This window comes from Eptesicus fuscus, chromosome 7, assembly GCF_027574615.1.
Source record: "Eptesicus fuscus isolate TK198812 chromosome 7, DD_ASM_mEF_20220401, whole genome shotgun sequence".
NCBI lineage: Eukaryota > Metazoa > Chordata > Mammalia > Chiroptera > Vespertilionidae > Eptesicus > Eptesicus fuscus.
In genome coordinates, this window is record NC_072479.1 from 19,391,956 (window position 1) to 19,536,134 (window position 144,179).

General features: G+C 44.5%; 1 pseudogene; it reads right to left on the bottom strand.

Moving 5' to 3' along the window:
- Positions 1 to 12,739: 12,739 nt before the first annotated feature.
- LOC114232305 (40S ribosomal protein S2-like) lies at positions 12,740 to 81,826 on the bottom strand (annotated as a pseudogene).
- Positions 81,827 to 144,179: the final 62,353 nt, after the last annotated feature.

Below are 144,179 nucleotides of genomic sequence, written 5' to 3' on the forward strand. Positions count from 1 at the left end.
GAACCCGCCTTTGTGAATCAGAACAGGCCGGGGGAGAAGAGCCCTTCTGCATTTTGAGCTAATTTGATTACCCACCCAATGGGAGACATGTTAGAGGGATTGGGTGCTTCTTTTTCACTGTAACTCACACCAAGCACTGGTGTTGTGAACGGAGAGCCCAGGGCCCTTGGGAGGGAGCAGGACATAGACAAGGTGGAGTCTGTCCGGCCCCCTTCCTGGGGGCACTTCTAAGTCGGGCACTTGGCAGCCCACACCCTACCCCAAGCCTTGGGTTCCAGGAATATTTCTTAAGTTTTGAATTCATTAAATTCACCCCTTTGAAATGTACGATTCAGTGGTGCTTAGTATATTCATAGAGCTATGTGACCATCATTACTATCTAATTCCGGAACATTTTCATCACTCCCCAAAGAGACCTCATGCCTATTAGCAGTTACTCCCGATTTCCTCTCTTCTTCTGCTCCCCAAGCCCTGGCAACCACTCGTCTACTTCCTGTCTCTCTAGATCGGCCCATTCTGGAAATTTCATATACCTGGACTCACACACATTTCTGTGACTGCCTTTTTCACCTGACATAAGTTTTTCAGGGTTTACCCATGTTGAAGGCTGAATCGGTACTTTATTTTTATGGCTGAATAATATGTCATTGTAAGGATATGGCACATTCTATTTATTTATCAGTTGATGCACTCAGGGAGGCTTTTGCTACTAATCTGAGCTGCACTTGAAAACTATAGACAATGAATAACGTTTGCCATTTCCTGATCAGATGGCTAATACGACAAAATTAGCATTTTAGGGAGATTGCTGTGCCGGGCCTGTGAGCATCAGCTGTGTAGTGAGACAGAGGCGGGGGCTGATGAATTGGAGCTTCCTCCTGCTAAAGAGGAGCGGAAGGTCAAGGGCACCTGGGGGATCTGTGCAAGGAGCAAGCCTGACTCTCTCTGTCCCAACTCCAACCAGAAAGCCAGAAAGCCACCGGCTTAAAAGAGCAGCTCCTTCTGGAGGGGAGAGACCCCTGGTGGTTTCAACCTGGTCTCGTATTTCTCCTGGAAACACCATTGAAAATCAGCCTCCTGCGCTCCTTCCCGGAATGGGCATAACTGATAATTGCCTCTTGCACAATTATCTGCCAAAAATGAAGGATTTAGTTATCCTTGTTAGTGACAGCCCCAACGTGCAAAGACCCATTACTGCATCGGCAAGGCTGGCGGGAGTGCCTGCCAAGGCTGTGAGTGATTCTTACAGTGAGCGCTCTCGGCTCAGCTGGGTGGGGAGGGGAAGGCTGCCCCAGGACAGTGGGGTACAGCCCATCCCCTGCACACACCCCATGGTGTGTCAGAGCTGGGAGGGTCTAGAGGCAATGCAAGTGGGAAATGAGGCCAGGCCTCAGTCAGACCTCAGCTCTCAGTTTGCCAGTCATTGCCATGTTTGGGAAAGCAGAGGCCCTCTCCTATTCCAATAAAACCTGTGTGAGAATCGGGGGCGGAGGAGATGGGGCCTTCTCTGGCTCAAATGGGGCCAGGGACCTGGCCATTTCCCGGGGCCTCTCCTTCCCACACAGAGATGGCTGAGCCCCTCTGCTCTGGGTCCCGAGGGTCTGAAAAGAAAACCCCTGGCCCCGCCTAGGTGAATGGCGGACAGCAGGGAGGAGGGGCAGGAGGGAGGAAGGCAGGCTGCCTTGCATTGCTATTTGCACAAAGCTACTGTGAGACCCAACAGGAAAATTATACAGGGTGGGGTAGAATTGGGTTTACAGTTGCTCATATAGAAAATAATCCAATAACTAATAAATAACAATATAAGAATTAACCCTGTGTTTTGCATACTCACAACTGTAGCCCCTACTTTTGCCCCTCCCTGCATTCCTTTTCTTGCTGGGGAAGCAACACTTTGATTCGTTTCCACCCCAATGAGACGAACCCTGGTACAGCCAGAGGCTGAAGGGACAGTCAGCGCTTGGGCTCTGGAGCCAGACTGCCCGGGATTGAAGCATGGCCCTGCTACTGAGGAACTGCGTGATGTTGGAAGGGTTACTTAACCTCTCTGTGCCTCGGTTTCCTCATCTGTAAAAGGGGGTGTTGACAGTACCCACCTCGTGGGGTTGTGGGGATTCCGTCTGTTAGAGGGTCCGTGGTTCGGCACGTGGTGCTGACGCGGCAAGGCCAGCTGTTGTTCTGTTATAGTATGTAGTACGTGTGCCATTCGGGCAGTGCCGGGTTCGCCCACGGGACTTCCAGCCTCGCCCTCAGGTCGGCATCCCGCCTCACCTCACAGGCCCAGAAGTGGCGTAGCTCTCGGCTGAGGGCAGCCAGGGCTCTGTGAACATGGCGGGTCACTGAGGAAGAGGTTAGGTTTTTATGCCTTTCCTTGTTTTGCTTGGGGCAGAAGGAACCGGTAGTGGCATCCCGTCGCCATCTCATTTTAGAGTTGCAGGACACTGAGAGACAAGCTTTGACCGCATCCCTATGATCCAAAACCCAAGGGGCATTTAACGAGGGGGAGCATCGCGGGTGATCAGCGGACTCCTCCCTCACAGCAGATATGAGGAAGAACACAAGGCTGTGGTGTGTCTTGCCTAAAATTCATTCTGTTCATCCCACCTGCTTCCCACGCTGGCCTCTCGAGGTCTCAGGACCCCTCAGGGGATTGGCCAAGGTGCTCCCATAACAAGTTAAGCCTCTCGGCAGGTCAGGGGCTGTGCTGTGCAGGCACGGGTGACAGCCAGCAGAGTGCCCGACACAACCTCTATCCCCAATCTTACTCCTTCCTGATGTCACCCAGGGCTCCAGCAGCCCGAGAAAGGCCCCCACGCGGGGTCATTTCCCACAGGCCTTTACCATGCACTCTGGACGACCAAGCGCACAGGCTGACCTCTGAGGTTCAGACGAGCCTGTGCATGTGGAGGGGAGGGAGGGCGAGTGGGAGACTCTGAGGAGGAGGGGGCTTGCATTAAACAAGGAAGGTGGAGGGTGGCAGAGGGAGTGTGGCCGCACCAGGAGGGTGGGCACACCAGACTGACGGCAGCCAACGTTTTGACTTGATTTCTAGGAAATGGCAGGTGATGGATGTGGGTGGCCACGGGGCTTGTTTTCTAGCCGGGACCCATCCAGGAAACTTTCCTGGATAGGCAAAGGGCAGGGGCCCCTGAGGGTCTGTGGCAGCTCCTGCAAGCGTAGGCGTGTGACCAGGTGTGTGTGGCCAGCGTGTCACTAAGCCACTTCCTCATGGCGGGATACGCTCACTCTTTCTAGTTCCTCAAGCCTCCCAGATCCCCTTGGCTGTGAGCACAGAGAACCCAGGGCGCGCACAGGCGTGGATTTTCACAGGCCTTCACAAGACCACCAGGTACTGTCTTGTCAGAGCGGAGACTGAGGCACTGCATTCCACAGAGCCGGTTCTGGAAGCTTCCCTGGGATCTCTGTGGAGTGAGCCTTGGGGTAGGGCTGCCGGGCCTTTCAGTCAGCGATCTGGCTTATAAACCTGGTTCTCTCCCTGTTTCACTAACGCGAGAAAGGGTGTGCCTGAGGTCACTTGGACAAACAGCCAGTGTCATTGCTTCTCGTTGGGCACAGGTGGATGGAGGCAGGTGGGATTCCCCCTCCCCGTGCTCTGTTGGTGAGCAGAGGGCTAGGGAGTGAGAGGACCCAGCAGGCTCCAAGGATATGCTTATCCTTAGCCATGTGGGGAGGGGCACAGAGGGAGGAAGACTTGAACCTGAGAGGAGAGCAGTGGCCTGCCCTGGTGGAGGCATGAGGTGTGGTGCCCCCAGGCATACCTGCTTCTCCGAGAGGGCCGCCTTTGCTGAGGATGACGAGTGGGGGGCACAGGTCAGAGGATGCTAAGGGGGGGGTGCAGTCTGCCTCCCTGTGGGCACTGACCATCCCTGACTTTCTACCCACACTCTCTGGAGCCGCCACCGTTATCCTTTGCCCTCTGCGTTTTCTCCACCCACCGGGGCTGCCTCTGTGCCCTCCCTCCCCGGGGCTGTGAGGTTGGCAGGGTGCCCGCAGCCGTGGATGGCAGCCCCAGGTCCAGGTTCCCAGTGTGTAAATGTGAGCATGTGTAAGTGTGTGTGCAGGGCTGGGGCTGGGGGTCATCCAAGGATCAGAGCACAGGAGTAGAAAGCTTTGAGAGGGCAGGGTCGCCTGGAGTCACCCAACACCCTGGAGCCCAGAGGACCTGGCGCTGGGATGCACCACCAGCCGCAACACACCCAGCAGCCAGAGCAGAAGGAGCGCCGGAGGAGCAGGGGGTAAGTTCCGCTCTGGGGGACTGGGTGTGGCGGGGCTCAGTGAGAGGTGGGGAAGCCAGGGCCCCAGAGAGCCAGGGAGAGGGAACCAGGAGCTCTGTGCTCCCTGCACGCCCCTCCCTGATGCACAATATCCACTGCCCTGGGCCCTGCATGGGGGGTGGAGGGGGGAGGGGCAATGAACAATATCCACATCCTGGGCCCTGCAATTGGGGGCACTGCAGAGGCTGGAGAGCCCACGTGGAACAGCAGCAGGAGTGAGGACGGAGCAGAGTCATGGCCAGTGGAGTCTCCCCAAAGGTGCCCAGCAGGCGGTCATCCAGGGTCCAAAGGCAGGGGCAGTGGGAGGCCCGAAGCGGGTGGTCATGGGCGGGGGGACTGGAGACCCTCAGCTGGCCAGGTTGGGAGACGGGAGAGAGTAGGCGGTTTGGGATGAGGCAGGAGCCCTGCTTTTACTTATGGTGCCCACAGGGCCAGTATCAACCTGGCAAAGCTCTGCAACGAGCACTCCTGGGCCTCAGAAAATGCGGGAGCTGTTGTGGTCTGACTGACGGGAGCTCTTGCTTGCCTATGTGGCCTCGTGGCCGTCATTCTGGGGAACAGAGCTGGAGCTGCCGGGGCGGGCTGGGGGCAGGGCATGGTGACCAGCCCCACTGACTGCTCTTGCCCTTTGCTCTTCTAGACCCGAGGACCGATTCCTGGTTCCTGGTACACTCGTCCCTCCCTGCCACCCTCCTCCTCGTCTTCCGTCTTCTCCTGATGGTGCAGGCCCTCACACCACGTCCCAGTGGGAGCCTCTGAGGCCGGCAGGATCCCTCGCCGCCTACGACCGCGGCCTGGTGGTTCTCTCAGGGGACATAGTCTATGAGGCAAGGCTGGTGGGCACCCTGCAGAGTTTGAGGGTCTCTTTCTTTTTGGGGTGCCCAAGGGATAAATAAAACTATGACCCTGCTCTGCAGAAAGCCTTGATGGGGACACATGCAGGAGCCCCGCTGTCTCCCGGCAGAGAATCCCTGTTACTAACTCCCACTTCCTTTTCTTTAAATGGAGAAGTGCAGGCCAGTGACCAGCAAGATCAGAATTCATCAGCCCCCTCACACCTAAAAGAAACGCCCCACCTCCTGTTTCTTCCGGGGCTCTGGTAACCTCTGTCCCGTAGCCAGTGTTCCCCCCACACGCCTTGCTCTCCGCAAATTGTCCTTGAGCACGTGAGCACGTGAGTGCGGGCAGCGCTTTGGAGGCGCAGAACCACCCACCGCTGGACAAGGCGCGCCTGCTCTCCGGGGGCCCGGGCCTAGGAGGGGAGGCAGGTGAGGGAACGGGCAATTACACGGCAGTGTGGGCAGGACGATGAAGTGTGCTCCAGGGACACGCAGGAGGGCAGCGTGCCAGGCTGCGGGCCCAGGATTGCAGTGCTGGTGCCGGGAAAAGCTTTTCAGAGAAAGTGCTCATCTCACGGACGTTTTGGAGTATATATATATATATTTTTTTTTTAATGGTGAGGCACTGCTCTCAGCTTGTTATGAGCATCTACTCCCCTAACCCTCACAGCAGCACTGTCAGGAGGCGCCGAGGGGGTAAGCAACTTAGCAGCTGGCCAGGTGCCCTGGGCTCGCACTCTTGCCTGCATTCCCTCCTGCCTCCGTGCCAGCAGGGAGGAGGCGAGGGGTCCGGCCTGACCATGCACGTCTTTCCTCTTCTCTCCCTCATGGGCTGGACTGCCTTCCTGCCTATAAGTCACCCTCAGTCCACCCTCCACAGCTGACAGACCCCTCCTCCCAAAAGCGATCGGCCTCTGCCTGTGGGCCCCCTGGCAGCTTCCTGGCCGGCAGGGGCTAAGGTGAGCGCCTCTGATGGGCCTGTGAGGCCTTCCGCAGTCCTTCTGGGCTCAGCTGTCTTTGCCAGCCTGGCCTCCCTCCACTCCCCAGCAGCCCTGCTCACCTGCCTCACAGCCGAGCTGCTCGGGCCCTGGGCCTTGGCAAATGACTATTTTCTGCCACACCTGCTCTTCTCCCCTGGTGCTCTGACAAATGCATGCAGACTCAGGCCTTCGTCGCCTCTCATGAAACTTCCCTGACTCTCAAGTCCAGGTTATTTCTTTCCTTCTTGGGTTTGTTTTTGCCTCTACTCTCCGGGGTGGACTGGGCGTGCTCCACCAACTGGTGAGCACTGACTGTATCTCCCAGCTCCATCTCCCAACTTCAGTAACTTCCCCTCAGTAGCTTGAAATCAGCCACAGAGGGAGGATTTGCACCATAGGAATTAGCAAACAATACAAATCGGCCCCTGTCCCACCCTGAGAGCCTGTTCAGCAACAACCAGCACTCCCCCTGTCTTATGATTTGCAGATTTGTCTGCCTGCCCCCCAAACTACAAGTGCTTCGAAGGCAGGGCCGTGTCTTACTTACATTTTTAAAGATAAGCCCAGCATATGTGTGGTACCATGTGGTAGGTACTTTTGAGACATGCCTTTAGAGTACTTGTCACTTAATTCTGGCGACAAACTGCTGCCACCATAATGCTCTGAAAATCTGCCTGTGCCTAGGTCAGCTTGCTCAGAAGTCCTTTGTAGCTCCCTTTGCCTACAGGACTGGGATGTAGAGTCCCTGGAGGTAAGGACTTTTGTCTGTTTTGCTTTATTGAGGTGGCTTGTGCTCAGAATAGCATCTAGCATGAGTGCTTAGTAACCCTTTGACTCATCATTGTCAAATGAATGAATAAGTGATAAAATTCAAGCTCCTTAAGATAGCCTTCAAGACCCCTTGTTACTGATTCTTCTCTCTCTTCTGTGGCTGCCCCTCCCCTAGGAGGAGGTCTGATTACAGGCCCACTGTTCCCTCGCTGGCCCCTGGTGAGTTGTGGGGGAGGGGGGAGGGCGGGGAGGTCCAGGCACTATGCACTCTTCTCCTGGCAGGAGGCTTCCTCCCCTCTCCTTCGTTTGCCCAAGGCCTCCTCATTCTCTAGTCCGATACCAACTTCTGGCACTCCTGTTTCCTACTGCTCTTCTAGCCCCAACCTTAAAGGGGAGGTATGTTTCCCACACCCTCAGTGAGGCTGTAAGCTCCCTGGGGGCAGGGCTGATGTGTGTACAGCTCTGTGTCCCCTCCAGTACTTCAACACCCAGCGTAGAGCCTTGCGCACAGCAGGTACCTAGTGTGAGTTTGCAGCCCAGATTATCCCACATTAAAAGAGAGTTGGAGCCCAGCAAGATGTATGCAAGTCCCAGCCTCTGATCTGGCTGCTCCATGGAGTTGATCTGATGAGCAATCACTCACCAAGTATCAGTGAGGCGGAGGAGGGATGGTGGTGTCCAGAACAGGAGTGGGGGAGGTACTAGCCCACCAGCCCTGACCATTCAGGTCTCACCGCACCGGGAGCAGGCTTATGACCTGGTCTTTTCCTTTCCTCTTCCTCCCAGTTTGTGGCCACCTTGCTCCTGGCTAACTAAAGCTGCTTCTGCCAGCCGGTGGGCTGCACTTGGCCTGAGAGTATGACTGCAAGTGGGAGTGAACCAACTGGGTCAGCGAAGGCTCAGAAGACCTCAGCTTGAATCTCAGCTCCACCAGTTACAGCTGTGTGACCATGAGTCGCCTATTTACATGTTATGGCCTCAGTGTTTTTACCTATAAAGTGGGGGATAATAATACCTACTTTGTAAAAGGAAATAATTGAAGGAAGATTGAATTAGATAATGTATGAGAGTGTTTAGTCCTGGGCCTGGCACACACTGAGTACTGGCTAAGCGGTAGATATTTCATTATTTTTAGCTGTTCTCTGTTTGAAATGGAAGTAGAACAAAACGTTTCCTGGAAGAAAAAAAAAAGAAGAAAAAAAAAAATCTAGCTGAGGCTTGAAAAGTTACCAGGTAGTGATTTGGAGGTTGAATCAGGGATGCTGAGCAATGAGCTAAAGTCTGGTCCACGGACCAGCAGCATCAGCATCACCTGGGGCTTGTTGAAATGCAGAATCTCATGTCCCAGCCCAGCACTCTGATTAAGAATGTGCTTTTCAACAAACAAAATCCCAGGTGATCCTTGTACTCCTTAGATGACACATTTGGAGAGGCCTTATGTTATCACTCCCAGTCCCATCTCCCTCTTTCCTGTGCTAACAGGTGTCTTCCTGCGGACAGGTGGGCACTGTGGGAGCAGGGAGCACAGAGGAACAGTGAGGATTGCGGCTGAAGCCAGGAGGAAGCTGTGCCCCCAGCTGGATAGAGGTCTGGCTGCACTTCCCACTTCTAACCAGCAGATGGCAAGCGTGTGCTGGTAGTGTTTCTTCTCAAAGGCCTTTGAATTGCTTGACATGGTAAGTGCCTGGTCCCTTAGGTGCTCGTGCTGAGTTATCTCTGTCGCTGGGTCGGGGGTGGTGTACATGGAGCATCCTGCGTGGACGCTGGAGGAAAGTGTTGGGTGGTCTCAGGGTTTGCTCAGGTGGCTGTCCTGAGGCTGATGTCAGAGCAAACTGTGGTCCCACTACTCCCTGGCAGAGGAAGGGCACTCACCGATGTGCCATCGCACCACCACAGGCTCCCACTGGGCCCACTCTTCATTCATGCACCTGCAGAAGTAGGCATTTGCCCCCATTAGCAACTGGGCCCCAGATTAAATGAAAATAAAAAAAATTTTAAAAAATTGGTATTATGTGGCAAGGATCATCAAACAGCAAAAGCCATCCTTAAGTGTTAAAGAGAAGAAGCCCTGCTTGTGAGTCCAGAAGGCTCACAGGATTGAGTGGTGTGGGGCGAGGCCGTGAGTAGTGAGGAAAGGAAGGGGGCTCTTATCAATCTCTCACGAAAATGGAATCTGAGCAGAGAAACTGGGAATTTGTCTTATGGCTGCCTGGGTATTCAACACCTAGTTCCCTAGTCACCTAGTTCCCCAGTCTCCCTAGTGTCTGGGACGTGGGATGGGATGTTGGAAAGATCCCAGTCTCTCAAGACAGACTGTGTTCAAATCCCAGCTTGGACAACTATTAGTTGTATAACTTTGGGCAAGTTACTTAATCACTCTCTGCCTCCGTTTTCTAATCTGTAAAATGGAGGTAAGTAGAGATAATATAGTAATATTATAAGTGTTTATATGATTTTTATGCACACATAGTACCTTGCACATAGTAGGTGCTGTGCAGATGTTTGGCTGGTGTTTCTTCCCTTGAGTCTTAGTCTCCCTTTCAATACAATAGGCAGAACCTTTGGTAGTTGAGGCCCCCAAGGAGAGTCAGGAGAGAAAAGGCTCCCACAGTTGACACCATCTTTTCTTCCTCTCCAGGTCTTCCTTCTTTTCCGAAAGAAGCCAGAACAGATCACCATCCTGCATGTCTACCACCACTGCGCCATGCTAATCAACTGGGGGGCTGGAGTCAAATACGTGCTAGGTGGTCAAGATACGTGATGCAGCTGAGGCAGCCCTGCCCAGGCCCTTGTGAGGCAGCCTCTCTCTGCTGGGCTGAGTCTCCCGTGTGGGAGGTGTGCATCCTCCAAGGTCCCCCTTTCCTGTGGCCATGAGCCCAGGCCTCTGCTCTCCTTTTATCCCTGTTGCTCCCCAAGCCTCCTGGCTACCCCTTCCTGGTGCAGAGGAGGAGGCTGTGGGAGGTGCTCAAAGCCATCAGGGAGTGCAGAGGGGTTACACGCACTCTCATGTAGCATCCTGTTAGCCCCCCCACCCAGGGTCATGACCTCAGACCACCCATGCCAGACCTCAGGATAGGCCTCCCCAAGGATTTTCTCTGCAGGACATGCAGAGGTGCTCTCTGCAGGGTGGAGGACTGAAATGTGAAAGAGAAAGCACAGCTACGCTCAGCTCCACTTACTCCCCCTGATCTCCTCACCCAACTCTGTGGCCACCTCTTGTCAGGTGCTGACTTCATTGGTCCATGCCTGCATGTGCCTGTACTATGGCCTGGCCGGTCAGGCCCAGCATGCAGCTCTACCTGTGGTGGAAGTGATGTCTCACCCTCCTACAGCTGCGGAGAAGACCCCTTTGGCTCCAGGCCTTTGGCTGAGCCCTGCTCCTACCCTTGGCCGCACCAGTAACTTGGTGTCAGACCATGAACTAGCCCTTCTCATCACTGGGTCTTAGCCTCCCAATTTGCAAGGGACTCAGTAAACATCTCATCAGATTCTAGAATCAACCCTAACTCCCCGACAGAATGTGGAACCTGGAGCAAATGCTTTCCATGCTTGAGACCTTAGTCTCATCATCCATAAAATGAGGGGCTGGGCTCGATGGCCTTGGAGCACTTCTATCCTGTGAGCCTGTGATCACTGATCCACCGTCCGGGTGCCTGGGTGCCTTGTGGTTTGGGGACCATCATAGCCAGATGGTAGTGACATCCGAGATGTCCCTCAGGGGCCTGGAATGGATTGAGACATCATCAATGTCAACATAACATGGCTGGATTAGGGGAATGGGGCCAGAACCAGGAGAGGGGGCAGGAGGACCTTGGCTTAGGGGAAAATGGGAGCAGGCTTCATCAAGCTTACTTTCTGAAGAGGAAGACTGAACTGTAGGAGGCCTGCCCCCTGTTGGTAGACAGAGGAGTGGCGACTGCTTCTCACCTCTCTCCCATCTCTGTCCTTATGCTTTCTCTTCCCCAGGGTCAGTTTGTGGCCATTGCTGCCCACTCCTCCTACCTCTTCACTGAGTGCTCCTTCCTGGATGGGTTCAGCATGGCCATGCTCCTGTTCCTCCTCAGCCTCACCACCCCCTTCCTCAACATCTACCACCAGACATACCTGAGGAGAAGCTGACTTAAAGGGCAGGATCCGAGGACTGAAACGAGTAGAGCCGTCCCCACAGAGACCGCGGGGCTCACCCCACCTGCGCTGAGCAGGTACCCGAGCCTGCACTGCGTCCTTGGATGGAAGGAGGAGAATGGCCCCCTTCCAGAGTTCAGGAGGACAAAAGCGGAGCCAGCTCCTGAACTCACTTCTGCAGCAGCACCTCTCACACGGATCCGTGACTGTGTGCATCTCCATCCACTACCAGATGTGAGCCTCTCCCGAGCGGGACTGTCTTATTCCCTGTGTCCCACACTTGGCACAGCGCCGCCGTCAATGTGCATTTGGAGTCTTGTATTCCACAGTCATGACCTCTGGTGAAGGTCGGGCTGAGGGCCTGGGAGAAGTCCAGGCTGGCTGGATATGTAACCTCGCCATGGGAAACGATGACAGAGTATCCACAAATGAGCATGGGTCTGTGTGACTCCTAGTGTGGCTGTGGAAATGGTTCCCCCATCTGTTCATGCATTTATATGGCTGTACAAGTCTGTGAATGTGAGTGGGGTGGCGGAGAGGGCTGTGTGTATAGGTCTACAGACTTGTTTTCCAGTCTGCATGCACATTTCCATTTGAGTCTCTTCTGTACGTCTCTGAGAGTGCCACAGTGCAAATAAAAGCCACTAGGATAACACTGCTCCTGTCCCAGACAGGAGACACTGATGCCCAGAGGGATCTCTGCAAACATGGTCCTGAGGGGCCTCCAACAGGGTGTGAGAAAGGAGACACGGGGTAGGACAAATGCAGCCATCCACTTCACAGACAGGGAAACTGAGGACCAGCAAAAGGGACTGTACAACCAGATCGTGTCCCTAGGCAGAAGCAAACATCTGCAGAGCCATTAGAGCCAGGACTGGATGGTCTCTGCAAAGCAGCTGCCTAGGGCTGTCTCCATTGCCTCCAGTGTTCTTATTCGTCTTTACTAGAAGCCTGGTGCACAAAATTCATGCACTTGGGGGGGTGTCCCTTAGCCTAGCCTGCACCCTCTCCAATCTGGGACCCCTCAGAGGATGTCAACTGCCAGTTTAAACCAGCAGTCAGACATCCCTCTCACAATCCAGGACTGCTGGCTCCTAACCACTTGCCTGCCTGGCTGCCTGATGGCCCCTAACCACTTTGCCTGCCAGCCTGATAGCCCCCTAACCACTCTCCTGCCAGCCTGATTGACACCTAACCGCTCCCCTGCCAGCATGATTGACACTTAACTGCTCCCCTTTTGGCCTGATAGCCCCCAACTGCCCTCCCCTGCCGGCCATCTTGTGACAACATGAGGCAGCCATCTTGTGACAACGTGGGGGTGGCCATCTTGTGATGTGAGGGTGTGAGGGTCAATTTGCATATTACCTCTTTATTATATAGGATAATCTCTCTCCGTTGCTGTTTCCTCCCCTCTGTAAGTTCTTATTTTGTGATGCCTCAACAGTCAAGATCATTACAGAACAGTTGAAGTTTATGAAGTGCTATTTGGGGACTATTTATCCATCAGGTGCCCTAGTTAATTAACTCCGGCAGGCGGGCTGCATCCTGTGGGCAATCCTCTGAGAAGTTATGCAGAATGTGAACGCATTTCACACACTTCTGCGTACTCGGCTGCTGCCTTCATAGGGTGGGGCATATTTTAAGGCAGACTTTTTTTAAAACACATAGGAGTGAAGTCTGTTCATTTGCTGAGCAGCCAGGATAAAGGAAAAGGGAGTCATTCCAGAGTTCAGAGCTCATATTGGTCCAGTTCTTTGTGGCTGTCTCTGTCCGATTCAGCATTGGGCGTGCCTGGGGGAAGGCAGTGTGGGAGGGAACTTGGGGGAAAATTCTCAATGAGCTGAAGGTGCACCTCCTTTCCACAACTGCCCTGCACCATGTTGTAATACCTCCTTCCGCCTGGTTCAGGAATGCTGTGCAGGTGTTGTTTCCTGTGAGTGTAGAAAGACTGTGTGAGTGTTAGTAACACAAAGTTATTCATACTTGTCAAAACATAGCCAAATTCCTATAATATTGTGGAAATTCCCGTCTATGAACTTTTTAAGATAATTATAAGCAAGAGTGATGGTTAGATTTTTAAGTATATAGCAGGGATGAACTGCTGCCCAGAGAGGGTCCATTTGCCAAGACAGGGAGGCCCAGAAGAACCCGTGGGAAGGCCCTATAGACAGAAGTGAGGGAACAGCCCCCTCACCCCCATCTCCCATGAGGGTCCAAGAGCTGATATTGTATCGTAAATCTGCGAGTGAGATACAAGACGCCTTAATGAGCCAATTAATTAGGAGTCGTTTATTGCACGCAGCCCAGAGGGAGGTGTCTCTTCCAAATCTCTGAGCACCACATACAGGAAGTTTTCCGTATTTATACTTTTTGAGCTTCTTTGTTTGCAGATATTACAAAGGGCTCTGTGTGAGTTATTGTTACAGACAGCTGTAACCTTGAATACATAATGAGTTAGTACTTGGCATAAGAATATGGGAATTATTATCAGTATTAGTCTATATGAGTCTGTTACATTGGATGGCTAGCTTGCAAGGTCAGACAGTTGTTTATCTTTTTTTATTATTTGAACAAAAACAAAGTCATTTTATAGAATAAGAGACTGTCTTAAAGTGACAGAGTTTACAATGACAGAGTTTACAGGACTAGGGACTATCTAACAATAGCAGAGAGTTTCAAACAGTAGTTGTTGTTTTTTAATACAAGATGGAGGTTACTATGCTTCACTGGAGGTCTGGGTTCCTGGCTATTGCCTCTTAAATCAGAGTATATCTAATTAAAGAATAAAAGGCATCTGAAATGGAATAGCTCTGTGGTCCTCCTGTAGCTCCGAATTCAGTGAAGACCCCTCCCTGCCCCATACACACTCCTCTGTCCACTCCGCTGACCATGCCCGGGGCTGCAGGAGCAGGCGCCTGAGCCAGGAATCAGAAGAAAAGGCCAGGTCCCTTCCCTCTCCCTTCCTCTCGCTCTTGCAGGTCTCTGTGTAAATGGAGGAACTCCTCCAAAAAAGACAGCCTCTGCCTTCTGACCTTTGTCCCTGGGCAGTCTCAGGGCAAGACGCCCTGTTGCAAAGGAGGACTTTAATTCAGGTTTTTTACATTCAAAGCCGCCCAATCCCTATCTAGATCTCAGGGATATGTGAGCTCCAGGGGGAGGCCGACGCCTCCGCAGGGATGAGTGGGCGGAGGAGGGAATCGACTACCAACAAACAAGACTGCAAGGGTCTGCATTTCGGTGCACGAGGGGCCACTAAAATGAGGAAGGATTGGTTTAAGCAGCCCGCACAGAGCATTAGGAAGGTGGAGCCCATGCCGGCCGCACTCACGGGGAGGCAGCCCTGGATTCTCAGAAGAGGCAGAGCCCGCCTGTGCCCTCCTGCTGTTGGGAGGACGTGGGCAGTTCTCCACGTCTCCTAGTGTCTCTTTCATGTATTGGTGCTTCCAGCTCTAAGAAATGCACTCTGGGAACATATCGTCATTACAAACTCTTCTTAAAACACAATTTAGCAATGCACTGTTACATATCAGAGAATCCCAATTCCGCTGAGTTACATATAAAATATAAACCCAAAAATGTGAAGAATAATCATCTCTAGATGGTGAGATTGTGGATGCTTTTCAAATCTTTGTATTATTTTCTGCAATGCCTATTCTTTTTAGTCATAAAAATGTATTATTATAATGTGATGAATTCAGGATATCTTGGCTGTTCTTTCTTCTGAGAATTATTAAAGCCTGTATTTGATCTGTTCATCAAGTGGTCATTACTGATACAGTTGGCACATTCCACCCCACTGTTGACCCCTCAGTCATTCAACACACAGACATTGAGGGCTCACTGCCTTCTAGGCACTGAGCTCGCTGTCAGGGATCCGACACAAAGCAGGCTTGTCTTGCACTCTGATGGCCATGAAAATGCTTAAGAAGCCGAACTGCAGCCACTTTTACTAGTTCAGGGAACATTAGGAAGAAAGCCATCTTGTCCCAGTGCCACAGTGAGAGAGGATTTTGATCAAACACTTACCCACAGTGGCAGATGTGAAAATGGGGCTGCCCACAGCTGCCCAAATCCAATCTTTCTGCGACTCCATTCCTTGCTTTGAAGTGAGCTCCCCACACATCAGAAGAGTGGCATCTAAGTGGAGGTTTAAGTCTAAAACCCCTTCTTAGAAACCAATACAATGGTGTAAGCTAGAAGAACTAACTTTTGCCCAGACCGTGGACCCATTCTGGGCTCCTAGGAAAGGTTCCTTGGAGGGAACATCTAAGGGGGAGACTTGATACAGTCTTCACTTCTACAACAGTCCATTGATAGTTATGAATGGTGGTGATCATTGAACTACATCTCTGTCAAGTTTCACGTATCTAAAAACTTTTACTTGAGAAGTGAAGGAAATGCCTTCCAGAGATAAAAAAAAAAAGGGAGGGGGGAAGGGGAGCCTTTCCCTGCCCTGGCTGGTGTGGCTCAGTTGTTTGGGCATCAACCCATGCACCAAAAGGTTTGATTCCCGTTCAGGGCACGTGCCCAGGTTTCGGGCTCAACCTGGGTAGGGGGCGTGCAGGAGGCAGCGAATGATTGTTTTGTTCTCACATCAGTGTTTTTTTTCTCTCACTCTCTCTCTCCCTTCCTCTCTAAAAAAAATTAATAAAAATATTAAAATTTTAAAAAGAGAGTGAGAGACTTTCCCTGAATCAATATACTGACAGAGTTAGCACTGGGACCTCAGCCTCTTGACGCTCTGCCGAGGACTCTGTGTCCTTTAGGACTGGGTCATGAAAGGAATTCATTTCCAAAAGTAGGGCAGTTTTGGTATCCCAGATCCTGGGACCTAGCTTGTAGCTCATCCTACTGGAAAACATGGGTGTGGAGCTTCTACATGCACTGTCTCCCACCAGCCCGTGTCGTCTTCCTTCTCCCCTTCTCTCACATACAGAGATCTGTGGTACTTAGATTCGCCTTTAGCTCACTGCTTACAAATATCAAGAAAGGATCCATATGAAACAGAGAAAAATGTTAAAAACAGCCTACTTTTTAGAAGAAAGGAAAAATGGTACCTGTCAGTCTTCGGATTCTCCAGGAGCAAAAAAGGGAAAGCCGGGTGTGACTATAGGAGCTCCAGCATCAGATCTAAAGACAACAGCCCTACGGAGACTGTCTAACCAGCCCCCACACTGTGGGATCCGGTCCCTGTGTCCAGGTCCTCATCACATATACATCCTAGCACCTCTGCCGCGGGGAGCAGTGGCTCTTAGCCCCAGTGGAGACACACACTTTCTACCAGTTCTCTCTCTCTCTCTCTCTCTCTCTCTCTCTCTCTCTCTCTCTCTCACTCACACACACACACACACACACAATCACGGTTGCACTTTAATTAAACACCTAAATGTGTGTGAGCAGTACCTCAGTATACACTTTTTTATACATTTATTTATAACAAAAATTAGGTTTTTAACATTTGAGTTTGTGAACCTTGTGGCTTATGAAAAGGTGCGTTCACTGTAAGGGGCTCGTCTGGCATTTCAAGCAACTGCTGTGGCAGCTTCTTGAAGCAGTCAGGCGGGCCAGGCTGAGCTGTTTCCGGGAACGCCCTCTCCTTCGTGTTTCAGGTCCGAGTGAGGAGAAGAGATGTTTTTGCATGAGATTTGAGGGGCAGGAGTGAAGCAGCAGCTGCATTGTTTTTTACTCTCAGAAGGTTGGGGCATGAGCTTTTGTAGCTCACACGTTATTACTCATCTGCCGAGTCCTCGGCGTGGGCAGCAGGTGGGTCTACAAGCGGTGCACCTTCCCCGGCCTTCCCCTCTCCGATTCCTGGGCCAGGTGTGTGTTTGGCACCAGGACGGAGGGCACCAGCTTCTCCTGCAGGACCAGCTGGAGGCGCTGAGAACTGATACGGGTTCCGGTCTGTCTGCAGGGTTGCAGCTGATTCTCCATCGTCCCTTCCTAGCTACCTGGGGGCTCAAGCTCCAGCATCAGACAGGATGACAGCAGCCTTGCGGGTTCACAGCTCCCACAGCTGCGTAGGAGTCCTGTAGATGAGACACTGAATGGACAAATGGACCTGCGGCTTCCCCACACCAGGAGCCTCCCATCAGGACACCCCGAAGCCCTCCCTTTTTCTACTGTCAGGTTTTCCAACCTCCATGTGCTTTTGAGTCTCCCAAAATACAAGTGACAGTGGTTGCCTCCGCTGAGTAAATAGCCTTTGTCCGCTCCCATCTGGCTGGGCTTCCTTGTTTCCACACGGAGGAGCCCTGCGCTAGCACGGTGCAGCCGCCTACGGTGCTGTGGCCGGTCCACACTGGGGGGCGCTGAGACAGCTTCTGGAGTTTCCCATGGCTTTACACCAGCCCAGGAATGTCAGAAAAACAATGAATCATTTTTAACATAAATATGACTCATACACTATTTGGGGTGTATTCACACTAAAAAATATTGTTTATCTGAAATTCAAATACAGGGGTGGGCAAAAGTGGGTTTGCAGTTGTGAGTACATGAAACACAGAGTTTATTTTTGTATTATTATTTACTAGTAGCCCGTTTGCACGAAGATTCGTGCAATAGACCTTCATTCACCTGGCTGCCTGCACCAGTTTTCTGCCGGCACCAGGGACCCAGGTCTTGGCTGTGGCCACCGCCTTCTGCCTTCTTTCAGGGTCAGGGCTTGGCCCCAGGCAGTGGCCTTGGGCTCGGCCGCACCCAACATCCCTGCTAAGGATCGCAGGAGCCGACCCCCAGTGGTTTCCTGCGATCTGTGCAGGCTCCCTGCTGGTGCCCAAGGCCGGGAAAGCCTCCGCCCGAGGCTTTCCCGGCCTTGGGCTCTGCCACACCCCAACGTCCCTGCAACGGTTTCCTGGTAGGCGTGGTTGGTGGGCGTGGCTTGGTTAGTGGGTGTGTCTTGGGCATAGCAAAGGTGTGGTCAATTTGCATATTTGTCTATTATAAGGTAAGATTAACTAGAGGCCCGGTGCATGAAAACTTGTGCAGTAGGGAGGGGTCCCTCAGTCTGGCCTGCCCTCTCGCCCAGTCCGGGAGCCCTAAGGGAATATCCTACTGATGGCTTACTGATGTCCTGCGGGAGGCGACCAGGTCGATCAGGGGAAGGCGCCACCCCCATCACCCCGTTGCTGCCCCTGCCAACTGCCACAGCTGCCGGCTTTCCTCAGCCCTCGCAGCCACTGCAGTTTTGTCCAGAAGGACATCCAGAAGACGTCCAGTCTATCTGGTCTAATTAGCATATTACCCTTTTATTAGTATAGATTATTGTTATTATTTTCCATATGAATAACTATAAACCTAGTTTTGCCCACCCCTCTATAATTGGGTGTTCTATATTTTTATTTGCTAAATCCGGTAATCCTATAAGTGGAACAGCTAAAAGTTTCCAGGCCCCACCCCCACAAGTGGAAACAGAAAGTTAAGAAAGAAAAGGAGAGCCCTGATTGGGCCACAAGGGATTTCAGAGCTAGGAGGAGGGGAAACACACCAGAGGTGATGTGGGTCACTTCTCAGGCACAGATGAGGATGCAACCACATCTCTATGGATGCTCAGGGTGGAGGGCACATGCCCAAGAACAAGGAGAGAAAGGACTGTTCGGGTGCAGGACTGTGAGAGCAAGACGCAGCTAGGTCTGGAAGTGGATGCCTACGTCTCATGAATGCTATAGCTACTTTTGTGTAAACACCCTACTCTCCCTCACCCCAAGCTTAACACCAACCCCAGGAAGAAGGAAAAAGGATGGGAGGAATTTCCTGAATATGACTGATATGAACCTAAAATGACCTTTTTAAAGGAACTTCCAGGGGAGCATGTCAACATTGCTAAATTTGACTGATTTAACCTTGGAGTGACTGGATTGATTTTAGAATGGAGCAGTTATCAGAGAATTTTAGGAAATCAATATTTTGCACGTATAAATTCATTGAGGCTTTCAAAAACTAATACTCACCACAAATATGATGTGGTCATGTTAAGCACCAGCTAGACATGACACCTTTTGAAAAATAAAATCTCCACATCCCATCCCCCGACCCCCATTCTTCACTCTGGCATTTTCCCTGGGAAACCATTCTCTCCAGAGAGACATGCTGAATCTCACTTTATTTGGTCTGGATTATGGAAAAAAGTAGTTTTATTTTTCATTTTCCAAATATTATTCTATTGATTGTACTTTTCAACCTTCATATTCACCTCCCTCCCCTTTAAATATTGACAGCTTCCTAGACACTCCACACTTAGAATTGATGACTTAAAGGCTACTTCATTTTCCTGATTGTACCTACATTTCAAATTTATGGTGATGATTATGATGATGATGATGATGATGATGATGATGATGATGATGGCCATGATGACATTAGAGCCACTGGCTGAGGAACTGTTGGATACTACTTTCCATATATCACTGATCCAGGTGATAAACCTCACACTCATTTTGTAAATGAGAGAAGTGAGGCTTAGAGAGGTTCAGTGCCTTGATCAAGGTACACACAGAGTAACTTTTGGAGTAGGATTTAAATCCAGAATTGTCTTATTCCAAAGCCTTTGATTTTCCCACAGTGCCTCACTGCCCAGCCACCACAGTTCCCTAATTGGCAGGAAATTCCTGATTCCTTTGGTAGGCTCTACCTATAGTCATCAAAAGATGAATGTGTTGGGTCCTCTTCCTGGCATTGACTGCACCTGATTGGGAATGCTGGACATATTTAAAATTTCATTTATTGCCCTGGCTGGTTTGGCTCAGTGGATAGAACATCAACCTATGTACCAAAGGATCCTGGATTCAGTTCTGGTCAAGGGCATGTACCTTGGTGGCAGACTCCCCCCGGCCCAGGCCCTGGTCAGGGTGCATGCAGGAGGCAACCAATCGATGTGTTTCTCTCATATTGGTGTTTCTCTCTGTCTTTCTCTCTCTCTTCCACTTTCCCTAAAAATCAATGGAAAAATATCCTCGGTGAGGATTAACAAAAAATTAAATTAAATTAACACTTATAGGATGCTTGCTGTGTGCCAGACACTGGTCTAAGCAGTTTACAAATAATAGCTCATTAATGGTTATAATTCCATGAGGTTAAGCACCATTATTATTATTATTACTCTCATCTTACAGACAAGGAAACTAAAGCACAGAGAAGTTAAGTGACTGACCCAAGATCACACAGCCAGTTAGTTTTGCAGAGCCAGGTTTCACATCTATTATCATGCAGTGTGGTCCCCCTTTCAACAGAGCTTTGCACATCTCATCCTAACCTATCTCCTAACTATTTTCTGTGGGTGCTGAGAGGAGATGGGGTCAAGGGCATGAAATTTCCCAAAAAGATCCAAATAAGCCAGAACCTTTAAAAATATCCATCATAAGGTGAAATCCAGCATGGCTCAGCTATAGTTCTTGGCAAAAACAGGCCCTTCTTTATATACAGTGTTTGCTAAGTGCTAATGGCCTCCAAGAAGTCACCTTTTTTTGAAACTGAAAAACAAATCTCTAGTCTTAGTGGTCTTAACTTTCCTCTTCATAGCTTCCTTCTCATCCTCCTTCCTTCTCATCCTCACTCCCTCTCATCCTCACTCCCTCTCATCCTCACTCCCTCTCACCTCACGGGTCTGCCTGGTGCAGGGGAAGGGAGGAGCCAACAAGGAGAGCTACCTCTTCTGAGTCAGCCATCAGGCTGCCCAAACCTGGGAATTCACACACCGGGTATAAAATCTCTGCCTTTATTAGTCACTTGATTTTGAACAATGTGCCAGATATCCCACATTTTAGAGATTCTTGTGCACAACCTGGGACTCTTCAGGGTATCAGTCATTCACAACTTTGTCACTGGCTTTTCCCCAAGGGGCATTAACAGGGACTTGATGTCCCCAAGAACATAATGGGAATCCTGTATAGTAAGTTAGGAAAAAAAAAACCAGTGGAAAACTCCCTGTACTCTGCACTTGTTCAGAGAAGATGCCTTCCTAGTGAACAATGACCAGCAGTTGCTAAGGACTCTACCATTCACTTCTCAATTAACCTTTGACGATTTGCTTAACTGCATTAATTCTCAGAGATCATGTCCAAAAACTAAAATTCATAATAGCTGCTACCTTTATGGCTGCTTTTGAGGACTAAATACCATGGTGTGTGTAAAAGACATAGTTAGAGGTTGGGCATATAATAAGAGCTCAAGAAATGTTAACTATTATGATTACACTAGTGGCCCAGTGCATGAAATTTGTGCACGGAGAGGGGGGGGTCCCTCAGCCCAGCCTGCACCCCTGTGGGATCGGGCCTAAACCAGCAGTCGGACATCCCCCTAGCAATCTGGGACCCCTGGCTCCTAACCGCTCACCTGCCTGCCTGCCTGATTGCCACTAACTGCCTCTGCCTACCTTCCTAATTTCTCCTAACCCCTCTGCCTGCTTGCCTGATGGCCCCTAACTTCTCTGCCTGCCTGCCTGATGGCCCCTAACCTCTCTGCCTGCCTGCCTGATCACCCCTAACTGCCTCTGCCCTCCTGCCTGATCACCCCTAACTGCCTCTGCCCTCCTGCCTGATCACCTCTAACTGCCCTCCCCTGCTGGCCTGATCTTTCCCCCAACTGCTCTCCCCTGCCAACCTGATCTCGCCCCCAACTGCCCTCCTCTGCTGGCCAATTTGGTTCTGATTGGTCAGTTTCTATGCCAGTCAGCATCAAAAGCTCTGCCTCCTAGGCAACCATTGGCTCCTCACACTTCACCCAGATTTGGTTCTGATTGGTCGGTTTCTATGCCAGTCAGCATCAAAAGCTCCACCTTTTAGGCAGCCATTGGCTCCTCACATTTGACCCAGATTTGGTTCTGATTGGTCAGTTTCTATGCCATTAAGTGTCAAAAGCTCCGCCTCCTAGGCAGCCATTGGCTCCTCACACTTCACCAAGATTTGGTTCTGATTGGTCGATTTCTATGCCAGTCAATGTCTCTGGGACTATCAACAGGGCCTGATCAGAAAGGTGGGGCTGATCAGCAGCCCTGGTGGAGGACTGGAGAGAAATGGAGGTGCAGCTGCAGGCCTAGCCTGGAGAGAGAGAGAGTCAAGTGCTGATCAACAGCTACCACACAGGTTACACGACCCTACTTCTCTCTTCAGGCCTCTCTCTGGGCCTGATTCTCAGCCCCCTCAGCAGTCAGTGCTGGGTCACCACAACAACCCAGTGCTGACTGCAGGACTGACTTTCGGTTGGTCGAGCCTCCGATCGTGATGGACCCAGGGTTTTTATATATTAGGATAACAGATGTCTGTTTAAATTAAGTTGTTATTTTATTTGAACCCCTTAACACCCATAAATTCAACGTTGTATTTCCCATTTTAATATAAAAAAATTAGAACAGCTAAATTATTCACCCAAGCCACATAGCTAATAGTTAAGAGGTGCAGCATGAGACTCAAAGCCTTGGTTTTCTGCCTTTGATTGTCATGCTCATTACATTGTCTAAAGACAATGTTTTCAGTCATCTTTTTCCACTGCCTTAGCCAAAACACACACACACACACACACACACACACACACACACACACACACACTGCAACTTTGCCTTGTTCCTGAGCTCTAGAAAAGCAGCCCTCATTACTTGGTAGCTGGTTTTCAATACCCTCCAGTCTAGTAGAATTCTATTAGGAGCTGAGAGTAGCAGGAGGCAGCTCACAAAGCCAGCTGTGGTGGTGTTTGCCAGTCATTTCTTTCTTGGCAGAGACAAAGGCTCTGCAGCTTAGTTTAAAAATCCCATGGGCAGTGCCTGGGCACCAGCTGAAAGAGTGAAAGTCCTTATTATGATCCCCAATAGCATATTTCTACTAGTGGCATCAGCCTGCTAAAAATAAGGAACTTATATTTCAAGATTAATAAGAAGTAAGGAAAAGGCTGGGAGAGTGGGGGTTTTATCATTGGAGTGAGAAAGGGAAAAAGAAGACAACATTAAAATAGCAGCAAATGAATACTGTGTAATTTCAAACAGTTGATAATGTCACCCTGCAGGTTGGTAGTTCTGCTGAGATAATTGCCTTTCCCCAGATCACTGTCTTCACCAAAGAAAGAAATGATTTCTGTGTGTGCAAAATCACGCTGCCTCTTGCTTCTGGAAAAATGGCAGTGATTGATAGAGACCAGGCTTTAGGTTCGCAAATATTTCATCCATGCACGGGGACTTTCAGGAGCAGAGAGACAGCACTTAGAGAAGAAGAAAACACAATAAACTCTTGTTCTACAGACAGACAGACTGAGATACTCATGAGATGACTCAGCCTTTAGAGTCAACCTTCATCTTCCAGTAAGTCCAGGTCTGAAAAACTATGATACAATTGACCACTTGTGGGCTTTTCCCTGCTTCAGAGATTATCTGCTGGTGAAACCACTGAACCAGGACTCTGCAGATCTGGGCCCCATTTCCAGGTATTCTGAGTCAGTAGGCCTAGGGAGAGGGTTGGGAATTTATCCTATACAAGAGGCCCAGTGCATGACATTTGTGCACTGGGGGGGGGGGGGGGGGCGTGGGGGAGGTGTGTGGAGAGTTCTTCAGCCCTACCTGCACCGTCTCGCAGTCCAGAACCCCTCAGGGGATGTCTGTGGGCCTAAGCTGGCACGTGGACATCTCCTGAGGGGTCCTTAGCGCTGCCGCGGAGGTGGGAGAGGCTCCCACCAACACCACTGCGCTCGCCAGCCATGAGCCCAGCTTCTAGCTGAGCAGCACTCACCCTGTGGGAGCACACTGACCACTAGGGGGCAGCTCCTGCATTGAGCGTCTGCCCCCTGGTGGTTAGTATGCACCATAGCTACTAGTCATTCCGCTGTTTGGTCAATTTGCATAATAGGGTTTTATTAATAAAAGCCTAATATGCAAATTGACTGAACTGCAGAACAACCAGTGGAACGACCTGTTGCTATGATGCACACTGGCCACCAGGGGGCAGATTCTCAATTCAGGAGCTGCCCCTAGCCTACAGGCCCCGACTGGCGGTGGCGGCAGAGGGCAGGGCCAGAGAGTGGCCAGTGCCAGGACAGCCAAGGAGGGTGCCAGCAGGGGCCCCTCAATCGCCCCAACAGTTGCCCCACAGATCAGCCCTGATCACCAGCCAGGCCTAGGGACCCTACCAGTGCATGAATTTCATGCACCGGGCCTCTAGTCTATATATATAAAAGCCAAGCAACCAGACGATGGAACAACCAGAACAACTGGAATGACCAGTCACTATGACGTGCACAGCAGCGGCCAATCAGCCCATTCATGGTCCCGATAGTCCCACCCCAACCGCCTTAGGCTCCTACCTACGGCCGGCCCCACCCCTGATTGGCCCCCCCAACTGGGGGCCAGCCAACGTCCTGCAGTCCTCCATCCAGCCGGCCCAGCCCCAGTCAGGTCCCAATCAAGGGTGGGACCAGCGGCCAACCTCCTGTGGCCCCTCTCTCCCAGCTGGCCTGGCCCCAATCAGCCCCCATCGAGGTAGTCAGCCAGACCCCACCGTGCACCAATTCGTGCACCAGGCCTCTAGTATTTCTAATAAGCTTCCACATGATCTTGACACTGCTGGCTCATGGACTGTGCTTTGAGTAGCATGCCTCTGGAAGCCATCCCATCTCAGCTCCTACCTCCAGGTCCCGTCACATTGATACTGGCTGAGCCCTAACCATGTTCCATGACTAAACAATATTTTTGTCAAATCAGAATAAGGATTTATTTCAATAGGGACATTGAGAAAAAGTGAGTACAAAGGCTAATATTATTCTCCTGGAATTGGATGTCATTTCAATGTTAATTAAATCAAAGTAAGGGAAGAGAGGGTTGGCCTTGGGGGTCCCGAGAGTTTCCTTGGTGCTCTAATTGATGCTGTGCTTTCTTATGTACTCACTTATGCATGCATGCATGCATTTCTTTCCTGGCCTCATTCCACAGAGGAGTTGTGGCTGCTTACAAGAATACCAACATTTCTAAAGAATAAAATGTAAGTAAAATTAAAGATTTACCGTGTGATGGGTATAATTTTTTAATTGAAAATAGTTCTGTTATATTTTTCTGACTATAAAAGCAATAAATAAACATTGCAGAAAACTTAGAAATAATAAACAAGAAAAAAAAGAAAAAAAGAATATGATCTCACACCCAGAGAAAAACAGTGGAAACACCTTAAAGTATATCTTCTCATTCATTTTGTACCAAAATGTACTGATTTTAATATTTTATAGAAGTGTGATTATAACCTTCATGTTGTTTTCTAACCTTCTTCTTTTACTCAACAATATATTGCGAACATCATACGAAGTTAATACATTCTCATCTACGGCACCATTTTAAATAAGTGAATAGAGTTATATTGTAGGAATATGTTATAATTTATTTAAACAAAATGATCTCATTCCAGGCAAGACTTTGAAATCTACTGCTATAATTTAGCATAGTTGTTGGAGAATTCCATTTCAGATAAATATATTGGCTTCCTCAGTCTCATGGGCCTCAGGCATGAATCAAGCCCAAGAGGAAAAGAAATTTTTATTGAAAAATCTTCATGCCACTGAATGCATTTTACTATTCTCTTATAAGCACAAAAGAATGGCTGTTCTCATTATTCTCTATCTTCTATGTTTCTAACTGGGCTACTCTGACATTATTAATTATATCTCTTTGCAACTTGGAAAATTCTTCAGTGAATGAATAGTGATTCATCTTTCTATAGCGTCCATGAACCAAAGTAGCATGCAGAATGTTAAGATGGTGCTGGGTTTTAGGAAGAAATGATCCTTGTAAGTAAATAAAGCAAGAACTTAGCAGAACATTAACTCACTCTTTGGGATGTGTCCCGAGAGTTCTTCCAAAATAATGAGTAAAGTATATGTATCAAGATTCATCTTCAAAAAAAAAAAAAAAATACCACACCTTCCTGATCCCACCAAAAAATAAATAAATTAAATTAAAAAAAAAAAAAAGATTCATCTTCAGAGATTATTCATTGAGCTCTTTCCCTGTGTCTCATTTCGTTTGGTGGAGCAGCTGCTAGCCTGCTGAGCAGGGCCACTATCGTTCCATGGGAGCCTTCTCTTCCAGTCACCACTTTTCTTTTTGTAAAGCAAAAGTCACTTCCAGGAGCCTTTCACTCTTTACCTTTATCTTTGATTTAGAATGTCTATTCCATTCATTCCACCTACTCCTGTTCATCTGATTGCAGGAGACCTGTCCAGCCTCTCTTCCCTGCCCTTCACAATATCAATATCTTATCTGCTCTAGGAAACCATCACTCCACCATTCTCAGCCATGCAGAATTTATGTAGCAACTCCATCACCACCTCCAACTAGAATCTGATTTTCCTCCTCCTGGACACAGTGACTGGTTCAGAGATCATCATGCCAACCAAGGGGAAGGGAACACGGGAGATTGGACAGCAGGGGGAGGTTGGCTGTGGGAGTGCACTGACCACCAGGGGGCAGCTCCTGTGTTGAGCATCTTCCCCCTGGTGGTCAGTGTGCATCATAGCAACTGGTCATTCTGGTTGTTCTGGTCACTTAGACTTTTATATATATATAGATTCTTCCTCCTCTGTAACCCACATCCTGCTCTTTAAGCCCACACATCTGCCTCTCTTCAATGCCTTCATGTGCCTTTCCTCTATTCCAATGTCCCAAGAACCCAAACTCCCTTTCTTTTCAAAGCTGCCATCCCTCCCTCCATTCTCTAGAGGTTTCCTATGTCCAAGCCAGCACTTGGGACCTTTCTGACTTCAGGAGTTTGCTGCTGACCACTATGAGGAAACATTCAGGGAAGCCAAATCACAAACATGGTGTTTGCACTGGTTGCAGAAATCACTTGCTAGTATTGTCGTTGGGCTGTAGGACATGGTTCCTGGCTGGTTCCAAGGGGTCTCTCTCATATGAAGAAAGTTGGCCTAAAGTGCTTAGCCCAGGAAAATTCAAGCTGGTACTTTTGCTGGGTCTGGGGACATTCTGAATTGCAACTTAAACTTGCATCCTCATTTTTATAGCAGATATTGATTCCTAGGTCTCTTTAGAAGAGGAAAGTACTTCCAAACTGTTCCTAAGAAATTATTTCCTTGGACTTTAAGCCACTCTGCACGTAGTTTATAGATATCTCATTTGCCTGTCTAGGAAGCTCTCTGAAATCCTATCCTAGTGTAAATACCACCTCTTGTTTATTTCTCAGCATTAAATCTCTTCCTTCGTGGTAAGAGCACCCTAGTTCCCTTAAGGGAGCCACCTCTCTCCTACTCTTAGTCATGTGGTTTAGGCAGGTGTGCCCTTAGCTCCTCCACAGTTGGGCTCTGATTAACTTAGAGCAGTGGTCGGCAAACTCATTAGTCAACAGAGCCAAATATCAACAGTACAACGATTGAAATTTCTTTTGAGAGCCAAATTTTTTAAACTTAAACTTCTTCTAACACCACTTCTTCAAAATAGACTCGCCCAGGCCATGCTATTTTGTGGAAGAGCCACACTCAAGGGACCAAAGAGCTACATGTGGCTCGCGAGCCGCAGTTTGCTGACCACGGACTTAAAGCAATCAGCAGAGCCCACATCCCACTATAGTGATTGGTTCAGGATGGGCACGTGACCCAATTACAGCCAAAGAGAGGTGAGGAGCTATTTGTTCAAGTTCTTCACCTACATTTCAGCCTGGCTAGTGTCAGGTCCTGCAACCCTCTGGATGCCTTGGCTTCAGCCCTGGAAGTCCTCCCTTCTTTTCTTGCCCAGATCTCTCTGCCCTCCCCCGTGTGCCCCTAGTGCTTTCTCCAGACAGATGTTAATGCAGATTCTATTCTAACTAATGTTTGGTTCCTTTACCTCTTTTTCTAAACCAGGGATAGCAAATAAGTTTTATCTTATAGGTCAACTCTGATCAGTAAGTGTTAGGTCTGAGATCTGTGCTGAGAGTGACTCTGAGGCTGCCTCTGGCTTCAGCAATAAAGTTGGTGGTGATTACTTAGTAATGTCTGTCTCGGGCATGGGAGGAAGAGTGACTGTCCACCTCATGTTTTATATCACCATTCTAAATCAAGGTCTGTACCTAGATTCCAGAGCAGTCACATGGCCTCCCAGATGTCTCCCTACAGCTCCTGGCTGAGTGTATCTTTTCCTGGTTCATGACTCTAATGGGTGCACCCAGTAGCGTCTGCTCCTTGTCTAATGAACACAGTGAGTTCACAGTCCTTTTGCACTCTGAAATTATTGACATACTCTAAGACAAATGACTTGCTTGGCACCCTTTCTGGCTTATGTTATTTCCTTCCTCCATAGGCTCAAGTTTCTGTGGTTCATTCAGGTGTCCCAGTAGGATTCCTCCCTCCTTCATCCAGCTACAGAAATCATTTTAGTATTATAGATTTAAGATATAAAAATAACAAACTTGAATAGACATGGTTACCACCAAGAGAACAGGTGGGCTGTTGATAACACACCAATCCCAATCCATAACTAATAAAGTTTCATCCTTTTACAGTCATGGAAGCCAAGCTTTATTCATGATTCTTTCCTTGAAACCACAGCAGTCATTGGTACTCTAGAATTTCTGATTCTTGAACAAAATGCATTTGTATTGACATCTGAGCCCTGCAAATGTCTTAGTGTATTTATCCTGTTTTTAACAGGAGAACTTTCTATTCTGCGGTTACAGACCATTCTTACATGGGCATCCAATGTAGTGTGCAACCAGTGCCAGCTTTCACTTAACAGCCCAGCTAAGAGGCACAGCTGCCTGAGGTCACTCACCTTTGTCAACAGGTTCTTGCCAGTGACTGTGGACTTCCTGTAGTATTGGCTGAGGGGTGTCTACTGTGAGCTCCTTCCCTCTTGGTCTGAGCTGTGGAAGTGCACTGGGGCCCAGAGCCTCCTATGAGGACTGGGGAATCTCCATCTCAAGAGACTTAATTTAACTACAGCTTCAGAGTCCCTTTCACCATGTAAGGGTCACAGGTTGTGGGGACTGAGGCAGAACAGCCTCAGGTGACCTTCATTCAGACTACCACGGACTTAGAGTTATAGGGGGACCTGCTGCTGCAGGAAAAAGTCTGCTCAAGAGGAACAAGCATGGCATTATGTCATCTGCTTGTACCATATTGTACCTGTTTTGAAAAACAGGGTGCAATCAACACAATTTAATGAAAATTTTGGAACATCAGTCATGACTATCCCACACAGGATCCATATTCCCCTCTCTATACAGCCAGACTGTCCGGGTTCACGTTTATCTCTGCCCCCTACTGGCTCGGTGACCTTGGGGTATTTACCTAGACTCTCCTTATCTTGGGTTCCTTACATCTCTTATATAGAAGACCCGTGGCCGTCACGCCATAGCTCATTCACAACCAAACAAGCAGCGGCTCTCACAGCAAGAGGGGCAGGGTGCGAGTTACTAGCAGCCGAGAGCTATGAGTGGTGGAGGGCGGGGCAGCGAGCTGAGGCAAGTGGAAACGAGCTACTCGTACACGATTTCGTGCGCACTGGGCCTCTAGTATAAAATAAAATGATAATTGTACTTCCAACCCACACTTGTGAAAAATGAGTTAATGGGTATAAAGTGTTTTGAACACTGCTTGGCACATAGTTTATGTATGAGCTATTATTACTCTGGGGAAACCACTCTTTCCTTCCTTCAGTACACATGTGTCAGAGAAAGCCGAGTCCACCATCACCTCTGCTTGCGGTCTGGGATGTGCTGGTCTGGTCCATCTAGAAAGGGAACTTCTTGGCCAGAGATGGGGAGTGGTTCTGGGGTAACAGCCAACTTGCCCCTGATTAACTCCCGCTATTTAGTAAATGAAAGCTCTTCATTCTATAACCTTAAGTGACCCATGTTATCAACGAAAATAACCCCACATACATAAATTCACAATTACTCTGTGGAAGCTATCTGTCTGCTCAGGCCTAAAAGTGAGCAGGGTAGAGGGAGTATTTCCGCTGCAGCTCTCTCTGTCCTGCTGAGTCCTACATCTCAGCTTCAAATATGTTGTTGAATATCTAGTCTGCTGTCATCTTCTCTCTCATTCTTTTTGTTCTTAAGGATTTGTACCTATTTTATTCCTTTACAGTTAGGTTATTGGGACTTCAGAAGGGAGAAGAGATAAAAACCTGTGTTCAACCCACTTTATGTAACTATCAAGTCTTTCCTTAATGTCTTTGAGGAATCAAAGGAGCTTTACTGGAAAATGGATGGGCAGCATGGCCCTGGGAAGCCCATCCTTTACAAGTCCCTGAACTCCACCAACTTAGGTAGACATTACATCTGCAAATCCCAAGAACTATTTTTGAGGAAATGTGAGCATTCAGAAACCCAATACACTTCAGGGTAAAATGCTTTCATTCTAAAATAATAATAATAACTTAAATAGAATTAATCCCTGCGCTTTGTTCAATGAGAAGAGTCCTAGCTCAGCAACCTATAGTCTCACAATGAAACCGGCTTGCTTTGGCTGACATAGCTTACACCCACATCCCTGCTTTGTCTGCTTCAGGGGTTATCCTTGGGGCTCCCAAATGAATACCACCTCTCTGTTTCCCGGTTTTTGTTTTGTTTGTTTGTTTGTTTGTTTTTATCCTTGTCTTTCTCTGCACTCTGCCATGTGAAAGGATATGGAGTCACAGCTAAACAGTCGTCTGCCCCTTGCTCAGTTCTTTCTCCTATTATCAGCTGCAACCATGACTACAGAACAAAAACAAGGAGAAATGAGGACATAATTCAGTCCATCTGAAAATGGCCTTCGGGAAGTGACAGTTGCTGACTCATTCACCTTGAAATAATACATCTTGACATCTTGGAGATCAGGATGAACTGCCCATTCAGACAATTTTCTATGCATTTCCCCAGACACAGCCCCCCAGCACCTCTCACTTCATCTCTCCAACACAAACAGCTCACATAATAGGTTATGATGCCACAGGAAGATCCAGGTTTTATGAAAACTAAAGCTTATTCAATTTGTGGGTAGATGGCCTCCTTCCTTAGGAAAAAGAATGTAAAATTATGAATATAAAGTTAATATGAAAATTTACTTAAAATGGGAAAAGAAATTACAGCAAATTACAAAATTTAAAAGGCTGACAAATACAACAAAAATCTACAAAAATAATATATTTACTTTTTTACTACTTGACACATCTCTTTAGTACTTTTATCTCTATATTTTTTGGGGCAACACCTCTATGTACTTCTATATATGATAACAATTTTATAATATTATTTATAAGATAATTCAGTCTTTCTTTCAGCATGGTTGAATAAATTATTTTTCTTTTAAATAAATATTTAAAATAAACAGATACAATCTAAAAAAGAAATGTGTTTATTATTGATAGACTAAAAAGGCTTTCCAACCTCAGAACTGGTTATTGGTAAGTCATATACACTTTTTAATTGTCAAAATTTCCTTCATATATGAGCTATAAGAGTGCATGCATATTTCAAGCTTTTTTGCACAGTTTTTCTTAAAAACTTTTTGAATTGATGACTTTCATTAACCAGTTTGTCCTTGGTAGCCCTGTTGTACTGGTGGATCATGATGTCAGCATTTCATGTTAGATCAAGAAGAACTAGATTATCAAACAATATAAAATCTTATTCTATTTAAAACTTATCTCTTTATAAATTACTACTTTAGGTATAATTTTTAAAAAAATTTTTTTGGCTTACAATTTGCTTCTCAATCTCAGAATAATTTCTATTTACTTAATTGCTTATTTATGATCTCATTCTCTTCCCATCTCTAGCTCCATTCCATACAGTGAGGGGCCTCTTACAAACATCCAGGCTGTATCTAACTTCCAACAATCAACCATGCCTTGGCCACCCCTTGGGCCTAGGGGTGTGCACTACAGCATGGTCCAGTCGGTAGGGTGGACTCAGGGAGAAGCCCATGTAGATGCTGGAAGCAAGTCCAGGGCCATTTGAGTAGGGAATTCTGTGTTCTTAGGAGTAAAGTAGGGCAAGAAGCAGAGAAGCCATAAATTCCAGGTGGGCATATCCCCTAGCCCCTTGTGTACTTGTCTTGAGGGGATGGGTGTAGTGGGAGGAGAGTCAGAGTGAGTTCTTCTTAAGCAGAAGCCCCGTTGCCCAGGTCCAAGGGCAGTGCTGATACCCCCCTCACCTTGCCTCTAACCAGATGTACGAAATACCCACACCCACTCCAATTTCACACAACATGAGGGGAAATGTGGTGCAAATTTAATAAAACGTGAGACTAAGTTGAACACATTACTAAGGCCCTTCCAGGATCTTGGAAGGGGCCCATGCAAGTGAGGGATTTCTTTAGTTTCTCAGTAGGTTGGCTCTGTATGGTATATAGCAATAGTCTGGTAATACGATATATTGAATGAGCACCAGTTTCAAAATTGGACCTCAGATTTAAATTTTTGTTTTCATTCAGAACCATTGTTTTAAGGGAACCCTGTGCTGATCCTGGGCCTACATTCTCAGGACCATTCCTTGCCTTTGCCTTGCTCTCCTCTGTGTGTCAGGAGGCCAACACCAGCCTGCAGGAGATGCAGAGGCAGTTGAGAAGCCAGTGTATTTCTTCCTTCCCCTCACTGCCTGAGGCCTCTTCTTCATGTGCTAAACTCTCACTGGACAGACCTCTCTGCTTCATGGTCCAAGCTCTTCCTGTGGGACACTGGGCTCTGATGCCATCTCCTCCTTTTGTCCCTCCAGCTCAGTGCTTCTCAACCTGGGACATTTCTCTCTACTGCCCGCCCCCACCCCACCCCCAACTCAAAATAATAACTCAAGGTATATTTAGCAATGTCTGGAAACATTTTTGCATGTTATAACTTGGGGGGAGGGTGCCACTGGCATCTGGTAAGTAAAAGCCAGAGATAAAGGCTAAACATCCTATGATTTACAAGAGAGTCCCCCACAACAAGGGATTATCTAACTGCAGATGCCATCAGTCTCCCATTGAGAAACTTGCCCTAGCCTCAGGCAGTAATGGTTCCTTTAGTTTTTAATCTCAGATTTGTCCTGTTTGATGCTTAGCACTTCCGTTATATGTAACCAATTCCCTGTATTAAATTCTCTCTGTTGAAACACTTAAAGTAGCTTCTGTTGTCTTGGTTAGACTGACGAATGCTTCCCCAAAGTATCAGCTTCTTTTCTTTTTTCTTCTCTATTCAAATCAGATAATTTCTTTGCCACCTCCCCATGGATTCTGGAAATTTTTATCTCCCTGTTTATACTACTCAGGGCTTTCCAGAGAAACAGAACTGATAGGTGATGATAGATAGATAGATAGATAGATAGATAGATAGATAGATGATATTTATTTTAGGTATTGGCTCAAGTGGTATGGAGGCGGAGAAGTTTCAGTCTGTCATCTGCAAACTGGAGAACCAGGAAAGCTGGTAGTGTAATTCAATCTAAGTCTGAAAGCTCAAGAACAAATGAATGAGGGCAAGAGAAGATGAATATCTCAGATCAAGCAAAGAGCAAATTTGTCCTTCTGCCTTTTTTGGATTATTCAGGTCCTCAATGGACTGTGTAATGCTCATCTGCATTAGTGAAGACCCCATGCTTTATTCAGCCTGCCCATTCAAATGCTAAGCTCTTCCAGAAGCACCCTCATACACCCAGAAATATGTTTTACCATCTATCCTTTAGCCCAGTCAAGTTGACACATAAAATCAAACATCACACCATCCCACTCTTTCAGTTTGGAACTTTATAGTTTTCATAGAGTACTTTTTAACTAATATACTATTTCATTTTATAATGAGGCTCATCCAGAGTTAAAAATAAAGAGAAGAAGCTACATAACTTTCTTAAAAATAGAGCACTCAAATTAATATAATTCAGTTTCCACCTTTTGGAATACAATATTATTATAAAAATGCATTTGGGTAATTTAATATCACTATAAATACAAAATGTAGATTAATTTAAACCTGATTAAAATGAGGTTTTGGGGGATTCTTCTTAATTCCCTGTTAGGCAAAATTTAAGAGAGTGCTATTGTTTTTTTTTTTTTTTCCCTGTATTTTTTCATTCTTCTGCATAATGAGTTGAATTAAATTTATGAGTGCCAAAGTGACAAAGCAAATACATTTTGAGCTTCTTATAGTACATGTAGGGGATGTATTGGTTTCCTAGGCAGCCATAACAAAAACTGGGTGGCTTAAAATGACAGAAATTTATTGTCTCAGTACTGGAAGCCAAATCTGCACAAGCAGAGCCATGTACCTTCTGAAGGTGCTAAGGAAGGAACCATTCTTAGCCTCTGTCCTAGCTTCTGGTAGCCTCACAGCATTCCTGGATTTGTAGACGCATCACTCCAATTATCTATCTCCACATGGAATTTTCCTTGTGTTTGCACATGGTTTTCCCTCTGTGCATATCTATTTGTATGTACAGATTTTTCCTTTTTATAAGGACACCAGCTGTATTGGAATAGGGCCTACCCTGTTCGCCTCATTTTAAACTGGTTATCCCTGTAAATATTTGATTTTTTGATTTTCAAATACATTCCTATTCAGTATTGAGAGTTAAGACTTCAACATATCTTATTGGGGAGGGGGGGAGACACACAATTCAACCCTAACAGGGAGTGTTAACATTTTTGTACACTCTAAGATGATTTTTTTGAGTGAGGAGAACTCATATGTATTTTCACAATCAAAAGATATATTTTAACTTTTAAGAATAGTTAGAACTATTTGAAATAATAGAATTCACAAAACTCTAGTAGGCATCCCTCCTACTAGGCATCTACTTATGGATTTGGTGTTGTGCTGGGGTTCACTAGAGATGCATCAAACACAGTCTCAACTATTAAGGAGTTCAGAGTCTAGTGGGTGAAATGAATAGAAAAACAACTTCAATACAACCTGAGAAGTGCTATGTCAGAGATCCACGAGGGGACTTGTGAGATGCTGGAGAATAGCTCAAACAACACTGTTTAGAAATGGAATCAGGGCTGGATGAGGGGTGTGATATCTACCAGGAGCAAGGGTAGTGCAGATGGAAGAAACTGCACAGACCTGGAGAGTGGGGTATCAAAGAGGCAGGACCATCTTCAGTTGCTACTCATAGGAAGCATGGGCAAAGGTGGGGGAGTGGAATGAGAGCAGACGAAGGCCAAACTGGGAAGAAGAGGGACACCAGGCCCTGCTAGTGAGCTGCTGAATTTTGTAATCAAGGAAGTAATGTTATCAGATTTGTTTTAGAAAGATTAGTCTGAGAGTATGCTGCAAAGAGTGGATTTTTCTTTCTAAATTTAAAGCTCATTTCTTATCCTCATTTTACTAATCTCTTAACAGCTTTCAAGCAGAATTGGCCACTTTCTTCTTTCTAAAATAGTTTTTTCTCTTGGTCTCTATCACCTCAATTCTTCTGGGTTCCCTGCTAGGTCATGGCTTCTCTTACTTGCTGACTCCTCCTCTATGGGTCTAAAGGCTCATGCAAAAGAGCCTCAAGGCTGGCCCCTTCTCCCTTCTTTTCTCTTATCTCCCCTCTTTCTTGAATGATTTCATCCAGTCCTATCACTTCCAATTTGTACTCCAGCCCTGGCCTCTCCCTTACGACCCAGACTTGTTCATCTAACTGCGTAATACATACTGCCACAGGGGTACCTATAGGCAACTCAAACTCAACATCTTATATCTGTTTCTTCCCAAGACTTTATCTCAGTAAGTGGCCCCACATTCACCCAAGTAGTTGCTCAAAACCCAGAGTTAAAATCTATCTTTAATTAATTCCTTTCCCTTTTCTCCCACATATAAATCCACCTACAATTAGGTTTCTGGTCCTACAACTAAAATATGTCTTTGATCCATCCATTTCTCTCCATCTCTACTACCACTGTTTATTACCTGGATGATTGCAATGGCCTCCTCACTAGCCTCCCCACACATGCCTTTATGTATTCTATTCCCCACCCAACAACTCTAATTATCTTACTAGATTTTAACAAGATTTATCATTCAATGTATAACTTGAACTTCTTACTCTGGCCTGGGAGGTCTTCTTGATCTGCTTCCTACCTACCTCTTTAATCTCACCATTCCAACCACTGGCTTTCCTTCTGTTCCTTGAACAGACCCATCCTTTTCCCACCTCAGGCTCTTTGCACCTGCTGTTTCCTCTGTCTAGAACTCTCTTCCTATACTCTATGAGTGGCAATCTCTTCCTTACCCTTCAGGACTCAGTTCACATATCACCTTCTCAGGGAGACCTTATTGGTCTGTTCTGTATAAAGGAGGCCTCCACCCTTATTACTCTATCAGATTTGTCTTTTGTTGTTGTTTTTTATTTATTTTTATCAGAGCACTTTACAGAATATGAATTTATGCTTATTTATTTGTTTCTATATTTTTTCTTCTTCTTGACTCCAGACACACTCCCTCCTTCCACCCCACAAATCAGAAGATTTTCAACAATGTTTATATAACATGGTACTTTAGAGAGGTTCCTAAATATCCACCATTCATCAAACACTGATGATTTTCCTTGCACTGTACTTTGTTTATGTTATTTCATTTTGTTTCTCCAACAATCCTGTGGTGATGAAATTATTATTCCCATGCTACAAGTGAAGGCACTGTCTTGGATGACTTGCCCAAGGCCACATGGCCACTAAGAAGTGAAGGAGGCAGGAATTGAGCCCATATCTACCTGATTCTGAAAGCCTTTCTACCATGCTGGCATGCCTCAGTCCCTGGCCCTTAGAGGAGCCAGAGGAACATAGATAAAGCATTGATACTTTATCAATGCTCTTTCTATGCTACTTCCTTGCTTCTTGTATTTGATTAACTTTAAATATCAACCCTGGGCACTTTGGTGGCCATTCATTGGCCCACCATCCTTTATTGGGGAAACTACTCTTACCTGCCCCATAGAAATTCTGCTTAGCCATAGGGCACTGGAGAGACTAACACTGCCTCACCCTACTCCATCCTGAGAGTGCACACATAACCTAGGCTGGCCAATCAGAGTAGTCCTTCCTCAAGTCTCCATGCCAGAACAGGAACCAGCATGTGATCTCAACCAGGCCAATCAGTATCTCCTCAGGGACTTTGCTGAAGCTCTAGGAACAATTGATGAACTGCTGGCTCATCATTCATTAGCACCATAGTACTCAGGAGCTGCAAGTGGCCATCCTAGTCACATAGAGAGAGGATGCTCGAAGAGAAAGCCAAATAGAAGACAATACAGCTAAGAGATGGATGGAGAAAAAGACAGAACCAGAGACCTAATAACATAATTTCAGCATTCAAACCTACCCATTTATTTATATGACTAGAGGCCCAGTGCATGAAATTTGTTAATGGCGGTGTGGGGGGGTGTCCCTCAGTCCAGCCTGCACCCTCTCCAATCTGGGACCCCTTGAAGAATGTCTGACCGCCCGTTTAGGCCTGATCCCACCAGGCTCAGGCCTAAACGGGCAGTTGGACATACCTCTCACAATCCAGGACTGCTGGCTCCTAACTGCTCGCCTGCCTCTGCCTGATTGCTCCAAACCACTTCTGCTGCCAGCCTGATCACCCCCTAACCACTCCTATGCCAGTTTGATTGACGCCTAACTGCCCCCTGGCCTGCCAGATTGCCCACTCAGTGTATGTCCTCCCCTGCTGGCCTGGTCACCCCTAACTGCCCACCCTGTTGGCCTGATCACCCACAACTGCCCTCCACTGCAGACCTGCTCTTCCCCAACTGCCCTCCTCTGCTGGCCTGGTCAACCCTAACTGTCCTCCCTGCTGGCCTGATCGCCTACAACTGCCCTTCCCTGCAGGCCTAGTTCCCCCCCCCCCCCGCAACTGTCCTCCCCGGCTGGCCTGGTCTCCCCCTCAACTGCCCTCCCCTGCAGGCCTGGGTCCCCCGAAATGTCTTCCCTGCAGGCCTGGTCCCCCCTAACCACCCTCCCCTGCAGGCCTAGTCCTCCCCAACTGTCTTCCCCTGCAAGCCTGCCCCCCTTCAACTGTTCTTCCCTGCAGGCCTGCCCCCACCAACTGCCCTCCCGTGCAGTCCTGGTGTCCCCCAACTGCCTTCCCCTGCTGACCTGGTCTCCCCCAACTGCCCTCCTCTGCCGGCCTGATCACTCCTAACTGCTCTCCCTTGCTGGCCTGGTCTCTCCCAACTGCACTCCCCTGCAGGCCTGGTCCCCCCCAACTGCCCTCTCCTGCAGGCCTGGGTCCCCCTCAACTGCTCTCCCTTGCTGGCCTGGTCTCTCCCAACTGCCCTCCTATGCTGGCCTGGTCACCCCCAACTGCCCACAACTGCCCTCCCCTGCAGGCCATCTTGTGGCGGCCCTCTTGTGTCCACATGGGGGCAGCCATCTTTGACCACATGGGGTGGCCATCTTGTGTCTTGGGAGTGATGGTCAATTTGCATATTATACTTTTATTAGATAGGATTATTTGGTTAACATATCTGCTCACTAAGCTAGTTCCACAGGAGTAAGAATTATGTCTTGTTTTTGCTCACCATTGTCTTCCCAGTATCCAAGGCAGTGCCTGTCAGGAGTAGGTGCTCCATATATATTTGAATGATTGTGTTTCTACCAGCAGTGCCTGAGCTCACAGCATAATGATAATATTCCAGAGAAATCCTTTCTATCTCCAGCTTTTAGAATGAGCTGCCTGGGTAAAGAGGCTTGATTAAAATTAGAAGAAACCTTAGCTAATCTTGGAGTTGTATTCAACTTATGATACTTAATGGGTCCTTTTATTAAAAATTCAGGTTGTAATGGGTGTGATTAAACTGGGCAGGGATGATGCATTCAGGCTCTGTTCTTTAGAAATGTATGTGATGTCTAAGACACCATAACTTAATTTAATTCTAATACGTCTTTAAGCACCCTGTCAGATTACAACCAGATTCATTAGTCACTCGGAGGCTAAAAATAGAGGATAATACAAGAGGCTAACATCACCTAGCAAGGAGCGTTTTCTCAAAGGGATGGACATAAATCATAGGAAGCACGTCACCTACTCCTATCTAAAGCCACAGGCTGGGTGCATCGGGTGCTTGGCAACTGTTTCAGGATGAAATGACTCTTGAGCTGAAACTGCCATCTTTCGAGGCAGTTTTAGAGGGTTTCAGAAGATGTGACGACTGAAAATCTGCCCCCAGCCAGGCCCTGCTAAGCATTCCTTGTGCACCACAGCGTGGTCCCTGATTGCCAGCTACTTTCATCTGGTTTCCAGGGCAGCAATTCAAACAGTGGGATGGGCTGTGGGAAAGGAAAAGAAAATGGAATTTTTCTTAATGTTTTCTGGGAAAACCATTGATTTTTGCATTGCGCCCCAGCTTCCATCTTGGTAAAATAAAAATGATTTATGTTTCCCCCCTGGAGCCTGCACAGTCTTAGAAATCCTCAGAGGAGGAGCAGCAGCAGCAGAAAAATAGAAGATACAATTTATAAGGGTGCTAGCAAAAGGAAGCAAGGGTGCTGAGTTCTGAAACCCAGCAATTTCTGCTTTCTTGGGGATAAGCAGAGTGCAGGACTCAGTGGAAACAAGCATCTATGGAACATGTACTGAACATGGTATTAGGTATTACCTTAGTAGGTATTTCCCATTAGGTGTTGCCTGCTTACCTAATAGGTATTGCATAGCATGTAGTGTTACCTAAATAAGTTGCTATGAACCTATTCTGTAGATGAGGATTGACTCTCAGGGGAGGTAAGTGATTCCTAAGCTAATAATTTAAAGAGGCAGCATTGATTTCCACAACTGGCTCCAAAGCCCTGTCTTTCCTCTTACCATTACACCATGCTGCCTGTATGCATTTGTGAGACATACATCTGTTTTGGCTTTTAATAGAGAGAGAACCACTTTCATTGCACAGGAATCATGCCATCTTGAGTTCCCCTGTTGCCATATTATTTACCCATTAATTTACTCAACAAATACTTATCAAATACATACAGGGTGTTAGACATTTTACTAGGCTGAATAAACGAACAGGGCAGTGATGAGAATGATTATAGCAGTGTGGAATTTTATTACTTGTTGTTTCACGAAGCAATATAGTGTAAGGGATTAATATGCAAGCTTTCAGGCCTGACAAAATTAATGTTAACACTGCCATTTCTAAATCATTTGACCTTGAACAAGTCACTTAAATCTCTCTGTGCCTCAGTTCCTGAACTAGAAAATGGAGATAACAGCACTGACCTTAAAGGATTATTGTGAAGATTAGATGATAAAATCCATGCAAAGTGTTTGGAACTCTGCCTGGCACGAGTAAGTACTATGGAGATGTAATAATTCCATATCTACTTGTGGACGAAAGGAGCCACATGCTAACCTGACAAGCTCAGGGGAGGCCAGTGTGGCAGTCTTGCTCTTTCCTTATTTATTGTGAGAATAAACAAATCATCTTTTCTGTCAAAGAATAGTTTAGACAGCCTCCATTTTGGACTGTGACTTGGCAGCCACCATGTTGGCCGCATGGCTTGCTGCTCCCCTTGAAAGAGCAAGGGCCAACCCCTCCCTTTGAATTAGTCAATCGGGAAAGACTGTGTGCCTGAGCTCCAATCAAGAGCAAGGACAGGTCACGTGCATTGTTAAGGCACTCTGCTTCAGAAAGAAACTTGCAAAGATTCTCAGAGCCAAGTTCAAACAGGAAACTTTAGGAGGGTAGCATGTGTCCAGTCAGGGACACTGGCAAGCCAAGAGTCATGATTCCCTGTGGGGGTGTCTGCCAGTGATACTCTGGGTATTTGCATTTCACATATTGGGAGTTTATGAATTATTTTCAATGCTCAATACACTGCTTGCAATAAGCCATGTGCCTCATTTTAAAATCTCACATATTATTCTTTTATTATTATTATTACTTTATTGATTAAGGTGTCACATATTTGTCCTCATTCCCCCATTCCCATCCCACCACCCCCCCACCCCCCTGTTGTCCTTAACCATTGGTTAGGCTCATATGCATGCACACAAGTCCTTTGGTTGATCTCTCCCCCCTCCCCTCACCCTCCCCTACCCTCCCTCTGAGGCCCGACAGTCCGATCGATGCCTCCTTGTTTCTGGGTCTGTTCTTGTTCATCAGTCTATGTTGTTCATCATTTCCCCTAGATGAGTGCGATCATGTGTCACTAGAAATATACTTATAAGAACCAAATGTGAGACGAGCAATAATAGTTATGCTGACAGGCAAATGAATCAGTCTGTAGTAAGTTTCTTTCTTGACCAACAGTTCTTTTGAGACCCAATTTCAATGTCCACCAGTTCCTTATGTGTACATGTTGGCACTGACTTTTCAGCTCTGGATGGTGGACAAGTGGTGGTAATGCAGGTCCGACTCCCTCTGGTTTGGTCTCGCCTGGACCCAGGGGCACGGCTTCACCCAGACTCAGGGGCGCGCGGCCTCACCCAGACCTGGGACCCAGCATCACCCGGGCCCTGGGGCACGTGGCCTCACCCGGACCCAGGTGCGTGCGGCCTCACCCGGTCCCGGGATCCAGCCTCACCCGGACCCAGGGGCGCGTGGCCTCACCCAGACCCAGGGGCGCATGGCCTCTCCTGGACCCAGGGGCGCGGCCTCACCCGGACCGGGACCCAGCCTCACCCGGATCCAGGGGCGCACGGCCTCACCCGGACCTGGGATCCAGCTTCACCAGGACCCAGGGGCGCGGCCTCACCCAGACCTGGGACCCAGCCTCACCCGGACCCAGGGGCGCATGGCCTCACCCGGACCCGGGATCCAGCTTCACCCAGACCCAGGGGCGCGCAGCCTCTCCTGGACCCAGGGGGACGTGGCCTCACCCGGACCCAGGGACCCGGCCTCACCCGGACCCAGGGGCATGGCCTCACCCGGACCCGGGACCATATTATTCTTTATATGTTGAAATTATAATTGAATCTAAAGGTATACAAATTTTATATTGTTCTTTATGTCATTTTACAGAGATTATTACTTACCAAGAAGTTGTTGTCTTGGAATGTTATATTTTATAGAAAAGCAAAGTTTTTTTAATCAAATCTATAACCATGCCACTTTTAAATTTTTGTCATTTGTGAACAGCTTTATTCTGATGCATTGTAGGTATATTATATGACTAGAAAAAAAACATGAAAAGGACTCAGACTTATTCTAACTTGCAGGCTTCTAAGCAGGTCATATTTTGAACTGGATGAAGATTTATAGAACTTCAAGGAATAAATAAACAAAAACAACTATGGAACTAAATGAATTGAGGATAATTATTCTTATGATTCTATTTAAAATATTGTTGACTTTTAAATCTTTTGTTTCCCGAATATAGGGAAAAGTAAAGAGCAGACATTCTGCACTGTAGAAATTAACAAATTGGTAACAGATTCATTTCACAGTGCGCTCCTGGGAGACGAAGGATTCAAAGATCATGGCTTACAACCAGGAGATTTGGTGTCTTGGAAAAGACACCAAATAAAAGACTCTCTCCAACCTCGTTGGAGGGGACCTTACCAGGTATTACTAACTAACCCATGTGCAGCTAAACTTAAAGGAGTTAGCTCATGGATTCACATTTCTCATTTAAAAAAGGGATCTGACTATGAATGGACGTCTACTCCCATCTCTGACACCATCTCTGTCTGCAGTGGAGATCACAGACTTTTCAAGGACGAGAAGTCGCTGACCACGGAGGCAGACAGCTATCCCAAGATGACGTCAACAAGGCCTGTATACTCACAAACGGATATTGCTTGTTTTATATCATCTCATTGATATTGATTGAATGTACATAAAATGATTTTCATATTATTATTATCCTTATGGTTCCCTAGTGGAAACAATATCTACCTCCCCAGACCTCTTCCTTTACTAGATATGAAAAATTTAACTTATATACCTGCTAATCTTTCCTACCTACTACACAATGATGTTCTGGTTATCAGGTATGACAGTGAAATTAATGCCTTGTTAGCCATACATTGGTCTTCTCCTACTATCAAGATAAGCTTTGGTTGTTGTTGTTTTCTGGCTCTATCTATTATAAAGGACCCACCTTAGGCAAATACCTCCAAGAATATCTCCCTGATAATTCCACTGGTAGAATTGTATATGGATGTAATCTGGATGAATATTGTATGGCTATAGAGATGGGTGATGAATAACTAAGAAAAACACCTGGATATGATAGCCAAAGGCTTGCAGCAGCCTGTCCTATCTGTCATAGCATATCATGTCCTCAGACTCACCAGCCATGCTCTTATGGCTGGATGTCTGTGAAACAAGAAAGAAATCAATGGGTCCCCATTTCAGAAATTATTGACATCACTTGGTGGGTAGATATGTTTATAATTACCCCACCGTCCTTGTGTCCTGGACTTTTGAGGAGCCCTATGAATACTCAAACTCTAGCTCATTTGGGAGTCCCCTTCACCCATTTATGGCATGGGAAACTCAACATTTTTGGCTCCACTCAGTATACCCTAACTGCTCCCAAGTCATAGCTACCCAATGGCAACAATATTTCTGGTGGATCCAACAACATTGGTCTCCCTAAAAGAAGCAAAAGAGGAATACTTGGAGGAGTAGGGTCTGGCCTTGGTATCCTGGGACAAGCTGAACTTGCAGCTAATGAAGAATGTCATTCATTAGAAAAAGATTTTTATCTCAAATAGGTCATATAGAGAGAATGTTGTTTCAGGAAGAAGGAAAAAGAGTGGGAAGCAGCATGGAAAGACAATAAAGCCTTAGTTTAATGGATAGAACAGGCTCGACAGACTATAAAAACTCATGCCCAACCCAACAATGGGAACGTGCCTGTGCCCTAACTCAACTGGGCCTGTTGTCTATGCTAATGCAAGGAATCTAAAGTGGCTATGAAACAAGGGCCAACTATAATGGCTGCAGAAGCCCAGGCCAGACACTTATGGGACTCATATGGTTCCCCAGGAATTTGGAAAATTTTAAATGGGAAATGTGATCTACGACATTGTGTTTTTAAAAGCCCAGGTGCCAGTTAAATCCTAAGCTTAAAATTCCAAGTAGTTCAACTGGCTGGCATAAGGACCATCCTCAATAATACTAGAATATTTCCAATGGGAAGTATATGGGCCATATTTAAAAATAATAAACAATGTGAACCCATCTCATTGTCTGTGAAAATTGGAAAAGTGAATGGTTATGCCCTCAATCCATATGGAATACTGAATTCACCCAGTCCTGGCTTATTGTATCTACCCCAACAAATAACAATATAGTATATGGAAAAGGGGCATTTTTGCTGGGAAGGATTAAAAGCAATTTTTACTGTAATATCACCAAGTTTACATTAAATAATACTAGAATATGGTGTAATACTGAAATTATAGGCAGAATGACTTTGCCTGATGTTCATAAAATATGTGATAATATTGATACTGAAAAACCAATGTATTGGGAAATTGAACTCCTCCCCATGAAGCCATTTTTATGGGAACTAACTGGCCAAAAGGAAATTAGAGCTTCTAGATAATGAAATAGTAGAGTCTTAATTCATCTGGCCAAACATATCATAAGGTACAAATGACAGTGGATGAAGGAGGAAAACATATAATTAGCTTAATAAAAAATTATGATAATACATGTAAAGGGTTTTTCGGTTGGCTGTGATACTTGTTCCCCTTAGACTTTTCCTTGTCTAGTATTAGACATTTTCTGTTCCTAATCAGTGTTATTAGTTAGTATTGTTACTTTTGTTCATGATATGTAAATGTTATATTAGATGCAGAAAAGCAAAACGTAAGACAAACAGCAAAAAGACTCGGATCATGGTGGCTCAAAAATTAGAAATGATCCAGAATACTTTTAACAAGGACATATAGGATCTGACTGCCTCCCATTTATCTGCTTTTTAAAAATACATATATATATATATATATATATATATATATATATATATATATATAATTCGACCTTAAATGCCATCTAAGGTTATGGTCTTGCCCCATCCCCAGTGGTCCACCTGTTCAGCAAGACATGCTGACACTGAGACATCCTGGGAATGAGCCTTCCTAGCACCGTGGGACTCCATTATCCAACCAAAAGGTTGGTCATCAATGCATCCTTTGGATTGATTTATGACCAAAAGGGGGATGTGTGGACGAAAGGAGCCACATGCTAACCTGACAAGCTCAGGGGAGGCCAGTGTGGCAGTCTTGAAAACTCAGAGACCTAAAATAACCACAAAAGATGGTCTGAAAATTAAATATTAACTACAAACAGGTTATAGTGGGCAGTCATTCCTAGGCTGATATTTTCCCTGACAAAGATCAATTTAGATCTTTCCTGAGCCCATTTGCCTTTTTGCCTCTAATATAACATATCTGTGAGATGTCTGGGTAACTTGTAACTTCCTTTTTTCTGGAGCCCCTAGGGCACAACCAAATGTGGTGGGTGCCAGGACAGATGCCTCAAATTCCTTCATTATCATGTTAATTGTTCCTGTACCCACCTAAGTATGTGTCCATCATTTTACTTTTTATCCAATCCCAGGAGTTTCCCACCGTTTGACTTTATCCCACCTCCTTAATCCATCACCAATGAATTTCATGTAACCCACCTATGTCTCTCCTTTGTTTGCAATGTATAAATACAGATATAACCCGCCATTCTTTGGAGCATTATCTCAATTCATTGAGGTTCTGCTTCCCGGCATATGTTGACAGTTTGGCTCAAATAAACTCACTAAAATTCTTTACAGGTTTCAATGTTTTTTTTTTCCGTTAACATACTCCTTGGAGGCTACCCATTATACTTACAGCATTCCATGCTTGGAATCTTCATCCAGTTATCATGGTGTAACTCGTTGACAACACACAGTGGCCAAGCTTCTGCTCCTGATGCTCTTGACCATAAAAACTACCTTTTGAGGTCCAGAGCCCAGTGGCCCCCTTTCCTGGCCAGCCTCTAGTTTTCCATCAAAATCTCTGCTCATGCCCTTCCTTCTCCTCACCAGGAGGCTATGCTTTGAGCTTATGGCTTGTCAGTTGGATGATCTTAGCTAAATTACTTATCTTTCTCAGCCTCAATTTCCCCCTCCATAAGGCACTAGGGAGTTTTTGTGATGATTGGAGATAATGTATCTAAAGCACCTTGTTCAGCATTTTAACTGTGGTGGCCACTCAATCAATCAGTGACTCATCATAACTTTCTTTAAAAATATCTTAAATAAAATTGATATGAGTGTTTACAATGTTGTCCTGTTAAATTGACACTTTGGAAAGCTTTAACCTGAGAAGTTAAAGAGTCAATAATTGATTAAATATGAAGCCCATCATTTTAGGCTCTTGATTAGGAATGTCAACCCGTTATAATGTAGCTTCCTCAAGAAAATCAGGTGCAACATAAGGCTGCCATTAAGACACAAAAAATGCAATCTTTTAAAATTTGGGTTACTGCCTACGTTTATATTTTAATAAGACTTTGCTAGGTATAGGCCAAACAAATGATTCGAAAACATTGGGAATTCCAGGGGTCCTTGTAGATCAGGGGTCAGCAAACTATGGCCTTCAGACTAAATATGGCCTATGTCCTGTTTTTGTAGATAAGGACTTACTGGAACACAGCCATGTGTATTCATTTAATTACTATCTATGTTGACCTTTGTGCTGCAAAGTGGCAGAGTTGAATAGTTTTTACAGAGACTGTATAGCCCACAAAGTCATCTACAATATCTACTTTCTATACTTTTTCAGAAAAGTTTGCCAAGCTTATTGTAGCCAAAGAGGGGAAATATTCTGAGCCATAGCCCTTTTGAAAACAGTCTTCATATTGTATGTGTAGCCTTCAGGATATGTGCTGTCTCCTGCTGTTTGTTTGGAGGGACACTGTTCTAGAATGCATTGGATGTTCTATAGGAAAGGCTTTCCTGCCATTTATCAGCAGGCTTAGCTCAACATTGCTGCATTAGGGTGAATTAAATTGTTGTAACAAGACACAGTAACTTAGTGGCACAAATAAGGAAGTTTATTTCTTCCTTATAAAACTGCAATGCAGGTGTTCCTGGACGGTTGGCAGCTCTGCTCCACAGAGTCATTCTGGGACTCAAGCTCTTTCCATGTAGTGGCTCTGCTCTATCATAGGATCTGCTATCATTTGCATGGTTCTAACTAGCAGGTTAATTGCATAAAATATACTTGCTAAAGCAAGGATGATAACAGATACTACCTTCCAGGTACTTTCCATATGTATTAACTCATTTAATTTTTATAATAATCCTACTAAGAACTATCATTTTACAAATGGGGAAAATAGGCCAAAGAGAAGTAAGAAACTTACCTGAAGTTTTCAGCAGTAAATCTTGGGATTTTAACCCATGTAGTGTAGTCCCTAAAGGATCGCAGAATATGCCATCTATAACATGCCTCTTTGGCATGAGGATTATCTTGAAAAAAATGACAGACACAGAAAAAGCTCTGAAAGCAGAGAAGTTATTCTTTTGTAAGGTAATTTTACATTAGAGCACCCTCCCCGCACCACACACACATACACACACACCAGGAAGAGAGCTATTACCAGAGATCACTTTTTCATCTGAGAGATCTGTCTGCTTGGCAGAACAAACTTTGCTTACTCTGCATTTCCTCTTCTCACCCTCCTGTGAATTGCCTTCCCCACCTTGAAACTCAGAATGGTACATAAGCCTCAATTGGTTGGCTGCCTTCAGAGTCTCATCTTTGTGGGATGCCCATGTTTAATTAAATTGGTATTTTCCCTCCTGTTAATCTGTCCTTTTATTACAGAGGGAGTCTCAGCTGAGAACCTAGAAGGGCAGAAGGAAAATTATCTTTCCTCCCCTGCAGCACTTAACCATCTTCACTATGAATAGCCACCACAGTCCTTGTTTCTACAACATTCACAAAGGCACCATTGGTATTTATAACATTCTTTCCCCACCACGCATTTCCTTTTGCCTGAAGCAAGCATCTCAGCTGCCTAGGAATCTTCACTTGCTACATGGACTCTAGAGTCTTCTTGGGTTTTAATTCACTTTTGCTAGTTACATCAATGTGGAAAATTGATTAACTTCTCTGCGCCTCAGTTTTCCCATATATAAGTGGGATTATTGTGAAGATTAAGTGAATTAAGAGAAACAAAGCATTTTGGTTTATTTTTTCAGAATGGAGGGACAGTTCCAGAGGTTCCACTTAGCTCTTCCTACCATAATAACATTCACATCCCAAACCAGGGAGCCATGTAACTATTCTGCCAGTACTTCAACTACAACTAAGCATTTAAGAACTGAGGAAATTACTATAGAATGAGTTCAAGGATCCACTAGGATCACTATAAATGATCCTACTCTTTTCCATGGACTTCCATACACCAACCAGAGAATTATAGGTGCCATTTGGACCTCCAGGAATTAGCTAGCAGATAATACTAGTAATCCTGAAAGCCCTGTAGAAACCCATTTTTCCAGGTTCCAATTGTCCTGGAAATGGCTCCAAGTGCCTTGATTAAAGGAGAGGAGGAGACATCCGTGCACACCTGTGGTGGCATTGCCGGGCTGCTCATCTGGTCTCCCCTTTACTCAGGGGCCTCTGGGTCTGGAAAGTGATTCAGGTCTGGGAACTGGTGAAAGACTCACTCTCCATCATTGTGACTGAAGTCAGTGCTCTGTTCCCTAGACATAGAATTTGTGGTTGTTGTTAAACAAATCAACACGTTAGTGTCCACATATCTTAGCCCTAAAGACCTTAGGATCTATTAGGCACCCTTAAATGTGCTCCATGTCAAATCTTTCTGATAATCACACCTAAGCCCTCTGCTTATTTCAGAAATGAGGACCCGCTTGTCCCTTCGGGAAGCTGTTCCCCACAGAAGCATCTCCCCAATCATCCATGGCGTACAGAGGACGAGTGCTTTTCAAGAATGCTAATCCTGCTCTTCTCAGTGTGGCTTTTTTTTCTAGGTGAGTAGATCAGCTACTGTAAATCCACTCTAATATTCCCATTTCCTTAAGTCTTTGGGTTCCCTTCTCTACATTACATCAAGGAATGGGTGGCATCCAAAGTCCATGTGCACAGGCCATTATGAAAACCCAGTTTCAAATCACCACTGACAAAAGAGGATCGAAGGGGCCTATGAGAGTGAGTGAGTGCGTGAGTGAATTCGATCCTAGGTGACAGGCGTTTTGCCACACTACTTACTCATGTGCACTCTGCTGAGGAAGCAACACCCGACACCCAGCCTGGCGTGGCCCTTCGCAAAGAGTGTGCAGAAGAGCTTTCGCAATTCATTTACATGTTAGAGAACGCGTGCCTGCTCACTAGAGTCTAAATGGAAATGACTTTAGACAGTTGATAATTGTTTTAATTCTATTAAAATTTTCATGGCAGATTTAAAAAAACAATATCATAGTATTTTCCTTAATCTTAGAAATGGTGAAAATGTTAAATATTAAAGCTGCTCCAAACCACTTACATGAGTTTTTAAAATTATATCATTCTCTTTTTCCCTACACACACACACACACACACACACACACACACACGTGTGTGCAGGTGCATAAATATAAGATGCATAATTTTTTACAACTTAACATCTCTGATAAGGACAAAGTATATAATTAATTGTTTGCTCTAATTTAATTGACAGCATCATTCTTTTTCTTAGCTTAACATAAAATAATGGTGCATCTTAAAATGGATGACAAATTGAAGTATGGTGTACATATGCATATATATGCATATATATTACATATATTATATATACATATACAGTAGGTCCTCAGGTTACTTGGGAGATGCGTTCCTACGGCGCGACGTAACAAGATTTTCGCCGTAAGTGGGAACCCACCTACATAAGCACCTACATCACTCACATGGAGCACATACACAGCAGTAATGAAATGAAACAGTAAAAAAAAATTTTAAAGAAAGATAACAATTCCTGACCTTTACTTTTGGTAAATAAATAATAAAAAGCACAAAACATCTTATATACATATGTCAAAATGATGGAACATTTTTTAATAAATAAATGGGAGATGGTGATGTAACCACGAAACGACATATGTCGAGTCCAACGTAACCCGAGGACTGCCTATCTAATCTAATAATAGACAAATATGCAAATTGACTGCACCTTCGCTACACCTAAGCCATGCCCACCAGCCAAGCCACGCCCACCAGCCAATCAGGAAGAATATGCAAATTACCCCAACAAAGATGGCAGCTAATTTGCATATCAAGACAGCGTTGAAAGAAGCCAAGAGCTGCAGAAGGGAGTAAAGCTTCGAAGAAGCAAGCAAGCCTGGAGGGGGGCGAGGAGAAGGGAGGAGCGAAGTCAGGGCCGGGGCGAACGGAAAAGCAGGTGGGCTGGAGGAGAAGGCGGGGCGGGGCCGGGGGTGGAGGGGAGGTGGGGTAGAGTGCAGCAGGAAATCCTATTGCAGGATTTTTCCAGTTGGAGGTGATCAACCCTGCAGGAGAGGGCAGTTAGGGGTAACCAGGCTGGCAGAGGAGGGAAGTTGGGGGCAAACAGGCTGGCAGCAGAGTGGTTAGGGGGTGATCAGGCTGGCAGGCAGAAGCAGTTAGGGGCAATCAGGAAGGCAGGCAGGCAAGCAGTTGGGAGCCAGCAGTCCTGGATTGTGAGAGGGATGTCCGACTGCCCTGGGATCGGGCCTAAACAGGCAGTCGTACATCCCTTGAGGGGTCCCAGATTGGAGAAGGTACAGGCTGGGCTGAGGGACAACCCCCCTCCGTGCACGAATTTTCGTGCACTGGGCCTCTAGTATATATATATAAAATGAACTAGAAATGTGTGCTGGTTGAATGCTCAGAATACTAAAGGGGTCATGACTGATTTGAGTTTCAGAAAAAACTCAAAGCTCAACCATATCCACAGGGGCACAGTCCTCTTTACGTGACTAGAATGTGCATCCATGGGATCCATTAATAGACAGTCTGGCCTCATTGATACTTTTGTTCATCTAAGTAGAGAAACAATTAATCAACACAACTATGATTAGGTGCCTGGGTCCTTTCAGGAGAAGACACCAGGAACATGCAGATGTCACATGTTGGAGTGCTCAGTCCTTGGAATGTCCCATGTTCAGCCCAGGCTCCTGCAGGCAGCACTGCAGCCGTTTGGAGATCGCAGAAGGTGGGAGGATTGGATGAGCCTCCCACCTGAATCAGCAATGTCTTCTTCTAATGGTCTTGCTTATTTCAGGGGCAACGGGATTTCCGCAGCTCAAAGGCGTGATTTGAGGGTCCATAATGAATGTGCCAAAGGGTGACTGGCAAACACCTCTTAAAACAATAATTGTTTAGATGCTGCTGGAGATAATTAATTGGGGCTTTGGAAAGCTTCCTCCTTAGTGCATTCAATTCATGAGGCCTCCTGCTCTTAGCATGAGCTGAAAATACAATCCCTAGGACGACAAGACAGGGCAATTGGAGACTAATGTATTGCCAGCACTGGCCTTCTGAATGCATTTGGAGTGTCCTTGGAGGTGTGCTCAGGGTACATGGCTTTGTTTTCTTCTCTACTTAAGAAGAAAAGGTTGCTGTCATTTGTCTGTCGTATAGAATCATGTCCCCTTCCAAAGCACATGGGGATCCAGAGACACGCAGGGGCATTGTCACATGGCTTTGCCCACCAGCCTCTTCTGCCAAAGCAAAGCAAACAGAAACACATGACACAAAGTCAAGTCAGCTGTAAAAGATCTGTTAGGATCATCCTGGGGTTTTGATGTATAAGATAGAAAGGAGTGCAGAAGGGAGAGTTTTATTGAAGCCCAACTTTAGGGTAGGGAAGCTGATCAGTCAGCAGTGTGTTCTGCTCAGCTGGCACAAGAATGTCCAGAAGGGTTCCATTCACTCAATCACCAAATATTTATTGCCCACCTACTGTGAGTACATATTCTGCTAGGCACTGAGAATATGGAAACAGTCAATGGAACAGACAATCTCTAGCCACCTGTATGTTCTCTTCTAAAAGATGGACACAATAAGCAAACCAATGAATAGATTACATAAGGAGGTGATAAGTGATAAATGCTGTGAGAAAAAAAATAAGGCAAGTTAAGGAGAGGGAGTGTCCAGGGGAGGGTGGCATGTTGCTGTTGTATGTGGGTAGACAGGGCACTCCTCTCTGAGAGGGTGAGCTTGAGCAGGGAGGGGGTCATGAGAACACTGGTGGAGTCCCCCAGTAGAGAGAAGAGCAAGTTCCAGTACAAAGGCCCTGATGCAGGAGCCCACTCGGCATATCCAAGGACTGTGTGGAGGCCTTGTGGCTGGAGCAGGTGGAGCTGGGTGGTGGTGGGAGGTGAGATCCGAGAGGGCTGGGGTGGGATAAAGATCCCGGTGGGCTTTTCGGGCCATTGTAAGGGCTTGGACTTTCCTGTGAGATGAGAGGGTTTGGAGGAGTTTGAGCAGAAGAGTGATGTGCCCTGATCACATTTAGCAGGAGTGCTCTGACTGCTGTGTGAAGAGCACACCATGGCAGGGGGCAAGGGCAGAATCCAGGTGAAGAGGAGATGGCATGGACCAGGATGGTCAGGGTGGAGTGGTGGGGATGGTCTGATTCTAGATGTATTTTGAAGGTAGATGGATAAGGGATGAGCTGATGGACTGCATATCCAAGGCACAGGAAAGAGGTGTGAAGGGGGACCGCAAGCATTCAAGTTTGCAGAGCTGGAAAAATGGAGTTGTTGTCTGCTGAGCCAGGAGCACTGGAGGTAAAGCCAGTCTCTCAGGTAAAATCCTGTTTCTCACTTGTTAAGTCTGAGGTATTTATTAGCTCTCCAAGTGGAATACTGAGTAGGCAGCTCTGAGTCTGAGTTCAGGGGGAGGGGTCTGGGCTGGGGAGTCCTCAGCCCACAGATGGTATTCAATGGACTGAATGAAATGACCTGAGCCGGTGTGAATACAGAAAAGAGTGCAAGATAGAGTCCTGGGCTGCTAGAACACACTCCAAGCTGGTAGCTCAGCCTGGCCTCACACTGTCTTAATGATGGAGTCAGGCAGAGTCCAGGATCAGGGCTTTCTATCTCCTGGGGATTTGCTGGGAGAGATTGAAAGAAAGTAAGGTCCTAATCTGGTTGGCAAATGTTTGGGTGAGGCCTGCACCTAAACAAAGGGTACTGTCCCCTCTACCAAGTGTACCAGTCCAAACCTCTCCTGACACCCCCACCCCCACTCCACAGAGGCAATGCCCAGGGTAGCAATTCTGTCCCCTCCCTGCTGTTATCATCTTAACAGGGGTAACCAACAGAATAGTGACTTTATTCTGAGACGGATGGCCTTTAAGTCTTGGTTTTACTGCATGCTAGCTGGGTGACATTAGGCAAGTCTCCGAGCTTCAGTTTCCTCATGTCCACATACCTCACAGGCTTATTTTGACAATTAAATGGGATTATATGTGTAAAGACACTACCCTTGTGTCTGGAAAATAAGAGGTAATTATAATAGTAAATAGTATGTGCCAGGTACTATTTTATATATTTTTTATATATTTACTTAATTATCACAACAACCCCATGAGGAAGATACTGTTATTATTTCCACTTTACAGACAAGTTTAAGTAACTTGGCCAGCTGGTAACTCTAGTGGCCTCGCTCTAGGAATGATTCATTTAGCCATTATGCTATACTGCTTCTTGAGAATACTTCAGAATTTTTCTACACTTGTTTTATGAAAAATAGATAAATATGTGGCTCAAGTTTTCAACCCGCAGTTTTGTGTTTTTTCCTTGCTATTAAATTGCATTCATTATCTGATCCTAGACAACTGTCATCATCTTTACACTAAAAGAGTCAGTTTGATGCAACGGCAAGAAAAGAAAAATTCAAATGTTCTGAAGCACAAGAGATAAGGTCTTATCACCAACCTCCTCTGTGGAAGCCGGGTCAGAGTAGCTGCCCATACAAAGCAAGCCGGAGATGTGGCTTTCTTCTCCAATAGACAAGAACTGACCAAAAAGGAAAACTGTGATTTTAGAAAGCCATGAAAGGGGGCACAGACAGAGAGGGATTTGCATGTTAGAATGTCAGCAGAACCTGAAGTCCATTTGTACCTGCACGCATGCATCCACACCCCTGTATGTTAAAGTGTGTGCGTGAGTGTGTTGGAAGGTGCGGGAGTACATGTGGATGCTTGTGCATAGGGTGGGCGTGCAGTGTGCATTTGGAATGTGTAACACTTACTGACTAACGAAGGAGTTGGCCGTGTGGGTATTTGGCACAAAAGGGTGGGCTGGGCTTAATAATCTGGTTTATGGTCCTTCAAATCATTGAACTGGTGACACTGAGAAGGGAAAACAGCTACCAGGGAGGAAATAAATTCAATTTTCCATTTTTTCATAAAATAAGACGGCCGTGTTTAGTAAATAAAAGTACAGGACTCCCAGTTAAATTTGAATTTCAGATAAACAATTAATTTTTGGTATAAATATGTTCCATGCAGTATTTGGGACATCCTTTATCAAAAAATTATTATCAGAAATTCAGATTGAACTAAACTTCTATATTTTACCTGGCAACCTTACCATAAAAGAGAATGACTTCAAACACTTGTTGAATTATAAAAATACTAGAGGCCCGGTGCACAAAATTCATGCACTGCAGGGGGCGGGGGGGGAGTTGTCCCTCAGCCCAGCCTGCACCCTCTCCAATCTGGGACCCCTCGGGGGATATCTGACTGCCGGTTTAGGCCTGATGCCTGTGGGATGTCAGACATCCCTCTCATAATCTGGGACTGCTGGCTCCCAACTGCTCACCTGCCTGCCAGCCTGATCACCCCCTAAACACTCCCCTACCAGCCTGATCAATTCCTAGCTGCTCCCCTGCCAGCCCAATTGCCCCCAACTGCCCTCCCCAGATGGCCTGGTCACCCCTAACTGCCCTCCCCTGATGGCCTGGTCACCCCTAACTGTCCTCCCCTGCAGGCCTGGTCGCCCCTAACTGTCCTCCCCTGCCGGCCATCTTGTGGTGGCCATCTTTGACTACATGGGGGCAGCCATCTTGTGTGAGGGCATGAGGGTCAATTTGCATATTACCTCTTTATTATATAGGATTTAAAATCGACAAACTAGCAAAGACCTTTGGTTCTGGTTGGGGAGTCACTCCTTTTCTCTTTCAGAAAGTCCCTTAGTGACTGCACCACCAGCAGTGGATAGGAGATAATCTGGTGAGCACTCTGGCCTCTCCCCAGGAAACCCTGCAGAATTTCACATCCTCATCCTCAGGAACAATGTCCAGAGCACTTCACAGACTTCATTCTCCACTTCAATAATAATAATAATAATAATAATAATAATAATAATAATAAACAATCAAGACTTTCCAACAGGATTTTAATTAAAGTCCTTTCATTACAGACTTGTAAAGAGTATTATTATGCCATGGCTTAAAAGCCAGCCAGTATCCTGTAGTGTTCAATTTCTTTTCCCTCTTTCTAGTTTGCATGGAAACAGAAGTCTTCCCTTCAGGTGAATAGCAAACTCTGGGAAGCCTGAGGAAGGAATAGCACACTGATGGAAATGCAGAGAAGAAACTTCCCATGAGCCCTGGGAGCTCAATACAGGCACAGGTGAGGTCCGGATCAGGTATGGAGAGGGCCTGTGAAGATGTGATTGGAGGGGAGCCCTGGATGCTCGGATGGGAGTCTGGACCACACAGGACTTCTTCCATTCATCCTTTCCCTGGAACGAAGTAGCGTGTGTGGATAATAGCCTGGGGGAGAGTGGGTAACAGCTCCTGAATCTTCACTCTCTTGTTGTGTGAACTACAAACTCTTGGGCTTCTGCTGTCCTCATCTGCAAATGGCTGAAATGCTAGTGCCCACATCATCGAGTTCCTGCGAGGACCAAATGGCAACGTTAAGAAAGCCGTGCCTGGCTCTTAGAAGACACTTTATAAATGCCAGTCATTATTATTGTCATTGCTGGGTCATTTTCCTAAGTTCAGCTATAATTTTTAGTAACAACCTGTTCTGATGGTAGATATAATGCACAGTCATAGAATAATATGCAAAAATATAGAAAAAACACAGGGAAAAATTAATTCAGAAATACCCATAAAGCTATCTGTGTGTGTGTTTGTTTTTTCCTCTCTGGATGGTTCTCAAAGCTGATGGTGCATCAGAACTACCTGGGGAGCTTTTAGAAATACAGACACCTGGACCCCAACCCACATCTCATAAATTAGAACCTATAGGGGTAGGGGCAATGGGTCTGTGTTTAAAAGACAACAACAAGCATTCCAGAATATTCTATATCAAAATCAGGCTTAAGAACCCTGACACTCACTCATCCGTGTGCTCTCTTTCTCTCTCTCATATCGTTTTCAAAAGCTGTACATTCAGTTTTAGAACCTGTTTTTTTTTCAAATTGCCTCATCTCTCATCATCATTCTTCCACAATAGCTGGTGGCTTTTTTTTTTTAAGGCTTTAGCTGTAGTTTCTAATCAGCCCTGATCCACTGCTTTTCACTCAGAAGTCCTCTCACAAAATGAATTTATTTAAAAATGTCATCACTCCTGCCTTCTCTGGCCTGAGGAGGTTGTGGGCTGATGAATAGAGACCTATTATTCCCCATTACTCTTTCCCCCGCTCTTGAATTCCAGCCCCTACCTGATGGCCATGTGTGGCTCTGGCCTTTGGGTCGTCTCTGTGGCTTTGTGACTAAAGCTTGAGGTCATGCCGGCAGACACCTCAGAGCAGGTTTGCACATTTTCTTCCCTAAAATATTACTTTGGTATATAACACTGTTTTTCATTTAGTGCTCAGCTGACCATGGTGGCAGTTTATTTCAGCTCAAAACAACCTCCAGAGACTCTGAAGGGCAATTTCCTTGGCTGTTCAACTGACATTTTAGGAAAATAAAATGACATTAAAATGCCATAAAAAGTCCCTCGTAGACAGCTGTCTCCAATTACTGATTAATAAGAATGGGAATGGGGTGAACAAGGGCCTTAAACCAATTAAGAGCAGACACCCAGCCATGCCCGCCCGTCCTGCTGCCAGTGTCTGAGATTGCTGCAGTAGGTGCAGCCTTCACCAGACAACAGGCATCGCCGCCTGTCTGTCCTCCCCGCTGACACTCCAACTGCTGAAGGGAAGTGCAAATGATGGTCATTTGAAAACTTTTCAAAACCTTGACAACCAGGGGTTTCTCCAGAAATGCCTTGATGAAATGTGCAATTGGATGTCATTCGGAGGAAATAGCAAGCAGTTTGGGGTTTGGCAGGTTACTCTCTGGTGTTCGAGCAGATCGGGCCCTCAGAGCTGGACCATTTGCTTCAGTGTCTCTGGCCAGGCCAACTGAGAGATAATAATAAGGGCACAGGTCACTCTGAGGACAGCAGGGCTTCGATCAAGAAGCCAGAGCTGTTCAGTGAATGAAGAGATAAGGAATGGTGTGCCAGGCACTCTTGAGGCTGATTGAGGAAGCATCGGCTGACAGCCTCGCCTCTCCTGGGGGAGTACATATTTTGAATGGTGCTGGCTGGATGGCTTTCTCTTTAAGAGTGAAAGAGATGAGGATTCTTAGACAGTGGAGCCCATGAAATGAGCTGTGGTGTGCGGGCCTGTTCCCCTCATTGCAGGCCTAGGGACAGGAGCCTTAAACATGTGGAAACGTTTATTCAGTGGGAAAGAATGTGGGTGTTGTAGTCACACAGAGGTGCAAGTTCCTCCCCTTCCAACTGGTCATGTAGTATCTCCAAGGCTCAGTTTCTTCCTCTGTGTAATGGGGATAGGTACTCACTTCAGAGTGTGGAGCGAAGCAAGGCCAGTGCATGCACAGTCTGGTGCATGTAGAGCTGGTTTCCCGTAGTCATCAGGGCCAGAGCGGGGGGAAGTGAAAGTCTCAGCACCAGGCTGAGGTGGGGGATGTTGCTCAGGGTGACAGAAGGCTTTGCCTGAGGGGCAATATGACTCAGACCTCTTTCCTGGCTAAGGCCCTGGCTGAGGCCAGGCCCCTGAGTGTGATGGTTCAATGGTTTGCCACGCCATTGTGAGCATTGCCCTCCTCTGGTTGGTGGGTTAGCAAAGCCTGACTGCTAACGGAAGTCCTCCTGAGGCCTGCCAAAACTTAGACCGATTCTTCTCTGTGGGGCCGTTTATACTATGATTCTTTTTGATCCCAAATAATGGAAATTGCAGGATCCCAGGAGGCCAAGATCAGTCAGAAAGGTTGTGCACTTTATCCCCGATGCCCCACAGCTCCTGTCTCCAGCCTGAACATGGGCATCTTCAGTTCTCCAGACCATCCTCATCCCAGGGATGGCATCTGCCATCCAACGGTGACGGTGACAGTGATGGTGGATGGCAGAGGAGATGCCCAGGACCCAACCGGGTCTTAGGAAGCCCATCTGGTGACCAAGCCAGGGAAGGAAGCTTGCTAACTCGCTTCATTAGTTTCTTCAGAGCAGAAACTGAACGCCCATCATGGCATTACATGTCATCTCTCCCTCCTGGACACTGAAGGGATGGTTTCTTCTTGTTCTTAAATTGAAACAAGAAAGTAGGCAAGAATAATTTATAAACAAAGCATGATTTTAAGCACAAGATTTATGTACATCTGTTCTCCCCCTTATGCAGATAGGCAAGGCAACCTTTCTCTTATTGGAAAAACAGTAGATATTGATCTCAATCTGCTCATTGCTCTTGCTTTTCATGAGGGAAGGGAAAAGATAGCTGCATGGGGCGGTCTTTGAACCCCATATAGAGAATTTTTCATGATAGGAGCCAACATCCCCAAGCACCTACTACTGCCAAGCAGTGTGTTAGATACTCTACAAAATTATTTCACACCAACTTTGCTTGTTTTAAAGATAACAAAACTGAGGTTTTACCTGGGAAACCTCAGAGGAGAAATCAGGAGAATCATGGGAACTGGGTGGTAACTGCCCTTCCCCTTGTCTGCAGAGAAAAGGACCAGCAAGGTCCATGTCGGAGGACCATGAAAGGAACTCGGGGCCTGGGTTCCAGCCAAATACAGTCAGCAAAGGATACAAAGTGATTTATGGACCTCTTGTATGAGTCAAGATTCTTGGGTGCAAGTGACAGAAAACAAAACTCAAGCTAGCTTTAAGCTAAAAGAGAAGAAATCTACTGGCTCACCTAACAGTGAGGCGTGGCTGGGACCAGACATGTAAATAACATTCGCTCTCTGTCTCCTTTCTCTCCTCTGTGTCAGCCTCCTCCTCTCCCGTCACAGGCAGGCACCCTGCACTCAGCCAGGCCCGTAAGCCCCTAGCTCAGCAAGACTAGCAAAAACAGCAAATCCTCTCAATGAATATTAAACCTACACAATGATACTGAATATAAATGGAGAGCAGGGCTCTGATAAGTCCTGTTTGTCCGGTGTGCCCGTCGCTGTACCAGTTATAATCCCATGATGGGGGTAATAGGGTATGAGGACAAGCCTGGCCAGGTAGGGCAGTAACTGTGATTGACAATTCCATGTGAATGATATGGACTCGGGATGAAGGAGCTCCCCAGCGGAAGTCAGGGGAGGCGAGCAGACAAAATAACAGATGCCCACTAGGCCCCTGAACTGACGAAAGGAACCTGAGCCATTTGAAGGTTGATTCTTTTGTGCCCCTACGTACTCTGAACACGACAATATGACATGCACCACATGGCTTAGTTTGCCAGGACTGCCATAACCAAGTACCACAGACTGGGTGGCTTAACCAGAACTTTATTTTCTCACAGCTCTGGAGGCTGGAAGCCTGAGCTCAGAGTGCCAGCAGGACTGGGTCCCGGCTGCAGGTGGCTGCCTGCTTGCCGGGGGCTGACAGTGTGTGAACACAGAGAGAGGGCTTTGGTGCCTCTTCCTCCTTTGATAAGGGCACTGGTTCTCTTGGATCAGGACCCATTCCGCCTCGTTCCTCCTTACAGGCCCTAGCGCCAGTACAGTCACATGAGGGTCAGGGTTTCAACATAAGAATTTTGAGGGGACATAATTCAGTCTAGAGCACCCTTGATCTGGATATTTCTAGAAGATACAGTTTATCTCTGTCCCACAAAAATCTCAATGTTCTAAAAAAAACACTCTGTACTTGAAAATGATTGTCAGAAATATTTGAAATTCAGGGTAAGTGGGATTCAAAGGAAAGAACTTGCCTCTAGACTAAATTCTACGCTCCAGGTGGGGACTGTACCTCAGTATTTCAGTGTTTTCAGTGTGGGGTACAGCGGTCAGTCCCGGTAACACGTGAATGAAGGAAGGATGATTCTTCCTAAAGACATGACAAGGCCAGGAGTTTGTGGGGCCATCTTGTCTCACCCACATTGGGTCCCTGGTAGGAACACAGCAAGGGAAGGAGGGCCCCTTATGCCACTGAGGGTTGACGAGCCTGGAATTTTTTATTTTTTATTTTATTGATTTTTTACAGAGAGGAAGGGAGCGGGATGGAGAGTCAGAAACATCGATGAGAGAGAAACATCGATCAGCTGCCTCCTGCACACCCCCTACTGGGGATGTGCCTGCAACCAAGGTACATGCCCTTGACCGGAATCGAACCCGGGACCTTTCAGTCCGAAGGCTGATGCTCTATCCACTGAGCCAAACCGGTTTCGGCTAGCCTGGAATTTTAAGAGGCAGCCAGTCTCTTGCTGTCTGGTCTGGTTCTGGTTCTGGTTCCAAAGACACTACTGCTGACGATAAGCTCTGGTGCTCCATCTGCACTTTCCCCAGAGAAAGAAAATTTATACTTGGGATTTGGTATAATATAAGCATTTTTTAAAATAAAATACAGTGTATATACCCATGCACACGAGATCAGCTCATTTAAAGATAGCCTCAGAAAAACTCTCCTTCTCCTGTTCGTTTGTTTGTTTGTTTGTTTTTAAGGATTTCCTCCTAAAATCTAGGGAGTTTTGTCCTGGGGCCTGTCTGCTCATTTTCTTTTCTGGTTTTAGATTTCAGAACCAGTTATCGTTTGCTGCTGTGTTAAAGCCTCTGTCATTTTTTCCTTAACTTTTTAGGAATGAAGAGGACCAGGTGTAACTGCTTCCGAATAGCACGCGTTTCCCAGAGCGTGGTGGAGGCTCGCTCTGCAGAGGCTTGCCTGGGTACCAGGCCTGGCTCCACCCCTCACCAACTCTGGGCTCTGGGCTAGTTCATCTTTCTTAGGCTCATAAAGTTGCAGGACATAGAAAATAACATATGGAAAGTGCATAGAGCACAGTGCCTACCCATAGTAAATGCCTCAAGTAATAGCTATTATAATTATCCCTCCCTTTTACAAATTGTTCAATGTCCCAAATGTAGGGGTCTAAAACTCAGATGCCTTCAGGGGCCAGGAAAGTAATTTAAATGTGTAAAGCTACTTGGAGCCGGGCAACAGGGAATGGAGGAAGCTAGGATAAATGGGGGAGTACACGTTCCGCTAAAAGAAAGTCAATCTTATAACAAAAAGGAAAGGAAGAAAGGGAGGAAAAGAGAAATGAAGAAAGGACAACATTGTACTAGTCTGCAAGCTGGATTTGGCCCTGAAGCCATCAGTTTGTAGCCCTTGGTCTGATTTTTTTAAAAAATATAGTTTTTTGTGTTTTGTTTGTTTGATTGTTTGTTTTTTAGAGAAAGAGGGAGAGAGAGATGGAAACATCGATGAGAGAGAAACACCAGTTGGCTGCCTCCTGCACGCTCCCTACTGGGAATTGAGCCAGAAACTCTGGCTCACGCCCTGACAGAGAACCCACCAGTGACCTCTTGGTGCATGGGTCGAAGCTCAACCACTGAGCAATGCCGTCCGGTACCTTGTTCTGATTTAAACATGAATATACAGGGTGGGGCAAAAAGTAAGCTTACAGTTGTGAGTATGCAAAACACAGTTTATTCTTATATTATTATTTATTATTTATTGTAGTATTTTCCATATGAACAACAGCCACCATACTTTTGCCCCATCCTGTGTTTTAAGGAGCTGAGTGAGCTATGTTTGGTAAACATCCCAGGTAGCCCATAGTTTTCAACTGTTAGTGGCAAAGGAAACTACTTACCAAATTTATAATCAAAGGGAATTCAAGTCACTAAGTAATTCAGAGTAAAGGACTGATCTAGCCCACAACTAGTGTCAATGATGTATTCACTAATTTTCAATAGTTTATCATCAATGGCAACAGCATAATATCGGTTCTGCCTTTGTTTATTCGAAGGATGAGACAATTTCCAGACAGGCATTTTTTGGTAATTGAACAGCATAATATTGGTTTCACAGATGAGAGAGAAGTAATGTTTGAAGAAGGAAAGAAGTTAAGGGAGATGCACACATTCATTCATTCTGCCAACATTTATTGAACACTGACTCTGGGTCATGGCCTGGGACGGAGTGCGTACCAGTAACCCAGTTGGGGAACACAATTACAGAGCTGGGGGCAGAGCTCTGATAGAAGTATGTGCCCTATTCAAAGGGCGTTGTGATGGTTAATTTTATTCATTAACTTGGGAGGCCCAGGGGTGTCCCAGCTGTTCAGTTAAACATTATTGGGGGGGGGGAGGGTGTCTGTGAGTGTTTTAGATGAGATTAGCATTTGAATCAGTGGAGTGAGTAAGTCAAATTGCCCACCCCCAGTGTGAGTTAGCATTATCCAGCTACTGAAGGTCTATGGGAGAAAAGGCAAAGAAAGCATTCTCTCTCTCTCTCTCTCTCTCTCTCTCTCTCTCTCTCTCTCTCTCTCTCCCACCCTCCCTCCCTTCCATCTTTGAACTGGGTGCCTCCTGCTTTTGGACTCGAATTGGATTTATATCATCGGCTCTCCTGAGCCTCTGGCTTACTAAGTACAGTCTTGGACTTCTTAGCCTGATTATGCACGTGAGCCAATTCCTTATAGCAAATACCTTTAGATAGATAGATACCCTATTAGTTCTGTTTCTCTGGAGAATGCAGACTAATATAGGCCTCCTGCTCAGTCTGGCCAGGAAGGCTAGGGAAGGGAGGCCGTTGTAAGGATAGCCTCCTGGAAGCTGACACTGGGCTGGATCCTGAAGAACAGAGCAGTTAGCAAGGAGGGAGGTTGCTTATTGCATGCTGCGAGGTTCTGTCCCCAGACCTTTCCAGTTCAAAATAGTAATCAATTACTTGGATGAATATATAAAAGGCACATTCTGCACTGGAAGATGGCAAACAGTTAGAGAGAGATAGGAGTTACTTCGGATAGTGGCAAGATGATCTTGGCAGGGTAGAGGATGGGCTAAGCCGAGGTCAATGAAAGGCCTTGCACTTGTGTTAAAGAAACAAAACAACAACCAGCTGCACAAGCTGAGCAGGGGGTCAGGGGTGGGGGAAAGGACATTTTAAACAATATATTTATTGAGATATTATTGACATATAACATTTTATCAATTTTATGTGTACAACAAAGTGATTTGATATATGTGTATATTGAGACACAATCACGACAATGAGTTAACATCATCATCACACATAGTTGGTGATGAGAACTTTTAAGATTATTTCCTTAGCAGCTTTCAAATATACAGTACAGTATTGTTAATATTGCCACCATGCTATACATTATATCCCCAGGATGTATTCATCTTGTAACTGGAAGTTTGTACCTTTTGACCCCCTCCCCCCATTTCCCCACTCCCTACCTCTGGCAGCCACCAATCTGTTCTCTGCTCTCTGTTAATATGAGCTCTTGTGGGGTATTTGGTTGCTTGTTTTTCTTTTCCTTAGATTCCACATATAAGTGGTCTGTGTGTTTTTATATCGTTCTTGTGTGTTTTTCCGACTTGTTTTATTTAGCACAACACCCTCAAGTTCCATCATGTTGTTGCAAATGACAAGATTTATTTCATGCCCTAGCACTTACCTCGGTTACAGACTACTCCCCTGCAATCCAGGCCCTGGTTGGGGCATGCGCAGGAGGCCACCAATTGATGTGTTTCTCTCACATGGATGTTTCTCTCTGTCTTTCCCTCTCTAAAATCAATTTAAAAAAATATCCTTGGAAGAGAATTTAAAATAAAAGATTTATTTCATTTTTAAGGCTAAATAATGTTCAGTGTGTGTGTGTGTGTGTGTGTGTGTGTGTGTGTGACATTTTGTTTATCCGTTTATCCATTGATAGACACTTAGGTTGTTTCCATATCTTAGCTATTGAAAATAATGCTGCAATGAACATGACAGTGCAGATATCTTTTTGAGATAGTGATTTCATTTTTTTAATAAATACCCAGAAGTGGAATTGATGGATTACATGGTAAAAATACTTCTTTTTATGATATGCTTTAGTTCAGTCGTTGGCAAACCATGGCTCATTAGCCAAATGAAGCCAGTTGCCTGCTTTTGTAAATAAGGATTTGCATGTTGTCTGAAGCTGCTTTCCTGCTACAGTGGCAGAGTAGTTGCAATAGAGACTAAATGGACTGCAAAGTGGAAAATACAGACTGGGGTTTACAATTGTTCATATGGAAAATAATACAATGATTAATAACTAATAACGCAAAATAAACTCTGGGTTTGGCATACTCACAACTGTGAACCTGCTACTGCCCCACCCTGTATCTATCATCTGGGTCTTCACTGAAAAGTGAGCGGACCCCTGGTCCAGTCCCCTGGGAGTTCACTGCGAGTCAAAAGTGGGATAGGTACACTAAAAGCCAGTTCTCTCCTGGGACCCACTTATAAAAATACAGATGCTTAAATCATTTGTGAATGAGTCAGTGAATGAACCAATGCCCACACAAGAGAGAGGAGGGCCCCCCTGGTCTTTGTGGACCAGAACCCACAGGAGACCGGACTCCAGCCTGGGGATACATGAAGGAGGAATTCAGGAGCTGGAGTCCTGGGGAGGAATGCCGATGACTGGCACGCACTCAGAGGAAAGGGCTGAGGTGCACTGGCAAATGTTGCATCAAAGAAGGAAATAGGGATGTTTAGCCTGAAGAAGCAAATGCCCAAGGGAGATTTCAACAGCATCAGCATCAGTGACAACATTTATTGAGTCTTATATACTAACTAGGCTCTTTAAACATATCATCTCATTCAATCCTCACAACAACCCTCTTAGAGTGGTAGTGTAAGTCTGACCATTTTGAAAATGAGGAATCAGAGGCATAAAAAGTTTAAATTGCCCAAGATCACACAACCAATAAATAGGGAAGCTGATATTCAATCCATGCAATCTGTCTCTAGAGCTCATGTGCTTAATTGTATACTATTAGCTAGCTGTCCTCCATGATTTAAAAGGATATGAATAACCTTGTTATCTCCAATCCCAACAGACAGAGAAAAGAGACTCTAGTTCAGTTCAAGGAAGACCTTTCCAATGTCCAATGTGATGGGACAGGTTTTCTATTGGGGAGAAAACCTTGTCATTAGGGTGTGTTCAAGTAGAAGCCAGGTGACTTGGCCTAGATTTCAGAGAGAGGATTCCAGAATAAATAAGAGCAGATGTCCTCCAAGATCCCCTCTCCCTCTTGATTCTACCATGGTCTGGGCCTTGGGACACTCCCTAGGATGGTTGACTTAGGTCAGCAAGAGACAGCAGTGGAGGAGGACCTAGGAGGGAGGCATTTTTCTAACCAATTTATATATATTAACTCATTTAACCTTCAAAACAGCTGAATGAACAGATACCATGAGTATCATTGTTCCTATTTCACAGATGCAAAACTGAGTCATATAGTGACTGCATAATTTATCCCGACTCATATAACTAGTAACTATTAGAGCTAGGAGTTGAATTTAGGCCAGCTGACTACAGAGCCTGTGCTCTTAAGCATTTCCATATAAAAATCTCTTACTCAGAGGGGACGTGTCATTTGAAAAATGCTCCTTTTACTCCCTCTGCCTCCGCAACAAGATTTTTGATACAGCCTCTTCCCGTGTTGCACACCATTGTATTACTAGAAGTTAATGGTAACAGCTGCCACCGTAACATTCTCATTTTGTCAGGTGATAATTTGTAGGGTCTGATTCTTCTGCTTCAGAAGCAGACTCAGAGGTAGGAGGTTTCCAAATGCATCATAAGCTCTACAGACTAATCAAGCTGCTACGACTGTGTTCATTCTCTCAGAAGTCCCACCTGAACGTATTAACAATAATGTCCTACTTACAATGTGTCTGGCTCCTATTAAAGTATTACTTCTACTGTGAAAACCACTGGATTTCTATACCTCTTCTACTTGACACTAGTGATTCCTGCATATTAGTTTCTTTGAAGATGCAATTTGATAATAGCTTGATGCATAGTAGGTGCTTAATACATATTTGTTTAATACTTGAATCAATTGAAATTTATTGACTTTAGGGGAATGAAGGTGATAAGAACATTTATTTTCCCTTCTGGTGCTTTTTGGGCTCTGAAAATGAGCAGCTAGTATGATTTTGTTTTCCTCCCTGAGATTTGTGCTTCCAGTCATTGAGCAAATAAAAATCAGAGCAGCTTCTCAATTGCTTTGCATTGCTGAGGATAAAAAATATTTCTCAAGAAAAACTGTTGTGGTTGTTATGTAGACAAGCACCATGTTTCCAGCCTGCTTTTCTTGCAGATCTCTTTCTCCTCCATATTCAAAGAAAGCATTGCCAGTCCAATCAGGACATAGAACGTGAATAGTTAAATAACTGATTCACTCTGTAGATAAGAATCCAGGCTCTCGTGTCTAAGGAGACCCGCTTGATTCATTGTGTACAAGGACGGAGTGTTCCTTGCCTGGATTAGTGCTTTAATTAACTGTCCAGCCTCTCAGGGCAGTTACTGTTCCAAAGGTACAGAGATGTGAGCCTTATGTTAAGGTGATTGCTTAAGCAAGAGCTTTCTTATTAGGTCTGCACTTTCCTTCTTCCTCTTATGTCTGCTCAGGGACTGAGCTTTATAACCCAATATGGCAAAACTGGCATCCTCTCCCTGGATAAGTGGCCCCAGAGACAGGGCAGTACATTGCAGGCTCCTCAATGGCAAGAACTTTGTCTTATTGTCTTTGTGCTTCTCAGCTTTGCACAGTGCCTAGCACACAGGAAGCGCCTAAGAAATCTTGGTTGAACTATTCAACTGAGGTCCATTCAGAAGGCACACACTCTGATCATCTTCTCTTTTACCCCCAATTATTGTATCACCAGTCTCCAAATCTTATAGAATCTATAATGTTCAAAACATTTAACCAACAAGCAGCATGGGCACTGACTAATGAGCCATGGGTTTAGAACAGGATCCCGAAGGACCCCTCCTGCGACAGACACTACTCGTATTTCCTGTTTCACTTGGGGATGTAGGGACGGGACATTTAAGGGAAGGGCACCACGATTGGCTACTTACTAGCTGAAAGGGAAGTATTTAAATATTTTAACACCTAGCCGGTTGGCTCAGTGGATAGAGCGTTGGCCTGCAGACTGAAAGGTCCTGGGTTTGATTTTGGTCAAAGACACATGGCCTGGCTGTGAACTCAGTCCCTGGTAGGGGGTGTGCAGGTGGCAGCCAATCAATTATTCTCTTTCATCATTGATGTTTCTATCCCTCTCTCCCCCTCCCTTCTTCTCTAAAATCAATAAAAATATATTTTAAAAATAAAAATAAAAAATAAATATTTTAACAAGGGTTCAGCTGTATTAGTGCATACCAGTTGATTGTATCTGTTTAATTCCATCAAAGCCATCCACTACAATGCAGCCAGACTTACCTTATTTTTTTCCCCAAAATAGAAACATCATTGCTTTTCTTCCCACATAAACATAGTTGTTGTAAATATATAATAAGATAAAATTAGCTGGGAAGATGATAGGAGTAGCATCATTTTTTAAATTTCTCTGAATCTCCAAATGAAGACAGAGAGAGCGACTAGATGGCTAAACCAAAAAGCCATGAACACATGGGAGAAAAGAAACAAATGACAAGATAGTCCCCAAATCCACAAATGCACAAAGACCTGCAAGGTATTAACATCTGTGCAGAAGAAAGCAGAGGGAGCAGTGGGGCATCTGATGGATCTGGGAACAGGAAAATCCCCAGTCAACAGGCATCACCTGGAAAGCGTGGCCGGCCAATCAGAGAACAGCAGCTGTAACTGAGAGGAGCTTTGCCAACTCCAGCAACAGGAGAGTGGAATGGGTTTGCTGTAAAAACGGAAGGAGCTGGAGTAGTTCAGCCCCTATGAACTCTCAGAACAGACCAGCCTAGGTAATCACCAGCTAAACTGTTATCACATTTCAGAACTAAGGGAATATTGTTCACAGGATTTTATTTGAGAACAGGCTTCAGACAGGAGAGACAGGGTGAGAATTAAAAATAAGGTGTGTTTTTTTAAATTAAAATGAAATGGTTGTTAAAAGGAAGAGAGTATGTTATATAATGGTTATATGACCATATAATGCAGATATAGCACAGCTATTAAAAAGTGAGGGGGCAGGGTAGGGAGAGTAAATGCAAAAATGTTCTCAAATGTCTTCAGCAATAATATTTATAGTATTAGTATTGCTATTATGAGTCGGTTTGAGAATAAATTAAATGGGCAAATATAGGATAATCTAATTCTATCATCCCTGTGTTCTGAAGAACCAGGATTCTCACTTGGAAGAAAGAAAATATAGATATAATACAAATGAGGCTAAGTAAAAATAAACACATTTATATTATAAGGATTAGTATACCTACTAATATATATCTATATTACACAAAACTCTCTCCCTATGTATAATAAACATATACATATATTATGTAGTCTATAGAATGTGTGTGTGCAGTCTTGTAGTCTTAGCTCTGTCCACTGAGAGGCCTAAACATTTTGTGATCAAGGCAGCAACACAGAGCATTCTTAGTACCAAAATAGTGATCTTGAGATCCCATTTACCAATAAATAAAGTTAAGGCTTCTTGAAGAGATGGGTGATTTTCAAAGAAATAGCTTATTTCTGTTTTGGACTGAAAACATACAACACAAGTCCAGAACACTTTGTCATACTGATAGCAAGGAAAGTACCAAACATGCCCAGGGACCTGGCAGGAAAACCCCAGAAGCTGGGCTGAAGAAGCTCTCGCTGGGCAAAGACCAGCCAATGTGCTTTCAGAAAGAAAAATCATTGCAATTAATTGAAATCCATCAAATATGTTTAAATTCATGAATTCATGCAAAAAAAATTTTTAAATTGATTACTTTAAGAGGATGATAGGGAAGCAGTTCATTATCTTGAAAACTGGTAAGTAAAGAAATGCAATCATTTACCTTGCCTTTTCTGCATAAACTGTTAACACCAAGTAACCAGTAAGGGTGAATTCTCTCCTTATGAAAGCATTTCAATTAACAAATGAAAAAAATGTAGAATTAGAAATCTTTTCAACTTTTTATTGTTTTTACCAAGAGATATAGAAATATTTACTTCGTAATCCTTAAAAATTCAATTGAGGAATTGATCAACAGCTACTAACATCACCAAAAAAGAGACAACCAGACATGACATGCCTCTTGATGAAGACGCAATACCACCTGTGGTCTTGTCAAGGCGCGTCTGGATCCAGCTGCCATTCTGTAGGAAAGACAGCGTACAGAGGAACAAACGGAAGTGGACTGTAACTGTGCAAACAGCAAAATCCAGACTGTGGAAACAAGAAGACAAATGCCCAGGGTTCTTCACCAGATTCAGAAAAAGAGAGGTATGAAGGGGGACCCTATAGATGAAAGAGACTTAAACAACATATCAAATTTTTAAAAATGGGTAAGACATCCAGAAATGCATGCACACTTACTTGAGTGATAAACTACAAAAAATGTAGGAAAATTAGTACTGAGGGAGAAACCAAGATGGCGGCAAAGGTAAACACCTAAACTGCTGCCTCGCACAACAATTTCAAAACTACAACTAAAAGACAGAACGGACATCATCCAGAACCATAGGAAAGCTGGCTGAGTGGAAATTCTACAACTAGAAGGAAAGAGGAAAGCACATGGAGAATCAGAGGAGCTGCAAAGGACTGAGGTACAGAGACACGTGCGCAGAGAGGAAGGGCAGCTGAGTGCCTGAATAGCGTTCTCTGGCGGGAGAGGGAAGGAAGCCCCTAACTGCACTGAATCCCATTTCCGACTGCACTGAACCCCAGTTCCGGGCGAAATGCCGTGGACCCAGGCTCATATGGGGGGAGTCTGGACTGTCAGGTAGAGAGAAAGGCAAATGGAGACTCGGAGACTTGGGGAAGCCACAGCGGGCAGGGGTCTGGAGACAGCGTGCGCGTGAGTGTGCGCAGAGAAGACTGACTGCTGAGGTTGCCGCTAGCTCTCCCTAGTGGAAGGGAGTCAGAAGCTCCTGACTGCACTGAACCCCAGTTCCGACTGCACTGAACCCCAGTTCTGGGCGAGCCTGGGGGAATCTGGACTGTCAGGGGGAAACTCAGGGGAGCCATGGAAGGCAGAGGTCTGGAGGCATGTGCGCAAGGGCAGGGCTGATGGGAAGCCAAGACTGCTCAGCCCTGAGACTCTGCCCCATCCAAGCTGAGCACAGAGGCTTTTGCAATTTTGCAAGTCTGGTCCTATAAGGCTGTCTCCAGCACAGGTCTCCCAGCATAGACATAGCTGATACACATAGCCAATTGGCCTGGAGGTCAATTCCTCCCAGTGATACCAACAACAATTAAGACTTAACTACAACAAGGCTGTACACACAGACCACAGAGGGGTGCACCAAGAGTGTCCACCTCAGGTGACTGGGGAGGCTGACCCACTGGGCCTTATAGGAAACCTAGCACACAAAGCTACTCTACCAACTCAGGGAAGCAGCAAAAATGCGGAGACAAAGTAACAGATCACAAATGAAAGAAATAGAAGAAAATAAATGACTGGATATAGAATTCAAAACCACGGTTATAAGGTTTTTCAAGAATTTCTTAGAAAAGGCCGATAAATTTAGCGAGACCCTCGAGGATATGAAAAAGGACCAACTAGAAATTAAACATACACTGACTGAAATAAAAAATATTATACAGAGACCCAACAGCAGACTAGAGGAACACAAGAATCAAGTCAAAGATTTGAAATACAAAGAAGCAAAAAACACTCAACCCGAAAAGCAAAAAGAAAAAAGAGAGGCAGTGTAGGTAAACATCTAAACTGGGGCCGTGCACAACAATTTCAAAACTACAACTAAAAGACAAAACCTCTATCACCCAGAGCCACGGGAGGGCTGGCTGAGTGGAAGATCTACAACTAGACGGAAAGAGAGAGGAGCGTTCAGGGCACAAATGCTGAAAAGCTGAGGTACGGGGGCACGCGCACGCGATACGGGCTGGCGGCAGATCCCAGCTGGTGGCGGGTGTTGCTTACTTCAACCAGAAGGGGAGACGCGCGACACCCAAACTCCTACAGGGAGAAGCATCCTCAATGCTTCTCTGTCTCTGGACTGTTTGCCATCGGGTCGGAAAGTGAGGGTGGCTTGCTTGCAGAGCTGCGCAGAGGAATAATTGTTTGCTGTGCTGAGGTGCGAGACACGGGGATGTGGTCGGAGACACGGGAAGGCTGGCTGCCAGCCATTGCTGTTTGCCATGCCCTAGCCTAGTGACGCCCTGAGACCTTGCCCTGCTCAACCTACAAACCCACCCAAGCTCCAAGCAGCAGCTTTTGCATATGAATGGATCACCGCTTAACCTAGCAACCAGTTCAGACAGCTCCAAAATCTCCAAATCCCAAGCAGGGAGGAGAGCACTGGAATTCTCCTGTAGCCCCGGCAGGGTGGCCTCAAACAGTAGCTGACCTGCACCTCATTGGAGATCCAGAAGCCAGTGTACCTAGTGGTCAGTGTGAGACACAGATTTCAACTCCTCACATCCATAAGTGACACATTCAGGAGGAAGACTCAGAGAGCACCAAAGCCCCACTGAAACAAGTCCTGCACCATAAGCGTGTCTCCAGTGCAGCAGTTATAAACACAGCGGGTTCCCACAGCCAATTGGCCTGGAGGACAATTCCTCCCAGTGTACCAACAGCAATCAAGGCTTAACTACACCAAGACTTTGCACTCAGCTCATAAAGGGGTGCACCAAGACAGTCCACCTCAGGTGATTGGGGAGGCTGAGCTACTGGCCCTATAGGTCACCTACCACACAAAGTGACTCCATCAACACAGGAAGCAGCCAAAATGTGGAGGCACAGAAACATGTCACCAATGAAAGAAATGGGGAAAAGTAAACTAAGGGACGATATAGAGTTCAAAACCACATTTATAAGGTTACTCAAGAATCTTCTAAAAACTGTGGAGAAACTTGATGAGACCTTCAAGGACCTCAATGAGAATGTCAAAAAAATGGAAAAGGACCAGTCAGAAATTAAGCATACACTGTCTGAAATAAAGAATATACAGAAACTCAACTGAAGATCAACGTACCCCAAGAATCAAACCAAATATCTGAAATATGAGGAAACAAAAAACACCCAACCAGAGAAAACAAAAAATATGAGGAAACAAAAAACACCCAACCAGAGAAAACAAAAAATATGAGGAAACAAAAAACACCCAACCAAAAAGAAAAAAGGATCCAAAAATATGAAGATAATGTAAGGAGCCTCTGGGACAACTTTAAGCGTACCAACATCTGAATTTTTTGGGATGCCAGAAGAAGAGAGAGAGCAAAATATTGAAAACCTACTAGAAGAAATAATGACAGAAAACTTCCCCCACCTGGTGAAAGAAATAGACTTACAAGTTCAGGAAGCACACAGAACCCCAAACAAAAGGAATCCAAAGAGGACCACACCAAGACACATCATAATTAAAATGCCAAGAGCAAAAGACAAAGAGAGAATATTAAAAGCAGCAAGAGAAAAACAATTAATTACCTACAAGGGAGCACCCATATGATTGTCAGCTGATTTCTCAACAGAAACTATGCAGGCCAGATGGGAGTGGCAAGAAATATTCAAAGTGATGAATAGTAAGAACCTACAACCAAGATTACCCAGCAAAGTTATCATTCAGAATGGAAGGTCAGATAAAGAGCTTCACAGATAAGAAAAAGCTAAAGGAGTTCATCACCACCAAAATAGTATTATATGAAATACTGATAGGTATTCTTTAAGAAGAGGAAGAAGAATACAAAGGTAAAGATAAAAATTATGAACAACAAATACATATCTATCAACAAGTGAACCCAAAAATCAAGTGAATTAAAAATCTGAGGAACAGAATAAACTGGTGAATATAATAGAATCAGGGGCATAGAAAGGGAGTGGACTGATAATTCTCAGGAGGAAAGGGGTATGGAGGGTGCAGGAAGAGACTGGACAAAAAATTGTACACATATGGATGAGGACAGTGGGGCGGAGGTAAAGGCAGAGGGTGGGGTGGGAACCAGGTGGAGGGGAGCTATGAGGGGGAAAAGGAGAAACTATTATAATAATCTGAACAATAAATATTTATTAAATTTAAAAAGAGAAAATTATTACTTAAAAATTCAGGATATTTACTTTTGTGGGGAGGAGTAGGGGTGAGGCACAAGTGAGGTTTCTATGATAAACATCTTGCAATATATACAGATATCAAATCAATATGTTGTACACCTTAAATGAATACAATATTATATGTTAGTTATATCTCAATAAAATTGGGGGGGATCTCACCACCCCAAATAATGTGTTAATGTAATTCAAGAAGTGTCTCTATCCTATCTAATAAAAGAGTAATATGCAAATTGACCATACCTCAGCTACAACCACAAGCCACACCCACCAGCCAATCAGGAGAGAGTATGCAAATTAACCCAATTTAGATGGCTGCAGCCATGGAGAGAGCAGGAGGCTTGGGTTTACCCAGCAATGGAGGAAGCCAAGCTTCCACAGCCCTGGCCTGCCTTGGCCTCAACTCAAGGCTACAAAGTTTCAATTATAGAAGATAAATAAATCCCAACAAAAATGGCTGTGGCCACGGAGCCAGCAGGAGGCTTGGCTCCACTCAAGGCTACAAAGTTTCAATTATAGAGATAAATAAATCCCAGATACCAGGGCCTCTGCTTGCATTGCCGCAGGGCATGGCCAGCCTGCAAACCACCACAGGCCCCTCACCCAGGCTGCCCCACATCCCAAGGGAACCCCCACCCTGATCTGGGACACTCTTCAGGGCAAACCAGCCAACCCCCACTCATGCACCAGGCCTCTATCCTATTTAATCCTATCTTATAAAAGAGTAATATGCAAATTGACCATCACTCCAAGACACAAGATGGCTGCCCCCTTGTGGACACAAGATGGCTGCCACAAGATGGCCAGCAGGGAAGGACAGTTGGGAGGGACCAGGTCTGCAAGGGATGGCAGTTGGGGGTGACCAGGCCTGCAGGGGAGGGCAGTTAGGGGTGACCAGGCCTGCAGGGGAGGGTAGTTAGGGGCAAATAGGCTGGCAGGGGAGCAGTTAGGCATCAATCAGGCTGGCAGGGGAGTATTAGTTAGGGGGTGATCAGGCTGGCAGGCAGAAGTGGTTAGGGGCAATCAGGAAGGCAGGCAGGTGAGCAGTTGGGAGCCAGCAGTCCTGGATTGTGAGATGGATGTCTGACTGCCTGTTTAGGCCCGATCCTACCTGGGCCTAAACGGGCAGTCAGACATCCCTCGAGGGGTCCCAGATTGGAGAGGGTGCAGGCTGGGCTGAGGGACACACATCCCCGTGCACGAATTTCATGCACCGGGCCTCTAGTTACATATAAAGGTAAGAGATGAGACAGCATTTTATGATCATTTACCCATGTCATTTTAATTAAAATATTGAATTTAAGTTTTACTATTACAGAAGGATAAAAACTAAAAATAAACTAAATTCAGTTTCAGATAACTATCTTTTCCCGCCATGGGAGAAGTGTTTTTCAATACATTCTTGAAGTAAAGAAAAATTAGAAAATAATTAAAAGGTTGAAGTTATGACATTTCTTTTAATTTATGATTTAATTTTAGATCATTGCAACTGGTTCCCTGAAGGTGAAAGATGAGGTCATTTTACTTTCTCCATCTCTCATTCTCCCACCTCACGATTTAAAAAATCTTTCTATTATTTTTACTGTATAAGGATTTGTAACATTTACATTTTGTAGAATTCAGTTGTTTGCTCTTAGTTCTGTATTTAAATAGCTCACCAGCCTATTACCAGTACTCTTACCTCTTCCCTTGGTGTTTTCTGTTCCTAAATCCCTTTAATTAAACTCATCTTGTTGTCCTGAAGTAGTTGATTTTTTTTTTATCATGAAAGACTCGAGTGTTTACTCTCTGAGTTCTTTCATGCTTGAGACATCTACCTGTGGCAAGATGAAATATCCCTAGGTCATATTTTTTCTCTCTAAACTCTGTTGACATGGCCTCCTTTTCTTCTGGCATTGAGATGGTCTAGAAATATTTGTGTGCATCCTACCCATCGCCATGGAAGATTTGCCTTTTCTGCCCAGATGTCTAAATAACCATTTACCTTTGAAAAGGTTCATGTTTGTTCAAAGTAGGTTTTTTCTATGTTATACTCTAAAAATTTTCCTCTGCAGATTCAATTCTTCCTTTATTTTAGGAAAAACATTCCTGTATTGTGTTTCTGAAAGCCTATTTTCTTGCATTTATTGGATTTTCTACCCTAATTAGGGACACCAATTATCCTTAGGTTTGATTATCTCCTGGTTCTCTTATTATCTTCTCAATAATTGCTTTACTCCCTCTGTATTTTCCCTTTGTATTTGTCATAATTATCTCAAGTCTTTTATCCATGCCATTAATTCAATTTTCAATCATGTCTTTCCTGTTATTTGGCATTTCTGATTTATGTGTTCGGTATATGATGGTGTTTCAGTACTTGATTCATTTCCTTAGCTCTGAAATATCCTTTTTATTTAAATATCCTCTGTTATTTTATCATCTCAATTTTGAGGTCTTCTCTCAGGTTCATATTCTTATTAAGGTCTTTTTAGTTCAAGGCACCCCCTGGGGATCTCCTGTATCTTGGAGCTATGTTTTCTTCCAAACTAGCTCTTCATAATCACCCATTATTTTCCTTCATCTCCTCCCCTCCCTTTTTTTGGACTGTCACCATGTAATTTGTTTTCATCTCATTCTTGTTTAGTAGGGGCAGCTCCAATAAGATCTTTTTGTAACTGTTATATTGTATGGAGGAAGTCTCCTTGCCCCGCTTCCCACCTTATCCAGAGTGATTTTGTTGCCCTGTCTCTGAGCTTGCTTTGTTTGTTGTTTTGTTTTTTACATTAGGTATTAGAAAAAGAAGAACCTGTGATCTTTTACTCTGCTACCTTTACTCTGAAATATTAGAAAGCTTTTTCCAAAATGCAAGCTTTATCCTGCCACACCTTGCTTAAAATTCTCTGGTGGCTTATCATAGCTTTTAGGGAGAGTGTCTAAACTTCTTAACTTGTATCCAAGATCCTTTATTATTTGGCCCATCTACCTCCCCAATGTCACGTCTCCCATCATTCTCTACCCCATTTGTTAATTGATATTGGAAGACTTTTTGCCGAGCCTGGATATGCTTCAGAACCCTTCTCAATGCAGGTAGCCTATTGGCCATCTGCTCTAATTAAATCCCATTCATCCTTGAAAGCTTAGTTCCAGTGTGTTTTTCTCTGGGAAGTTTTCCCAGAATCCTCCTCCTTTCCTTGTCCTTCTTTGTGTACACTGCCCCTCTTTTGTACTTTTCTGCTGTAGAATTTATCATACTTAATTGTAATTGTGGTTTTTTAAGTATATTTTTAATTGATTTCTGAGAGGAAGGGAGAGGGAGAGAGAGATAGAAACGTTAATGATGAAAGAGAATCATTGATCGGCTGCCTTTTGCATGCCCTACACTGGGGACTGAGCCGGCAACCCAGGCATGTGCCCTGACTAGGAATCAACCACTGAGCCACACCGGTCAGGCAATTGTAATTGTTTTTCACAGAATAGTATAATAGATTTTGGAGCCAGACTATCTGGGTTCAGAAATTAGCTCTGCTATTTGTGTGACTTTTGAGGGACATTATGCAACCTTTCTGTGCTTGTTTCCTCATGAGAATTAACAGGTAAAGCTTTCATTGATAACATGCTCAATAAATGTTATTTATTTTCTTATTAAAGGGAGCCATCACTGACAGCAGTAATGTTCTTATAAGACCCAGAGCCTCTACCTGACAATCCAGGAGCTGTCCGAGGTGCTAAAATAATGCTCTTCATCACAGGACAACGCCCCTACTGTCTGTCATACATTTAGCTCCATCAGGGACAAATGTATGGTTATATCTTCCGGCTTTAGTAGTGGATGGAGAAACTGTTTCTACCTTTGCATTTCTACAAGCACCACCCTAGTCCTGGGCTTGGTAACCTCATCAGCTTCATTTTGTGTGACTGAGGTCAGCCTCCCAACTGGTCTCCCTACCTTTGGACCATTTGATTGACCAAAATTCACATTTATTCACATTATCCTTCTCCAAATCTATCTTTATATCAAGTCATGAACCTACTTACTAACTCACAAGACATTTCAAAATAATAGAAGCAACTCAAATAGCAACAGGAGGGGATGGTTAAATGATAATATACCTAGGAGAAATGTACATTAAGAAGCCAATAAAAATAATTATTAATGTCATGTAAAATACAGAAAATAATCTGTTGAGGGGAAAATAGCAGACTACAAGATGGGTTTTTTTAAAAAAAAACAGGCTTAATTCTCTTTAATTTTTCTTGAATAAAACTGTGTGGCCACCGCTGGATGTGGGTCCTCTGCATGGAGATTCTGATGTGGGTCTTTACAGGATGGTCAGTGAATTCCTGATGGGGGGACTTGGTGGGCACGGCCTCTTTCCAGAGGTCAGGGGTGAGGCAGCAGGAAGTCTTGAAGATGGCATCCAAGGAGGCTGTGGCCGAGTTTCCTGGAGTGGCAGTGCAGCCCCTGCCCAAGGTGCAGCCATCCTCAATGCCATTTTTCAGCAGCAGCTTCATGGGACCAGGGGCTATGACCATGCCAATGCCCCCGGCGGTGGGGACAAGGCCACCAGCACAGAGCACCATCGCCCACTCACTCTACAGTGACAGTGTGGGGCTTGCTGATCTTGTTCCCTCAGTCGCCTGGCCACACAAGGACTACGGAGAACTTGGTAAGCATGATGGCCCCACAGATGGCAGTAGCTACTTCCCTGTGGCATATAACACTCTGACTCATATGTCCATTGTCATTCCCATGGTGACAAATGCCTTGAACCTGGTCTGCTGGCCAGCACGAGTCTGCTTTTACATGGACATAATCTTTAAAACCTCATCCTTAAGAATGCTCCCAGGAAAAAAAAAAAAATCAACCATCTCAGATTCCTTGATTGGCAGGCAGAAGAGAGAGATCTCCCCCAGGGACTTGATCTTCATGTCCTTGACCAGGAGGCCCAGCTTGGTGACAGGGATCCATTCCTTGTCCTTGGCCTTGCCTCCGCCAGCTCTGTGGCCTCAGCCCTGGCCTTAACCTAAGCTGCAACCTTGGCCCTTAATGCCGCTGCTAAATCCCCCACAGATGTCACCGTGGCTCCCATTCCAGGGCCCCTATGGCCCTGTGGGCTCTCCCACTGCACTAGCAACAGCTGCCATTTGGTGTTTCCTCCGAAAAGAAGCTACACTATGGTTTTAACAACATTCGTTCAAGTACTAAACATGTATTGAGTACCTATTTTGTGATAGGCCTTAGAGATGTAAGAATTATTAAGACAGTCCCTTCTTTAAAGAAGGTCAGAGTCTAACAAGATAGATAGTCATGTAAACAGATTGCAAACAGAAGTGCATTTGGACAAAGAGTAGGAAGAAATACGGAAATAACATTAGGGGTAAAAGTGTGGGTAAATTTTGTTTTTTAAGTATCTGTTAGGAAATGAACCCCACACAGATCCTCAGAGGAGAGAGCAGAATCAAATTCCTCTGACACAGGCAACAAGTAAACTCTTCTCTACTCCACCCCTGCATCTTCAGACCACCTACAGAAAAAAGGAAAAAAGGGCCAGGGAGTGCCCAATCCCAGGTGTGGCTCAGAGAAGGCAAATAGGCCTTGCCGAGGGCAAGAGGGGAAAAAATGGCATAGCAATCACACAGGCTTTCTACAGCAAAATAAGTGAATATTTTCAAGTGACTGTGATAATGCAATAAAAACATTGGAGGGAATGTGTGTAATGGTACCCTGAGGAGTATCCAGCCCCTCATTAACTGTCCACCAGTCATGTGCCCCAGGATTCCCTAGGAGATCTGGTCGTTTTGTTACCGAACAAGGGTTTGTTGCCCACAAGCAAAGAAGCTATGGGTACTATGACATTCTCAATACTTTCGAGAAAAGAAAGAGCAATTTATTTAATCCTGAGTCTGTTTGCAGGATACAGAAGGCAACTCTCAAATCTGGGTTTGGTGGTGGGTTTTAAGGGGTTAGGGGAAACAGCTATGTGGAAGCACTGGTGGGGCAAGTTTTACTGGAGAAACTTGGAGCTTTGCCATTCATGGTAAAGGGCTTCAGCACCAGATCTTCCTGGACAATAGACCCTTTGCTTCTAAAAGGGCTCTGGTGCTCAAGTTCCAGTTATATCCCCGTCCTCTGGTTCTGGGGGGAGTGGGGAGCGGGGAAGGGGAAGGAGGGGTGAGGCTTTGGTTCTGGATTAAGCTGCAGGCAAAAGCTTTCTCCTCTGTGCATGCTTTGAATGCATGGCTTGTGATTTTGGTCTGTTGTCTCTAAAAAGCAACTCAGTATCTTGTCAGCACCATTTGAGCTAGTTCCGCGGTTACATTTTTACTGTCACCACCTCCATATTATTGATCATTCTGATGTCACTTATTGGGAATATTCTTTAGCCCAGCCAGCTGGTGTGCTCATTGGTTGAGCGTCGACTGATTCCTGGTCAGGGCACATGCCCAGGTTTCGGGCTCAATCCCCAGTGAGAGTCATGCAGGAGGCAGCCAATCAATGATTCTCCCTCATCATTGATGTTTCAATATCTCTCTCCCTCTCCCTTCCTCTTTGAAATCAATAAAAAATATACTTTAAAAAAGATTCTTCACTCTTTTAATTAAAATCTTGTATTCTTTTTAAGCTAATTAGTCATCTTCTTTGAGAACCATTTCTTAGTTAGAAATAGAATCCATTCTATTCTAGTATAAATATTTGAAAGTCAGTTTTACTGGATATAAAATTCTTGGCTCACATTGCCACTACTCTGAAGAAGTTCCAGAGAGAGTAGAGACTATGATACATTAGCACCCACCTGTCATTAGTTAATCTCATAGACTCTGGAGTCAGACAAATTTGGGTTAGAGCTGCTTCACTTATTAGCCATGCAATTTCTGGAAAGTGTTTAATCTAGATAAATCTTAGTTTCCTAATCTATTACATGGAGATAAAAACTATCTGGTAAAGGTGTAATAGTTTTGTAAGGGTGAAACAGATTGACACATGTAAAAGAGCTTGTCACAGTGCCCAGGACATATAAAGTGCTCAATACATGTAGTTAAGACCATTTTGTTTCCTTGATATTATTCTTGATCTGTTTCAGGGAAATATAAATTGATTCAACCAATAACATATGCCCCCATAGTAGGTATTTAACAGATGCCTTGTGAAGGGCTATAATTTAAGAACATGATAAAGAAAACCAGTATTTTATTTCTAATGCATTTCCAAATGGAAGATGACAGACTGGTAAGAAATTATGCTAATTGGTAACATTTCTTATCTACAAAAGGCAGACTAAATTATTCATTTCTCTTTTACTATTTATGTCAAATTATAAATTGGTTTGGTTTTGTTCAGTTTTATCAAATGTCTATCCATGTTAATAATTAATGAAAGAAGTTAGTTTGGCCTTCTGATCCCAGTGTATTTAAGATGGAAACCTATGAATCTGGCCTGAAGATCAAGAGGGTTGAATATAACTGTTGTTTGTAACTGGTGGAGATGTTGTTACACAATTAAGAAAAAAGGAAAAAAGCATACTATGTTCTCAACTATTATGAGGGTTTCAAGGAAACAGAAATAACATGTGTGAGTTTAGATGGCTAATGGAGGTATGACAATATGAAACAGAGATATCACTCATCATTAAACAATTTGAAGATCCTTTAAACATAAGAAAGAGATAAGGACCCTCCTCCTCATTGCCCTCCCAAAAACAGAGGAAATCTGATTCAATCTAGTTTCACTTTTAAATTGGTTCTTCAAGTTAGTTAATGGTAGCATTGAAACCATGGGGATTTCCATAGATGAGCATATATGACTGTCTTCTATTACATCTGATGTGTTGTCATTTATTTGGTACAGTTCAATAATTGTCTTGGTTTCTGAGGGGAGTTTAAAAATTATTCTGGCTAACTAATACTTGAAGATCACACTAACAATTACTTAACTGAAACTCTCCCCTTCACACTAGGGGTCTTATTCAAGTTTAGCAAAAACAAACAAACAAAAAACAAAACAACAAAAAACAGTAGTTGAATTAGATATTGTATTCACAAAGCAAAAAATGTTAATTAGGAGGTAGTGTTATAGAAACAGCATAAGTAGCCTAAAACAAGAGGCTATGGTAAAGATATTACATAAACCAATGAAGTACTAAGATTTCCTACAATACTGAATACAAAATATTCACATGGTAATACTCTAAAACAAGAATTTTACTTCTGTACAGGTCTTTAACACATCATTTTAGTCCAAGTTTTCATTTTACAGATGAAAATGCTAAGCTAAGGCCTAGGGATGGGAAGCTACTAATTTGACCTATGACAAGAGCTCAAAATTTTACTTTCAGTAACACCTTTCCACAGCTGTACCTTTTATATGAATCAGAGCACAGGAGGGCAGTAAAGCATAGGGATGAAGTGAGTGGACCCTGGAGTCAAACTGCCTGAGTTCAAATCCTGGCTGTGCCACTAACAAGCTGTGTGACCTTGGGCAAATTACCTACCATCTCTGAGCTTTAGTATCTCCTGAAAAACCAGAGAATTATACTACTCACTTCATAGGATTTGTGGATTTAAAGTGATAACAGGTAAAGCCCATGGTGCATAAGTAAGTACATTTAATAAAATTATTTCCCCAAAGGCAAAACATTGAAGACCAATCTGAAGAGCTTTCTATCAGGGAAGGAAAAAAAACCACTGTATGCATATCTTAAGTTAAAGTAAAAAGGAGTTAGCAGACTTCATTAATTTCCTTCCTTTACCTTTTCTCCTAATATATGTCACCTCTCCTTTTATCCGTGCTGGTAGGCACCAAAGAGAAATTCAGACACAATGTTTTTATTCATGAGATCATAAACTTCGTCTGTTTGATATTTGGTCTCCATAGTGCTGCTGACACTGTATCAGTGTTAGAAAATTATAACAGTATTCCTTTGACAGTGGTGATCTGCCAGAATTACTGGCATCCAGGCAATGTAAAAGCCAAAACCGTCCTCAGAAGTGTTTGCCTTTGCATTCCACTGCTGACTGCCTGCTTACCTGTCACAGCCCGGTTTGAAAACGCAAGCGTCCTCGTATGCTTTTCAAAAGATCCTTTGGTAAACAAGGAATTTTTTTTTTTTCTACATCAAATTCAGGCTGCCTTGAATTCGGTGCTCTTTCATTTGCTTTGTTCTGCCCTAGAAGCCAAATAGAGAAAGGTCAGATTTCTGACCTCCTGCCATCCTACTCTTGTTCTTGAGGGTTTGGATCCTGCATTCCCCGGGCTCAAGGATGTCCAGTGTTTTCATGGTCACGAGGAACATATCCTCCCTCCTTCATCTTCCCAGAAGCATTCGCTTTTGGGGATGGGCTTTCCCTGTTGTTTGGAGAAGCTGGGTTGGGGGCGGGGAGGCTGTTTGCGAAGAGAAAGCCCTGCACGCAGGGGTTTGCCAGGGAGACCTGTGGGTTCCGCAGTACCGGGGTGCAGACCCCTCCCCGCGCTGAGCCGCTGCATCTGAAGAAAACTAGACCATCTCTGCTCCCTGAGGCTGTCTTTCCCCCAGCCCTGAGCTGATCTGCTGTTTGCCCTCTTAGCTCTCTCCCCATGACACCCCGCCCCTCCCCTCTTATGAATGCTCAGGATTGGCACAAGGCAATCGCAGACTCCACAAAGTAGGGATGGGACACCAGCGGGCCCTCCTCCCAGACATCGGGGAGAACGGAGGTACTTTTAAGGTGGTGAGCTCTCCCACCTCAGTTCCCCACCCATCCTCTCTTGCTCCTGAAACTTGGTTACCCTAAAGGTCGGCCGAAACGCTCAGCTCCTACATTCTCCGGCTCAGAGCTGGGGACGACCGCGGGCACCTGGATCCAGCTCCCCTCGGGGGCGGGAGAGGAGGGGTGAGGCGGCCTGGGGAGGTGGGGACGCTCCCATTCGAGAAGGTCCCGGAGCGGGGAGGTCCCCTTGGCCCGTGCCCCGCCCCCGCGGAGGCCGCAGCCCGCTCGCCGGCCGCGGCGCACGCGTGTGCGGGCGGGGGCAGCGCGGCTCCCCAGCGGCCCTCCGCCACAGCCCGCCCTGCCCACCTCTCGCCCGAGCCCAGCCCGGACAGCCCCGGCACCATGCGGAGGGTGAGTGCGTGGTGGCCCCGGAGGCGCGAGGGAGCCGGCGGCGACTGTGTGGACGAGCGGGAGAGCGCGCCCTCCGGCTCCGGGCCGCGGCGGGCAGGGGAGCCTCGCGGGGAAGCTGGGCGGGAGGGGCTCGGGGCTGGGGCGAGGGGTCTCGCAGGCCGCGGCTGTAGCCTAGGCGGAGGAGGGGCGCCCCTCGGCGACACGAGGATTCCGGGGGTGCACGGGGCCTCTCCCCGCCTAAGCGCCCTCGGTCCCGCGCTCCCTGATGTGGCGCAGCCACGTCGGGGCTCCCTGCCCGCGCACCCCGTGGGGCTGTTCCGAGCGCCCCCCCGCCTCGGGCTTTAAGGGGAGCCCCTTCCCGGGCGCCCCGCACGCGCGCTCGGCTCATTTCGCCGCGGCGTTCTGCTGCTCAGCCCCTCGCCCCATCCCCGGGAGCCTCGGGAACTGTGCCGCCAGGCGTCGGTGGGGCTCCCTCGGCGCACACTCCAGGGAGGTGGGGCCCACTCCCACGCCAGTGGGTGAGAGGCAGAGGGTGTGTGCGTGCGTGCGTGTGCGTGTGCGTGTACGTGTATGTGTATGTTTCGGGGAGGGGATCCTCAGCCCTCGCCTCCAGAAATGCCCTGGCTTCTGGCGTTTGGAAGGCGCGAGGGAGTGTGAACTCAAGTTCCCTCCCCCTCCCGCGAGCTAGGCGCTGCCCACCGACGGGCTCCGCGCAGCGTCCTGGAGACGCGCCCTCCGCCGGGGCTGCTTCCTGAAGCAGGTGCGGGGGTCCCTGCGCGCACCCCGCCTCCTCCAGCAGCGCTCTGAGTGGAAAAATTCCAGTCTGCAGGCTGAACTGCAGGGTTTATTCCACCTCCAGGAACAGCCTGGGGATTGGAGCGCCTTATTGCCGGCCGCGGAGAGCAGGCACGCAGGCCCTGCGCAGCTCATCTTACCTGTCCGGGGAGCTCATCTCCTGGGCAGTGTTGGTGATTTCATAAGTTACCAGTCCCAGCGTGCTGTTTGCAGAGGAACCTTGGGGAGAGAGGCAGTTTTACTCAAACGCAGGATCTCCGCACTTGCAGGGGAGAAGGGAAGTAGAGGAAACTTAAGGAAATCCAAGTCGACATTTTCCCTGCCCCAAGGCCAACTCCGTGACAGTTGAGGCATCCCGGAGGTGTCCAGGAAAGAGTGTTGGTTGGGTGTTTTCTGAAGGGAGAAGGGTGAGAAGAAATGGTAAAAACAGAATAAGACTTTTCACTAGAGCCTTTGAATTTCTCTGGGTTGCGCTTTGGGGTTGCCTTGTTGCTAAATTACCTATGTGTCTATTACCTCAGTCATCTGAGGGGTCCTTTCACAGATTTCCTCTCAGCTGCTAGGCTGCTTCAAGGGGGGCTCTGGCCTCCGGTTTTGCAGGTGATGCCGGAATTAAGTCTTCTGTAAGCATATGTGTATATGTGAGGGGTGGGGGAGTGGTATTTGGAGGGTTTGTAGAACAAGGATGAATTGGCCCCAGCTGCCTCTGGAAAGTCTGCTAGTGAGCTGACATGGAAATTTACCTGGCTTACCTTTTGGACTTAGTCCAAACCTGCTCAGGTGTTTCTGGGGAGGACAGGATTCCAGCCTGGCTGACCAGCTAGTTTGAATGCCTGGCATTGGTTGGAGCAGCAGAAATGGAAACTGGCGGGGTAACTTGTTTGAACTCCAAATTCAGGGGTCAGCAACCTCCTTTTACCCTCAATGCCACCGGGTAATTAAGGAAAGCAGCTGGGATGGAATCTGTAGGCTTAAGTAAGGTGTGTTAGAGGGAGAAACAAGATTTGGAGACAGAGAGATACAGGTTTGGTTCCAGACCACCATAATAAAGTGAGATCCCAATAAAGCAAGTTGTAAACTTTTTCCCATTGGAGGGCCTTGCCTTCAGTTTCAGTGAAGCACAGTACAAGGAGGCATGTCTGTATCTTAAAATGTGATTTGCATACTACCTGCTTTAAGATGAAAGAGATGGATGCCTGTTAGAAATGCAGATTCCTGAGCTCTACTTCGGGCCTATTAAATCAGAATCTCTGGGACTTGAGCTCAGCGATTTGATTTTAAACATCCAGCACCACTATGATAAGGCATTTGTATTAAGCACCTACTAAGTGTAGGCACTGTGTTAAGCCCTAGGAGTACAGTGGGGAGATGACAGCCAAGAACCTGTTCTCTTGGAGGCTACATGCTAGTTGAGAAATTAGACAATAAAGTAAACAAATAGGCCCTGGCTGGGTAGCTCAGTTGGTTAGAGCATTGTCCCCATACACCAGGGATCAGGAACATCTGGCCCGTGGGCCATATAAGGCCTGTGAAATCACTTGGTCTTGCCCTGCCAAGGCATTAGGGGTGAGTCAATTAAATGTTTGACCAAATATAGAAGGCTAATTTTTTTTAAGCAGGCTAATTTTTAAGTTGATAATTTTGTATGGCCTATGAATCCTATCTAATAAAAGAGTAATATGCAAATTGACCATCACTCCAACACACAAGATAGCTGACCCCATGTGGTCAAAGATGGCTGGCCCCATGTGAACACAAGATGGCCACCACAAGATGGCTGGCAGGGGAGAATAGTTGTGGGCGATCAGGCCAATAGGGGAGGGCAGTTGGGGGGGGGGACCGAGGCCTGCAGGGGAGGGTAGTTGTTGGGGGGGACCAGGCCTGCAGGGGAGGGTAGTTGGGGACAATCAGTCCAGCAGGGGAGGGCAGTTGGGAGGGACGTGGCCTGCAAGGGAGGGCAGTTGGGGGCGATCAGGCCTTCAGGGGAAGGCAGTTAGGGGTGACCAGACCTTCAGGGGAGAGCAGTTAGGGGTGACCAGGACTGCAGGGGAGGACAGTTAAGGGCAACCAGGCCTGCAAGGGAGGGCAGTTAGGGGTTACTGGACCAGCAGGGGAGGGCAGTTCGGGGCAATTGGGCTGGCAGTGGAGTAGTTAGGCATCTATAAGGCTGGCAGGGGAGCAGTTAGGCATCGATCAGGCTGGCAGGGGAATGGTTAGGGGGTGATCAGGCTGGCAGGCAGAAGCGGTTAGGGGCAATCAGTCAGGCAGGCAAGTGAGCGTTTGGGAGCCAGCAGTCCTGGATTGTGAGAGGGATGTCCTACTGCCCTAAACTGGCAGTCGGACATCCCTCAAGGGGTCCCAGATTGGAGAGGGTGCAGGCTGGGCTGAGGGACACCCCCCCACTGCATGAATTTCGTGCACCAGGCCTCTAGTGATGTTATAAATATCCAAATGGCCGTTGGCAGAAAAAAGGTTCCCCACCCCTGCCATACACCAAGGTTACTTATGGGTTTGATCCCCTATCAGGGCATATCCAAGAATCAGTCAGTGAATGCATAAATAAGTGAAACAACAAATATCTCTCTCTCCCTCTCTCTCCCTCTTTCTTTCTTTCTCTCTCTTCCCCCTCTCCCCCTCCCTCCCTCCTACAGAGGAGTATAATGATGTGATCTGGTTTACTTTTTTGAATATTATCTTGGCTATTGTGTATGAAATGGATTATGGAAAGTGATGGTAGTAATAAGGGAGAGAGTCCACTTTTCTGTGAAGGGGTGATGAAAGACAGGTGGAGAGACAGGATGTATTTTGGAGATAGAGTCTACTGAACTTGCTTATGTGAGAGGTGGGAATCCTCTAATGTACACCTAAGGTTGCCGTGTGTGTGTGTGTGTGTGTGTGTGTGTGTGTGTGTGAGTGTGTGTGTGTTGAGAGAGAGAGAGCGCGCGTGTTGTTAGACCTCAGAGTTGGGATGCCCCCAATTATAATTGATAATAACTAGCATTTAGTAAACATTTTCTGTGTACCTGGTACTGTGGTACATGTACTAAGAGTACTTTGAAAGGTTATGTTGCTCAAGGCCACTCAGCTAAGTGTTGGAGCTGGGATTTGTACCTGGGTTTGTCTGACTCCAAGGCCCTGACTCTTGCCAGTATACTGTGCTGCCTACGAACTGCGTGAGGAGGCTCAAATGGTGCATTACCACTCTGCCCAGTGCTTTGAGCTTCATGTCATGACCACCAGAGAAGCCATGTGCTGGATTCTTCTTTACCCTCTTGACATAGCTAGTTAATGTTTTGTTCTTTATTTTTCCATCCAAAATGAACTCTTTCCTATGCAGAGCCATAAGTGTGAGAGGGTTAGTTATCTTTTAAAAAGACTTGTATTGAAAGAGTTAGAAACCACAAAAAACCCTGAATAGCCACAGCAATCTTGAGAAAGAAGAACAAAGTTGGAGGAATCTCACTACCTGATATCAAACTATAACACAAGGCTGTAGTAATCAAAACAGCATGGTACTGGCATAAAAACAGACAAATAGATCAATGAAACAGAATAGGGAGCCCAGAAATAAACACACACCTTTATGATCAATTAGTATTTGACAAAGGAGGCAAGAACATACAATGGTGTAAACATAGACTATTCGGTAAATGGTGTCAGGAAAATTGGACAGATACATGCAAAAAAAAAAATTTAGACCACCTTCTTACAGCATACACAAGAATAAACTCAAACTGGATTAAAGACTTAAATGTTAGACTTGAAATCATAAAAATCCTAGAAGAAAACATAGGCAGTAAAATCTCTTACATTTCTCGCAGCATATTTTTTCTGCTATATTTTCTTGGGCAAGGGAAACAAACAAACAAAAATAAACAAATGGGACTACATCAAGCAAAAGAAACCATCAACCAAATGAAAAGACGACCCCCTGAATGGGAGAACATATTCGAAATGATACATCTGATAAAGAGTTATATTCAAAATTTATAAAGGATTTATAACATTCAACACGAAAAAAAACCCACAATCCAATTAAAAATGGGCAAAGGATTTGAATAGACACTTTTCAAAAGAGAGCATACAGTTGGCCAATAGACATATGAAAAGATGCTCAACATCACTAATCATCAGAGAAATGCAAATTAAAATCATAACGAGATAGCACCCACACCTGTCAGAATGGCTGTCATCAATAAATCAACAAACAACAAATGTTGGTGAGAATATGAGTAAAAAGGAACCCTTATACACTGCTGGTGGGAATGCAGATTGATGCAGCCACTATGGACAGCAGTATGGAAAAAAATTAAAAATGGAACTGCCTATGACCCAGTGATCCCACTTCTGGTAATATATCAAAAGAAACCCAAAACACTAATTCAAAAGAATATGTGCACCCCTATGTTCATTGAAGCATTATTTACAACTAGAGGTCCAGTGAGGGGGAGTGGTCCCTCAGCCTGGCCTGCACTCTCTCGCAGTCAGGGTCCTCTCAGGGGATGTTCAACTGACGACTTAGGCCCACTCCCTGGGGGATTGGGTCTAAGCTGGCAGTCAGACATCCCTCTGGTAGCCTGGGAGCCCTTGGATGATGTCTGACTAACTGCTTAGGCCCACTCCCCGCGGGGACATCCTTAGCACTGCCCTGGAGGTGGGAGAGGCTCCAGCCATTGCCGAGGAACTCATCAGACATGAGCCCAGCTTTTGGCTGAGTGGTGCTCCCCCTGTGGGAGTGCATTGACCACCAGGAGGCAGCTCCTGTGTTGAGCATCTGCCCCCTGGTGATCAGTGCACATCATAGCAACTGGTCGTTCCACTGTTCGTTTGATTTTCATATTAGCCTTTTATTATATAGGATAGCCAAGATTTGGAAGCAGCCCAAGTACCCATCAGTAGATGAATGGATAAAAAAGCTATGGTACATTACATAATGGAATACTACTCAGCCATAAAAAAGAAGGAAATCTTACCTTTTGTGACAGCATGGATGGACCTGTAGAGTATTATGATACAAGAAATAAGCCAGTCAGAGACAGACAAATACCATATGATTTCACTTATATGTGGAATCTAATGAACAAAATGAACTAACAAACAAAATAGAAACAGATACAGAGCACAGACTAATAGCTGTCAGAGGAGAGGGTTGGGGAGCTGGGTGGAAAAGATGAAAAGAAAACAAAATAAAAAACAACCTCATAGGCAATAGTATAGTGATTATCAGAGGTGAAGGGGGGATAATGGTGATGGAAGGAGGCTTGACTTGGGGTGGTGAACACACAATACAATATACACATGATGTATTATAGAATTGTACCCTTGAAGCCTGCACTTATTTTTTCCCCCCTTGAATATAAGATCAGTATTTGTAGATCTACCTGGTTCTTTTATGGCTACGTATAGGATGCCCTTTTTTTTCCTTCAATCCTCACCTGAGGAATGTTGGTCTTTGTTGTTTAGAGAGAGAGGTATGGAGAGAAAGGTAAACATCAATGTGAGAGACAAACATCAATCAGTTGCCTCCCGTACGCACCCCAACAGCTAGGGCTGGGATATCTATATGAATACACTAGAATTGGTTGTTTCTAGTCTTTTGCTATTATCAGCAGTGCTGCAGTGGATAATCTTATACATACATTGGTTACATATGTGCAAGTATATCTGTATGACAAATTACGGTAGAATTTCTGGGTCAAGTGCTATGAACGTCCTTACTTTTGTTAGGTGAAGCAGCATAGCATAGGGGAGATACCTACACCCATGTCTATATCTTATCTATACCCATATCTAAAATATCCAAGTATAGCACAGGCTTTATGCTGGATTGCCAGGTGTTGCTTTTGACTCTGCCATTTACAAATTGTGCAAGTCCCTTGACCTCTTCTTGCCTCAGTTGCCTGATTTTTTTAAAAAGAGAAATAATAATAGTACCTACCTAACAGGATTACTGTGAGGATGGTATTCATTAGTTTAGTTTATGTTGCATAACAAATCACCCCCAAATTTAGTGTGTTAAGAGCAATAACTACTTTACTTCGCTCATGAGTCTGTAGTTTGGCTGGGAGGCTCTTCTAACCTGGGCCAGCCCCGCTGAGCTCTGCTGGGTTCTCTCATGCTTCTGTGATCACCTGCTAGGTCAGCTGCTAGCGGGAGGATCTAGGATGGCCTCACCCACATGTCTGGCAGATGACAGGTGAGTTGGTCCTGCGGGGACCTCATTTGGGATGGCATGTGGTCTCTCATGTTCAGTCAGTTAGGTCGGGTTTCTTCACATGGGGGTCTCAGGGTTCCAGAGGGCAGCAAGAGACAGCAGATCCCAAAGCACGAGCACTTCTCAGATCTCTGCTCGTGTCCCATTTGCTATTGTCCCACCGACCAAAGCACGTACCCTGGCCAAGCTCAAGGATACACTCAGGGGAATCATTGCCGACATTTTGCAAACAACCTACCAAAAAATTGATTAAGCTAACGCTTGTAAAGTGACTAGTATAGTGCCAGGCATATTGTGAGTGCTATGTAAGACTGTTAAATTGAGAAAAGAGAGGAAAGATGACCCGATTGCCCACAGTTTGCACCCCCACCAGCAATGTGTGAGAGTGCCTGATTCTTCCTAACACTGTGTCAAAGTGATGCATCCCTGGAGAGGCAGATGTTCTTGTTACCATTTTACAGATGAAAAAGTGATGCCCAGAGATGTTAAGACATTTTTTCTGATGTTACAGGCACAACAAGAACTTGAATCCTTTATCTGACTCTCAAGCCCCCCAGCTGGTCTTGCCGCTCTAGACAGAGGTGTGATTTTTGTGTCCCTAGTGCTCACTCGCTGCTCTCCTGCCTGCCCTCACATTTATGTCTCTCATTTCCATTTCACTTTTGGATCTTTTAGGTTGAGAAGGATCTGTAAGTCTGTTGAAGTCTTCCACAGTGATTGTGACTTCAACCTGGCCTACTGAATTCAGAGTAAAGCATCTACAAAGATAATGGGCTCTGTTCTGTCTGTGAAGGGATGGTAAAAGGAAACCTGTTTTAAATTGAGAAAACAGATGAGTCTGGCCTTACTTTGTTTATTCTTCCTTTCCTTTCCTTTCCTTTCCTTTCCTTTCCTTTCCTTTCCTTTCCTTTCCTTTCCTTTCCTTTCCTTTCCTTCCATCCTTTTGCTTCACTTTCTCCTTTACAATTCAGAAGTTCCATTCCCCCAGGGGCAGGTGTGAAGGTAGGAGATATCAGTTATTAGTAGTCAGGACTTGGTCTCTGGAGACAGATTGCCTTGATTCAAATCCAGTCCAGCTATTTATTAGCTGTGTGACTTGGACTGGCTAACCTGAATTAAAGGGTTTTTCTGAGGTCTGAATGATAATCTGTTCAAAGTGCTCAGTTATTATTACATTAGAGGCCTGGTGCATGGATTTGTGCACTGGTGGGGTCTCTCAGCCTGGCCTGCGGGGATTGGGCTGAAACTGGCAGTCCGACATCCCCCGAGGGGTCCCAGAGTGCGAGAGGGCACTCTGCAAAGTTGCTGTCACTCAGCAGCTCCTGCATTGAGCGTCTGCCCCCTGGTGGTCAGTGCGCATCATAGCTACTGGCCCATCGGCTGGTCACTTAGGCTTTTATATATATACTAGCGTTCCCATTGCAGGAAAAATCCTGCAATAGGATTTCCTGCTGCACTCTACCTCGCCTCCGTTCCTCCCTTGTCGCCCGCCCCGCCTTCTCCTCCAGCCCGCCCGCGTTTCCCTTCGCCCCCGGCCCTGACTTGGCTCCTCCCTTCTCCTTCCCCCCACCCCCCTGGCTTGCTTGCTTCTTCGAAGCTTTACTCCCTTTTGCAGCTCTTGGCTTCTTTCAACACTGTCTTGATATGCAAATTAGCCGCCATCTTTGTTGGTGTAATTTGCATACTCGTCCTGATTGGTTGGTGGGCGTGGCTTAGGTGTAGCGAAGGTGTGGTCAATTTGCATATTTGTCTATTATTAGATTAGACTAGAGGCCTGGTGCACGGATTTGTGAACATTGAAAGGAAATTAATTAGAAGGTGGCCAGTGGGCGGGACTGGGTGAGACAAGTTGGACACACCCTGGAGCCAACCTCCTGCAGTCCCTTTCTGGCCGGCTGCACCTGGGGCAGCGCTGGGGCTTGAAGGCTGTCTGCAGAGTGAGTGGGGTCCCTCTGGCAGTTGGGGTCCTTCTGCCTGGCCTGCGGGTATCGGGCCAAAACCAGCAGTCCGACATCCCCTGAGGGGTCCTGGAGTGCGAGAGGGCACTCTGCAAAGTTGCTGTTGCTCAGCAGCTCCTGCATTGAGCGTCTGTCCCTTGGTAGTTATTGAGCATCATACCTGCCTGCTAGTCAGCTGGTCGGTTTGGTTGCTTAGCCTTTTATAGATATAGATAGATAGCAGATTACTTTGCTTCTGTATTTTCTCTTCTGTTTCACTTCCCTTCTCCTCCAAACCTACTCCTATGCCCCTAGATATGTATAATGTTTACTGAACCATTACTCTAAGCATCTTACATGTAATTATCTCATTTAATCCTCACAGCAAACCTATGAAATAAGTGCTATTTTATGCCCATGTTCAAATGAGGAAGCTAGACATTGAATGGCTAAGTAATTTGCCTGGAGTAGCACAGCTAATAAATGATGTAGCAGGGATTTTAAATCAGTCATTCTGGCATCACAGTCTGTGTGTTTAATGTTTTTGCTAAAAAAAAAAGGGGGGAGGGGAGAAGGTTGGGGATTTAAAATTGAGAGCTTCTGCTCTAGGGAAATTGCTGGGGAACTCACATGCAGCCTCCATCCTTGGCAGCCTGAGTATACCCAGCTGTGCCTTGGACATAAATCCCAGGACAAAAAATATAAACGTCCAGTCCTTTTGCCAAAAGCCTTTCCACTTCAATCACTGTAATCCTAACAAGGTTTCATGCATTGTGCTTCCCTTGTAACTGAGGTGTGACACTGTTGAAAATACATGGGGCTTTTTAAAGGTTTGAACATCATTCTGGCTAGTGCTGAATCTTGCCACCTCTTGCTCCTTTTGATGGACTACTTCTCTGGTGGCAGACAGTGCTTGCCAAAGCCGCAGGAGAATAAAACAAACACTAGTGTAGATAATAGATGACTTTCTGAATTTAGAATTGTGCATGTCTTCAAGTTGAAGGAAACAACTGAGGCTGCTTCTAAGCTTTGTTTGCATGTAGACTAAATGTGATGTAGTAACGTTCATCAAACCAATATTTTAAATGAACCTCCTACTATGTGCTAGGATCCATGGTGAGTGAGCAGGCTCAGCATGGCCCAGTCACCTCATCAAGTGTGTAGTCCATCTGAAAAGATAGTTGAGCTGTTCTGTGAACTGTGGTATACTGTTGCAAAGGAAGAATAAGTTGCTAGGGGATTGTAGTGGGAGTTCCTAACCTAGCCTGGGAGGTTCATAAAAGCCTTCCAGATAAGGTAACTGTTTAGCTGAGATTCGAAAGGTGAGCAAGGGCATCAGGGAAAGAGGAGGTGGGTTGCATTCTAGGCAGAATGAACAGCATATGCAAAAGAGGAACAACGAATGGCACACTTAAGGAAGTGAGATGCAGTCAGAGTAGCTGAATGGGTAGGATGCAGAGGTTGAGGTTGGAAAGGTAGGGAGAGGACAGGTCATGAAAGGCTAAGACATATTGAGAATTATCCTAAGGGCAACAAAAAGCCATTGAGGGATTCTAAGAAGGTGTTTGACAATAACTATTTGTTTCAGAAGGTTCCTTTGGCCAAAGGTGAAGAATGGACTGGCGGGACAAGCCTGGACATAGGAAGAGTGGTGAGGCGGCCACTACAGTAATCCAGATGACCTGGACTAGGGAGGCCGTAAGGGAATGGAGACACGCATTCTATTTCAGAGGTATTTAGCGGTAGAATCAGTAGGACTGGGTGACTGATAGGATGTGGAGGATAGGGAGGAGAGGAGTTAGGAATGACAGACTCCCAGGTTTCTGGCTTGGTAAAACTGGGTGTATGGGGTGCCATGACCTGAGATATAAAACTCAGGAGGAAAAGCCAAGAAAATCGCTTCTGTTTTGTGCACATTGAGTTTGAGTCACCTGGGAATTATTGGAGTAGAGAGATCCATAGCAGATAATTATTAAGGTGTGTTCCTTAGAAGAAAGTTTTATTTAAATATATAAATGTATGAGTTTTTGGCATATGGCAATAGAAGCCATTGGGCTTATAGGATACCACAAAGAGAATGTATTTATGAATAGTTGTTTTGTAAATGCTGTTGTACAGAAGAATCACTTAGGGAGTTTGTTAAAAATGTAGATTTCTCTGGCCAGGTGGCTCAGTTGGTTGGAGCATCATCCCAATACGCCAAAGTTGCAATCCCCAGTCAGGACACATGCAGGAATCAACTACTGGGTGCATAAATGAGTGGAACAACAAATACCTATATGTCTGTCTCTCTATATTGCTCTCTTTCTCCCCCTCCCCCCCCTCTAAAATCAATTTAAAACTGCAGATTCTTGAGCAACATCTACTAAGCAGCTGATTCAGTAAGTCTGTGGTCAGAAATTGGAATTGGCAATATCTAGTAATGTTGACAATATGCATAATCTACAACCCAGCCATTTCACCCTTAGGTATATGTCCTAGAGAATCTCTAGCATTTGGTGACCTGTACTTTTTTTAAAAAGGAAATCTTTAATATGTATAAAAATACATAGAATAATACATTGACATCCACATATCGACCACAACTTAATTTTTTTAATTACTAATGTAAATTGTAGTATGCTTATGAAATAGAATACTACTCAGCCATAAAGAAGAATAGACTACTGTACATTCACGGACATGGATGACTCTCAAGCTGGACACAAAAGAATACATACTGTATGATTCCACTTATTTGAAATCCTAGAACAGGAAAAAGTAAATTATGGTGTTAGTAATCAAAACAGTGTTTTCTGGTAGGGACTGACTAGGAAGGGGCATGAAGGAATTCTCTGGGGTGATGGAAATATTCTTGATATTGCCATGGTTTACATGGGTGTATATGTTGGTCAAACTCATTGGACTGCATACTTAAGATCTGTTTCACTGTATGTAAATTATACTTCAATAAAAGATTCTAAAACAAAAAAAGCAATAGAGATAGAGCTCTCCTAGTACCTCTCCTTCCCATCACAGGTAGCCTCTATTCTGAATTTAACATATCTATGCACTCCAGTACTTTTACTACATATGCATATATTCTTAAGCAAGATGCTCTTATTGTTCATGCCTTTAAATTTTATATATATACTAGTAGCCCTGTGCACGAATCCGTGTGCCAGTAGCTCACCAGTAGCTTGCTGCCACCCTCCGGTAGCTCTCTGCCCACTGCCCCACCCTCCTGTAGCTCCCCCTGCCTCCCCGCCCCCCCCCATAGCTTGCTGCCCTGCCCTCTCCTGTAGCTCTCTGCCACCTGCTTGTAGCTCGCTGCCCAACCCTCCTGCTAATCCGTAATCCAGTCGTTACGCGGTCGGTCATTATGCTTCACGGTGTAACGACCATTTGCATATTGCATCTTTATTATATAGGATATATATATACCCATATACCCATACACACTGAGTGGCCAGATTATTATGACCACCTGACGTTTGTAGGCAAATTAGCTGTACACTGCATCGTATGGGATTTGGAAGCTGAAGGCCTGTTCGAACACCTTTGCTGTCTGCAGTTACCAAGATAAAACGTCTCCAATTCGCACAGGAACACAAGGATTGGACAGTCAAGCATTGGAAAAAAGTCATGTGGTCCAATGAATCACGTTTCCAGTTGGATCAGGCAGATGGAAGAGTGAGAATTTCGTTGAAATAGCATGAAAGCATGCACCCCACATGCATGAGTACAACCTTCAAGCTGGTGGGGGCAGTGTCATGGTTTGGGACATGTTTTCCTGGCATGATTTGGGCCCTTTAATTCGTGTGGAATAACGTCTGAATAGCACAACATACCTAAGTATTGTTGCTGATCAAGTTCATCCTATCATGTTGATGTCGTATCCCAATGGAGATGGCTTCTTCCAACAAGACAATGCGCCATGCCACGGTGCTCGTATTGTGCAGGAGTGGTTTTGAGAACATGAGGGAGACTTTACCTTGCTTAGGTGGCCCCCACAATCACCAGATCTCAATCCAATTGAGCATTTGTGGGACGAAGTTAAAAGAGCCATCAGGCAGCTGGTTCCACAACCATCAAATCTCACAGAACTGGACAGTGCTATTCATCAGGCATGGTGTCAGATTCCTCACATCACCTTTCAACATCTCGTGGAGTCAATGCCAAGAAGAATCGCTGCAGTATTGAAGGCAAAAGGTGGCCCAACGAAGTGCTGATGGGGTGGTCATAATAATCTGGCCACTCAGTGTATATCACCTGTGTGTATAGGAATGCCTGTATTCTGTAATTTGCTTTTTTGCTCAACATTATATATGTAAGTTCCATCTTCTTTATACCAGTAGCTGATCATGCATTTTTAGAGCTAAGCATATTCATGTATTGGAATACTACATAGTTAAGTTATCCCTTCTGTTTTGCCATATATTTAGGTTCATTTCAAAACAACGCTGCTATGGCTTTGTGAGTGCTAGGGCGCTTAGGGGTGGAGTAGTGGGGCTGCAGGATAAACATACCGTCAATTCTACTAGATATTACCAAACTCTTCTCCAAAGAGATTACCCGATGGCCTAGATTTTCCCCAGACACTTGGAACTGTCAGTCTTAAAATTTTTTCAAATATGACAGGGATAAAATATTATCTCCTTATGTTTTTAATTTGTGGTTCCTGATTAGTGGTGTGGGTGAACATATTTTTATGTATTCATCGGCCTTTTGAGTTTCCTTTTCTGTGAATTACCTGCTCATATCTTTTACCCATTTCTCTTTTGGATTGTCTTTTTCTTACTGAGTTGAAAGTATATTTTTCCAGTTTGTGTTGTTTGTAATTGATTATTTTGATGAATTTTAATGTATTTGGTGTTATCTATTCATTCCTTTGTGATTTGTGCTTTTGGTTTTATAAAGAATTCTTCCATATCTGCAGACTAAAGATATTTACCTAATAAGAGTTTAAGTTTTGCCTATAATATTTACACCATTAATCCATTTGGAATTAAATTTAGTGTATTAAGTGAGGTAGAAATTGTTTTTCCTCATATATATATTCAATTATTCCAGCAAGACTTATTGAATACCCATCCTTTTCCCACCAATGTGCAATGCCACCTTTGTCATATATCAAGTTTCCAAGTGTAGATGACTGTGTGGGTTCTTTTTTCAGATCTTATTTGTTACTTAATATAGTAAATCTTGACATCACGTAGGGTCACCCCATCTCATTCTTGAATATGTTTAAATGCTTTATTCATTGATGTACCAACTGCCTAGAATAATGGCAGGCATAGAGCAGGGGCTCAATATGTAGCTATTCAATGACGGACGGAATTTCATCTAGAATCCGCTAAATAAATAGCCCATCAGTTCCCTGGCATGCTGGATAGTGTTTTACCTTTGAGAAGGAGAAGAGGAGGCAGTCTGGAACACGTCTCTTGCTTACCCTCTTCCTTGCTCTCTGTTCCCTTTGACCTCTCTCATTCAGACCAGATTCTTGAAGAATGAATCCTCGGCAAGCCCAGCAGGGGTTAGTAAGAGTGGGGTTGCTGCTAATTGTCATCTTGGAGGATTCTGACCATAAGATGTAGATAGCTCTGTGAGGTCTTTTGAGGTCTGGCCAATATCTGGGCCCCTTAAGCCTTGGAAATAGGACAGGAGGTCATCTAATACTAGATCTATACATTTGAACATCTTTATTTTGTAGGTTAACGTTGCTGCAAAATGGACTTTCCTTCTGTAACATAGCTTTTGGCATGTTTTGTTAATAATAAAGGAACCACCATCCACTTAGTGCTTGCTATGTGTAGGACATCATGCTAAGCAGTTTGAATATCCATATATATTAAATTGACTATTCAAAATCTCCTCTCTCTCTCTCTCTCTCTCTCTCTCTCTCTCTCTCTCTCTCTCTTTGCCTTTTTGCTGTGGCAATGTTTATTCATTCTTTCGTTCTTCTAACATTCTTGAGCTCTTGGGCTGCGTTAGGGACTAGGCCTACCAAAACGCACAGCTTCTGAGCTCCAGGAACTCCCAGTAAGTGAGGATCAGACTTTTAAACAAACAGTTGCCCTGCGTTGTGAAGACGGGATTAACAAAAGCATCTCCAAAATCTAGAGCTAAATACCTCTAGAAAAGAGCATGATTACCTTTGAGGGTCAGGGAAGAGGAGTTGTGGTGCCAGGGGAATCTGAGAAGATGGTTTCAAGTAGGATATGACTCCTAAACACACTTTTAAAGTTCTGTCCATTCTCTCAAGCTTGACCTGATTTCTTAGCCCTTCCCCTGGTTGTCTCTTTCTCAGTGAGCACATGTCTTCCATCTTCCTTTATTCACTGGTTTCTTGTCCATGACTTCTTCCCTTAACTACAATTTTTTAAATTACTGTTTTAACAACTTTATTGAGGAATTATTTACATGTTATGAAATTGACCAGTGTTAAGTGTTTAAGTCAATGATTTTTAGTAAATTTGCTGAGTCAAAACCATCGTTTCAAGTATTAATCCCATTTGACAGGAAACTGGGACTCAAAGAAATCAAGTATTGTATCCATGTACACCCCACTAGTGCATGGATACACCTCTTGGATTCAGCCCAGTGTGATGGCTTGTTAAAGCATTTTCAAATTTCCCATAGGAAAGCAAGCCCATGGAGTTCTTCAGTATAAGGGCTCCTTCTTTATTACCTTGGAATCTAAGGACTGGGTACATTGTAAACTGGAAAGTGTTGTTAACAGAGGGTTGAGGTAAAAACGCTGGGAAAGAGGGCTGGATTCAGTGTTGTTTGAAATGTGAGTAAAATACTTTGAGTTGAACCAATACACACAAAGAGCCAAACAAAAACCCAACATTAAACACTTAACAGAGTTGAACTAACAACATGTGTGATAAAGCCACAAAACAAAATATGTACTTGCAATGTTAATAGTAAACCACTCTGGTTATTCTAAACCATTATGGTTATTATTTGGCTTTCCAGGGTATTTACAAACATCGATTTCCTAGTGGAGAATATTTTCTTATCCCCACTCCCAAGCAAGCTTGACATGGAATAGTCTAACAGGCAGTTCAAAGGAGCGAGGCGCTCCACTTTTTCCAGTCGAAATTACAGGGTTTGAAATGTTCTGACAATTGAGTTAGCTGAATGGTGTAACAATAGCAAATGCTGTATAATTTGTGTTGCCTTCAGAGATGTCTGGCAGAAATTAGGCTGCTGGTAATGGACCAGAACTGTCTGGACTCTGCAAGGCCACCCTCGGCTGCAGTGGAAGGGAAATGATAGCAGCTCCTGCCTTCCCATTTTGAATTGTGCTTTACATGCTGCATTTCTGATTTTTTTAATATTAATGCTGCAAAAATGGCAGCAGATACTTGTTGACAGGGGAAAGCTATCCGTTCCTCAATAAAAGGAATGGATACACACAGCCTGTGCAGAGGGCTCTGCTGGCTCCGTGTGCTCACCTGCCTCTATGCACCCACCATCCTATATAATAAAGAGGTAATATGCAAATTGACCCTCACTCCCTCACAGGATGACTGCCTACGACCAGGCCGGCAGGGAGGTTAGTGAGGGATGACCAAATGACTGAACAGCAGGCTGCATGGGGTGATCAGGCTGGCAGGGGAGTTAGTGAGGGATGATCAAGTGACTGAACAGCAGGCTGCGTGGGGCGACCAGGCTGGCAAGGGGGTTAGTGAGGGGATGACCAAACGACTCAACAGCAGGCTGCATGGGGTGACCAGGCTGGTGGGGGCGACTGTGAGGGGCGACCAGGCTGGCAAGGGGGGCAGTTGGGGGTGACCAGGCTGGCAGGGGGGGCAGTAAGGGGTGACCAGGCCGGCAGGGGGGGGCAGTTAGGAGCAACCAGGCCAGCAGGGGGGGGGGCAGTTAGAGGTGATCAGGCTGGCACACAGAGGCAATGAGGGGCGATCAGGCCGGCAGGCAGGCAGGTGAGCGATTAGGAGCCAGTGGTCCAGAATTGTGAGAGGGGTGTCTGACTGCCGGGGATCAGGCCTAAACCAGCAGTTGGACATCCCCTGAGGGGTCCCGGATTGGAGAGGATGCAGGCTGGGCTGAGGGCACCCCTCCCCCTACCCCGTGATGAATTTTGTGCACCAGGCCTCTAGTTCTAACAATAGAACTGAATATGCAGAAACCTTCCCTGCCCCTTCTCCTGGGTCAGGAATCCTGTCAACTCAATTTGGGGACACTCAGGTGGAGGTAACTAGACCATGGTATGCTTTGTAGGTCAATATTAAAGAAAATATACCTGAGATGACTTTAAGTCCAGTATTTTATCTCATATTCAGGTAATGAAGGCTCCGTCAGAGTCAGTTTTTAGGAAGCAGCCTAATACCTCCGCTAAAGCAGGGATTGACATACTTTTCTGCTGAAGGGCCAGGTAATAAATATTTTAGGCTTTGTGGGTCTGCATGACTACTTTTCACAACTACTTAACCCTGCCCTTGTAATGTGAAGGCAGCCTTAGACAATAAAATCAATTAAGTGTGGCTGTGTCCCAGTAAGATTTTACTTATGAACACTGAAATCTGAGTTGAATATAATTTGCACATGTCATAAAGTATCATTCTTCTGATTTATTTCCAATCATTTAAAGATGTTAAAAACCATTCTTAACTTGTGGGGCCATAAAAACAAAAACAAAGCCAGGTTGCTGGATTTAGCCTGTGGACCATAATCTGCCGGTAGAATTAGAGCTTCTCCTGTGTTCCACATTGGTCTGCAGTTTGTTTTCCCGTACGTGAACCAGCCTTTTCTGCCATAGCCTGTCCTCCTCCTCGGTAGGTTAAGCAGAACCGCACAGACAAAACCCAAGAAACCCATACTAAACCAGCGTATTCCACTCTCCTGCCGGCCTCACTGCTGTCTCCTCATGCACCCATACACCCCTACCTACCGCTACTTGATATTTCCTGTTTACACGGGATCTTGCTCCTATCCTTTGGGATCCTAGTTATATTACCTAGAAACTTACAATTATACACTGAAATAAAAATAAACCATTTAGTACTCAGCAGAGTGTTACAGAAGTTAGTAGTGAGGGTGTGGATGTTACTTTCTTTGCAGAAGTGGATGCATTTGTTTTCTTTATCTTTAGATAACGTTTTATTACAGGCTATAAAATAAAATTACTTTACAGAGGTGGGGAACCTTTTTTCTGCCAAGGGCCACTTGGATATTTATAACACCATTCATGGGCCATACAAAATTATCAACTTAAAAATTAGCCTGCTCTATTTGGTCAACCATTTAATTAACTCACCCCTAATGCCTTGGCAGGGCCAGACCAAATGATTCGCGGGCCTTATGCGGCCTGCAGGCTGGATGTCCCCACCCCTGCTTTAGAATGTTACAAGCCGTGTACGGTACAAATTTATTAAAGTTCCTTTTGAATGTATATTTTTAGTGCTTATATGGTGAGAAGTGGTTAAGTGGGACGCAAATTAAATTGTCTTTCCAAACTATGGGCAGAATTGTTCAGGGGCACCGCAGTTATTAGTTGGTCAGTTGCGTGGATACTCTGAAATGAGACCCAAGACCAGGCCAGAGCTCACCAGAAGTTTGGTGCTCCAGTAATGCTTCTGTGGAGACAGCATTGTATTGTGGCAGCTGAACGGAGGTCCGACATATACAGGCTTGTGACCTTGAACCACTCTGCGCCTCATTTTCCTTCTTTGAAACGGGGATGAAATGGCTTATGTGAAGGCGTGTTCTGTAAACTCTGAAGTGCTGTCCATATGAAAGCCATTACTGTTATTTGCTGAGTGCAGTTCCTTGTTCACAAACTTGGCTGGTTATTAGAATTGTTTGTGTGAGTAGTGTGTGTGTGGGGGGAGGGGGGGCGCTTTGGGAAGTTCAGATTCCTGGTCTCACTCCAGACTTACTGAATCCCAGTTTCTGTGATTGGACCTAGAAGTCTATATTTTTAATAGGTTGTATAGGCAATTATGATGTGTTTGGGAAGCTCCATTTTCTTCATAAGCCTCAGTTGATGGATTTAAGAAAACCAAATACTTCCCTCTTAATCCTAGCTTGTTTATGCCGTTTATATGCAAAGACAATAAGGGAGTAGGAAGAGAGAGCATCAGGAAGAACACAAATTATCTTTATTTTCTTGGGTTATGTCTGTTTCAACAAGTAAAACCTGTGTTTTGGTATACAATGGAGTGTATACGCCCAAATTGTGTTTCTCTTCTGTCAGCTCTCCCTCTGCAGCCCTGAGATTTAGTGTTGTTTTCACCTTCTTCTGTGCACTGAAGCATGTTTGCAAAAGAGCATGGGATTCAGCACACCCTGAATGTACAACAGACTGACAGTATCCTTTCCAGTCTTGCTACTCAAAACTCATCATTGAAAATGTTTTCTCAAGTCATTTCTGGAAATAACATAATTGTAATGTTGGCACATACAGATCACAAACACAAAAAGAATTGCAGTAGTACTAAAAAGATAAATGAATTTTGCATTTCTCACATTTTCTGCATTGCCTCTAATTTAAATCTGACAGTAGAATTCAAATGAATGAAAGCACACCCCTCCACATTGGCAGCCAGATTGTTTCAACAGCAGAACTCAGTGGTATGTGCATACACACGAATGCTCTCTTTAGTGCTTTGAAACTTCCTAATGTTTAGGAGCCATACAGAGTATTTTTCTGTTTACAGGATTCCTTCCACACATATTAACTATTTGTTTTTTTTCCAGGTGTTTGTTAGAAAGTCATATAAGACAGTCTCACAGTCCTTATCTCAGCAATTCACAGGCTTAGTAGGAGATGGTCATGAATATACCACTGTAGAAAAAGTTAGCTTTCATGTTATATTAATCAAATTATATTTCTAAATTTTATTCATTTTTTAAGAGAATTTTTCTCATGGGAAATATGAGATTGACATATCCTGTATGAAGCTGATCCTCTATCCCATAATTTATTATTTATTATAGACTAGAGGCCCAGTGCACAAAATTTGTGCACAGAGGGGTGTTCCTCAGCCTGGCCTGAACCCTCTCCAATCTCGGACCCCTCAGGGGATGTCTGACTGCCGGTTTAGGCCCGATCCCACATCCCTCTCACAATCCGGGACAACTGGCTCCTAACCACTTGCCTGCCTGCCAGCCTGATTGCCCCTACCTTGCCCCCCTGCCAGCCTGATTGCCCCTACCTTGCCCACCTGCCTGATCGCCCCTAACTGCCTCTGCCTGCCTGCCTGATCGCCCCTAACTGCCCTCCCCTGACAGCCTGATCTTGCCCCCAACTGCCCTCCCCTGCCAGCCTGATTGCCCCTAACTGCCTCTGCCTTGGCCCCCACCACCATGGCTTTGTCCGGAAGGAAGTCAGACATCTGGAAGATGACCGGTCAATCTGGTCTAATTAGCATATTACCCTTTTATTAGTATAGATAGATTATATAGGATAGGATTGCTTAAATGAGGGGGGGAGCCTTTTTCAGCAGGAGGAGATGCTCTTGGCAGACAAAAACACATAATCCCTATATCTGGACTGATAGCCAGCCATATGCACTATACTGCCAAACCGGTCATTAAAAAATTGAATCACTTTCTTATACCTTACACCAAACAGCTGTTGCCCTTAAAACCCCTCCTCAGCCCCCACCTTAGACTCTGCCTTCGCAGTTCACCCAGAGTAGGTTCTGATTGATTGGTTTCTATGCTAGTCAGCTTCAAAAGCTCCGCCTCCTAGGCAGCCATTGGCTCCTCGCAGTTCACCCAGATTTGGTTCTGATTAGTAGGTTTCTATGCCAGTCAACGTCAAAAGCTCTGCCTCCTAGGCAGCCATTGGCTCCTCGCAATTCACCCAGATTTGGTTCTGATTGGTCAGTTTCTCTGCCAGTCAGTGTCAAAAGCCCCGCCTCCTAGGCAGCCATTGGCTCCTCACAATTTACCAAGATTTGGTTCTGATTGGTCAGTTTCTATGCCAGTCAGCATCTCCAGGCCTATCTCCAGGCCTGATAATAGAGGCAGGGCTGCGAGCGGGCTGAACTGCTGACCTCTGGGAGAGAGAGAGAGAGGCTTGGCTGCTGGTGAGGCCTGGAGAGAGAAGCAGAGTTTGATCACCCTGCTTCTCTCTCTGGGCCTCTCCAGCAGCTGCTGCCACTGCTGATCAGCCCCACCTCTCTCTCTCTTCAAGAGGTCAGCAGTTCAGCCTGCTCACCTGCTGCGCGCGCAGCCTGGCGTTCTGTCAAGCCTTTGGTCATTTTGGATGTTACAACCCTGGCGTAACATGTATGTATTATATATATATATATATATATATATATATATATATATATATATATATATATATAATGTATATAGTCTTTTTTATTTTTATCTATCAATTTGATGGAGATACTATGAAAAGTAGATGCTTAACAAATATTTGAGGGACTAAAAGGGGACACCTCCTATATTTAGTAATGTTATGTAGGTATGTTCATACCTGATGTTTAGCATCCATTTCCAGCTACAACTCTCCCAAGATGAGGTTGGATGCTGAGTCTCTCACTCCAAATCTCCAGAGATAAATTTCTAGCAAAATCTGAATACCTCTACCTTTCTCCTCTTACACGGCCCTCAAACTCAGTATGTCAGAAACAGAACTTATTTCCTCCCTGAAACCTGATCCTTTTCTTGGGGTTCTTATTTCAGGGAGCCCCCTGCTATTCTCCCAGATGCTGGGGCTTCAGTCTCTGACATCCTCTGACTCAGACATAATCAGGAGCTAAGCGCTGTTGGGTGAGTCTTTGTTTTCTTCCCCTCCACTTCTACCCTCCTACTTTTACAGCTTTGTTTCTCAATGCAGGGTCCAAGGACTCTCAAGGGGCTCTGTACAAATATTCTTTGGGGTTTGAGTGTTTTCCATCATAAGTTTTACAATTTCTATTTTCATGTCCAGATAATCTAACAAAATTAACAAGCCCATGTTTGGGATCATCAAGATTTGTACCTGAGGTTCTGCCACTGATTTTAATGTCCTCAGGTGTGTCTGTGTGGCCTCTAAATCGGGCAGGTTCTCCTCTGGGCTCTCATGGTGCCCACTGTTGTCTAGAATTCTCACACTGTTATAACTGTGTGTGTCTTGTTTTCCCTGTGGACCATGAGATCTCAGAGGACAGGGACTAAGTCTGGCTTATATTTGTATTCCCAGAAACTAGGAATAGTTGGGACTTATGGTTGCAGTCACTGTGTATATATTATTTTGGAGTTTGCTTTGCCCACCATACACATTCCCATGAATGGCTGCAGTTAATTTAATATTAAGTAGTATTTAATCATGTTGAGAAATGATATTTGGCTGAAACCATCCCTTATTTTCAGACTTTTTGGATTATTTTCATTTGTTGGCTGAATGTATAGTTAAAAAACATCTTTGCACAAAGTTACTTTTCTGTAATCTAGATTGTTTTCTTGGGAATCCTCTAATGGAATTACTAAGTCAAAAGGCACAAGCACTTTTATTCCTCTTGTAATATGAGTCTAGTTGTTATTTTAATCCTTACCTGAGGATATGTTTTTTGTTGATTTTAGAGAGAGAGAAAGGGGGAGAGAGAAAGAGACAGAGACAGAGACAGAGACAGAGAGAGAGAGAGAGAGAGAGAGAGAGAGAGAGAGAGAGAGTGAGAGAAACATCGATCGGTTGTTGCCCAACTGGGGATCGAACCCGCAACCTGGGCATGCACCTGGACAGGGAATTGAATCTTTGACCCCTTAGTGCACAGGATTACACTCCAACCAATTGACCCACATTGGCCAGGTTTAGGCTTTTTTTAATGAAGAGACTGGACTGAGTTGTAATGTAAAACCTCTTTTTAGACATGTTTCTTTCACTTTCATATAAACTCTGTTTGAGAAAGAACGAATGATGATTATCATCCTCCTGCCACTGCACTGTCATTGCTTACATGGCCCATGCTCCCTCCAGTCTTCACACCTCAGGCCACACCTTCAGAAATGTGCAAAGTGCATATTTTGTAATGTTTCAGCAGGCAAACTAATCATTTAATCCAATCATTCTCCAAGGAAACAGAGGCTTTCCATTGCTTGCAAGATAAAGTTCAACTATGTTGTCAAGGCATACAGAGCCCTTCAAGACGTGGCTTCTGTTTCCCCCTCTAGGCTTGCTTTTGGCTGCTGCCGGATGCAGCTCTGCTCACCCTGAAGGCACTACTTTCAGTTGGGAATGTGCATGCTCTTCCCTCCATCTGAAGTGAACTCCCCAACCCCTTGCCTGCCTGGCATGGCCTTACTCATTCTTTTTTTCTTTTAATTTATCTTTATTGTTGATGCCCCCCCAACCCCCATTGACCCTTCCATCCTGCCCGCCCCACGCCCTCCTCCCCTCCTCCCTAGGCCTTCACCACACTATTGTCTGTGACCATGGGTTATGCATATATGCTTATAAATTCTTTGGTTAATCCCTTCCCACCTCCTCCTATCCCCCTTCCCTCTGAGATTTGTCAGTCTATTCCATGCTTCTGTGTCTCTGGATCTGTTTGGTTCATTAGTTTATTTTATTCATTAGATTCCACATGTAAGTGAAATCATGTGACAGTGGAATACTATGCAGCTATAAAAAAGAAGGGTCTCTTACCCTTTGAGACAGCATGGAGGGACCTGGAGAGTATTATGCCAAGTGAAATAAGCCAGTCAGAGAAAGCCTTACGCATTCTGTCAGACTCAGCTGGAAGTTCTAAGTCAGTGATGGAGAACCTATGACACACGTGTCAGCAGCGACATGCATAGCCATTTCTGATGACACGCGGCTGCTGAGGTGGCCACATGCCGAGGATGAAACATTTGCTGCTCCTGAGGATGAAACATTTGCTGTTCCTGAGGATGAAACATTTGCGAAATAATGTTTTTTCCTCAAAGTGACACACTACCCGAGTTATGCTCAGTTTTTTGGCGAAGTTTGACACACCAAGCTCAAAAGGTTGCCCATCACTGTTCTAAGTGCTGCCCTTTTTCCAGCCTTTATTACCTGCCCAGTCCCTATTCTCCTAGAATGTTTTCCATCCTTCATTAAAGCTTTTGTCATCTATATTGAAGCTCTTTGTTAATTTTTTCATTTCCTCACTTAGATTGTGAGCTTATTAAGGATAGGAAATTTGTTAGTCATGTAACCCAGATTTTTATGCAGTAGCCCATAAGCTGGTCCAATAAACATTTTGTGAATGAACAGAACTGTTACTTTGGTTTACATATTCATAAGCAAACTACTTATAAGTAAATTTACTTATTTGTAAATTGAAAATCCATTCGTGGTATATATAGTAATTCTCAATTGTCCAGAATATCAATGTGTTAAATACTCCCTCCCTCCCTGACTATTTGGTATTTTTTAAAGGGCGGCAGTTGTAATTTTGTTTAGTAACTAACTGTAAGCTCTAGACTGTAAGCTACGTAGGGAGGTACCTACTTCACCATCATATTCCCAGAGCTCAGTGCTCATATAGGACACCCAGTAAGCACTCAATAACTATTTGCTGGATGAGTCAATAGCTGAATGAATGAAGTTTTGAGAAAAGGCACTAACCATGTGGTATGTCACATACCCAGACACGTGGGAATTTACTGCATTTATATGTATACACATCTGCCCTGTTTTATTCACACCATTTTGTTGATGTGCCCAATTTAACTGGCTGCTTTTCTTGATGACCTGTGCCATCTTCCACCTCTACTGTTGCATGACTCAGGGCCCTTGGAACCGTGCCAGCTCCTGCTCATCTCTTTGACAGGAGATGCCTTGAAAATGTCAATTACAAGCCAGGAAGCGAATACCTTGGGGGTAGTGAGCAAGATAATACCTTTGCTCTCCAACAGGGCAGCAGGCAGTCTCATTTATCTCCAAACTTCAAATCTAAATCAGCCAACATCCTGTTGTTCTGGGGGATAAATAAATCGTATCTGCATGACCGAGCTGATTCACATAGACCCGATGTTATGAAGAGCCTGCTGCCAAAACCTGAGGAGGTCGTTTTGAGAGAAGCACGGAGTATTGGCAGGGAGAGATCATCCCTGTTCTCTGTGTTGAATCTCTGGGATGTGTCTCACTTCGTGGTATCCTGGAGAGAATTTGCGTGTTTTTTTACCGCAGCCTATTATGAGGAGCAAAAAAATTCCATCTACTACTTAGTTTCTCTCTTGAATTGTTTAGTTCTATTAAAAAGCTTTATAAAAGAATAAAAAACTGAGGTAGTAATTAATGGAAGGCAGGGAGTAAAATGGTGTGGCAAGGAAAAAGAATTATCCTTAGCTGTATATCGGAATGTGGAGAGACAGAGGAAGGCTTTGAAAAGAAAGAAACCTGGAATGGCAACTCAAGTCCTGCTCGTTGGCTCATTAAAAAGGGTATTAGACATTCTCAGTGACCTGCTCCCAGGCTCAGGACTTCTATCAAAGCCCTGCTGTGTGAAAGCTAAAATCTTAATGGAAAATAGAATGGATTGAGCCAGTATCGTATCTATTACAGCCATTGTCAATGCTGACTGCTCTCAAATGCATTCTTTTTATGATCCTGGAAGGACTCTGGAGGCCTTGCAGTCCTGAACATCATTTAGCTTTAGCTGCAGGGCTAGCTGGAGACAGCAGTGCCCAGCAGGCGTAGACCAGGCAGGGTCTGGGTGTCTGAGTGGCAGAGGCCGTTGTTTCTGTGCCAGAGAAGTGCTGTACCCATGTGGCCAGTGGTGCCAAATGAGGCTGACTCCTGTGTCAGGACAAGGGTGAGCAGTCACGGGGGCAAGTGAACAGTGCCCGGCACACAGGAGGGAGCTGAATATTGAATGGAAGAGGACAGGGAGAGTGGAGGAAGGTGAGGGATCTGAGATAGATGTAGTTTCTCTCACTCCGTATGCAAGCCCACTGAAGTTTCCTTGGCTCTGAAATCCAGGGGAAGCTGATGTATTAGGGTTCTCCAGAGAAACAGACCAATAGGATATTGGTGCATATATGAGGAGGTGTGTTATAGAAATTGGCTCCTGTGGTTATGGAGGCCGAGAAGTCCCGCGATCTGCTGTTCCCAAGCTGGAGGCCAGGAGAGCCAGGGGTGTAATTCACCCGGAGGCGGAAGGCCTGAGAATAGGCTGATGCAGCAGTCCTGATCTGAGTCTGAAATCCAGAGAGTCAGAGCTCCAGTGTGATGTCCAAGAGCAGGAGATGGCGTCTCAGCTCAGGCAGAGGGAGGCAGTTTGCCCTTGCTCTGCTTTTTGCTCTTTTCAAGACTCAACTGATTGGATACTGCCCATCCACATTGGGGAGGGCCATCTGCTTTACTCAGTTCAGCACTTCAAATATTAACCTCTTCCAGGCACAGCCTCACAGACACATCCAGAAATAATGTTTTACCAACTATCTGGGCATCCTAGCTCAGTTAAGTTGACACATAAAAATAAGCACCACAGCTGGTTAATTCTTAAGTGCCGATGAAAACTCATGCATGCATGTAGTTCAGAGCACCTACCTAGTTGCTCTCCACCAGGGACACTAGAGAAAGGCAGGCTCTCGCAGCATACAGGAAGAGCGAGAGAGGTGCGGGCTGTTTGTAAGGACTGTGGGAAAAGGACACATTTACAACGGATGGATGGTTGTTGTTTGGGCCTGCATGAATGGAGAAATCTCCAGCCACTTACAAGAGAGGGCTTTATTTTATTTTATTTTTTTTATTTTATTTTATTTTGTTGTTGTTTTCCTGCCCATGGGAAAGGACCACAAACATACTTTGGATGAACAGAGCAGACCTAAGAACCAAGGGCAGTGAGATGGGGAAGGCAGAGAGTGGGCTGGGGTGTTGGTTGGACTAGCTGTGGGTTGGGGGAAAGATGTGAGACTGGGAGGCAGAAGTCCTGGGTTCTAGTTCTGAATCTGCCATGAATGACTTCATTGTCACCAGAATTGAATTCAGACCATGTCACTGGATGTGGGGATGTTAGATTGTTTGGAGAACAATGAGGTTGATTCCCAAACATGGGTTTGACATGCAGTCTTCCATAATCTGAAGCAAAATTGGCACAAAGAAGAAAATGAATACGGTTGGCTTGTCGTGAAGCTAAGTGTACTCAGTTTAATGAATTCTCCTCTATTCTAAGATTGGGTATGTCCCAATTCTTGATGTAAAATTCCTTTCTTTTATGAAGTGGTGGTGAAAGTAGATGGTGGTTAGATTGTTTTTATTTTTTAATGACCTTACTTGGCAAAATAAAATGTTGGCAGCATTGTTTTAATCCTTTAAATTATTTTTAAATTTTAATGGTACACAAAATCCATAATGCTCAGCCAGATAACCTTTTTTTAAAATTCTCAACCAAGGATATTTTCCCATTGATTTTCAGAGAGAGTGGGAGAGAGAGGGAAAGACAGAAAGAAATATCAATGTGAGAGAAACGTATCGATTGGTTGCCTCCTGCACAAGCCCAGACCAGGGCCCGGGGGCAGGGGCAGGGAGGAACCTGCAACTGAGGTACGTGCCCTTGACAGGAATCAAACCCGGGACCCTTTGGTTTGCAGGCCAACACTCTATCCACTGAGCCAAACCGGCTAGGGCCAAATAACCTTTAAAGTTCCTTTCAGTTCCAGCAGTTGGGGATTCTAATCTTTTTTGCCTTTGCCACTGTGAGACGAGAAACTCAAGTGTCAGTTTCTGGTTGCATTCTGAAACAAGCTGTGTTTTTGCCTGGAAAAATCATAGTGCCATATATAAGTATTAGGGATGCTTCAACTTTTTCTTCAACTGAAACAAAACCTGAAGCATTACTTTAAATCTTAATTTAACCAGAGATTGGAACTGAAATACTGCAGCAACACTGTCAGACACCACTAGCGGGAATGTAAATTGGCCTAGTGGAGGGGTTAGTAAACCTCCGCTGTAAAGGAGCAGATAGTAAATATTTTAAGCTTACGGTCACACGAGGTCTCTGTCACATATTATTTCCTCCCCGCTCCTTTTTTTAAAAACAACTCTTTGAAAATGCAAAAGCACTCTAGCTCACGGGCTGGATTTGGCCTGTGGATCATAATTTGCCAACCCCTGATCTCTTGACGGTGGCTTGGCTTTATTTGTCCAAGTTAGAAATGCAAGGTTATCCACAGGCCCAGCAATTCCACTTGCAGGAATGTATCATACAGATAGGCGTGCATCTGTGCAAAATGGCCTGTGTACAGTTACTCATTTGCATGGTTTGCAATGCCAAAATAGTAGCAGTAATCTAAATATTTATTAACAGGAACTGGTTCATTAATAGAACATCCATAGAGCAGTCTTTTAAAAGAATGAGGCAGCTCTTTATAGAATAATACCTGAGCTATACCATTAAGAGGGAAAAGCAAGGTGTAATACAGTGCATTTAGTATCATACCATTTATTAATTTAAAACCAATAGTGTATGTGTGTGTGTACTCATGTGTGCACACATGGGTACACAAGTGCTTGCACTTCTTACATATATAGAATACTGGTAACTATGATTGTCAATGAGGAGGGGAATGGAATGTCTTTGGAATAGGGAAGCTTACTTTTTGCTTTACATTATTTTGTAACTTCTAAGTTTGGTGCCATGTGCATCGATCACCTATTCAAAAAATAAATCCATTTTTTAAAAGAACTGAAATGGGGAAAATAATGGTACTTCTCAATGTGGGCAAATTCAAAGATGTTATGACTTTAAATAGATCTGAATCTCCCTTCAATCACTGCCCTGAAAAACGTACACATTTGATTCCCATCACACAAAGGTACTGACAGAATAATCATTCTTTGTCAGCCTTTGATCATCAGAGGTAGTAAAATACCCATCTTAAGAGGTTGGCTTTAAGGTTATGCTGTTGGAAGTATTTCCTCTGATTTTTAAAATTGTAAGCAGTCACTACAAGTTGATCTGAAGAATGAATATACAGGAAGAGTTCAGCTTGGTGACAAAATAAAGCCCACAGCCATGGAATGTTGGTGCTGAAGGTTCACCGAGCCTCGTCCAACCCCTTGGTTTTCTCAGTGTCCTGAGACATGTAGATCAGGCAGCTAGTGATGGCAAAGCCTCTGACTCAGACTTGCCTGCCTTTGTCCACACTACTGGCCTGCAGAAGGCTGCGCCTCTCCCGGTGCTACTCTGTGCAGTCCCACCTTTATTTTTCTCACTAGGAGGCAGAGATGTGGAACATGGTTCCCACCAGTTGGTCTCCCCTGGGTCATACCCAGCCTGGTCCCTGTGGTCTGCTGTGGAGTTTCTCTTCTCTCTCATTGCTGCCCTACCCCCTGGGACGTCTCTAAACAGCTCACTTAACAGTTCTTGCTCCTTGTCCCCATCAGAAGGCCCAGCTGCTTCCTTGGGTCCTTCCCCAAGACAGGTAAAGTGTTGGAGCAAAAAATAGCACTGTCTCACCCTGGCTGGTGTGGTTCAGTGGGTTGGAACATTGTCCCATATATGAGAGGTCGCCAACCTTTTGGACCTCAAGGACCACCAGTGGTCTGAAGACCACCAGTTGGCGACCGCTGCATACCGTAAAGTTGTGGGTCCAATTACCGGTCAGGGCACATACCTAGGTTGCAGGTTCCATCCTTGGTCAGAGTGCATACGGGAGGCAACCGATTAATGTTTCTCCCTCACCTCTCTCTCTCTTGTCTCTCGTCTCTCTCTCTCTCTCTCTCTCTCTTCCTCTCTCTCTCTCTCGTCTGTCTCTGTCTCTCTCTCACTTTCACTCTCTCACTTTTCCTCTCTCTCAAGTCAATAAACATATCCTTGGGTGAAGATTTAAAAAGCAAAACAGCACTGTCTCTTCTAGAGAGTAGAGAGAAAGGGTGACTTGTGGCCAAACATTATGGTAGGGAGAAGATGTGAAGGAAAAGGACAGAGGGTTACTGAGGTTTAGACTTAGTGAGCTAAAGACAGAAGAGGTATAGTGTGATAGATTGAAAGGATGGCCAGTTTTTCACCTCTCCCTATGCCCATGCTGTTTTCAGTTCTTTTCACTAAAGACGTAGATTCTGTGTCCTCACCCCTTGAATCTGGCCTGGTCTTGTGACCTTGGCTTTAACCAATAGAGTGCTGGTATTGATGAATGGTGTGCCAGTTCCAAGCCTAGGCCTGTTTTACTTGTTCTCTTGCACTCCACCATTGCCAGGAGAATACTTTTGGAGCAGAGCCAAATGACCCTAGTTTTCCCAGCCAAGGACTTCCTAAATCAGTAAACAGCCAGCTGACCCCAGGGTGATAATTATACCAGGATAAGTCATCCCAGCCAAGATCCCATCTAAGTGACCATCACACTAAACAGAAAGAGCTGTAAGCACTTACTGTTGTATGCCAGTGATGTTTTTACATTGCATTTTCTGCAGATTTATTGTGAAAATATCTGTATCTATAAAAGCCCAGTGACCTGACCAGAACAACTGGTTGCTGTGATATGCACTGACCACCAGGGGGCAGATGCTCAATGCAGGAGCTGCCCCCCTGGTGGTCAGTGTGCTCCCACAGGGGGAATGCTGCTCAGCCAGAAGCCCTGAGCCAGGCTCATGGCTGGCGAGTGCAGCGACAGTGGCAGGAGCCTCTCCCACCTCTGCGGCAGCACTAAGGATGTCTGACTGACAGCTTAGGCCTAAGCCGGCAGTCAGACATTCCCTGAGGGCTCCCGGACTGCAAGAGGGCACAGGCTGGGCTGAGGGACCCCGCCCCAAGTGCATGAATGTCATGCACTGGGCCTCTAGTAGCTACATAATATGCCAGCAATAACCTGTTAGCTATAATGGGGGAAAATGCTCCCTCACAAAAAGTGTAAAACTCATAGAAAACCTTTCACAACACATTGTTGGACTTACATAAACAAAAAAATTTACTAGGAGACATATAAAACATTTGAACAGATGAAAACTATATCAGGTTTCTTTTTTCCCATTTTTATTTTTTTGTGATCTTTATTGTTGAAAGTATTACATATGTCCCCTTTCCCCCCACCCCCCATTGACCCCTTCTAACCCCGCCTTCTCCTCCCAGGCCTTCACCACTCTATTGTCTGTGTCCATGGGTTATGCAAACATGCATCCAAGTTATTTGGTTGATCTCTTCCCATCCACCCACCCCTGCCTTCCTACATCAGATTTCTCAATGTTAGCATATTGAATATTTTACACTTGTCATTAACCCCCCCCCCCCCCCAGTTATTTTATAGATTTTATATAAGCCCACGGAGTACTAAAGAGGAGGATCATTGCTACAGCCTTTCTGGGAGCTCATTTGGTAATGTGCAAAGAAAGCTTTGAAAGAGTCTGTTCTTTTGGCCTCAAGAAACAGACAGCCTGGCTAAACATGGTTTAAACAACAAGAGGTTTAGATTTATTATCTCACTGTTTTGAGGTGTAGTGTTTCCAGGGAATTCAGTGGCTCACCACCACCACAAAGGACATGGCTCTTTCTTTCTCCTGTCCTCAGTGTGTTGGCTCTTCCCCTTAGGCCTTGCTCCTCACAGTCACAAGAAGGCTGTTGCATTAGTTCCAGGCAACAGATCCTCACACACTGATGCCTCTAGTAGAGAAAAGGGACTATTCCTTCCTGCACAGACATCTTTTTATAAGGAAACCTTTTTCAAAACTCCCTAAAAGACTTCTCAAATCTCACAGGCCAGAATGTCATTAAATGGCCCCTGCAAAAACAGGCGTGGGCTGGATTTAGCCTACAGCTTAGACTAAGCAAGAGTCTCCTCTCTTTCCTTTGCTGGAGAGGACCCTACTCTGAGCACATGGTAGAGTGTAGGGTGAAAAACTGAACAAAACAGGTGTCTGCCAGCAAGGAAGGGGTGTGTGTGTGTGTGTGTGTGTGTGTGTGTGTGTGTGTGTGTGTAGGGGGACTGGCTTCAAGTAGATGACCAGCAGTCCGTGCTCTTTGAATCAGGAATTTTAGTTCCAGAAGTTTATTCTAAAGAAATAAAGTGGACAAAGCTTTCTGTGCTCAAATAAATAATATCATTTACAATGATTAAAAATTAGGTATGTACTTATAGAATTATAACATATATGGCACAGGTTTAAATTATTGTACATTATGATAAATGGTATTATGAAACCATTAAAATCATGTTTTCATGGCATAAAAAACTACAGAGTGAAGGGGAAATAAGACACGGAATTATAACTACACTGATCCCTTTTTGATTCACTCATTCAATCACTGAAGATTAGGAAGAAATACACCAGAGTATTGATTTTCTTCTGGTGATAAATTATGGATAATTTTCTCCTTTTCTGTATTTGCTGACCTTTCTCCAATAAGTATTTAATACTTTTAGGATCAGAAAAATTAACACTAAAATCATACATTTCCATTGTACCAGTTAAATTTTGGTGTGTAGCAAACTATGCCAGAATTTAGTTCCTTTACTTAGGTCATGATTCTGCAGGCCAACAGTTTGGACTGGGTTCAGGTTAGCAGTTCTGTCCTTGGCTGGGGTTGCTCACGTGTCTACGTCAGCTACTGGGTTGGCTGGGGGCCTTCTCGGAGACTTCATCTTTAAGCAGGCGAGCTCTGGCTGTTCCCTTGTCTGTGGAGCAGGGTTCCAAGAGAGTGAGCGGAATAAGAAGACATGATGACTAAATGAACAGCCAGAGCAGAGCCTCTTGGGCCTACGTTCAGAATGACACACTGTCGCTTCTGCCATTCTGTTTCCCAAAGCAAGTTACAAGGCCAGCCCAGCTCCAAGGGGTAGGGAAATAACACCTCCTTCACGCCTACCCCCTTGATGGAAGAAGGCACGTAATCATGTCGAATAAAGGATGTAATCTGTCACTACATCGTAAAAATAAAGAAAAAACAAAAGAAGTCTTACCCAACGATTACTGAAACAAACCGTGAAGTAAAAGGCATGTATTTAGGTGATGAAAACTTTGAAATGTTTTCCTTCAAGGTCATAGGGACGACTTTTATCTTTTCTTCTCACTCGTGGCTGGTTGAGAGTTCATCACAGCTTATCTCCTGAGGTAGCACTAAGCACTTAAATCAAGCTGTTTTTGAAGGAGAGGGGGCAAACAAAGTCCTCTCTGTAAGTGACTTAATATTGATGCACACTCAGAATTTGTCCTTTAGGTGTGTCGGTAACTCATCCTGTGTGGGTCTTGTCAAAGGGCTGAGCGATGGGACCACAACCAGAAGCAACAGCCTGGAACTTCACCATGCTCAGAGCCTTATCACCGTCTTCATCTTGTTCCCCATAGGAATGGAATTTAGAAAAGGTCCTTGGTGTGCAGACTCACCTTAATTATTAAAACGATACATGCCATTTCTTCCTGATGTGTAATCATAATTGCTGTGGCATTAGTAAATAGTTGATAACTGAGACATCCTGTGATGCTTCTCAAACTGGGAATGACGGGGCACACTCAGGGGTTTTGTGGGGACCTGAAGCCTTTGCACAGGCATGATGTGTCTTCCTGGAGCATCACTTTTGTGTTTTAAATTTTTTTATTTTGAATCATAGATTTATAGAAGAGTTGTAAGTATATTAGGGAGTGTTGGCATATATCCTTCTCTGGCCTTTCCCTAATATTAACATTTTACATAACCATGGTTCATTTCTCAAAACTCTGAAATTTATCAAAACTATGAAATCGATACAATACTGTTCATTTTAGTTATTGACTAAGGGCATTATTCATATTTCCCCAGTTTTTCTACTAATGTTCTTTTCTGTTCCAGGATTCATTCATTTAGTCATCATGTCTCCTTATTCTCCTACAATGTCTGACTGTTTTATCTTCCTTGTCTTATATGACCTTGACACTTTTGAAAAGTAGTGGTAAGGTACTTTGTAGAATGTCCTATGATTTGGGTTTGCCTGATGTTTTGTTATTATTAGGCTCAAGTTATGCATTTGGGGGATGAGTACAATAGAGGCAATACACCCTTGTCATCACATCATGTCAGGGAATATGTGATGTCAACATGGCTTTCCCCTGGTGATGGTGACCTTGACCACTTGGTTATAAGGTTGTATCTCCCTGGTTTCACTCTGGTAAAGTTACTCTATTTTCCTTTCCATAACCCATTCGTTAGAAGAGAATCACTGCATCCATACCACACTCAAGGGGAGGGAAGAGTGTCAAAGAATTTGTAGGCATATTTTAAAACCACCACAGCAATTAATACATTTATTCATATTACTATTTTGGGGAAGATACTTGAAGACTATGTAGATATTCATAGTTTCACTCATAGATCCTAAGAGTCCACCACTGCAGCGTCAGCTTTTGGATTAAGACATTTTCTGTTCTAATTGACTCTTAAGAAGAAGTAAGAGTCACCCCGTCCATTATACCTGAAGTTGATTTAGCCTCCTGAGTTATTTTATATTCGAGCTCTGCTAAGGAGGAGCCTGGGGATTGGGTTGGATTGGATTGGACTGGAGCGTTCACAGTGAGCAGTGGAGAGTGCAGTCCAGTTCACAGGCAGTGATGAGGGCCAGGAGAAGGGGCAACCAGTGGATAACTACCTTCGTGTCCTGGCTGTGGCACTACAAAGGTTTGTAACCTCGGGCAGGGTCCTATAACAGATGGCTTTAGGATAACGTGTTATCTCATCTGACTTTGATAGGTACAGAGTGCCTTCTTTTCTGCCTCTTTTTTTTTCATTTATGAAGTAGGGGACCTGTGGGTGATCTGGAAGAACCTAACATGCTATGATCCTAGGTCGCTGTTCAAGAAGGGCAGCTGGTGGGAAAGACGCAGAGGTGCTGGGCTAGAGGGAACGGTGCTCGTGCAGCTGGTCGCAGGGTAAGGGGCATGTCACAGGAGGGTGGACCCTGAGCGGCTAGGGCCCAGTGCGGCCTGCTGCTCTCTGTTCTGCATATTCTGTTCTTTTGTTCTGTCTGTTCTGCTTTACTGTCCTCTGTTGTCTGTCTGCCCTTGCAAATGAGCTACAAGAAATATCTGCCAAGTTCAACAGGGGGTTGGGGCATCTGTGGGGAGGGGTGTGGGATGGGAATGGGGGGATGAGGACAAATATGTGACACCTTAATCAATAAAGAAATTTAAAAAAAAAAAAGAAATATCTGCCAAAGAGGTAAGCTGAGAACTCAAGCTGGAAGAGGTGGGGAGTGAAGACAAGCGTGGAAGATTTTCAGAGCAGGATGCCCTGCTTAACGCAGTCTTCTTAGACTCTGTGGGCTGTTCTTTCTGAGCTCTGATTTATGGCTGTCAGCGGCCCCAGAGTCAGCAGATCTATTTCTCCCATCTGGATGCTGAAAGGAGGAAATTCTTGGTCCTCTCTGAGATCAGACAGCCCTGACGCCAGTAGGGCCCACGGTTCCTTTTTTCAGCCACGTTGACCTTTTGCTTTTTAGTTTCGGTGACTGATCATCTCTCAGCCAGGGCAAGAAAGTGGGCTGCTGATTAGCTTTCTCGAGGATTCTCTTTTTTCCTTTTTTCTAGGCCTTCACAATCTCTCATTGAAACCAGGGACCGTTGAAGTCATCACTCCCGTTTTCTTTTCTTTTTAAAAATTCATTTCTATTTCAGAGAACCTTGCCCCTCCCGGACCCAATACTTCCAGGCACCATCTTCCACATTTGCTTAGTAGTTTGAGGTTCCCCTGTCTTTGTCATTTGGTCTCCCCTCCCAAACACAGTCCCAAGCACAGGCCCACCTTCTTAGGGCTCCACTCGTTCCCTGTCCCTCTCATAGCTGCTTCAGCCATTTGAGACCTGTGCTGGTAGCAAGTTTCTTTTTTTAAAGCAATCTTTAAAAGCAATTTTTTTTAATCCTCACCCAAGGATATGTTTATTGATTTTTTTAGAGAAAGAGGAAGGGGGAATGAGAGAGAGAATTGGTAAGAGAGAAAGAGACAGAGAAAGAGAGAGAGAGACAGGAAGAAAGAGAGAGAGAAACAGTGATGTGAGAAACATTGATCTGTTGCCTCCCGTATTCACCCCAATTGGGGATCGAACTCACAACCTAGGAATGTTCCCTGACTGGGAATCAAACCCACCCCCTGGTGTACAGAACAGTGTTCCAACCAACTGAGCCACCCGGCCAGGGCTACTGGTAAAAGCAATCTTTAAAACCTACAATTATTTTGATTTCTAAAGTAACACATCTGCTGCATAAGACTTGGAAAGAGAGAAGAAGAAAAAGTCAACCATAATCCCATTGCCCAGAGAGTGGCTGTTAATGTTTCATTCATTTCCTTTCACGCTGTTTTTGAAGTATATGCGTGTGTAGGTATGATTATTTGACACAATTGGAGTCATATTGTACTTAATGTTTTATAATTTGTTCCTGTTTTGCTTTTGATTTCCCACTAGCCACTGTTAACATGACTCTTTCGTGTGTCTTTAAATTTTTTGAAGTTAAGTGATGTTCTACTTATTTAATGACCACACACTCACTTTCTTTTTTCATATAATTCCCAAGGTTTTCACTCTCGTTTTCCCTCTGCTTTAGAATGATGATGACGATGAAGATGAGTTATACAGTACTTAAATCAGTCACCGTTTTAGAAACTATATCAGTACATTTCATCCTCAGAGTAATCTCCAGAGTTGGTGCTTTTATTAGCCCCTTACGCGTGGATGAGAAGCCGAGGCTAAGGAACGTGCCTAAAATCACAGCTTTGGTAAGGGACAAAACTGGATTTGAACCTTGTCATTGGCTCTGAGTCCATATCCCTTACTTCCGTGATAATTTCCTCATGAGCGCTTCCTTTCTGGGCCAGGAGCATGCTCTTTGGCAGGTTGTATTCTAAAGCAATAGTGTTTTCCAGTTTCTGTGGATAAAGCTGGGTTTTAGTCTTGGCTCAGCCACGTCCATACTTTGTGACCTTTGGTAAGTCATTTCACCTCTCTGGGCCCCTGGGGGCCTTCTCAGCTCTCAAGTTCTCTGAGTTTATAGGGGGAAGAGCAGAGCAGAGGCAGCATTCACGGGCAGACCCAGGATGACAGGAATATTATTGTCCACGCAAATGTCAGGGACAGTTACATTTGCCCCAGTAGACTTTCCCATGAGGAAGTTGCTTTTCTCCCTTTTTCCCTGAGTAGGTAGGTGGTGCCCAGGAAAAGTCCCCAGAGAGACCATGAAGTTTCCATGGATGCTGTGTTAGAGCGGGTGCTCATGACAGGTCAAGCCCATGACACACTTCCTTGGAATATGTTAAGGTCTTGGATGTTTGTGTCTGACCAGCAAGTGAAGGGCCCACGCCCCTCCCCGGTGCAGTCACCCGGTCCCTGGCCTTGGTGCCTGCTGTTCTCTGAGGTGTGTGGCTAGAAGGAAGTGCTGGAAGCCTGGGGCTCTCAAGGGCAGTGTGTGCTGGTGAGCTAGGGAACTTCTGATGTGCTGAGGTGTGGTTCCCGCACCACAGGTATTCCCCCCCCGGGATGCTTGTCTTATAGAATAGGGAATTCCCTCCCCTGCAGTTTCCCTTCCTTTTTCTTGTAGACTTAAAAACAAACAAACAGAAAAAACAAGGGTTTTTGTTGTTTTTTTTAACTTGGCTGGATTCCAGCTGTGTACCCAGGAAATAGCCAGCACGGTGCCACGCCCCTGGCTTTACCCTGTGGGTGTTGGTGATTCTCTGGTGCCGGGCCTGGGCATCTTGTCAGTGTGCCAGCAACTCTGACAGATGGCTGTATTTTTTTAATGTTATTTCCCTGTTTGCCAGGCATCTCTGAGGAGATGCTGACATTTTCTCCTTCATTCAGTTTTATAGAAACAAGAAAAATATACCTATTTCAATTTTTTTCTGTTGTCGACTTGGAAAATACCTTACTTAGCCAGGTGACAGGACAGCTTTCCAGTAAATGATTTAGGGACTTTATCTCAATGTCTAAGTTCCTGAGATAATGAATGAGGGTTTCAAGGAGCCCTGGTTTTGTTTTGGCTGTGGGAGTCTGAATTACATTGCATAGAGCAGTAAGGAAGTGCAAGTGTCCACTGAGAACACATATTGTCAAACTTCCTGAGGGAACCAGGTTGATAGTGATGGTAAGGATGATGTGTTGATAATAAAAATGACATTGGCCTTTGTTGGGTACTCCCGTGTACTGGGCAGTGTGCACATTTAAACAGCTCTGTGGTGTGCATGAATTGGGTTTTACAGGAACAAGTCAGGCTAAGTGACTTGCTCCAGGTGACCTAGTGAATACTAGAGCTGGGTTTTAGACACAGGTTGAGCCCACTGTCCCCACCTGTAACCTCTAGGCAGACTGCCTCCAAATCATGTTATAAGGGAACCTGGGCATTTTTAACTTCAGACCTTGAGATACCTGAAGAAATTGCTTTTGATAAGTAAAGTAGGAGAAAAAGAAAATGTGTCCTTCCTCTCCATTCTGTTTCTTTGAACTGAATATGTCGTAGAGAATGAATATAACTAAAAGATCTGCCCTCTGATGCAGGCCACTACTTCATGTGTCTCAGGCTGTGCCATTCATAAAAAGGCTTTATTGAAGTATAATTTACATATTGTAAAATTCACTTATTATCAATTCAATGAGTTTTTGTGATATTTCATTATATGGATATACCATATTTTGTTAAACCATTCACCAGCTGATGGATATTTGCATTGTTTCATTTTTTGGCTACTTGACTAATGCTGTTCTAATCATTTGTGTGCACTTCTGTATGTGCACAAATAGTTTCACTTCTCTTTGGTAGATGCCTCGGAATGAAATTGCTGGACCTATGATAGATACATGTTTAACCTTTTAAGAAACTGTTAAACTGTTTTCCCAAGTGGCTGTACCATTTTATCTTCCCACTCTTGGGATACCAGGAAGTTCCAGTTGCTCCACATCCTTGCCAACATTTGACATTATCTGTCTTTTTTATGATAGCCATTCAGGTGTGTATATAGTGGTTTTAATTTCTACCTTTCTAATAACTAATAATGTTGAGCATCTTTTCTTGTGCTTATTAGCTATTCATATTTCTTTTTTTGGTGAAATGTTCATTCAACTTTTAGCCTATTTTTCATTTGCATTCTTTGTCCTATTATTATTATTATTATTGAGTTGTAAGAGTTCTTTATATATTGTGGATACAAGACCTTTGTCAGATATGATTTGTAGCTATTTTCTCACAACAGTGACTTATCTTTTCATTTTCTTAATGGTGATTTTGAAAGGCAAAGGTTTTTAATTTTTATGAAGTTCAATTCATCAATTTTTTTTCTTTTGTAGATTATGCTTGGGCTGTGCCTTTTAGCGTGTCTCTTTGGTTTAGTCTTAGTTTAACTGCCCCAGTTTTTACTCTCACATCCTCCCTGGGTCCTGCATTTGTTCCTGTTTGAGTACAGAAGGCAAAGCCTGGCCTCCAAGTTATCTTGCTAGTTGTCTGTGACAGGCACCCTACTGGCATCGTGCCTGCAGGTCTCTGTCACTCTGGTTACCAAGTCTGCAAATGCAGGTGAAATTAACCTGCCTTGCTGCTGTTTACAACTGAGAGTCAAAAAAGAAAAACAACTGCTCCTTTTGGATGTGCTTTCTCTTTTATTAAAGTGAGTTCAGTGCCTCTCTGCTTATGGGTAAACAGCAATAGTACTAAATATCCCTTACATTGCTTTTAGGTTTTCAGAGTTTATTCACTTTTATTATCCCATTTAAATCTTTTTGCAGATAAGAAATAGAGGGTTTAAGTATAGTAGAAGGGTATTTAACAAAAATAAGTTGTTCATATTTGAGACACAATATTATTTAATCATTTTCTTCCAGGTTCTGTCAAGAATATCTTAAAGTGTTCACCATTTATCACATAAAGATGGGTTGGAAAATAGATTATCACTGGGCTTTGTCTACTAATTTGATGAATCTCAGCCAAGGTCGGAATCATAGAATTGCAGGTTCGTGAAGTTGGCAGGAGTCTTTCACCCACCACAGGAGTCCTTAGGTTGCTCTCGCTGGCAGATAGCCCTCTGTGTGGTAGGCAGGCGCGTCCAATGAAAGAGGGCCTATAACTTCTCAAGCCCCTGAGATCGATTCTTGGATAAATTTAAGTATTAGAAAGTTACTTCCTTTATGGAGCATAACATCTCCCTGTAATTTTTACTCTTTAGTAATACCAAACAAGTCAAGGCGAGTCTTTATTGGCAATTTTTCAAGTATTTAAGAGTAACTACCTTAAACCTTTACTTCTAAAGGGCCAAACACCTCCTGTTCTATCGACTACTTTGCATTTAATTTGGATTCCAGACCTTCAGTCATTTGGTCACTTCTTGCTAGATGTACTTTAGATCATCCACATCTTTTGTGTCTATCAGTTCCTTTGATATAGACAGATGTGGCAAAAGTTATTTAGCTTCTGCTTTGCAGTGTTAGTACATGCAAAGCTTGTGGTCTATAAAAACCCCAATTTCTTTTTCTCCTGTAGATTTTGGCCAAGCCAGTTTTCCATTAGTGTCTTTTTATATAATTGTCTCTTTTTATGTAATTGCTGTTTAATAATGAATTTGGTGCTTTATAGTTTGTATTATTACTACTAATGATAACACTTATATCTAGCATCTATTGAGAATTTGCCATGTTTATCCTTTTGGGTTTTCTCCAGGATTTGCCTTTTGAATCTTGTTTCTTTCTGTTTCTTGTTTTGTTTTTTTCCCCCAAGAAACTTCTGTTTATTGAGAGAGAAGTTTCCATATCTAGTTCCTACCTATTTGGGGTCCTCTCTAGCCAGATATGCTTTATTTTTGCCTTGTTCATAATGCTCATAGCTGTGTAGGAGGCAGATCCAAGGGAGGGATGAAAGCTGCCTGCCTTTCTGCACGTATGTCCGTGACATCTCCCAAGGCCCTCCTGGTCCTGGGCTCACGTAGCTCATTATGACACATTTCCACTCTTTTGTGGACAAAGTCAGGTTCTCCGCATCATGGCCCCATATGGCTATGTAGTGATGATTATGACATACTTAGATACATTTAGGAGAAAAATGGCTAAGGATAGATTTAAAACAAAATAGAAGAAGAAAAGAGATGGGCAATTTTTTTTCATTTTAAAATCTGGGCGTAACCAACTCAGCCCTAATATTTCTTTCCCAGCCTGCTCCGTTCCGCTGTCCTTCTTACTTTTGCAACATTACTGCCCCTTCCATGCTGTGGACTGAGGGTCTCTTAACTGCCCCTCATCAGAAATTGAGATGCTCTTCTTAAAAATGGTGTAGTTCATGTTTCCTGATGACATTTTCTTTCCTGAGCGAGGAATAGGCTGGAGAACCTGAGTTGACTCATAAAAGAGCAAATTCAAAATAGGAGAAAGTATTTGCACATCATGTATCTGACGAGGAACTTGTATCCAGAATATATATGAGGAACAATTACACAATAAAATCAACCCATTTAGAAATGGGGAAAGAATTTGGATAGTGGTTTCTCTGAGGAAGATACACAGCTGGCCAATAAACATATGAAAAGGTGTTCAGCATTCCTAGTCCTAGAGATATGCAAGTTAAACCATAAGATACCATTTCACACCAATGAGAGTGGCTAAAGTAAAAAAAAAAAAAAAAAAGACAGTAACAAGTGTTGGTGAGGTTGTGGGAACATTTGGACCCTCACAGCCTGCTAGTGGGATTATAAAATAGTCCCGCCGCTTGGGAAGAGAGTTTCACCCCTTCTCAAAATGCTAAACATAGAATTACCATGTGACCCCACGTTCCACTCCTAGACCCAAAAGAAATATAAACATACATTCAGACAAAAACGTGTACTAGTTGTCTTTTTATTGTTAAGTTATAAGGGTTTTTTAAAAATGTATTTGGACACAAGTCCCTTATCAGATATATGATTTGCAAATATTTTCACCCATTTTGTCTTTTCACTTGGTTGATGGTGTCCTTTGATGAACAGGTGTTGAATTTTTATGAAGTCTAATTTACCTGGTTTTTTCTCTTGTCACTTGTGTTTTTGGTTCTTATGTTTTTGAAGTGCTAAAAACATTAGCTAATCTTTTATTATGGGCCATTTGCTATAATATACTAGAAGAGTTCACTGTGAATAATGGAATAATTAATGTACTTTGTCAGGGAAGAAACAAGCCCACACAATGCTGAGGTTCGGGGTCCTGATGCTTTTCCTTATTTATCTTTGATTCCCACTCAGCCACCCAACCCCCAGCACTCAGCATGGTGTGGTGAATATCATAGATGCTCAAAAAATGCTTGGTGACTGAATCTAGAAAGGAAAATTTGCTGAAGACCTAAACTGTATTTTGTTCAGGCTTTGTAGATTAAGTCTGAGTTCCAGTCATAGTTCCTCTTACCGTATTGCCTTTCCTGAACCACTGACCTCCTTTAACCTCCGTTTCCACAGCAGTCAAAGAAAGACAATAATGTTTATCTCGGGATTATTGTAAAGATCCTACCTAATAATAGACAAATATGCAAATTGACCGTACCTTCGCTATGCCCATGATTGGCCAGGAGGCACGGGGGGGGGGCGGGACTCGGGGTGGCCAGGGTAGCTGATTGGGCCGGCTGGACGCTGAGCTGCATCGCCAGCAGCAGCACGAGCTCAGCGTCTGCGCCATGGCTGTGCTGCGGCACAGAAGGGGTCTCTGGGGCGCAGACCATCAAAAGCGGGGGAGCTGAGTGCCTGTCCGCTCAGGCAGCAGGCCTTTCAGAACCCTCCGCCACACCGGAGGCTTCTGAAAGGCCTGGTGCACCAGCGATCGAAAGGAAAGCGTGGGAGCTGGGTGCCTGTCCGCTCAGGCACCAGGCCTTTCAGAAGCCTCCGGCGCCTGGTGCACCAGCGGACAGGCACCCAGCTCCCCGTGCTCGAAAGGGAAAGCGTGTAGGGGAACCTACACGTGCATGATTCAATCATGCACTGGGCCTCTAGTCACATATAAAACCCTTTGCACATGTAGAGATTCCACAAATAGCAGTTACTGTTTATACCAATTAGTTGATCTCTATGTCAGTTTCTCTATTTAGTAAATGGTAATGGTGCTTGTCTTTAGCCACGTCAGTAGTGTACATAAAGATTCATGAGCAGTAGGTTCCATTCTCCCTGCCTCCTTTGGGAAGTAAAATAGTCCATTTCCAGAGACTCTGGAGAGCCTCCCATGGTCCCCAACAGTCTCTATTTTTGTGGAAATCATGTGAAGGAACTTGGAGTGTATAAGCTGGTGTACTAGCTCACACAGTAGCCATAGGCCACATACAGTTATTTCCATTCACAGTACCTGAAATTAAAAATTCGGACTCAGTTGTACCAGCCACATTTCAGTTGTACTGAATCCACAACTAAATAGGTTTCTTTCCTAGATGGGGCTCGGGACATTGGGCCCTGTGGCTTTCCAGGAGAGAGGTATAGTAGGCACCTACAAATTTACTAGATTTTATAACCCTTGTATGGCCCAGCATCTTGCAGACCAGAGGCCAACAGTGCCCCTCACTGTCCCCTACCCCCCAACCCATTTGGAAATTACTGGAGTGAAGGATGGTGTTCTGAGAAACAGGAAAACACCCACCCTGAGAGAGCCACCGGAGCAATTTTGTAAATACTTCTGCTTTGGGTTTCTCAGTTTCTGTTTCTCAGTGATTATTTTTAACCTACACAGTAGTCATTCGAAACTCTCATAAACTCAGGGCCCTTATCAAATAAAAGTGCCCCAAGCCTTGCGGAATCACGACCATCTTCCGGCCTGAAGGGAAGGTAAAAATTCTTCTCTGATTTTACTTGAAAGGAACCTTTGGGTGAAGCTGCTAATTTACTTCCTTCATATATATGTTTGGGGTCTGCTAAATATATCTTTCTGCTTTAAGTACTATCACATTCTAAGAAGTAAATAATTTGAAGGCAGTTCTTGTATGATGAGAATCCATTAAAGGCATTTAGAAGGCATTCAAAGCTCCGAGGGCAAATGCTGTTGTGCGGGGTAGATTATATGTGCATCTTGCTTCTGTTAATACCTTTCTGGGCAGGTTAACTAAATGAACTTCTGTTTAACTTGGTCTCATAGTGGTAGGCAGGTCAGTGCCTGCTGATAACAACAATAATAGCTAACATTTCTTAAGTGATCGCTCTGTTCCAGGCACTATTCCTAGGACCGTGCATGTGTTAACTCATTTAATCCTCACAAAAATGCAACAGGGTAGCTGTTATTTTCCCCACTTTCTAAATGAAAAAAAACTTACATTGGTGAAGGCTAGAATTAATTATTGGGTCTGTGTTCGTACCAATGAATATCAAAGCACATTTTGCAGTATATTATTTTCTTTAATTTTGAGATAGTGGTAATTTTCATAAAACTACAGGGAATATGTAGTACATCATTGATTTTCCAATTAATTTGTTGTCCTGAAGATATTTATCATACATGTTCTAACTCCTAACAGGAATTTATAGGTGTCAGTAGTATTTATTTATCTTTTCAACAGCTTTTTCTTAGGCCAGTTTCTGGATTTGATGCTAGGCGTGCAAAGACGACCCCAGTCCCTGTTCACATGGGTATGGGGTCCCATGGGAAGAGTTGTGAACCTCCAAACAGTTACCATTTTCTTACGCCTTGACAGGGAAGCAGTTTCTAGCATTTTATTTTTAAAAACTTAAGAGAAAAAGTCTGTAGGCTGTAGTGGGACAGGAAGCTGGAGAGAAGCCACAGGTCTAGAATGATCCCCGCCGCGCCCCCCCCCCCCAGCTTTATTGAGATATTGTTGCTATATAACATATGTAAGTTTGAACTGTACGTGATGACTTGATACATGTATACAGTATATTGGGGAATGGTTACCACAGTAAAGTTAGTTAACATCCCTATCCCCTCACATAATTACTGTGCGTGTGTGTGTGTGTGTGTGTGTGTGTGTGTGTGTTGTTAACGAAAAAAAAAAACATTGAAACCTGTAAAGAATTTTAGTGAGTTTATTTGAGCCAAACTGTCAACATATGCCGGGAAGCAGAACCTCAACGAATTGAGATAATGCTCCAAAGAATGGCGGGTTACATCTGTATTTATACATTGCCATCAAAGGAAAGGGACGTAGGTGAGTTACATGAAATCCATTGGTGACAGATTAGGGAGGTGGGACAAAGCAAAGCGGGGAAACCTCTGGGATAGGGTGAAAAGTGAAATGATGGACGTGTGCTTCTCTTACAGAGATGGATACAGGATACTTTAACGTAATTAACAGTTGACAATTAACTTGATAACAATAACCATGAGGGAATGTCCAGGTGCCATTTGTTGTGCCCTGAGGGGTCGGGGTAAAAAGGAAGTTACAAGTTACCCAGACATCTCACAGATATGTTATCTTAGAGGCAAATGGGCTCAGGAAAGATCTAAGTTGATCTTTGTCAGGGAAAATATCAGCTTAGGAATGACTGCCCACTATAACCTATTTGTAGTTAAATATTTAATTTTCAGACCATCTTTTGTGGTTACTTTAGGTCTCTGAGTTTTCAAGACTGCCACACTGGCCTCCCCTGAGCTTGTCAGGTTAGCAGGTGGCTTCTTTCGTTTACAGTGTGTGTGTGTGTGTGTGTGTGTGTGTGTGTGTGTGTGGTGATAACATGTGATAAAATACAGTGTTGTTAGTTATAGTCACCATGCTGTACCTTAGATCCTCAGAATTCACTCATGGCCGGAGGTCAGTGCCCTCTGAATAACAACTCTCCATGTCCCCACCTGCCAACCTCTGACAACCACCATTCTACTCTCTATTCCTATGAGTATGGTGTTTTGTTTTTTTTTTCTCAGATTCCACACCTAAGTGAGTACTGGTACATGCTGTATTTGTCTTTCTCTGTCTGACTTATTTCACTGAGTGTAATGGGTCAGTCAGATGCCGTGAGGTGTCCCAGCCCTGGCTTGATTTCGCCCAGCAGTTATCTACCTCGTGTCAAACAGTGGTGCCCAGGGAAGCAGGCTTCTAACTGGGTAATCAGAGAGGGAATCAGTGCTGTGAAAGGAACCCCACGGGCCGCTTTGATGATCTCCTTAAATGCCCTCTCAGGGCAGGTCGGAGGACTTGGGAGAGTTCTCTTGTGATGAAAAATGAGAAAGGCTGGCAGTGTGCTGGTCCCTGTGACACAGCCTTTGCACTGTTCTTGATGCGTGGTGAGCACTAGGTCAGGCCAAACCTGTTTGAAACAGCTTTAAAGGAAACAATAGGGGGTGCAGAGCAGGTAAGGAAGCAGAGTCTCCCTGGGAAATTCTGCACAAAGACCCGTGTTAAGGTGGTTGGCAGGCAGGACTCTGCGCTCCTGGGAAGCCAGATCTAGCAGCCAACCCTGGCCTGTACTGCCAGCTGGAATGGGCCGCCCCACTCCCCAAATCTGCCTCGCTGCTGGGTGTGCTGTGATAATTACATCATTCGTCTGTTGGGTTGCATGGTTTCACAGATAAGGATACTCTCTAGATTAAAAGACTAAGGGATGTTGGGAGGTTTTTGTTGGCCAATAATGTATATGTGCCAGGAGTTGTTATAAGCACTTTTCACATCTTTGACCCATTTAAGTCTCACCACAGCCCTAAGAGGTGTGTGCTACTATCCTCCACTTAACAGGCAAAACGATGCTCAGAGAGGTTGAATGATTGGTCCAAACCAAGACTCCCATTGGGAAGCCTGATTTTGGAGGACAGTGGTTTGGCTTCTACCTCAGGCAGGAGTCCACTTAAATCATTCTGGGAAGATTGAGATCATTAAAAAACAAAACAAAACAAAACAAAACCATTATCTAGGTACATAGCTCTCAAGTTAAAGGAAAAGACAAAAATATCATCTTTATTATTATAGCTGTTATGTGATTATTTGTCTCTGGATGTGACCAAGAGACTTTGAGTCTTTTTTTTTTTTTTCTCACCCTTTAAGTACAGGTCCATTTATTTATTTATTTATTCATTCATTCATTCATTCATTTATTTTAAATTCTTTATTGTTTAAAGTATTACTTATGTCTCCTTTTCCCCCATTGACCTCTCCCCAACCGTTCCCACCCCCCAGCACATGCCCTCACCCCCCTACTGTCTGTGTCCATGGTTATGCTGATATGCATGCATACAAGTCCTTTGGTTGATCGTTTACCCTCCCCCCTCTCTCCCTCCCCTACCTGCCCTCTGAGGTTGGACAGTCTGTTCTGAGTCACTTTTGATTCACAAATCTCTGGCCTGGGTACTGGGTGATGGTGGTGAGATGTGATCAGGGACCTAAGGATTAACTTGCATGGTTTTTATCTCTAGGTCAAGAGACTCAACATGAATAAAATGTGATATAACAATCTGGTTCCAATCAGAGGGGTCTGGAATGACTCAAGAACAGTAACCCATTTCTGCCTCTGCCCTCACTCAGCACTTCAATGAACCACCACATTCCCTGTCTGTGATTACCCATCAGAATTTAAACTTGGATTTTTGTCTGTTTTGTTTATTCTTATATCTCCAGTGCCTGGCACATTAAAGGCACTCAGTATTTGTTGAATGAATAAATGAATAAATGAAGGAATAAATCTCACGTGGCTAAACATTTTGGCTTTCTAGGGAGCAACATGGGAGTTGACATCCTGTTGTGTATCCTGTGGCAACAGCAATGAAGGAAAGACGCCGGCTCGGCAACCAAAATGCACAATCCCAAACTTTTAGAACACAGGGTCCCCACTGGCCCCCCTGCCACCAGCCTGCTGCTCTAGCAACTCGAGCTGTCCTCCCCCCCCACCCCGCCCCGCCCCCAGGGCTGGGACAGGGCTGAGGAATGGGGGATAGTAGCTGGTTTAGGAAAGATCAGCAACCTCTCCCTGCCTCGAGCACTCCCCTGGTTGTTATAACCATCCGATTCTGTCCCAGAGTTCCCAAATAGTTGATTTGGGAACCTCAATGGTTGCTTTGTGGAGGGCTGACTCCTAGAGCTCTCTGCTGTGCCATTGTGCATGACATCATGCCTTGTTTTTAAATGGGGAAAACTTAGTCTTTATAGCAGAAGGGGCATCCATAGGGAGAGGCACCAGGCAGAAGTCCCCTTCCTTTTCATATCTATTGGGTACATTTTTGGGGTCACTGCACTCAGGGAGCTCACTGCAGGGGCAGGAGGCATGAAAAACAGAAAATGTACAGTTCCACAGAAATGCTGGAAATGCTGACTCCACAGAAGTAAGAAGGAAAAGCCCACGAGGCAGAGGAGAGAGGGATTCACGAATAAGGGAAAACTGTATTGCATGAAGCAAATTCAAGTACTTTGTTAACTGAAGGCCTAGCTAGAGGCTGGGTGTGCAGATGGTCCCACTTTCAGCTTCCTTATTGCAAGTCTCCTCGCTCTCCACTGCCTCACATCTCACTCCAGTCATCCTGTCAACCTCACTGTCGCTGAAATCCTGTCTGCTTCCGTGTCAGCTCCTTTGAAGACTTCCCAACTGCCCTGTTCTTCTTACCTTGCTTTGTTTTCATTCAGAGGGGTGGCACTCTCTGGCATTATGTTTATGAATGGGCAGGTGATACCCTTTAATGCATGTGTTTATGCAATTGATATTGATTGAACACACCATGTGTCAGGCACTGCTCCAGGCTCTGGAGACAAGCGGACAGACAAGACAAAGTCCCTGCCTTCATGAGGTTTACCTTCTAGAGTGAAGAGGCAGACCAAAACCAAATAAACAAGTAGGATACTTTCTGGTAGTGGTGAGCGTGTGAAGAAAATAAATAGGGCAATGAAATAGACTGGTGGTTGGAAAGAGCTACTTTGAACTGGGTGGTTAGGGAAGGCCTCTCTGCGGGGGTAATACGTAGACTGAGACTTGAATGGTGAGAAAAAGCCAGCTGTTGTGGGTTGAATTGTGTCCCCTGAAAAATCATGTTGAGGTTCTAGTCCCCAGAGCCTCAGAATGTAATTTTCTTTGGGAATAGGTTCATTGCAGATATAACTTCTTAAGATGAGTTCATACTGGAGTAGGATAGGCCTCTAGGCCAGTATGACAGGGAAGATACCAGAGATTGCCAGCAAACCATCAGGATCGGGGCGAGAAGGATGGAACAGATTCTCTCTCCCTGCCCTCACAAGGAACCAAACTTGCTGACACCTTGATCTTGGACTTCTAGGCTTCAGAACTATGAAACAATAAATTTCCGTTGTTTAAGCCATCCAGTTTGTGATGCTTTTTTACAAAAGCCCTAGGAAACTAACACACCAGCCTCGAAAGTTATGGGTCTAGGCATATAGTGTTTCCAGTAGAGGAAACAGCAGAGCAAAGGCCTGAGGCAGGAACTGTATTATATTAACCAGCTAGCTCACTGTATTGTCATTGTTTGTTTCCATATGTGCCTGCTACTTTAGACTGTGCACTCCTTCAGAACTAAGACAGTGTTTATTTGTCATTACTCCCCTGTGTCTAGCACAGTACCTGACACAGGATAGATGCTCAGAAGATGTGTGTTTAACCTATGAACATATGTTCCTTTAGCTGTAAATCGATCTTACTGTTCAAGATGCAGCTTGTTTTTCTCCAGATCACCCTGAAGATGTTAAGTGCCTAGTTAAATGTATTCCTGGGGATTCTTTTGCTGCAAGTCATACAAACTAATAGCTTAAATAGTAAGGTAGAGATGATTCATGTAAACATAACTTACTTTTCTAAGCAAGCAGTAGCATGTGTATTGGGTACAGCTGGATCCAGAGACTCACACAGCCTGCCCCATCCCTCTTCTATCTACCCCTCTCTGATTTTGACCCCTGCCCCTGGTTGGCCTCATGCTCTAAGCACTACCTTGTGCCTCCATGAAGTGAGGTTACAAGCGCTCTGGCCACTTTGGGGTCAAAGCCATACAGCTCTCCGTTCAAAGGAGGATAGCTTCAGTAGAATAAATATCAGAGGTGGACCCTACCTGGTTATTTTGAGTCACGCCCACCCTTGTGGCTAAACGAGAAGTAGGAGACAGAGTCAACCCTTCTGGAATTGTGAAGGGTTGGGGCAAGAGGAACAGTTCCCAAAATAACAACATGCACCTGTCTCTGAACCCAGGGGACATGCGTCAGGGAGAATATGTGAGCATAGACACTGGAACTGCACTGCCTGGGTTCAAATCCTGACTCTGCCACTTGCCGGCTGTTGGACCTTGGGCATGTAACTCCTGGTGCCCCCATTTGCTCAGTTGCAAACGGGAATAATAATGGTGTCCACTAGGATGTGCAGTGAGGATGAAGTGGGCCCATACACACAAAGCCCCAGAGCAGCGCCTGGCACAGGGTAGGTGCAGTCCATGTGAGTGATCAGTGTTGTTGTTGTTGTTGTTATATAACAGTGCATTGGAGAGCATGGAGTATTTAGCTTTCTCCTGATTTATCTGTCCAGGAAGCCTGTTTGAAAGGGGAATGAGGTTGACACTGTCCTAATGCTGAAGTAATCCTTTCAGACTCACCCTTTTCCTAGATAATATCTTTTTCTTTTCTTCCCCTTTTCTTCCTGCTCTCCATCTCCCTCTGTGGTATTTTAAATGCCGACAGATGATTCATTTACCCATCAGCCAGTTCTTAACCCCTCAAGAGTTTTCCTTTAAAACTCACATTCAAATACCTGATTAGGACATTTAAGGTGGTTTGATTTGTCTTTACTAGAACATGGAGTCATTTTCATTAGCCATGAACTGAAAAAGAGACTATTTTATTGCAGCTGGTGGGACTCGATTTGGGATCTATAAGGCCTTCATTTTTTGAGAGCCAGGACCTTCAGATGATCTAAATAATAAGAAGAATAAGAACAGTTCATATGTATTGAGTGCTTCCTGTTTGCCAAGCGCTGTGCTTTGTATGGATTATGCCATTGATCCTCGCAGAAATCTTTGACTTAGACTCAGGCTCTTTGGTGCTAGTGTCTGAACTTTGACCACTTACTTGCTGACTGTCATTTGCCATTATAGAATCATGATGAATGAAAGACAGAGTTCAAATTTGAAGGGAAAAAAAGAATTGAAAAATCAGAAAATCAGACAGTACATCCTGCTGCAGATAAACAAATACCATTGCAGGCTGTTGATATGTAAAGATAGTTTCAAGATTAACATATGAATCTTGGCATGTATGTCATATAGTATATCGTAAAAGTTAATCTACAAATGAAAACACACTGATTATCATTTTGATACTTTTTAAAAGATAACATATTTCCTCTTTATTATTTGGGACTGTGAAGTCTAAATGGGACACCACGATATGCACTTCTGAATCCAAAAATGACCACTGTTTTTAGAGGAGAGGAAAAGAAACTAGTGTCTGAGACTGGAATTTCATCATTTCCTGTCTCTTACAGAGAAATGGCTACTGTGCATGCTCTGGTGTATCCAGCATAGGGGGAGGAAAAACAACTTTTCCCCTCTACCCTCCTAGGTTCTCCAGCTGGACCCTGTAAACCAGACTAACAGAAGGCTATTGTAAATAACAATTCAGTGGACATAGAGGGTGCATATATCCTTTCAAATTGGTGCTTTGGGTTTCTCTTGATATATACCCAGAATTTGGATTGCTAGTTCATAAGGCAGTTTCATTTTTAATTTTTCGAGGACCCTCCATACTGTTTTCCACAGTGACTGCACCAGTCTGCATTCCCACCAACAGTGCATGAGGGTTCCCACTCCTCCGCATCCTCACCAGCACTCATTGTTTGTGGATTTATTGATGATAGCATTGGACAAGTATGAGGTGGTACTTCATTGTGGTTTTAATTTGCATTTCTCTGATGACTAATGATGTTGAGCATCTTTTCATATACCTGTTGGCCATTTGTTTATTTTTTTCTTTGGTTTCTCTTGCTGAGGAGATATATCAGAAAAAAAAATATTGCTAAGAAATGTCAGAGATTTTATTGCCTATGTTTTCTTCTAGGAGTTTTATGGTTTTGAGTCTTACATTTGTCTTTAATCCATTTTGACTATATTCTTATATATAGGGTAATAAAGTGGTCTAGTTTCCTTTTTTCTTTTCTTTCTTTTTTTTTTTTTGCATGTATCTGTCCAGATGGTAAAATTTTATGAAGAAACTAGAGAGGTCAGGTGCACGACATTCATGCACTGGGGGGCAGGGGGGTCCCTCAGCCCGGCCTGCACCCTCTTGCAGTCCGGGACCCTTTGGGGGATGTCTGACTGATGGCTTAGTCCCACTCCCCCCCAGGGATCAGGCCTAAGCCAGCAGTCAGACATCCCTCTCACAGTCCGGGGCTCTCACAGTCTGGGACCCCTCACTCCTTACTGCCCTTCTGCAGCAGAGGTGGGAGAGGCTCCTGCCACCACCATTGCGCTTGCCAGCCGTGAGCCCGGCTTCTGGCTGAATGGCACTCGCCCTTTGGGAGCACACTGACCACCAGGGGGCAGCTCCTGCATTGAGCATCTGCCCCCTAGTGGTCAGTGCGTGTCATAGTGACTGGTTGTTCCACTGTTTGGTTGTTTTGCATATTAGGGTTTTATTATATAGGATAAAAGCAGGGAGAAGGAAATAGAATGCTTTGAGGAATGGGTTGCAGTTTAAAACAGAATGTTCAGGGAAAGGTGACATTTGAACAAATACCCGAGAAAGGTGAGGGAGTCAGCCTTGTGAATACCCAGGGTCTGGGGAACGTGTTCCAAGTAGAGGGCATAGTAAGTGAGCTAGCTAAGGCTGGCTGGAGTAGCTGGATGTGGGCGGGGGTGGGGAAGAGTAACTGGAGATGAGATCAGAGAGAGAATTGGGGGTGAGCGGGGATAAGATCCTGGGAGGATTTGTGAGTTGTAAGGACTTTGGCTTTAACCCTTAATAAGGCCCCCTTGCCTGAGCATATAGAAGGGTGTAGTGCCCATTTACTGCAATGGCCCTTCACTAAAGGCAGAGTTGGGGGAATAGAGGAACTCATTTGGGGGCATGAGATACCCATTAGACATACTAGCAGAGCTGCTGAGTAGACAGCTGAATGTAAACATCTGGAGTTCTGGGATAGGGCTACACACTTGAAGTCATCAGCATGTGGACTGCATTTAAATCCATGAAATTTGAGGAGAGTGCCAAGAGGATTAGTGGGCACAAAGAGGTGCTGAGGCACCGCATGAGCTGGGAGAGGAGGATGAAGGAGCCTCCAGGGAGGTAGAGAGGAAAACCAGTGGAGAGAAGGATCTTGGAAGTCCAGTGAAGAAAAGGTTTCAAAGAGGAAGGAGAGTCTGTTAACTCTGTCAAATGCTGCTGATAGGTCCGGTAAGATTACCAGAAACTGACCACCGGATTTACAATGGCCACTGGAGGTCATTGTTGCAATTAAATTGGAAGCTGGCTGCTGATTAATACTCTGTCAGGGCTTTTCTCTGTGAAGTGGACATGATGCTCAAATGTATGCTCGATGGCTTAGGTTCAACCTTTCTGTACTTTGGCATCCAGCAAAATTGCTTCTACACAGCCCCTCCTGGTAGATGTACAGTTTTAGAGCTATTCTAGTCCAGCACCTCGTCTGATGGCCACAGAGAACACGGCGTGGACAGATGAAGTGATGCAAACAGGTTTGCTCATGGCAGGACCAGAACAATCCTAGGCTTCCGAGCGCCAGAGCTGTTGTTTGTCTACCACACCTGACATGCTCTGCTTAAAGGTGCCAAAGTCAGAGGTTAATTATTGTCCCTCTAATTCTTACTGGTCTCTCTATATATACACTTGTTGAGCACAGATGGAAAACCGTGTTCCAGAATGCTCTGGAGTTCTTCAAAAGTCGGTTTGAATCTCAGTTCTTCCACTCACTAGCTGTATGACTTGAGCAGACCAATACATCTCAGTGAGCCTCAGTTTATTCATCTGCAAAATGGGAATAATAGTGACACCCCATAGAGTTGTGAGCATTAAACGGTTACTTGCCTGTAAAGCGCTTTGCACCATGCCAGCCTATAAGGAGTGTTCCGTACATGGTGGTTCTTATGATTACTTGGATATTAGGACTTTAGTTTCTAGTACATTGCTCTTGTTGAAACCATTTTAAAAAAGAATTTTAATTTATGCCATTGCCTGGGGTTTATTTACAAAACAGAGTAGAGTTATACCCACAAATCTGTTAAGATTTTCCCTGAGAAAGTTACCAGATGTCTTTTTCCCCCCTAGTTGCTGCTTAATGGGAGAAAAGCTCCAACAAAACAACTGAAAACAATGTATTGCACACTCAGTGCAAATCCATAACTTGTTTCTCCTTTATCAGCACTGAGGAAACAGAACTGTCAGTTTCTAATTCCTTAGCTCACCGCCACTCACAGGGAGATAGCAGCTGGTCATGTCAGGAATCCCTGAGAGCCGAACCGGGAATGTAGTGCCGATCGATGGCCTTCAAGATGCATAAAGGTTACTCTCACTGTGGAGAACATCTTGGTGTTACTATTGGCAATGATGCAGATTTTTTCAAAGGAATCTGCACCAACTTTTTTCAAAATATTCGTAGAAAATTAATGGGTAGGGCCAATTAAGTGATGATGTTTGTTCACAGATGTGCCTTCCTCAAATCAGTGTCGGGTTAAAAAAAAAATTATTGACCAACTCAAACCTTAAGAAACATGAGAAAGAAGAATGAAGGAAAAGTTTGAGTTTCAGAGTATTTTCCAGATTGTTGAACTTCTATTTCTTTAAGCACATACTGGGACTGGCTCACTGCAGAGTGTTCTTGCCTGTATTATTGCAATGGAACCTGATATAGTGAATCGAAAAGATAAATGTGTTTAAATGGTAGTTAATAGCATTATTACTTACATCTATGCAATAAATACTGGAATTGCAATTATGTGCCAGACACAGGTTGGCATGGGCCAATAAGTAATAATTAATGCTAAGCTCCTTTAGTAAGCTTTCATACTACGAAAATAACAGGAAAATGGTAAAGCATTTTAGGTTACAAAAGTACAATGAAAAATGTGGTTTTTTTCCACCTCAGACCATCAGATTTTGACTGCCCTTCCCAAGAATATCATTGCAAATTCACTTATGTATGTTTCTTTTTCATCGTTTTCTTCTTGTTATTTTTTAACATACTAGTAAATGAGATACTTTAAAGAGTGTCTCACTTCTTGCTTTTTTTATTCAGCAATCATCCTTGTTAATAAGTTAGCACCATCTGATCTACCCCACTGGTTTTATTACAGTTGTATAGCATTCCATCATATGGATATACCATATTTAACTTTCCAGACTTCTAACTTATTTTAAAATGGAAACATTACTTCCTTCACTATAGAGTTCTTTTTTAATGAGGATTATACAAAATAGTATCTATGACTGCTCTGCTAGTGCTGGCGCATAATAGATTCACAATAAATATTAGTAGAATGGATGAATTGATCTTGTTTATGCATTTATTATGCATATTGTTTTTCTTTATAGATAATGAAAACATAAAATTCAGAACTGACTGATCACATATTCCAAATGAATGGAGTCTGTGCCCACGAGGTTTGTGTTCTGTCATCCCTAGCACCTAATTTGCACAGTGACATACTCAGTAGGTGTCCCTGATGGTGACATGAACAGTTAACATTGTCCATGCGTGCTGAGGGGAAAACGGTATTTCTCTATATCAACAAACTCGGTGGCACATTTCATTCTGTCTGGCAGGTGTTTTAATTGTAATGAGTGACAGAGACCTTAAACTCAGGCAGGTCAGACTCTAGAAGCGTATAAATATTGGCCAGAATTATTCTCAGAGTTTTTCAAGCCTTCAGGGATCTGACTTTGAAAACTCAGGAGTTGCAATTTGAGTGGAGGGATCGTCCATTCCCTGTGGCAGAGTCCCTCTGTGTTTTGCTTCACATCCATCTTGGTTCAGCAGGGAAATGGTCTACTTCAAGGTCATCTGACAATCTAGATGTTTTGGAAATTAATTCAATTGTGAATTGCCTGCCAATCAATTATCAAAGGTGGTTGGAGGGCTCAGGGTGGGTAAGATTCCCTGCTCGCTGCCCTGGAGGGCACCAAGATGCATATGACGCAGGCCACGTCCTGCAGAAGTTCTCAAGTTGCTTGGGGGGGGACATGACACTGCCCACAGGAACAAACAGCATGGTATCTTCTGGCCATAAAGAGCAAGGGCTCACCTCTCTCACTGTGTGACCTTAGCAAGGTAATGGACATCTTTGCCTCAGTTTCCTCATCTGAAGAATGGAGATAATCCTAGTACTTATCTCGAGAGAATTAAATTACTTAATACATGAAAGGTACTTGAACAGTGCCTGAGATGTGAGTGCTTAGTAATTGTCAGCTGTTGGTACCGTAAGTGATAGCACTACAAATGGAAAAGGAGATAATAATAGCTACTGTTTTGTAGTAAGCTTCTGGCCTTGCAGATGCCAGCCTCCACACAAGTGCTTCACATTCGTATCTCATTTAGTCCTTAGAATGCCCAGTTAATTAAGATATTTTAAAGATGATAAAACTAAGACCCAGAGAGATTAGGTATTTGCCCAAATCACATAGCCATGAGTGATTTGAATCAGCATCTGATTCAAAACCTGTGCTCTTTAAACTATATTTCTAGAAAAAGATAGAGAGAAGGAAGGGATGTTCATTTTGTGGATAAAGTACGAGACTTAGAGCACTCAAGCAACTTTAGCAACTTGCACAAGATCATGTGGAAACTCAGGTTTTCTTAGATCAAATGCACAGTGTTTGTAGACATTTATAGGGCTGTCATGCAAAGGAGGGCAAAGTGGCTCTCCCCAGGGAGAGAGCCACAACCAGTGCATTGAAATAGGCTGACGTGGGATAAAGGTAAAGGAACATCTTTTTCACAAAGCTCTCAACAATGAAAGGAGATAGAAGTGTACTTGTTCTGCATGTGCAGGCGTTTGGAGGGAGGCAGTCCAGAGTTAGTTATGATGTCATCAGGGGCAGGGCACAGGGCACTGGCCCTGTTGGTTGTATTTCTACCCTGAATCCATACCAAGGCTTTGACTTTGGGATTCTGAAGGTCTTTGTGCATTCTCCCAAACAATAAGTTTGCATTTCTGCAATACTTTTGCCATGCCGGATGCTTTGGAAATGTTGCACGTGAGAGTTTCAATGAATTGCATGTTCAATGGGAATTTCAAAGCGGAATGAGAAGTTCTTCCACCTGGTAGCAATGTGGCAGCTATTCCGGACAATGCAAGAGCTAAGGCTATGTCATTTTGGGATCGAATTGCTGCCAGAATCAATCTAATTAGGAACCTTTTACCAGTTCCTCCTGACGCATTTAAGATTTCTCCAACCCCGTTATTGACAGTTTGCATTATTTGATCGTAAATGCCTTTTTGCTCAAGCGTTAGCTTAGGAATATTTGATTGCACATACGACAAAAGATCACCCGTGTTGTAATTTTGTTCACGATGCAATTCTACATTGAACGAAGCAGCAGCAGATCAATTTGGTGATGGCATTCCCAATTGATTGAGAACTTTGTTCGCGATTTCTAAGCACAAATCTTCAATCATTATCAACATTGAAATGGAATCGTAAAATTGGAAATTTGGAAATTGTAAATGGATCGTAAATCGGAAACATTGAAATGGAATCGTAAAATATTTAATATAGCGTGTGTTGCTTTTACGTCCAACAGATGGTGCTGTTTTTCAAAAAAAGCATGTTTTTACCTGTCACAGGTGTGACATCTATATAATAGTAGGTATAAGGTATATAAAAACGCGCGTGTTCGATTGCAATGTTGTGTCAAAATTTCAAAGCAATCGGTGAAGAACTTTCAGAGATTAAAGATTTTGAACAAATCAACATTTACATTTTTATTTATATAGATTATAAACAGTAATATATACTCACAGAAGAATATTAACAAATACAGACAAGTATAAGGAAGAAAAATAAAAAGTCCTGTAAAGTTCCTATATACTGTTATATAGGAACAAATAGCTTAAATTCTGGCATAATTTCTTCTAATCTTTTCTGTGTGTATTTGTCATTTTTTTAATGTTATTTTTAATGGATACAAATAATCCTCTTTTATATTTAACTTTTTTGTGTCATTAAAAGTTCTCATTGGCATTGTTTTATTTAACTTGTTTCCTGATATAATAGTTTGCAGTTTTTCACTTCTATGAATAACATCCAATTGCACATAACAGCATTGCAACACGTAAATCTTTTTTGCGTGTCTTCTCTCCTTGGGATAGGCTCCTAGAATGGAACACTGGGCACAAACATTTTCTGAGCTCTTGTTACATATGCTCAGATTGTCCTCCCAATGGAGTAGATGAACTTGTCTATTTCAGTATGCCCTCACCTAATCCAGAGGATACAATAAATGGAGATATTGGTCCTAAATATGATGAGGGCAGGAGTCGATGGAATCCCAGGAAATCAAGTGGCTAACAGCTTTGAGTGCTTACTTGTGTGAGACACTTGTTAAGCATATACTCATATCACGTACTTCTCTCATCACCTCTGCACATCAGGTGCTATTACAGATAAAGAAATAGACACAGAGAGGTTAAGTGACTTGCCCAAGGTTACACAAATAAACGGTGAAGATAATTTTGGTACAAGTAACAAAGTACCTGACTGAAAGAGATTTTAGTTCTAGACTTTTCAAAAGTAAAATTTTTTTCCAAGTGTAACATATATACAGAAAAGTGCACATACCTCTTCAGTGGTATTATTTGATGAATTATCTCAGTTATTACCTCTGTAACTATCATCCAGGTCAAGAAATGGAGTATTATCAACATCCCAGATGCAAACCTCATTCATCTCCTCTGCAAAAGATGGTAACCACCATCCTGATTTCTAACATTTAGGTTATTTTTGCCCATTTTTTGAACCTTATCTAAATGTAATCAATATATATATATATTTTTTTCTTTCCCTCAACATTTTGATTTGTAAGAGTAATTTATTGCATGTGGCAGTGATCTGTGTGCATTTTTATTACTAGAGAGCATTCCTATTGTAAGATCACACTACAGTTCATCATTTCCTGTTGATGGACATTTGCGTTGTTTCTAATTTGGGGCTACTATGACTGGTGTTTGTGAACTTTTTAAAAATATATTTTTTATTGCTCTAACTGGTTTGGCTCAGTGGATAGAGTATCGGCCTGCAGACTCCAGAGTCCCAGGCTTGATTCCGGTCAAGGGCATGTACCTTGGTTGCGGGCACATACCTAGTAGAGAGTGTGCAGGAGGCAGCTGATCGATGTTTCTCTCTCATCGATGTTTCTAACTCTCTATCCCTCTCCCTTCCTCTCTATAAAAATTCAATAAAATATATATTTTTAAATATTTTTTATTGATTTCAGAGAGGAAGAGAGAGGGAGAGAGATAGAAACATCAATGATGAGAGAGAATCATTGATTGGCTGCCCCCTGCACGCCCCCCACTGGGGATCAAGCCTGCAACCCGGGCATGTGCCCTTGACTGGAATTGAACCTGGGACCCTTCAGTCCACAGGCCGACACTCTATCCACTTAGCCAAACCAGCTAGGGCCGATTGTGAACATTTTTATAAGCAAAAGCCATACATGTGCTTCAGGCCCAGGGGAGACTTATGTAGTTATTTTTCTATGCCTAAAACATTACTTTTAAAAAATTATTTTGTGTGTTTGTGTATGTGTGTATGTTTGAAAGAGAGTGAGAACTCATACACGTGTGTGATCATGCTGTGATCATGCAGCATACTTGATTCCTGAGCCATAATCTTATCCTCCCCTTCTCTCCTTGTGACTTAGGTCTGTCGGTCTTGGTTCTACCTCTGGAGCCTAGTAAAGCAAGTGCGATCTGTCTTCCACACAACAGATTTCCCATGACAGTCATCCCGTTAAATAGTCCTCCTCACGGTGCACATTTTATACGTGTGTGTAAAGAAAGGCGCGAGGCTGAGGGTCTCCAGGAGCCTGCTGCAGGAAAGGCTGCAGTCAGAGAACGTGGTCACAGGAGGCATGATAGCTCTGATGAACGGGACATTCATTCTGCCGCTCCAGCTCCAGACAGGAGGTGCGTTGGGAGGAGGAGTATTGCTCTAATTTAATTATGACTTTCAGGGAGGCAGATGATGACCCTCTCGCATGGCTTTGCTGGATGGAAGAATGCTCCTGGGATGCCTCTCAGGCCTTTCACATGTACTGAGAGGAGGGGTGAGGGACTGCGTGTATCATCAGGAGAGGTGCACCTCCACCCAAAAAGGGTGTGAACACCCGAGATTTGGGTCCAAAGTCTGGTCAGTCCCATAAATCACTTATTTCTGAACTTGATAGGTTACAACTGTACATGGGAAAGGTAGAAGTAGAGTAACCACATGTCCTGGTGTGCTGGGGGTATCCCCGTTTACATCTCCTTTCCTGGTGCAGTTGTTAATAGCACCCCCTTTTTACTCCCAGAAGTGTCCTGACTTGTATAGTAAATTACATGGTCACTCATTTGGACACAGTGTTTGAGGCTCTGCCACTGACATGCATTGTGACCTCAGACAAGTCACTGTGCCTCGCTGAGCTTCACGTGTCACACCTGCCACACAAGGTTGTCGCAAAGACTAACCGAGGCAGTAGTAGTAGGCCCGTAGCCCTGTCCTAGATCAGAAAAGGGATTTGGATCTTAAGGCCTTTAAAATGTTACCTGCGCTGTCGTTGCCATTGTAGCTGAAGTTTTCTTCAAACAATAAACCGTGAATGTCTGAGAAGCAGAGGCTGGGAAGCCATGTGTTTTCTCCATCTTGCCTCTTAAAGAATTTGCTTTTCTTCTTCCCAAGATAAAAGGAATGATTAATTGTTTGGGCTTTCCTTCGGGTTATACTCTAAATGCAGAAGCTAATAGCATGTGAAATGTGAACTGACCATCAGTTAAGCAGGATTGGATTTAAATGTCTCAGTCTTCACTGTAGAAATCCTGAGATAATAATCGGTATTATGGAATGATTATGCAGTTTGGTTTATACCTGTTGTCCTGGCATAATTATTAATAACATTGCCTTTCACTCACAAACATGTCTCAGTTTTGACAGTAAATTATATGGTTACCTTAAATATTTAGGGTCTGTGTAAGCCTGTTTT